Source organism: Cryptomeria japonica, chromosome 10 (assembly GCF_030272615.1).
Source record: "Cryptomeria japonica chromosome 10, Sugi_1.0, whole genome shotgun sequence".
Taxonomy (NCBI): Eukaryota; Viridiplantae; Streptophyta; class Pinopsida; order Cupressales; family Cupressaceae; genus Cryptomeria; species Cryptomeria japonica.
This window is the reverse complement of record NC_081414.1, coordinates 245311491-245455669: the sequence shown is the minus strand read 5'-3', so window position 1 is coordinate 245455669 and position 144179 is coordinate 245311491. Positions and strand designations below refer to the sequence as shown.

Below are 144179 nucleotides of genomic sequence, written 5' to 3'. Positions count from 1 at the left end.
CTTTTGCACTATTTTTGGATTTTCTGCTTTTTCATACATAAAACTTCTCAGATGCATGTTATTGATGGGTTCCTCGAGTTGATCCTCGTCCTGTGTTGATAGCTGATATGCTCTTGACCCAGATACTATTGTGACCACAAACAGACCTAGCCAGTGTGGTTCAAACTTCCCTTTCTTTTCTCAATCTGATTGGTTTCATGGATTTTCCTTTAGTACTAGTTCCCCAGCTTGAAAGACTCGTGGTTTGACCTTGTGATTATAAATTTGGCACATTCTTTGCTGATATACCTTTAAATGATCAAAGGCATTTTGTCTTCATTCATGGATCAATTATAACTCTTGTAATCTAGATACTCGTTGTTCTTCATCTCGGATAAGACATTTTAATGATACTCATAGAGAAGGTATCTCTACTTCTATTGGTAGTATTGCTTATGATCCATAGACAAGAGAGAAAAGTGTGGCACCTATTGGTGTGTGGATACTGGTATGGTAGGCCCATAGAGCAAGGTTCAATTGAATATGCCAATCTTTGCCAGCATCATTCACTGTCTCTTTGAGTATTTTCAAAATAGTTTTGTTTGATTCTTCTTCTTGCCCATTCCCTTGTGGATAGTAGGGTGTGGAAAATTTGTGTTGGATTTTGAATTTCTCACATAGCTCTTGGACATCCTGATTCTTGAATGATCGCCCATTATTAATGATAATGGTCATGGATATTCCATAGCGATAGATGATGTAGTTCAAGATAAATGTGGCAATTTGTTTTCCTGTTATATTGATGAGAGGTGCTGCCTCAATCCATTTTGTGAAATATTTTGTAACTACAAGGATGAATTTGTGACCATTGGAAGAAGAAGGATTTATCTTTTCTACTAGATCAAGACCCCATTGGCAGAAAGGTCAAGATGTTGTCAAAGCATAAAGTTCTTGTACTGGTGCATGAATTAAACTTCCATGGATCTGACATTGTTTGCATGTTTTAGCTATTTGAAAAGAATCTCATTCCATAGTTGGCCAATAATAGCCCAAGCGTATGAGCTTTTCCGAAAGGGTAAGACCACTTGAATAAGTGCCACAAATGTCATTATGGACTTCATTTAAGGCCTTCTTAGATTCTTCTTGCTCGAGACATCTTAAAAGAGTACCGTCCAGACCTCGTTTAAAAAGGGTATCCACAACAAGAGTATAATGGGAGGATTGGCGAATAAAGTTTCTCTTTTGGTTTTTTGACAAATCAGGAGGTAGGGTGTTATCTTACAATTATGTATAAGTTTGACCATAACGGGAAGAATCATGCCCAAAAAGGTGATAGATAGTTTAGGAATCAAGACAATTATGAGTAGGGTAAAACAACTCTTCCACCAAGAATTCGTAACGCTCTTGATTTTCTTGTGTCTGAAGTAGAGAAGCAAGTGTTGCCATGGCATCTGTTGCTTTGTTGTCATTCCTTGGAATTTTCTCAAAAAAAAAATTTACAAAATACTTCTTGAAATCATCTACCATCTTTTTCTAAGGCATGAGTTTGTCATCCTTTCTTTGGTAATCATCATTAATTTAATTGATGACGAGCTGAGAGTCTCCAAAGTCTTGAAGTTGTGTTTTGTTTCATTCTATAGTCATTTTGATACCTGTAACCAAAGCTTCATATTTTGTTGTATTGTTGGTGCATGGAAAACTTAATTTGTATGCTTTTGGAATTGTATGACCCTGTGGCATGATGAATAGAATACTTGATCCTGATCTATGTTGTGTATATGAACCATTAAAGTATAATTGCCATGTTTTTTGTGGTGACCGTTAAGATATCAGCATCGGGAAATTACCCCACGGACATGTGAAAGTTGTCTTTTCTTGATCTTCAGGTGCTATTTTAATCTGATTGTATCCAAAGAAACCATCCATTAAAGAAAACATGGACTGTCCAGCATTAGATCTACAATGATGTCAATGTTAGGCAAAGGAAATTCATCCTTTGGACATGCATTATTAAGATCTCTGAAGTTTGTGCATACTCTGATACTTTTGTCTGGTTTAGAAACAGGAACGATGTTTGATACCCATTGAGGATATGCTACAGGTCTGGTGAATCCTACATCTAGTAATTTCTTTAGTTCTTCTTTGACTAGGAGAGTGATATGTGGATGAATCTTCCTTGATTTCTATTTAACTAGTTTGGATCCTAGACTAACATTTAAGTGATGCATAATAAGCTCTGGATCCAACCCCAGCATGTCTGCATATGACTAGGTGAAATTGATTTGTTTGATAACTCAATGATGAACGAATAGTACCAAACTGGTATTGAGAGGGGGGGGTGAATCAGTATAGACAAAAGCATAGTCCTAAACCGGTTTGACAACAGACACTTCAAATAACTGGTAAACAGTGATACCGGTTTGAAACAGAGTGCAACCGGTAAAGCTAAGAATGACTGAGACAAGCATTAATCGGTTACTTACTTAGCTTTCACTCAACTCAAAACTACACTACCATTTCACCCTTATGCATGAACATGTAATCTATCATCAAAACATAATAACAGCTAGTTCAACATGTTTTATTGATAGGCATGAAACACAAAACCATCACATGCTTGATAGACAATAACAAAGCATCACAAGATAAAATCATCACACATGACACACATATTTTTCAAGTAGAAACCCAACTGGGAAAAACCACAGTGGGGATGAATACCCACAAGCTATTTTTGAACTCTTTAGAAGTCTGCTTTGTTAGGAGTCTTGTCCGGTTAGAGACATTACAATAGGTTCTGCTAGGAACCGATCCTATTAGGGATCACCCGGTTAGGGGATGGCTAGAATACCCGGTTAAGGGTCAAACCCGGTTAAAGGTTACCTTGTTAAAGGATTTCAAGAACCCAGTAGCTAAAGGATTTCATTAACTCGATAGCTTAGAGCTACCTTGTTAAAGGATTTACAGCAAGTCGGTTAAGGCTACCCTATTAAGGGATTTCACAATTGTTGAAGTGGTTAAAGATCAACAAGAATTACAATAATCTCGTAACAGCACTCAATGCTAATGCAGATCCGCTTTGGCTCCTCATCACCTTCTGCACTTACACTCTGCAGATATCACTTCTCTCCTCTGGTCTGGCAAGAATCACATGTCACTTCACTTGGATACACACACACAACTTTTGCCAACAACCTCTGAAGGAAAAACAACATCGACCTTATAGGAAATAGATAGGTCAGTAGCATAAACCCTAAACCCTAAACCTGTTAGGTTAAGCAATTCAAATGGTTCAATCCTAACCGTTGAGTACATTACATTAAATGCAACAGTCTTGATCCTATCTCAATACATTCTCCATCGTTCATTTTCCACTAATTTCATGGCGGCTGATAACCCATCACGCATTATCATCGTTTACAAACTTCGCACATTCCCGAGGTAGATAGGGATAGTCTCCTTCATGCAAGATCCTTCACACGCACAAGGCTGACGTGGCAACATAATCTGTTCTTCGTTATAATGCTAACTCATCATACAAAGATCACCGATTAAGTCACACAGGCTTGAGGTACTCCAACCGGAAACCCTGAGACTACCAACTGGTAGTCACACAAGGGTTCCATGTACCGGTTCCCATAACAATATGTCGGTTCACCTTGACATGTCGGTTCACCTTGAACAAATATACCGCTTCACTTTGGCATATATACCGGTTCTCACAAATGTCGGTTCTCTCTTCTCACATATGTCGATTCACTTCATATCACATATTGACATCAATGACAACATACAATATCATTATGTCCTCATACCGGTTCACATAATGCCAACATTATCATTGTTTGAAGAATTTCATATATTGTTGCATTTCTTGTTCTGACAGAGAAGTTGTTGGATGTAGGATCTTTCGTTGCTCTATTGTCCTAATGTTAATTGCCTCTGTTGGTTCGATCAAAATTGATGACCTTTCTTGATAGTACTCGGGTAAAGTGTCAAATCTCCCATCTTCTGGCACCTCGAGGAGGTTTTCATCGGTAGATGTGTCCTTTCTTTTTACTTTTTCCGGATCTAATATTGCCAAGAAATGGTTTATAGCATTAGAACTCATATTGTTTTCTTTATTTTCCTTTTTGCGACTGGGAGATTTGGCACCCACTTGACTGGAAGATGTGTTGTTGAAATTCCTAGTGAAAGTTGTTGTGGGTTCAATTGCATTAAGATATACGGATATAGCATGGTCATTAAGAAAGGTGTCAATGGCAATATGTCTTTCATTTTCCCAATCAATAAGTTCGGGGTGGATTAGAGGTAAGGGGTCATCAGTTTGAGATGTTTCGAGGGCATCAAGGGTCATGATAGAGATGTCAAAGTTTTTGATATGTATGTCAATGTCTAGAATGGTACTCTCATCAGAATAACCTCATACAAGGAGCTCCTGATCGTCCTCAATTAAGTCTAAGTCTGTCGAATGTGATTCTAATTCAAGTGGGCTAGTTCCTAGCATTTTCCCTGCATACATGTGAACTACATCGACTCCTACATCTTCTTCAAAGCATTTTTCTTCAGCCGATTCTTCATAATGATAGGAATCCCATTTCCATTCATTAGAATATGTCTCACTTGCAGCTTGCAATCTACAGATTTGTTCATATAGCATTTGATTTGTTTCTTATGTTTTTCTTGATACATCTTTTCTTCTTTCATATTCAACTTCTTCTAGACTAAGATTGAGTTATGTCAACCTTGCTATGAGCTCTCCTTGATTAGTACTAGGTTCAGGCTTGTTTTGATTGAGAGTTAATGTTGCTTGGGAGGTACCATTAGTTTGTTTTTCATGTTGATTTGAGGCTTTCTTCTTTTGCCATTTCATGTTGGCTTGTGCTTTTGCTTGGTAGATTCTTCTTCCCTTTCAATTGCAAGTTGTTCGTGTATGTTTTCATATTCCTCTTGTTGTTGGCTAGACAATGTGTCTTCTGGTAGAGTAACTTGTCCATACCCTAAGCCTTCTTTGTTTGTAGCCTGCTGAGTATGAGGCTAGATAGATTTTGAGATACCTTCTTTTCTTTTTCCTATAGGATATGTTCCATTGTATCCCATTTTTTGAAGGATGTTAAATCCTTTTCCATACTTTTCTGTAGGTATTCTAACATTGTTGGTCTTTTGTTGGACTTCTTCATCCTTGTATAGCCACTATAGCACATCTTTGTATTTTGTTTCCTCTGATAAGGTCCCAGCACTAAAAAATTCTCCATCAAATATTGGAAGATGTTTCACAATTGGTTGTTGTTTAGAGTTTGATGGTTTTCCATAGGATTTAGGAGAAAGTGGTAATTCAGATAGCGAATATTCTCCGTTCCCTTGATCTATTAGCTACATTTGTTTTTCCATACTTGAAAAATTTGAGGCAAATAATTTTTCTTTGCTTTGTGTGTTTGAAGATGATACCTCCCTATTATGAGGAACAATGATTTCTTGAGTTGGTTTGAGATTACTATAGTATTGAAATGGATTTGAATATACTAAGATTGTGATTTCCTGCCCATTGTAGGGAAATTTTAGGCGCTGATGATATGTTGATGGAATAGCTTGTATGTCATGTATACAGGGTCTTCCCAAGAGTATGTTGTATGATAAGTCCAAGTCTAGAACTTGGCATGCTATGTCTTTCTGCAAAGGTCCCACTCTAATGGGTAATATCACAATTCCTTTAGAGGAACGCTCTTCTTCATCATATGCTTTGATGGTGATCTTTTTTCGGGGATCAACTGTATCTTCTGAATAACCTAGAGCACAGATAAGACTCAATGAGAAAATTTTTAAGCCAACTCCACCATCTATTAGGACATGTTTAACACGCATCTTGTGAATGAGGACTTCAATACGCAAGGGAGCATTATGGGGATGTTGCGATGACATGTCGTCTTCTTTGGTAAATGATAAGTAGTGAGGGGTTGTGAGGTGTCCCACCATGGTTTGGAATTAATCTATATCAAGATCTTTGGACACCGCTGTATCTACTAATGTTCTTTCTAAAATTTATTTGTGTGCAAGTGAAAGCTTTAAAAGTTCTAAGATGGATATTTGCGCAGGGGTTTTCTCTAGTTGATCCACTAGATTGTATTGTTTTGTAGTGGATGACGTGTTAGTTGTAGTTTGTAGTACATAAACTAGAAAATGTTAAGCCTAGAGAATGTTAATCAACTCTCAGTGTTTAACACTTTTAAGATCCTAGAAGTGTATTCTTAGTGTGATCACACACCTTAAGCAACATATTAAGCCTATTAACACTTTTAAGCCTCAAAGTGTAAGCTTTGTGTGTGTGATTTAAGTTGTTCCACTACCTAATAAATGACAATTATCAAATCAGTCAAAAAAATCTCTCAAGCTTATCATGACCAAACAAGGAGCCAAACTTCAAAGGAAAGGTGTGCATGTTTAATTGGCAACTCAAACTTTTCCATGATGTTCCTCTTATCATTTTCATGTCACATCTTTTCAAGAAGGCTAAATGGTACACAACATTGTACTACCTAATAAATGACAATTATCAAATCAATCAAAAAAAATCTCTCAAGTTTATCCTGACCAAATAAGGAGCCAAATTTCGAAGGAAAGTTGTACGCGTTTAATTGGCAACTCGAACTTTTCCACGATGTTCCTCTTATCATTTCCATGTCACATCTTTTCAAGAAGGCTAAATGGTACACAACACTGTACTACCTAATAAATGACAATTATCAAATTAGTCAAAAAAAACCTCTTAAGTTTATCGTGACCAAACAAAGAGCCAAACTTCGAAGGAAATTTGTGTGCGTTTAATTGGCAACTCAAAATTTTCCATGGTGATCCTCTTATCATTTTCATGTCACATATTTTCAAGAAGGCTAAATGGTACACAACACTATACTACCTAATAAATGACAATTATCAAATCAATCAAAAAATCTCTCAAGTTTATCGTGACCAAACAACTGAACAAGGAGCCAAACTTTAAAAGAAAGTTGTGTGTGTTTAATTGACAACTCAAACTTTTCCACAACGTTCCTCTTATCATTTCCATATCACATCTTTTCGAGAAGGCTAAATGGTAGGCAACATTGTTCTACCTAATAAATGACAATTATCAAATCAGTCAAAAATAATCTCTCAAGTTTATTGTGACCAAACAAGAAGCCAAACTTCGAAAGAAAGTTGTACACATTTAATTGACAGCTCAAACTTTTCCATGACATTCCTCTTATCATTTTCATGCCACATATTTCCAAAAAGACTAAATGGTACACAACACTATAGTTCTTCTAGCACGTGGATGGTTGCAGTCGATTCATAGAAAATGTGGGTGTTGTATTGAAGTCGACTCCTTTTAATATTTGAAGAACATACATGTGATATAGGTACTAACTCTCCACTGTGAGATAAAATGCACGCTACAAGTAACTCCAGTGCACCCAGATGCAAGCTTGTCTGCCTAAACTATTTTCTTTCCACTGTACTTCATTTTGTCCTATCCTAAAGGATGCACAAATGAATTAGAAATACCTAGTACAGATGACGTGTGGATTGTCTGGGTGGGTACCTTGTCAATCGGTAGATCACATGCCCCATCTTTTTATGACTAGTGATATATGATGAATGCCCCACGTACCATAGATTGTAGACACACCATTAAGGTTTTCAGTAGCAATTGAACACCATCCAGGTGGTATCTTTTCTCTTTCAAAGTATCTTTGTAAAATAGTGAATTTATTTATCATTTTGAAAGTGAAAAGCATTAACACCATTCAGTGGTGTCTTTTCACTTTCAAAATATCATTTCAAAACAAGAGACGCAAAGCATCAAGTTCCTGCCAATAGTGTAGTTAGTTTAGAGAAGATAGAAGATAAAAGTAGAAATTGGAATTGATATATGGAGATCGATAGAGAGATATAGAGATAATAAGATAGAGATAAGGGAAGCGATTAAGTAAGAAATGTGGATGAATGAAAATAGAGGGGTGAAGAGATATAGATATGAGAGAGAGAGAGAGAGAGAGAGAGTGGGGGGGGGGAGTCATGCCTAGAGATAAAAGGGGAGAGAGGAAGAGAGATTAGAGGTAGAGAAAAAGATAAATATTAGGAGATATAGAGGACAAGGGAGAGGGAGAGATAGAGATAGAAATATGGAGAGATCAAGATATAAGAAGATATAGAGGGGAGGGAGAGATAACTCAATAGATAGAGAGGGAGAGAGGGAGTGATATAGATTGTAGAGATATAGAGAGATAGAGGGTTGATATATAGAGAGCGAGGGGAGTTGGAGACATAGATAAAGATATAGAAAGTGACATATAGAGAGATAGTGAAAGGGATATATAGATAGAGGGGGGTCTCATTAAATATTAGAGGATAGAGATAGAGGGGGCAAGAGTGAAAGATAAATGAGGTGATATTATACTAAGAGATATTTAAATCTAACATATTTTGTATTATATTCAAACTATAATCATTTATAATAAAAAAACACAATCATTTAAGCAAGCATAATCTACTCAAATATTAAATTTTGTAATGGTAAAAATTATATTTTACTTGGGGTTACAAGTAATGAAACATATTAGTTTTATAGAGATATAATGAAAGATAATTAAAATAATTTTTTAAATTAAATGTACATATTAAAAACTAAAATAGAATAAACTAAATGCAATATATCAAAATCCAAACAGTTACTTATTAACACATATTAAACTTATTATGTTGGCTTGTGCTAATTGTCCTAAAGAGAGATTAGAACAAGGCATAGACATCCATCAAAGCATAAAATGAAGAAGAATTTTCTCCAATGTTGTGATTGCTAATGTCCTTTCGAAATTCTCATGAAAAACATGGGAGGATAGATAAAGCATGTGAACTATTTGACACAAAGTCTCAAAATTTGTGAGCTATTGTGTTGTTCCCAATTTAAAACTCAATTGTGATACATTAATTTTATTGTCAAACTATCAAGTAACATCCAAAATAATCAAATTTCTAATTAAATCATAGATTTTGTTGTAAATTGTTTGTAATTTAATAAAAATATATATTTTTAATTAATAATAAATTATATAGTATTGATTATTATTCAATATTTTTAATTCAAATTATTATTTAAAATTAAATTTTAATCAGTACTTTATTAATTTATTCTTATTGTGATAATTAAATTTTTTATTTTTTATAATTATTATGCTTATTACATTATTTTTATTATTAATATGTAAAAAACTTTTTAAAAAATTAATTTTCACTAATATCAATTATGAATAGAATTTTATTTTAACTAATTATTTATTATCGATGACTTATTACTCATAAAGTTATTTTAAAAATTAAAATTGAAAAACATTAATTATTTTTAATAATATTAATTTCTAAAACTTTAAAAAATAATTTATTTAATTTAGTCTTTAAATTTTTACAACTATTATATTAAAATATTTTTTAAATATCAAGAATAGAAAACAAATTACTTTCTACTAAATATCAATTATAAATATTTTGTTTTTTAAATATAAAATTGAAAAAAAATTAATTATTTTGAATAGTATTAATTTTTTATAATTATTAAACTCATAAAAAATTAAAACATTAAATCTAAACAATTTTATAATTTCTTCTAATCCTAAAATTGTCAAACCTTTAATAAAATAAATATTAAAACATTAGGGGGTGGCATGTTTTGCTAGATGAAACGGGTGCGTTAATTTAAGCACATGGGAGTACTAAAGGGTGAACCGTACTTAGCACCTAAACAAGCGTAAATATACGTATATTCCTGCCACATAATGGGGCTACCGAAGGAATCACATGTTGGTGATAAGAACAAAACTAGTCATTTTTTATAATAATAATAATAGGTGTACTTGTTTTGTTGAATTTTGTATTTATATTTTGAAAGTGTCATTAATTGACATGTACTTTAATTTAATTAATAAGATGACAAAAAATATTTGTTTAAAAAAAATTATTTTATCTACCCACACAAATTGATATTGACCAATCATATAACAAATAAATCTTATTTTGCATAACTTTTGTTAAAAAATTTGCATGTTAACTTTTGAAAAGAGAGAAATTTATTTTAGTTTTAAAAAAATTTAAAATTGATTGGTCGAAAAGACAATGACTAATAACTATTTAAGCTATTTGAAAGCATAATGAATGCATAAGTATCCTGCCATGACAGGAACTAATAAAGAAGACACGAAGACCATCCAGGTAGTGTCTTTTACCTTTTAAAATCTCGTTTCGAAATGATGAATTGACTCACCTGAGTGGTGTTAAATTGACACTAGAAAACTTAATATAGAAACAAACCTATTTTGAAGTTATATATTATTTCTTTTGTGTGTAGATTGGCAGCAAGTATGGGATATGTTGCAGAATTGAATACGGGAAACAAGATGCCTGTAATTGGGCTTGGAACTGGAGCTCCAGCTTACCAGTATGAGGAGATCAAGGCAGCTGTCGGTGTGGCTCTTCAGGTAGCAGAATATAAGAGCTTATAGTTTGAATTGCTTCATTGAATATAATTAGTACTTGGCTTCATTGAATGTATAATTGTCTTAACTCTGAATTAGTTAATTATATAGCATTTAAGCAAATGGAAGTTGGAAGTTTTCTCTTAGGAGGTAGTTTTGTTGTGTGTAGATGATCACTGTTATCTAATCTCACATGGAAAAAAGTTTGTAGTTATTGCAATCCTTAGTCTCTAACGTACGAGTATCAGTTTTCTTATGGTTTTAAAATACAGAGTACTTGAGTTGCACTTTCGATCACATTCAATTTCCTTAGACTAAAGTGGATTGCGTCATTAATCACATTCAATCTCCTCCAAGTAGTAGTTTGTTTTACGCTGACAGAGAGCATAATTGGGTTCGACTTTTGACTCTTTCAGACGTACTTCTTTTAAAGAATAGTTTGTTTCATATGCTTTAATCATTTTATTTCACTCAGATTACCATTTGCTTGGGTGGCCAGCAATACTATGTAGCCTGTTAATATATATATTTTAAGGGTTTTTCTTTAAATGTTGTGAGTGAGTGAAATCTGCAACCTTAATTTTTTATTTTTTATTTTTGATAAAAGTGGATGAACCACTGAAATTATATTAAATCTTTATATTTTTTTTACATGGTGTCTGGTTCAACGAGCACTGAAGGGAAAGAACCAGTAAGAAAACCCTTCAGTATTACTCAAAAAACAAATGCCTATTTACCCATTACAAAAGTCCATAGGCAACCCAGATACAACCCCTGATTACAATATCAATCACATTAGATATAAAGGAAGCTTGGAAAAAGCTTATAGGAATCAGTGAAGAAGATGGCACCCCAAAATGAGACCACCATGTCCACAAAGTGTCATCACCCAAAAGGGACCAAACTGTCTATGCACCGCATGACTCCAAGGCCCTGCAAAGAACAAACCCACAACCAGAAGGGAACCAAGTAAAAGCAGTCCTGACAACACAAGAGTAGTTAGCAAACATATGCCCATTCATATAATAAGCAGAGAAGGATGGAAAAAACCCTCAGGAATCAGGGAGATGCCTATCCATAAAAGAATCCAAAGCAAAAGCCATAACAACAACAACAAGATAAGGAGCCATTTGCACCACCAAATAACCTGTCCCTCATCCGGAATATAATAGAGAAAAGGACAACCACACCAAGAATAGGGAATGAAGGAAGTTTCTGAATGAAAGGTCTATTAAGAGGTAAGTTTCATGCGCTATTCAATCCTTTTTTGTTTTTTTTTACTGTTGGCAAATATATTGTTTGTGTTATAATGCACGGGAGGGTAGGCTTTAAGATCCTACAGTTTGTTTATTAGTTCCTACCTCGCATGGAACTATAGCAGAGGGACCTGTTTGAACAGTGATTAGTCTTAGTTTTTTCAACCAATCAAATTGTTCCTTCAAAACTCTTCCTAATCTTTAACACAATCTATAAAGTAGCAAAGCGATCAATATTTAACAATACAATTAATAAGTTTATTTTGTAAGTTTCTAACTGGTCAAGATAGTGACGTGGAGAGGCATGCTCAATTCTCAACATAAGAGAATGCACAAAAAGTAATGCACTCTACCAGGTCCTCGGCAGTGATTGACAGAGGACAGGATCAGCAAAATAGGGGTGTTCAGACATTTGTTACTGGGAATCAGCATTTTGTGCAAGAGGCTACAAACAGGTGGCAGATTCAAAGCAGTTCATGTGCCCTGTCTCTGCTATTACATTTTGCATATAGATGAGGAAACTTTGTAGTTATTTTGTAGATATACTTTTGATCCATTGTTTGTTTGAAGGAACGGACGATGCAGGGAAAATATAGGTGTTCAAAATTACATTCACAGTTTCAGACCCTCAAACTAAACCACCATTGGAAACACTAGTTTTTCAGGATTCGGCAAGGGTTTTTGGGAAGATGCCTCAATGTTGCAAGAAATTTCTCTTTTCTCATCACAATTATCCATCTTCCCTAAAGATATTGCTCCTCTGTCTCTTAAATTATAGAGATTCTCAACATTTTTTTGAATATTTTCTGAAGACTTCGCTTCTTTGTCTCCTAAATTGCTACAATCGGATAGAATAATATCCAAGCTCTGCAACTCTCAATGACGTCTCTCTACACTTCAATCCAATTATAGGTAATGGACCTCCGGTATGCCTCTTGCTCTTCACTGACATTCTACTTCATTACTATTTTTCTCAGGGTATGCATATTGTTAAATCATTTTTGCAATAATAGTAGCAGTGAGTACTCTTACCATTTCCTTCTACTTTGATTCTTGTTTTCTAGGTTTTCAAGCTATGTGGGTTGCTTAGAGTATGGTTTCATGGTATCATTTTTAGCCAAGGGATAGGGCAAATAAAGCTTGGCATGGAATTTCAACTGAGATACTAAATAAATTCAACCAATGGAAGTGTGGTGATAACATAAAAATGGTATGCAAACCAAAATCATTTTTCCCCAACTTTTTATCTCTGGAGGTTTGGAGGTTTAGAGGAGTTATGATATTGTCAAAGGGAAAAAATCTCTCAGAATGTCGAAGACAGGGCCCAAATTTTCACGCCTGGACTCTTCTTCTACCAGTGGGTAATATTAGAATCTTATCACATTCTTTAAGGAAGAATACCTAATTTTTCTTTCTGTTTTTTTCTTTTAAAAACATAAAGGAAATATATATACATTTAATGGAAGGGTATATGTAAAAAGTGGCTACAAACATCAATGCAGAACCAAATGTTCATATTCACACCGGGAGCTATTGCACATTTGGTCTGGACTATGAAATCTCAATTCATACTAGGCATGGTTTTCATGCAGAAATGCCTCTTCATCCTGATGAAATTGTGTTTGTTTAGCTCTACAGGTAGAGATTTTGTTTAGTGTGTCTTAAGGGACTCCCTAACAACGATAATTGAACGAGCCATTGGAAAGATGAGTTACCATAAAAATTGCTAAATTTCTTCTGATGTTACCAAAGGTATAGAAAACTAGTTTTTTCTGCAAAATTTGTGCATTCTGTATGTATTTTTCAATACCCTTTATAACTATCTGTGTATTCTGCTTGTCGTTTTTAAAACCCTCTACAACTATGTTTTCAGATCAGCTTGCTCGAGAAAATGCTAAGTTACTTGTGATGTTACCAAAGGTACGTAAGAACTAGTTTTTATGCAACATCTGTGTATTGTGTATGCCTCTTTCAATACCCATTATAAATACATTTTAAGTTCTGTGGATTCTATATGCCGTTTACACTACCCTTTACAGCTATATTTTCAGTTTTGCATACCCAACTTTGGTGGAGGAAATTGATTATTTTATTTTTTATTGAGTTTGATTAAAGATTCAGCTAGTGAGAAAATGTGTCTGGCTTGAGTAGCAGTTATTTAGTTATTGGTGATTGTATTAATTAATTATTAATTACCATAAAGATTATTCTTACAAGGTATGAATGATGTTACCAAATGTGTTGAGATCCAGATTGTCAATTCTCAAAGGTAGTTAAGAAATGGTGAGAGAAGGAGCTGAAGAAATGACATTCTGTGTCTAATGTAAACGCTACTATTTTCCAATAATGCTAGCAGTGGATCTCAATGTTCCAACTTCCAGACTAGGTGCTTATTTGTCAGTGGTTTCTAGGGATGCAATCACTACATCAATGAGAATATTTGTATTTCTGTACATGCGAATCCATTAGTATGACATAAGCAGGTGGTGAAGTATTCTCAGCCAATGGGCAATGCTATTTGCCTGTCACGATATTATCATTGTTATCATTGAGAGAATGATACTCTCAAATGCTGAATTTAAAAACATTATCATTCAGATTCTCTCAAATACTGAATTGAATTAACAAATCCTAGAAACACACCGCCAATCCCTCTCACACAAGCATTGCACAGAAAGAATCAGAGAGATTTTTATGAGGCTTCAACTTCAGAGGACACGCAGCCGAATCTGCATCAGGGTTAGCTTCAAAAGCTTTCAAAGAAAGAAAAGGGTCACTCTCTAATTTTTTCTGAAGATTCTCATCTTCAGGACCATTGTAAATGACATCTTGGACAATAGATGTGTGCAACACCTAAAAAAGTAACAGATTTTTTTTCCAAAACTGCCCTGCCACCATTTGGCAGGAACTACGCTGCATTGCAGCCCTTGTTTAAGAAGTCTTCTTGATGTAGAAACTCACGATCAAAACATCACTTATTTTGGATCACAGTAAATAGAAGAAGCATTTCTCCTCTTTCATCTATAACGGATTATCAAGGTTTCTTGATGGAAATACTCACAATTAAAACATCACTTACTTTGGGTAACAGTAAATAGAACAAGCGTTTCTCTTCTCCTGTCATCTATGATGGATTGTGAAGTTTCCTTGGAAAAACTTGCAATCAAAACATCACTTATTTTGAGTAACAGCAAAATGAATTTGTCATTGACTTCATGTTTTTGATATTTTTTAAAATTTATTAACCTGTATTAGTTGCAATACAGGTTGGATACAGACATTTTGACACAGCCAGCTATTATGGGTCAGAAGGTGCCTTAGGAGCATCTCTCACAGAAGCTTTCCAAAGAGGTGATGTCAAGCGGGAGGAAGTGTTTGTCACCACTAAACTGTGGGATGATGAACATGACGATCCTCCTGCTGCTATCACCAAAAGTCTCAAGTATTTTCTTAATAACTTATATTTTATCTTAGAATTATTTTCTTCATGTAGATATGTAACAAATGTTTTTATTTCAGGCATTTGCAGCTGGAATACGTAGACTTGTATCTAATCCATTGGCCTTTAAGGTTAAGGAAAGGATATACCCTTCCACCAAAGGAGGAAGATTTTTTACCTCTGGCTATCAAATCTACATGGCAAGGCATGGAAAAATGTTTTGAATTGGGTCTCACCAAAGCCATTGGTTTGAGCAATTTTTCCTGTAAAAAAATTGAGGACTTGTTGAACTATTGCAAAATTCCTCCTGCTGCCAATCAAGTAATGCTACACTATATAATTTTGCTCTAAGTTTAGTTATCTACATTTTCTCTATAAAGTTGAATAATTAATCAAAAGTGGCGGAATACATGGTAGGTAGAGTTACACCCAATGTGGCAGCAGAAAAAGCTAAGAGACTACTGCAGGAAGATGAAAATTCAAGTATGTGCATGGTCTCCTCTCGGAGCTCCAAAAACTCCATGGGGATCCAACGTGGTGATGGACAACCCAGTGATTAAGGAAATCGCTCAAAAGCATGGAAAGTCTACAGCACAGGTATATTGTTCTCATGTCGTCTTTAATTTTTTAAAATGTCACCTCATATATCCTCTTCTTCTTGTTATAGTTTGCATGTGAATTACCGTTCTTTTTGCCAATTTGATAATCACTAACATCACGTAGTATATTGTTTGTTCCTTGCAGGTTGTGTTGAGGTGGGGAATAGATAAAGGAGTGTGTGCGCTCCCCAAGAGCTTTAATAAAGGGAGGATAACAGAAAATTTTCAGGTTTTCGACTGGTGTTTAACTGCAGAAGACCATGAGAAAATGAGCAAGCTTGAGCAGAGGAAGATACTGAGGGGAGAAGATCTTGTAAACTCAACAACTAGCCCTTACAGAACCATTGAAGAACTATGGGATGGAGAGATCTAATATCAAACAACATGGCATGGTTATGTAGGTTAAATTAGGAATGTGTTTATTGCAAAATTAAAATATTGTATCCAGGCCTACCTTAATATGTTATCTCTGTTTTCATCTTCTGTTTAGTTAAGTAAATAAACTGAGCCTGCGGTTTAATATTCTGCATTAGTTGCCTGATCATCAGTCCCATCACCAAAACAGATATAACAGTAGAAAGACCAACTGAAGTGGTTCCTTAAGCATATTTGTATCTTTTAAGTGTTAGTTCCACTTGATTAGATCAAGTGGAGAGTTTTTTAAGATACGTAAACCTCTTTTCAAAATTAAAGGGAAATGTGCAAATTCCATTTTTCATTGTATGGCATGATAGGGTAATAATTAGTGTTTCAGAATCTTGTTTACCAAAGAGAATTTAAACATGAGAGTGTCATAAAGTTAAAAATGTGCAGAATGAAAGGGCTGCTAAAGCATTTGATGAAAATAAAATCAGAAAAAGCACGCTTATTTAGCAGCTAATAGGAAGATAATGTGTTAGTTTAAAATCGAGCAGAGAAAACACATAATAGTGAACAGAAAAAACAGCAGAAAGAATAATAGACACAACAAAGAACTCAAGACACAAGATTAACGTGGTTCACCACTAAGTGGCTACGTCCACCAGAAAGTAGGGAGAATTGAATTCTTATTGACCAATATCAATACTACAGTACATACGGGACTGCACACAGTCATTTATATAGACATCTCAGATATGAAATGAAGAGTCTTCTGGGGAAGACAAACAGCCATGTGACTGTTGGGCTTCATATTCCCAACAATCTCCCCCATGAAGTCCAACCGGCACAGCCATGCACAACGACATCCCTGCTTCCAATTTGAGTCTCATATCGCAACCAGGTCTTGAGAATATTTTAATATCGCCAAACTCTATTCATGAACAGTGCGAATTAATCTTCTCCAAGTCAGATCAAAGTTAAAAACATGTTCTCTAAATACTTCATCCGGTAATCAATAATCAGGAACACTACTATCTGCAGATGCATAATACACTCCTCCATCAAAGTCTCTTGCTCTTGTGCTCCCCTATAATAGAATATTGAGAAGATCACCATTACCAAATACTAATACCCAAATATAAAACTCTCGTATTAGTCTATGGCTTTGAATCTCCCTATTATCCTCAACAAAATAGATTTTATCCATAGTAAACCCTGCATCAATCACACCATTGTATGTGGGTTTTCTATACATTGGTTTGTCATCGTAAATGACACTGTAGGTGTATTCCCCCATCCATGAGCCATCAACCCAGTCGTCTGACTCTGTGTTCGACGGCCTGTGTGAACACTCTCCTGTCATGCCTCTTACAACATAACTTCCTTTGCATATGCCCGCCTTCTCGCATTCTCTCCTCATTTGACCAGTACTAGATGGAAAATTGTTATGTAATTTGGCTGCCACGGGATCTGATTTTGAGCTTCCAGCAACAGACCTTGCACCAATGGGCTCCATGTCAAATGAATTTGTTGTATTTTTTGCAAAAACTTGTGCAGTACCTTCAATCAATGCATTCCACTCCACCTCTATTTCTGCAATTTGGAGCAATAACTCATCACCCTTTTTGTTCTTTTTGAAATTCATTTTCCTCAAAGACCTTATCCTCAGCCTTTTTGAAGTCTTCTGGATCTTGCGCATCCTTGAGCCAAAGGCTCTCTCCCGCCTCTGTGAGCTCTATAATCCCTTCTCTCCTAGGATATTCAATCTCCAAGCACCCTGAATCCTCTTGTGGATTCTTTCCACCAAAGAAAGGCTTTCCTATCAACAAGGCATACATTTTTGTGAGGAAAGAGTCCTCTATTAGGAGCTTCCCATCACTTTCCTCTTGCTGAAATGTGGTCTCTTCAGAAAAATTCCCTTCTTTCTCAAAGTTATATTTTTTAATATTCATTATGCGACACAAAACCATCAACTTCTGGTCCATATAAATCAGTTTGTCGATGAGTAGGAGATTCTCTTCCTTCAATCTCATAAATTTTTCTTTTTCATAATCCTCCCGAGTCTTGGTCTCAACGTCCTCAACTTCATCCTCACTCACTTCAGCGTCCTACTCTTCAGCATCCTCTTCTTCATTAAAATCAAGAAAATCTTCAAACAAGAAATACTTCAAACCCTCTTTTTATTCAACTGAAGTCTTCTCCTTTTTCTAGCCATCCCACCAATGAACATGATGTTTTGTTTTAACTTTTGCTTGCACAATTTTACCATCCACCGAGTCTAAATTTGCAAGAAAATCTTCGATGATTGAATCAGTATCTTCATCTTTTGTCTACCTTTTAGCCTTCTCGAGAAACCAACAATTTCTTTTTACGTGGCCTCGCTTGCCACAATACCAGCAACTAATTTCTCTAACTTCGAACTTCTCCATCTTCTCAAGAAATTTCAATCCTTTATTTATCTACCTTTCCATCTCTTCTCAATCACTTCACCTAAGCTCTGATACCAATTGTTAGTTTAAAAATGAGGAGAGAAAATACATAATAGTGAACAAAAAAAATAGCAGAAAGAATAATAGATGCAACAAAGAACTCAAGACACAAGATTAACATGGTTCACCACTAAGTGTCTATGTCCACCAGAAAGCAAGGAGAATTCATATTAACCAATATCAATTCTACAGTACATGTATGACTGAACACAGTCATTTATATAGACATCTCAGATATGAAATGAAGAGTCTTCTAGGGAAGACAAACAGCCATGTGACTGTTGGGCTTCATAATCCCAACATAATGATCGTAGACTACTCATTCTATTTGGACCAAAGGGCAAATTGAAAAACATGAGAGATTGGAAAGTTGGAAGTATAGTTTCATGGGCTTCATTTTGTAGTAAAATTAATAACAATCAAAACCATTAGAACATAAACTTATATGGGAATTCAAATGAATTGCAAGCAACTAATAAAAACATTTAGCGGAGTGTCATGTTATGGTTGGTTGGTGTTCTGTTTAAAGTGTAGAATTTAGTAGAAAAATTTGTTAATTACAAATTTTATAGAAATCATTATTAAAATTGAAGGAATAATAGTGGCAGAAAAAATTAATGTTTTTAATTATTTAAATGTTTTAATTTGTCAATATGCTATGTAGTGTGGGCATTGAATCGGTATGGTTGTTTATTGTTGTAAATAGTATTTCTAAGTTTGGTTGTAGTGATCAAAAGTTCATCTACATCACATTAATGTCTAAATATTGTAGGTGCCTAGAAATTTTGGCCATATTAAACGTTTCTATTTCTTTCAATTTCTAAGTTGGCTAACTTAATTTATAGGTTTGGTCTATTAAGAAAATTATGTCTGCCATTTAGACAACAAAGGTTCTAATTCTAAGGTCGTCCAATCATTCTTAGGTTTCCATTTTTATTGTGCTACAAGTGAAGTGGTTTAGTTAGGAGCTTTATAGTAATTCTATTAACTTATAAAAAATGTGTACATAAAAAGTACAATAGAAAAGTTAACATGAAGAACACAGCCAATCGACTCAATAGATAAAAGATCTATACATATAGAGACATGAATTGGAAAGATTTTTAAACCATAGAAAATATACTGTCGTAGTTTACAATGTAGTAGCCACTTGTAGATCATAATATGTGCAAGGGTTCTCACCAAATAACTGTTGTTTTTCTCCCCTTATGCAAATTTACTTAACACATGTATCAAATATCTTTGGTTGACCATTGTATGAGATTTGTATAAAACAATGAGTTTAGCAAAGCTTTCTAAGTTTGGCATGTACTATGATTCCTATCAGGTTATAATATTATGTTTTCCTCTTCACATTCTTCCTACAAATGTAATTTTTGAGCATGTACTTTGATTCCTATCAAGTTATAATATTATGTTTTCCTCTTCACATTCTTCTTATAGATATATTTTTTTAGGATGTTTCACACTATTCCTAGAAATGAATCGTCACTTGTTCCTTCAAAGGATACTTCAGATCCCGGTTTCTGTTATTTGTAAAATTTTAACTAAATCTGCAAAACACAATATAGATCTAGCTAAAAAGAAAAGAACAGAACTTGTCGATGAAAGAAGAAAAGTTTAGAGCAAGAATCGAAAAGAATAAGCTCTATCATATCAATTGATCCACATGACTTTACAAAGATATATAAAACCTCTATTCAAGCAAAAAGGAGGAAAAACTAAAATAAAACTTTAAAAAATAGAGAGATTTCTTGATTAGCATAAATAACAAAGCAACCGCAGTATTTATCCATATATCATGAATAAAACAGACTGCAACAACAACTATCTACAAAAGAAGAGATAAAACAAAAGTTTGCACTAACATTGTTAATGGTTCTTCTTTCCAACAACCGTGCACTCTAATACCATGTAAAATTTTCTTCTATTAACTTGCAAGTTCTCTTCTTTTTTTTCTAGCTACATCATACTATATTGTGCAGGTATAGTTAAAATTTTACATATTTACTTGCATATAAAAAAATCAAGGTTTTCAAAGGCAAATATCTGGATACGAGAGATATGTAACCTATTGAACCAAAACTCTTGGCTCTAATATTGAGAGGTGTGAATATTTTCCACCTTGGAATAGAAATGATTGATATTAGATAAGAAGAAAGGTGACATTGAAGGTGCAAGAAAATCATGGATCGCGAGAAACTCATAAAAAAGAGCTCTAATACCATGAGAACAGTGGTTATAGAGGATAAACTCAGTTAAGTGCTCTGAGGAATTCAAGCTCAATCATTCAATTTATAATACATTCCACATTAAATTCTTTGTGTATTGTAGGAGGAAGTTAGCTATAATATTTATGATGAGTAGTTGCAATGTGAATGGCATGGCTGAATTTGGTTCTTAGTCGGCTGGTGGTGGACCTAGAATTAGTGACTAACAGATAATTAATTTATTACTACTAATATCCCCCCATAAATTAATTATCTAATTGGTTTTAGGTATCCCCCCATAATCTATAAAAAGATATGAACCGGCCTAAAGCCTTCTTAGGTATCCATTTACAATCACTTATCAAGTTCTGGTTAAATAGGCTTTAGTGTGCCACGGACTTCCCCTCATGAAAATCATGAGAGTTTTATGGCTTACCCCTAGCTGATACAATTTTGAAGTGGTTTCAATCTCACCACAAACTTTGCATTCAAGTGGTTTCAGCTAGCCACAAACCTCACATACAAGTGGTTTTGGCTAACCACAAAACTAACAATCTTCTCAAGTATTTTCTAGCTGACCACAAACTCCACTCAAATGGTTTCTAGCTTACCATAAATTCTGCACTCAAGTGGTTTTGACTAACTACAAGCCTCACACACAAGTGGTTAAGGCTAACCACAAACCTAGCATATAAGTGGTCTCAGATGATCACAAACCCTCATGATGAGGAAATTGATTTTATAATACACACTTTTTGCTCATCGCTCTAGGATTTTCTCATAAGCTTTTATGGTTCCTCTTCGGTACCTACATCAAAATTGATTATTCAATCCATAAAAAGAAATCCATTTATTGAGACACATGGGTAACCAGCCACTGTCCTTGCTAGTTCTATAGGAATCCTTTTCACATGCATGGTTCATCAATATGTTAAACCAAAACACTCTAGGTGTCAAGTACAACCAATAATGCACCCCCTACAACAATAAATTAGGTATGATATATACTTCTAATTTATCTTTTAACAAAGGTGATTAGCACTCAATTATTTTCCCAAAAATACCTATACTTATTTATAATGAAAAACTACTTAGCTACTTCACAAATAGCACTGAACTATTCCTTTGCAAATTTCTACAATCTTCAAAAACCACAACACTCGAGGAATATCTTTAAACACCTAACGATCATCTTTTGCATTACCACTTTTCCTACCTACATGCATCCTTTACATGGGTTATCTTTTGGAAGAAATGTGTATCTTCAGTTTCACAACGATGACACTCCACTTTAGCTTTTTTGTAGTTCTTTTCTTTATTTTTTGTATTCACAATAAATATTGTAGTTAACTGTAGAAATATTAGGCATTAGTCTTAGGCAACAATTTTTATTTTTAGTTATCTATTTTTAGCTTTCCATTTGATGCACAATAATCTACATACATGCAGAATGTAATTGGTAGTTTTTTTATAGTGGTTTGTGATCAATTGCTCTCTATTATTGATGTCAAGGAGATTGTTCACACTATGGAAAATTTTAATGCTCCTGATTGTGATGGTTCCTTTGTGATTTTTACAAGGCCATCTAGCACTATGTGGTTGAGGACCTGCACAAAATTTAACTAGAAGCTTTCCACTCCAAGTCATTAGGTAAAATAATTAACACAAAAAATATTTTTTTCATACCTAAGTTTGGAGATTCGCAAGACATCTCCAACTAGAGTACTATCACCTTTCTCAATGTATACAACATCCTTTTCAAATCTTTGACTCTGAAGTTTCATCATCTCCTTGTATGAATTGTGTGGGCAAAGAAAATTAGTTTCATAAATTATAGGTATGTCCTTGATAATTTCATTGCGGTTTGGAAAGACTTGTATAGAATATGCTAGACACTAATAACAAAAGGCTCTATTATTTATAATTATTTTTCCCAAGACTTATAATCATATTGAATGGCCCTTTATTGCAGTCATGCTTTAAGCTTTAGGATTTGCGCCCCGCTTCATTCAATATATTATCATGCTCTTTATGTATACCTCTTCTTGCATCACTATCAATAGCCACTAGTCTAGTGCCCTTAGTCTCCTTTCATCCATTCAACAAGGTTGTCCCTAGGCCCTTACCATCTATGTGTTTGCAATTAAAGGGTTAGGTTTTCTCTTGGCCCACCCTATGCCTCCATGGTTGGTTAAAGCTATTTCCTTACCGAATTCAACAACTCAACTTTTTACTATCCACTTTGCAAATGAATTGTTCCTTACTCTTATTAAGGAGGAGAAAAATATCAAAGAAGCCCTCAAATGCCTAGATATTTTTTGTAAGGTCGCAATTTTGGCCATTCAGTAGTATAAGACTCAATGTTACAGACAATCATATCTCTCCATGCTATCTTGACTTAATTCCTTCAACTAGAATGGATTGGTCATGGAGAGGTTTTTAAATTCCTAGGAATTATTTTTACTTTATAGCCTTCACAATCATCCTTATGGAATGGAATGGTTTCTAGAATTGAAAAAACTTTGCATATTTGATCACCAAACCTTGGTCTTTCATAGGGAGATTTTAAGTGTTCCAAAATTCTTGTGACCACCCACATCTTTATTCTTTGTGTTGGGCCCCTAATAAGGCCTCTTAAATTAAGCTAGAAATTTTTCTCTATGATTTTGTTATGGCTTCCTCAAATAACAACAAGGCTTTCACCATGTTTCATTTTAATTTCATTGTCGCCCTCATGAATTTTGAGGTTTTCTCAGTTGTTATCCATGTAATGCCAAGGTTTCGTGCATTGTGCCAAATGGATTATTCATGCCCTTAATGGAGATGAAGTTTGGAAAGTTTTGGTCTGATATTTACTATCTTTGGGCATCATTCTAGATGACTAACATAGAAGAGGATTGGGCTACAAACCCTTCTCAGCATGAAGAGTATAGTTTACATTGAATAAACTTTTGTTATTAAAAGAATTTGGAGATCCTTGGAGGTCATGTTCAAGCTTAGGTTTTTTAGAGTGGTTCAAGCTTCCATGATGGTCTTTCCATTATCCAACAAAATATCTATTGGTACCCCATTCTACTGTTAAATAGATCTGATACATGGAGTAAACTGAGACGGGGATGAATCAATTAACCATCAGAAATTAGTACTTAATGCATATCAAAACCATTAAACTAGAGCACAAAAGAACCAACACAATGAAGAATAGAACATGAAAGCACAGTACACACAACACCAATATTTTGACGTGGAAAACTCGATAAAGGGAAAAACTACGGTGGGAAACCCTACCCACAATCAGATGAAACCTTTGTAGTAGTATTGTGAACAATTACAATGGGGTATGAACTTGTAGAAAAGCCAACATCCTAGAGTGCACTACTCACCACAAAAATAAGTCTCACTGACTTACAAAAACATTGGACTACAATCTGAAAAGAATTAACTGTGAAAGTAGCATCTCCTAATGCTTGATACAGTTTCAGTTAAGCACAGATGTCTGCCCTACAATACAAATACCTTCACCAAATGATATCACTTGTTCACACATAAACCTTCCTCTGATAATGCAGACATAACCATTCATCCCATCGATATCCAAATTACATGAATAAGTCACCTATAATACAGATCATCAACCTTGTTGACAAGGTCGGCTAAACCCTAAACCCATAAACCTATAATAACAAAAATTACATTACGCAGTATCACCAAACCAATATTATTATTTACATTACATAGAATGGACCTAAATCAAGTAACCAAACAATTCCATCCACCGAAAATTCCACTAAGACCAAAATCCAAAACGCTTCACCAACTGGTAGAAACCCTTAGTGAAGTAACACAGAAAGTCTAATTGGGTCCAACTAGGACCACCATAAAAGCACGCCAGCCAATGCAAAGTCACCAAACACTCATAATATGATCAAGAAGCACCTTCAGCATGATAAAAATCGATTCCATAAGCCAGACCAAGATCGTTTGACCAAAACACCAAATATCACTTACCGACAAAGCTAATCGGGAAAGCTAGAAGCTAGCTGATACTGGTAAATGCCAAAAGCCATAACAGCCAAAGCACCAAATTGTGAAACAACAAAATATAAAAAAGAATATAACCATCCTGAGTAAGGATCCAAAACCGATTCCAGAGATCTGATCATACCGGATCAGAATCATAACCAAAACCAAGATGATCACCAAGAGTAACATGGATAGGTCCAACCGGGATAGTCTCGAAGCGGGATACAATGTTGAAGTCAATGACAACACTTAACCAAATCCAATATATTGCCGACATCTACAAGATCAAGGTTTTCCCTTGGTCAAGTTTCCTTGGGTGCGTGTCTTAAAATTTAACAAGAAATAAACTTCATGTTTGTTGGATTTATTCTCTTGAACTTCTATGGGTCTCATATAACAAAATGAAACTAATTCCAACTTTAAGCTTTCTAAATAAAATTGCAAAACCTTTGATATGATCATAGGCGTAATTACAACTGATATGGTTCGGAAAATTGGTATGAACTCCTTGAGGCCTTGGTGGAAAGATTGCAAGTGGGATCCAAACACCACCTTCCATAATTATAAGCCTTATTATGGATATTGTTGGCTCTCTCCCTAAATTTTCATGGATTTATTATTAAATTAAAGATGACATTTGCAATTTTTAGTTATAGTTTGTCAACATATTTTTTCACCATCTACTCAAATTGCTCTTGAACCAAAATTGGTCCACTTTGCCAAGTGTATTATTTCCCAAGGCCTTCCTATAGGCACTAAGTTATCCCATTTGAGCATATGAGTTCCCTACTACCCTTTCTATGGGCAATCAAAATCTTGTAAGCATCTCATTTGGTTATGTCCTAGAGATGAGAAAATTTGGACTTAGACTGATAATTTTTCAAACCCTTTTATCTAGAGCCCTTCTTTTAGCATATGCTTCTTCTCATGGTTTGGTCTTGTATCCATCATAAATTCAACTAGAATTGGCATGCTTTCAAGGTGGAGATTTTCTTCAACATGTGAAAAGATAAGAATTTTACAATCTTTGCTAATTACTTATTTGATCGACATATTTCATTTTTTAAAGCAATTATTTGTTCTATTATTTTGTTATACATTCAAGTGTGAGCATTTCGTTCTTAAATGCAATATATTCAACCAAAACTTAATCTTGCATCACCCTACCTTTTTTTGTGGATAGTGTACTTCTAATTAATTTTTAATGAAAATACTTATTCATAAAAAAAAATCTCTAGTAGTTGAATTAAAAAATATCATTTGTAATTAGTATAATATCATATTTTTATGTAAAATATAACTTATATGCAACTTAACAAGATACATATTAGTAATCATAAATGTTTTTTTTCTCTAACTTTTATATCCACCACCAAAGGACCAATAGTTGAACACAAAATATTATTTGTTGTTAAAAAAGAAACATATTATTATATAAAATACAACTTATATCAAGAATACAAAGGGACCAATTGTTGAACACTAAAACCTTTGGACAATCTCTCACATTTCATGAAAAAAACAAGGTATTTATTGTGTTCACCCTTTTATATTTGTGATAAGACATGTTATTAATATGAAACACTCCAATGCATATACATTACTGCCTCAATAGTTGCACACATAAGAATAATATTTTTTCACTATGATAACAGTACTTGTTTAAATGAGCATCTTATTTTATACATGACACACTTATAGTGGATAGTTAGGATATTTTATTTTAAACAAAAGAAATATTTATTTCACTTGGTAATGAATGTATTTATGTTTTTTTTATATAACATTTATAGATTCTCTTATACTCAAGTATTGGTCTATTTTGACCAACATTTGGCCAAAAAAAAAAAATTACATACAGATTATTTATTTACAATATATAATATAAATATGTTGCAAGAATAGATATTATAAGCACAAGTGATTGTACAACTATTGGACCCTGTAAAACTGTGAGCCCCTCTCCCCTAAATAAATAGTTTGTTAATTGTTTAGTGGGGACCTTTTCCATCAACGGATCATGCTACTTGAACATTAGATAGGGGAGAGGACCTAGTAGTTGAATGCATTCTAATTGTTGTGATAGAAGTTGTTGATTTAATACCCGTGCTTGTTAATTTAATGTCCAATTTTTTTGACAATAGTGCACCAATAGTTGTGACTTTTGTTATTATTGATGTCAAGGAGATTGTTCACACTATGTAAAATTATAAGGCTCCTGATTGTGATGGATTCCTTTGTGATTTTTACAAGACCATCTAGCACTATGTGGGTGAGGACCTACACAAAATTTATCTAGACGCTTTCCACTCCAAGTCATTAGGTAAAATAATTAACACAAAAAATATTTTTTTCATACCTAATATTGGATATTTGCAAGACATCTCCAACTAGAGGACTATCACCTTTCTCAATGTGTCATACAAGATCCTTTTCAAATATTTGACTCTGAAGTTCCATCATCTCCTTGTAGGAATTATGTGGGCAAAGAAAATTAGTTTCATAAATTATAGGTATGTCCTTGATACTTTCATTGTGGTTTGGAAAGACTTGTATATAATATGCTAGACACTAATAACAAAAGGGTCTATTATTTAAAATTCTTTTTGCCAAAGCTTATAATCATGTATACCTTTTCTTGCATCACTATCAATAGCCACTAGTCTAGTGCCCTTGGCCTCCTTTGATCCATTCAATAAGGTTGTCCCTAGGCCCTAACCCTCTATGTGTTTGCAATTAAAGGGTTAGGTTTTCTCATGGCCCACTCTATGCCTCCATGGTTGGTTAAAGGTATTTCCTTACCGAATTCAACAACTCAACTTTTTACTATCCACTTTGCAATTGAATTGTTCCTCACTCTTATTAAGGAGGAGAAAAATATCAAAGAAGCCCTCAAATGCCTAGATGTTTTTTTTAAGGTCGCAATTTTAACCATGCAGTAGTATAAGACTCAATGTTATAGACAGTCATATCTCTCCATGCTATCTTGACTTAATTCCTTCAACTAGAATGGATTGGTCATGGAGATGTTTTTAAATTCCTAGGAATTATTTTTACTTTATAGCCTTCACAAGCATCCTTATGGAATGGGATGGTTTCTAGAATTGAAAAAACTTTGCATATTTTATCACCAAACCTTGGTCTTTCATAGGGAGATTTTAAGTGTTCCAAAATTCTTGTGACCACCCACATCTATATTCTTCATGTTGGGCCCCTAATAAGGCCTCTTACATGAAAATAGAAATTTTTCACTATGATTTTGTTATGGCTTCCTCAAATAACAAGAAGGGTTTCACCATGTTTCTTGGGAATTTTATTGTCGCCCTCATGAATTTTGAGGTTTTCTCAGTTATTATCAATGTAATGCCAAGGTTTTGTGCATTGTACCAAATGGATTATTCATGCCCTTAATGGAGATGAAGCTTGGAAAGTTTTGGTTTGACATTTACTATCTTTGGGCATCATTCTAGATGACTAACTTAGAAGAGGATTGGGCTACAAACCCTTCTCACCATGAAGAGTATAGTTTACATTGAATAAACTTTTTTTATTAAAAAAATTTGGAGATTCTTGGAGGTCATGTTCAAGCTTCCATGATGGTCTTTCCATCAGCCAGCAAAATATCTATTGGTACCCCATTCTACTATTAGACAGATTTGATACTGGGAGTAAATTGAGAGGGGGGTGAATCAATTAACCATCAGAAATCAGAACTTAATACATATCAAAACCATTAAACCAGAGCACAAAAGAACCAACACAATGAAGAATAGAACATCAAAGCACAGTATACACAAAACCAATATTTTGCCGTGGAAAACCCGATAAAGGGAAAAACCACGTTGGGAAACCCTACCCACAATCAGATGAATCCTTTGTAGTAATATTGCGAACAATTACAATGGGGTTTGCACTTGCAGAAAGGCCAGTAGCCTAGAGCGCACTACTCATCACAAAAAGAAGTCTCATTGACTTACAAAAACTTTGGACTACAATCCGGAAAGAATGAACTATAAAAGTAGCATCTCCTAATCCTTGATACAGTTTTGGTTAAGCACAGATGTCTGGCCTACAATACAATAACCTTCACCAAATGATACTTGTTCGCACATAAACCTTCCTCTGATAATGCAAACATAACCATCCATCCCATCGATATCCAAATTACATGAATAAATGCCTATAAATAGAGATCATCAACCTTGTTGACAAGATCGGCTAAATCTTAAACCCATAATAAAAAAAATTACATTACACAATATCATCGGACTAATATTATGATTTACATTACATAGCATGGACCTAAATCAAGTAACCAAACAATTCCATCCATTGGAAATTCCACTAAGACTAAAATCCAAAACGCTTCACCAACCGGTGGAAACCCTTATTAAAGTAGCACATAAAGTCTAATTGGATCCAACTAGGAACACCATAACAGCACACCAGCCAATGCAAAGTCACCAAACACGCAGAATATGATCAAGGAGCACCTTCAACATGATAGAAACTAATTCCATAAGCCAGACCAAGATCGTTTGACCAAAACACCAAATATCACTTACCGGTAAAGCTAATCGGGAAAGCTAGAAGCTAGCCGATACCGGTAAATACCAAAAGCCATAAAAGCCAAGGCACCAAATCGTGAACCAACCAAATATAAAAAGCATATAATCATCCAGAGTAAGGATCCAAAACTGATTCTAGAGATCTGATCATACCGGATCAAAATCTAACCAAAACCAAGATGATCACCAAGACTAATTGAGATAGGTCCAACCCGGATTCAGTGTTGACATCAATGACAATACTTAACCAGATCCAGCATATTGCCAAAATCTACAAAATCAAGGTTTCCCCTTGGTCAAGTTTGCTTGGGTGCATGTCTTAAAATTTAACAATCTGAAATAAATTTTATGTCTATTGGATTTATTCTCTTGAACTTCTATGGGTCTCATATAACAAAATGAAAATAATTTCAACTTTAACCTTTCTAAATAGAATTGCAAAACCTTTGATATGGTCATAGGCGTAAGTACAACTGATATGGTTCATAAAATTGGTATGAACTCCTTGAGGCCTTGGTGGAAAGATTGGAAGTGGGATCCAAGCACCACCTTCCATAATTATAAGCCTTATTATGAATATTGTTGGCTCTCTCCCCAACTTTTCATGAATTTATTATTAAATTAAAGATGGCATTTGCAATTGTCAGCTATAATTTGTCAACACATTTTTTTCACCATCTACTCAATTGTTCTCGAACCAAAATTGGCCCACTTTACCAAGTGTAGTATTTGCCAAGGCCTTCCTATGGGAACTAAGTTATCCCATTTGAGTATATGAAATCCCGACTACCCTTTTTATGGGCAATCAAAGTCTTGTAAGCATATCATTTGGTTATATCCTAGAGATGAGAAAATTTGGACTTAGATTGATAATTTTTCAAACCCTTTTATCTAGAGTCCTTCTCTTAGCATATGCTTCTTCTCGTGGATTGGTCTTGTATTCATCACAAATTTAACTAGAATTGGCATGCTTTCAAGGTGGATGTTTTCTTCAACATGTGGAAAGATAAGAATTTTACAATCTTTGCTAATTGCTTATTTGATAGACATATTTCATTTTTTAAAGCAATTATTTGTTCTATTATTTTGTTATACATTCAAGTGTAAGCATTTGGTTCTTAAATGCAATATATTCAACCAAAACTTAATCTCGCATCACCCTACCTTTTTTTGTGGATAGTGTACTTTTAATTAATTTTTAATGGAAATACTTATTCATCAAAAAAAAAATCCCTAGTAGAACTTTGAATTAAAAAATATCATTTGTAATTAGTATAATATCATATTTTTATATGTAAAATATAACTTATATGCAACTTAAATGGACAAGATACATATTAGTAATCATAAATGTGTTTTATCTCTAACTTTTATATCCACCACCAAAGGACCAATAGTTGAACACAAAATATTATTTGTTGTTAAAAAAGAAACATATTATTATATAAAATACAACTTATATTGAATACAAAGGGACCAATTGTTGAACACTAAAGCCTTTGGACAATCTCTCACATTTCATTAAAAAAACTGAGGTATTTATTGTGTTCACCCTTTTATATTTGTGATAAGACATGTTATTAATATGAAACACTCCAATGCATATACATTACTACCTCAATAGTTGTACACATAAGAATAATATCTTTTCACTATGATAACAGTACTTGTATAAGTGAGCATCTTATTATATAAATGACACACTTATAGTGGATAGCTAGGATATTTTATTTTAAACAAAAAAAATATTTATTTCACTCGCTAATGAATGTATTTATGTTTTTTTATATAACATTTATAGATTCTCTTATACTCAAGTATTGGTCTGTTTTGACCAACATTTGGAACCAAAAAAAAAATTACATGTAGATTATTTATTTACAATATATAATATAAATATGTGGCAAGACAGGATATTATAAGAACATGTGGTTGTACAACTATTGGACCCTGCAAAACTGCTAGCCCCTCTCCCCTAAATAAACATTTTGTTAATTGTGTAGTGGGGACCTTTTCCATCAGTAGATCATGCTACTTGAACAGTAGATAGGGGAGAGTACCTAGTAGTTGAATGCATTCTAATTGTTGTGATAGAAGTTGTTGATTTAATACCCAGGCTTGTTAGTTTAATGTCCAATTTTTTTGACAACAGTGCACCAATAGTTTTGACTTTAAAGTTGATATTACTGATGATGACTACCCATAATTGAATGAAAAGCACCCTTAGTTGTCAAAAGCAACCAAAAATGTGATGCCACATCAATTTCACACGTATGGAGCCCCTTTTGCACAACTAATGGTCTTACCTTTTTTTTGGACTATTTTGGACACCTTGGCAAAAAGCATGTTGATGTGGCATCATATAATGATGTGGCCTTGAAACCTTAGTTACAAGCAGGGGACTTGCCAAGTAAGTTGTTGTAAAAAATTGTGAGTGATTTGAAATTTCCACATAAGATTTTGAGAGGCACGAAGTGAGGGTGCACAACTATTGGATCCTCTCCCCTAATTCAAGACACACCATTAACACCAATAGCGATTAAAACCACATGGGTGATTGTAATCAACTCACATACAATAATTTAAGAAGAAATCTTAAAATTGTATTGTTTGTAATCAACAAATTAATTTAAATTGAGTTAAAGAAATACAAACTTGATAGATTTGTTTGAATCAATTTTTAGAAATTTAAATGTTTAAAGCTTAATGTTGATCAATCCAAATTTACAAGTTTAAATTTCACAATGTGTAGCTCAAACTCAATATATATATTCTATTTATTAAACGATTTCTATTTATTAAACAATATCAGATAATGGACCAATAAATGAAAGTGATAAAATCAGTCAAAATTCTCAAGGTTATTGTGACCGGGCAAGGAATCAAACTTCGATTGCAACTTAAATTTTTCCATCAAGTTCTTATCATTTGCATGTACACATCAAATATCTCTTTTTACTTCGACCATGTGGTTTGCTACAATTAATTCAAGGAAAATAATTGAAGGAGAAATACATGTAGTTGATGTATTTGTTAGGTTTTTTCTATTGTGTAGTGTGGTTGGTTATCTTGTGCTCTTTATCGGTTGTTTGGTTCTATGCCCTGATTCATAGGTTGTTTGGTCTCGTGGTGGTTTCTAGACACAACAAATATCTCTTTGTGCTTCTTCTACCATTGCAATCAATCTATAGAAAATAATTGAAGGAGAACATATATATATGTAGATGTTGAATTGAAGTTGGATTGTTTTCAATTCTGTAGTGTGGGTGGTTATCTAATGGTCTATAGGTTGTTCTCTCTCGCTGTGATTCATAGATTGTTTGGTCTCGTGCTCATCTATAGATTGTTTCGTCTTATATTTTGTTTAGTCTCATCATAGACTGTTTGGTCTCGTGCTCATCTATTCATAAATTCTGTATATTGAAAATTAGCAATTAGTCTATTTTTAATTTGTATAGCATGATTGTTTATCATGTGATCCATAAACTGTTTGACCTCATAAATGTCATATTTTAGCTATCCACTGAAAGACAAAAGTAACTAATTAAGACTGTACCCTGAATGTCATATGTTAGCTATCCACCGAAAGACAAAAGTAACTTATTAAAGCTATACCCTTAATGATTTTCTGTCTACAGTAAAAATTTTTGGTCAGGTGGATAAAAGAAGCACAAAGAGCTTGTACAAGTGACATATTAACTAATAAATATAAACAAGACTGTATTATGACAGGTGGATAGACAATAGATTAGTTGTTTAGTGCACATAATTCTAAACACGCCATCAACATTTTCAGTAGTATTTAACACCTTGGTGGTGCCTCTTCGCTTTCAAAGTATCGTTTCAAAACGGTGAATTAACTCATTGCAAACAGTATTATGAGGAGATGAAGGCAGCTGTCGGTATGGCTCTTAAGGTAAACTACACTTGTTTTGGTAATAGTAAAAAGGATTGTTCAAGCATTTGATGAAAATAAAATCAGAGGGAACGTGTTTATTAGAAATTAATAGAAAGCAAATGATTGCAGATTATATTTAGACCAAAGCGAAAATAAAAATCATGAGACATTTAGAAGTCAAATTATAGTTTCATACACTTCATTCTGTAGTAACATTAGTAATCAATGGGAATTTTAATTAATTGTAAGTATCTAATAAAAACATTTAGTAGAGTTTCATGTTTGATCATTGTAATATGGGATATATTTTCATGAACGATTTGTTGTGTACTATTTTATTTAAATTAATGTATAGTTAAATAAGATATATTTATAAAAATAAATTTAAATGAATGTTAAAGTTAAAAAAATGTTTAGATTAGATAAGTTTGACAAGGTTCCAGTCTCATTTACATAGTAGCCATCAAGGCAAAAAAAAGAAAATCTCACAAGCATTGAGATTGGGAAAACAAATATCTTAAACAAAAAGAGAAAAAACCAAAGAACCAAGAAAATAGCACAATAGGGGAGACAACCTACGAACCAGTAGAGAACTAGGGAGCATTGAGAGATCTTAGGTTCTTAATGGCCTACCATTCATTTTGAAGAAACTCTAATTTACCTTTGTAGGATACCTCCTCAGAAGACACTGGATAACTATAAGCCACCACTAAAATATGTGGAGAGGTGTGAGGAGTTTTTGAACCATGCATGATCCTTTTGTGGGTAGATTGTTAAGGGCTACTTTGAGCTTGAAGGCCAACATCATGTAGCCTGCATTTTTTCCTCCTTCTTGTGCAGCTCACGCTGCAAGACTTGAATCTTGGTGGTCATGTTCTTAACTGATTCTTTGTAGTAGTCAATAATATCCTAGATATTCATTAAAAAAATACCCTAGTTTTCTTTCAGTTTACCCACCTCCTCCTCAAGAAGCCACCTTTGATCCCCCAAACTAGCCTCCTTCTTGATGTCATGCACCTCCTTATCAAGCTTCTCCCAATTGTCAAAAGTGGTAGACACTTTCTTCATAGCATCCCAAATGCATTTGTGGAGAGACTCCTCTTGCCACTCTTCTGCTTTCCTAAACACTAGGGATTCAAGAGTTTGTTTCTTCTATTAAGCAAAGTTGGGCCAATTGCCATTTAGAAATTTCCATGTTGATATTAAAGGCTTCATAGACTTCTTCAATTTTGGCTTGGATCCAAATGCAAAGAAGACATTGAGTCTAGTTAGGTTGGACGATAGAGACCATATCCAAGTCCTGGGAAAGATCTTTGGGAGGGAAAATGGAGGCTCATCCAACAAAGGGGAGGGGAAGAAAAAATAAACCGACTAGGAGAACTGAGAAAGTTGGAGCTTAGAAGCTAAGGGAATCAAAGTAAATGGTTGATCCCACAATACTAGGTTACACTTTTTGGCCAAACGTGACACTAAAATCAGTATTTTGCACCAGATCTTCACTTTCTAACACTTATAGCAGCTAAACCATTAAGAATTTGAAGATGAAGTAAAGTATTGATTTGTGGGATTTTTTGTATAGATTCTAAATATATATATTTTTAAATTGTAAATAAATTGTGCATAATTGTATGTAACTTTTAATAATTTAATTTTTATAGTAATCAACATTTTTTCAAAAGTGACATTTATTGTGTAATGTATAACATTTTTTATAGCAATAATAAAATTATAGTTTTCAAAATATAGATTTGTCAAACTAATATCTAGTGTATGGATTTTTTTCATAGTTTTTTGTTGCCTTTTTTTTTAGTTAATTTTTGAAGTCAACATAATTGTAATTTGGACAAAGGTGTATTTTGTAATGCATAACTTATTTTGTATCATTTGAATTAACTTTTTTTTTGTGTTGAAATGAGGATATCAATACCTAGGGAAAATATATTTTTTACAATTTTTTCTCTATTTTTTAATTTATCCACATGTGAAACACAATCCTTAGTGTTTGATGAAATAACCTACATTCATAAGAAATAAAAAATAAAAAGTTAATGCAATTAAATATATTCACAATTATACTTTTTTGAAAGCTTATAATAAGGACTACATGCTTACAAAACAAAATTTGAAAATGAATTTATTTGACCCCCCAAAAGCTAATGTAAAAGTGGTTTTTTGTTAGCATTTTAATAAGTGTGAAGGAGACTTCATTATAGGTATGATTTAAGAGTAGAGAGATTCTATCTAAGGGAGTTTGATATAAGAGGATTTGATCTAACCCTCTTTAATCAAATTCTTCAAATGGTACCTCTCAAGGCTTAAATCATTATATTTTCTAAAAGATATGTGATCTCAGCAAAAATCAAGACGTGCCAAAAAGTGTAGCCTAGTATTGTGGGCTCACCCAAATGCTAGAGAAAAATGCATGGAAGTCCTTAGGTGAGTTTGGGTACCATACTTTCTTACCTCTATAATTAAGAGGGGTGAGGTAAATTTTGATATATTTTCCTTTGGATAAGCTTCCTCGATTAAAGAAGCGGGGTTAGAGACTAAAGAGGAGATATACCAACCCAGATTCAAATTGTGGACCACAAAGGAGTAGGTGTTATAACGTTTCCTTTTATGAATTGAACCCTCATCTATGTGAGTATGGAAGGGTAGAAAATTCTAGGGTGAATGTTAAAATAAGGGGTGAGAGCTAGGTTAAACTAGAAAATATGATGGATCAAACCTTGATGGAGAGCAAGGGTTTCACCATAATACATTGTTTTCTTAATAGAATCTTCCAAAGAGGAGGAAATCCAAAAGGAAAAGTTTAACTTGATATTATAAACTAAATGATTGAGAATAGAAAAGATGAATACATGAAACTACTTATAGTGGACTTTGAGGGTATCATACCTTATTAATAATTCTAAAATTTTGGGTCAAAGCCCAAGAAGATCCTCCATATGAAAACCATTTTGAATATGATTGACATTCTCCCCTTCTACAAGGAACCTCTTCATGGCATCTCTAAAATCACCTTTGGTTTTCTTTGGAAATCAGACATCGTAATTGTCTATCCTAGTAGTAGCAGGAATGATTTTTGTGACACTAAAAATGTGGTAAATAGAAAGGCATACACATATAATGAGACAATAAAACATAATGGAAAGCTTAATTGAATACTAAATTAAAGATGCAAACCATAAGCCTTCCTTGAAATGTCCCATTTTCCTCTATTCTTGAGGACCTCGAAGGTGTTGGATTGATTGGCTCTTAGCGGAGCAATGACCTCCAAAGTGGCAACTCAAGAGTTGAGTAGCTACTTTATCATGATTGATTGTGCAAATGATATGAAATGCATGATCTAAGAAACTATATTAACATTCTATGATTAATCCAAAATGCTAATTACTAGATGATTGAAATGAAAATGCCTATAGTAATGATGCTAAAATTATGAATGAAAGGGATCCTAATTGCTCCAAAATGGGGGATATTTATAAGAATTCCAAGGCCAAAGCTGAGGTGGCAAGAATCGATGGTCCAGATCTGATCTGAAGATATCAAGGGCCAAGATTGAGGAAGTTGGAGAAGAGGTTGGAGGAAGGGACACTTGTCATCTCTATGATAAGGGATTAATCAAATAACTATGTATTTAATTAACTATCTTCAGACCATTTAGGTGTATACATTTTGCCCCTCTTTGAAGCGATGTGTGACGACGCGTTGGTTCAAAGAAAACTCGATTGATGATGTTGCTGATATTGATTTTGATAGGATGTCGATTTGATCTTGATTTTGATGCGGATTCGATTTCGATATGATACTGATTCGATTTTGAGATGATAAATCTCGATATGTTTCCTCAGACATTGACTGATAGATATCGATGCAAGGATGCCCCTCGAGAGATGAATCGGGTAATTTTTTAAATGTTTTTGAATTTTTCGCGATTTTTTGAATTTTTTTTTAAATTGTTTTTTGAAATTTTTATGATTTTTGGGTTTTTAATGATTTTTCTAAATTTTAGATATTTTCAAAGTTGATCTTATTCATTTCCCGATAAGAAATTTCAAAACGCTGCCCTACCAAGTTGATTAGTTGATTAGATGATTAAAAATTATGGGAATTAAAATCCCACTTAAATGCCCCGTTGTGAGTTTAAAAAGGTGAATTCCTTTTACCACTCTTCATTTGTGCACTTCAGTTGTTTGAAAATTTGCTTTGGAGGAAGGAATGGTGATCCCGTACCACCAGCATAAGTTCGAGCAAGTTCAGCGACACGAGCATCCTCTGGCCTATGTTCCACCGGTATGTACTTCGAGAAAACCCAGCTTTGTCAATTTTTTGTTGATTTTTGCAAAAATTTATTTATTTTTTTCGATTGCAGAATAAAGAGTTGGCTTTTTCGATTGTTTTGACGAATTGATTTGATTTTTGATGTCAACTTTTGATGTACTTCGAGAAAACCCAACTTTGTCAATTTTTAGTTGATTTTTGCAAAAATTAATTATGTGTAGAAAAAATCATTTGTCAGCATTTTCGCCATGTGGGTTTGAAAAAAAAATGTATTTTTGACATGGGTTTTTTGAACTATAAAATGGGTTTTCGGGGTTTTTTGAAAAGTTTTTAACGTGCATCCCAAAAAAATTTATTTATTTATTACATGTTTTGGTTTTTTGAAAATTTTAATTTTTCGGTTGATTTTTTATTTGCTCGATTTTTAGACAAGATTTTTCACGATTCGACCATGTTGGCTTGATTTTTTATATTTTTTGAGAAAATGATTTGATTTTTCAATTTTTGTCATTTATTGAATTTTTCGATTATTGATGTGATTATTCGGATTTTTTGAGAACTCAATTTTCTGATTATTGATTTGATTTTCGATTTCGTGCTAACTGATTTATTAAATAATTTATTTTTTTCGATTGCAGAATAAAGAGTTAGCTTTTTCGATTGTTTTGATGAACTGATTTGATTTTTGATGTCAACTTTTGATGACTTGATCATTTAAGTTTTTTTATTGCGATTGAATTTTTTATGAATTTGGATGATCGGATCTACTTTCTGGATGAGTGATGTTTTGATGATTTCGATATAAATTTTGGTGTTTAGCTGACCCCCAAATGTCACGATGTTCGATAAAGAGATTGGATTGATGTCTATTTGATTTGATTTTGATAGGGTAAGATTTGATTAGCCATCTAATTGATAAAATTAGACACTCCTGATTGATGAAATTTGATGATCAGTTCTAATTATCTTGATGTATGCTCGAGATGAGATAGGATTAATAACGATCTCATGATAGATGAGCGTCATTGATAGGGGCTCAATGAGATTTGATAAAAATCTCAATTGAGCAAGATAGATTGATAGATAGATTGAATTGATAGATAGATAGATAAATCGAGAGACTGATATGATGAGATGATTTGATTGCGAGAGCACTTTAGTGTCCTCCAGTCTCAGGAGCGCTTCCTAAAGACATGGATGATTATACCCCACCTTATTCAAGCGAAGCGAGACCACATTGACAGATGTGGTCTATCTTCCCTTCTTGACATGCCCCGACCTTTGATTAACCAGGGATTATTGACAGCCTTAGCAGATCATTGGCATAGTGAGCGCAACACATTTTACATACCGACGGGAGAGATGACGATGACACTCGAGGATGTATACCAGATATTGTGCATCCCTATGATGGGTGAGCTAGTGTATTACAATCTCAGCGAGCAGGGTGGGACAAATGCACTCTGTCAAGTGCTCGAGGATGATGAGATAGGTGGATATGACATTGCGTGGCAAGAGATGCTAGAGCTAGGTTATGCTGCATTACCCACTATTCTTGTCAGATTCATTGGAGGTTTCCTTTATCCTGATCACAGGTCAAAGGGATTATCTGTTGGATGGGGTCATCTCCTTGAGAAGATGGTGACATAGGGGACCCGATTTTCCTAAGAGTCATGCATGCTGGTGCACTTGTATCATGATCTACATTGAGTTGTGTAATAGAGATCGGTTGCATTATCAGCAGGGGTGACTATTCTCTAGATATGGGCCTGGGAGCACCCGCCTATCACACGACCATTGGCTGACAGAGAAAGACCTGTAGGCAGGCCTTATGCTGACGGGTATCCAGGCATCATTGTCTAGTGAAAGCTGGGCAAATTGGAGTATTGGCGATGGACACTAGATGATCTGGATACTGTGATATGGAGACCGTACAGAGATTGTGAGATCTGGCCCGAGGATGTAGTGGAGATGTAAGAGGTATTCTTGACGCGATACTTAATCAAATCGACACCCTATGTTATCGAGCGATTCCTTTGTATGAGGGTGTTGAGACAGTATGGTAGGATACAAGGGATACCACAAGGTACAACTCATTATGCTCGCAGGACACTGGATGTGGCACTTGGGGGCCCACTATTTCGTATGACTAGGCATGTGTCGAGTATCGATCATTGGGGCCACTAGATTGGGATTATCTATCAGGTATGATAGATAGCGGGATGATAGATGAGTACGCTACATATTTTACTCAACACAGGTTTCTGAGGTTGACATGTCCGGATGAGCTAGAGCCAGTTTTAGATGAGGATGATGAGAGGCTACAATGAGGGATGGTGGGGGGAGAGGAGGTGGGGGCGGAGACGATGGTGGAGACGGAATGGATGACAGAGATTGATATGGAGGAGATGCAGGATATCTTGGTGTTGGAGCTGACAATGGAGGAGATGATGATGGGGGAGATGCTTGAGAAATGGCAATGGTAGTGGCAAGCACACCAGGAGGCAACAGTTCTAGATCTTCTAGAGATGTACATATAGATTGGATAAACTGGGTGGTCAGACGGAGGATATTGGGTCCAGTGGATCAGGGACATCTGGTCCCAAAGAAGGAGGTTCCCCAGGTTGAGAAGGTACCTACAAGAGTATCACAGGTTGAGCAGCCACAAGCAGAGGCACCTTTATGGATCCTCATTAGGATGTTGTCTCATCAGTAGTAGGCTCATATTACTGATTTGTTGGGTCAAGTTCAGTAGCTAAAGAGTTGACTAGCAGAGAGAGAGTCTCAGATAGCCCAGCTAGAGGTTTGGATGGCTTCTCTCATGGTTAAGAGAGATGTAGCTAGGGATAGGTGTCGGCAGGTCAAGGCACGAGTACAGATGTTAGGAGAGTCTACTTCAAGGAAGGCTACCCTGAAGATGATGCGCTAGGCAGTCCGAGAGGCTGAGTATTACAAGACCTTATACTATACAGTTGTTCCTATTGATCAGAGGGCTCTATGATTTTAACAGTTGAGCAAGAGATCGGGAAAGATCCAGTCTGAGTGTCAAGGAGTGACAGGCCACTTCAGAGAGATCCCCTAGGTGGGGACCCAGGTACAGGGGTATCAGCTGGTGTTACTAGACTTGTCACATCAGGACAGAGTTTCGCTCCGCGTCCTAGTGGTCACACTAATATTTGACATTCATTCATTCATGTACACACCTTTTGTGATGAGATATCGATTATTCCTACGATGTATATTTATGATGTCTCTCATATATTTTTGTGATATCATCGTACCTTGGACATTGATCCTTTTTGATAATATGATATGTAGTCAATCCTATTCACTCTATATGACCTATGAGATGATGGATGCATTCTATTTGACATATGATAATGTTGTGCAGTCACTTTCATGATGCATGCTTTATTTTCTATATGCTTATGGATTCTAGATGATGGATATATGATTCTTATATGATGATATTGTATTTACATGATGTTATGAAAATGTGTATATGTATGGTGATGCTTATAAGTGCTATGTGATGTATGTGCAATGCAATGCTTTATATGTTTATGATATGTTTATGATTTTCTCATGCATATTAATATGAGATGGATGCAATGCAATGTAATGTAATGATCTTATTTAATATGATTGAGATGAGATGGATGTTTTATATGAATGATGTCTTAGTATGCAATGGTTATATGAGATGAACTAACTTATCATGCTAGATGAATGAATTGATTATTTTTGTTATTATCCCATGTACTCAATCACGGAATAAGAGAGATAACACCATGTTGAAGTCTTTGGCCTTGGAAAAGATGAGTGTTGTGATCCCATGCAAAATGAAATGCAAATCTAGTTTAAAAATGCAAATGCAAAATGAAATGCAATGCGGCGATCGGACCGGTCATGTGGTCATTGCTTTGTTTTATCATTGAGCCTTTAAAATGTTGGAAGTGAATGCAATCATCAATGGTATAATTGAACCATGTTGACCTGAGCACTACTTTCCTGGGTTTTGATATTGCAAGTTAGCACAAGCATCGAGGTATAATTGAACCAAGATGACCTAAGTGTTGCTTGCATAAAACAGGCAGTATTAACCATTTCTATATGCAAGTCTGAAATGTCTTCTATTTTACTCTGATGATCATGTCCTAAGACAAATTTGCACATATGAATGATTAATTTACATACAACAGACAAGAAAAATACCATGTTCCTTCCTTGTTCCCCTAGTCAAAGACATCTTGGAGTCACTCAGAAATCATGATAGTAAAAAATCAAGATAAAATAGTTGAACCATTATTGTCCAAGTGTTAAAATCATTAGTCAAAAGATATCATCCATTGATATGTGTTTATCATGTTTAGACTGATATGTGATAATTGATGGTTGACAATTTGATTGTATGTTCAATGTTGGATGTGTCTTAGTTTTTCGCTTGCCAAGTGTTGCCTAATGATTATTCTACCTGTTTGATTAAGCTCAAAACGATGAAAAATTTGCCCCCAACTAGGTTCAGGATTTTGCCCCCAGTTTAGAAACAAACTTTATTATGACATATACAATGATCCAAACCATGATGAGAAATCACCTACAATGCCTACATATGTATAAAGTCTTTATTACAGAGATAAATAGCACTGATGGAAAAATGAATGCAAGCGGAAGGATGCATGAACCAATAGACGGAAGAGCTAGCTGACAGATAGAGCCTATTTGCCAAGTTTTCACCATCTATTGTTACTGCACTTTTTCTCATATTTGATTTTTTTTCCACTGTTTTTCATTGTTTTTGTATTTTTTGCTTTTTTTATTGTTTTGGATTTTCTACTTTTTCACTGTTTTGGGATTTTTTGCTTTTGCACTATTTTTGGATTTTCTTCTTTTTCAGACATAAAACTTCTTTAGATGCACGCTATTGATGGGTTCCTTGAGCTGATCCTCATCCTGTATTGATAGTTGATATGTTCTTGACCCAAATACTATTGTGACCACAAATGGACCTAAACAGTTTGGTTCAAACTTCCCTTTCTTTTCTTGATTTGACTGGTTTCATGGATTTTGTTTTAGTACTAGTTCCCCAACTTGAAAGACTCGTGGTTTGACCTTGTGATTATAACTTTGGCACATTATTTGTTGATATACCTTTAAATGATCAAAGTCATTTTGTCTTTGTTCATGGATCAATTCTAACTCTTGCAATCTAGATACTCGTTGTTCTTCATCTGGGATAAGACCTTTTAATGATACTCGTAGAGAAGGTATCTCTACTTCTATTAGCAGTATTGCTTCTGATCCATAGACAAGAGAGAAAGGTGTGGCACATGTTGGTGTGCAGATACTGGTACGGTAGGCCCATAGAGCAGGGTTCAATTGAATATGCCAATCTCTGCCAGCATCATTCACTATCTCTTTGAGGATTTTCAAAATAATTTTGTTTGATGCTTCTGCTTGTAGGCTGTGGAAAATTTGTGTTGGATTTTGAATTTCTCACATAGCTCTTGGACATCCTGATTATTGAACGGTCGCCCATTATCAGTGATAATGGTCACAGGTATTCCATAGTGGCAAATGATGTAGTTCAAGATAAATGCAGCAATTTGTTTTCCTGTGATATTGATGAGAGGTACTGCCTCAATCCATTTTGTGAAATATTTTGTTACAGCTACAAGGATGAATTTATGACCATTGGATGAAGAAGGATTTATCTTTCCTACTAGATCAAGACCCCATTGGCAGAAAGGCTAAGATGTTGTCTAAGCATGAAGCTCTTGTGCTGGTGCATGAATTAAATTTCCATGGATCTGACATTGTTTGCATGTTTTAGCTATCTGAAAAATAATCTCATTCCATAGTTGGCTAATGCACGTGTATGAGTGTTTTCAAAAGGGTAAGACCAATTGAATGAGTGACACAAATGTCATTATGGACTTCATTTAAAGCCTTCTTAGATTATTCTTGCTTGAGAGATCTTAAAAGAGTGTCATCCAGACCTTGTTTAAAAAGGGTATCCGCAACAAGAGTATAATGGGAGGATTGGCGAATAAAGTTTTTCTTTTGGTTTTTTGACAAATCAGGAGGTAGGGTGTTATCTTCCAGGTATATATAAGTTTGGCCATAATGGGAAGAATCATGCCCAACAAGGTGACAAATAGTTTAGGAATCAAGACAATTATGAGCAGGGTAAAACAACTCTTCCACCAGGAATTCGTTACGCTCTTGATTTTCCTGTGTCTGAAGTAGAGAAGCAAGTTATTCCATGGCATCTGCTACTTTATTGTCATTCCTTGGAATTTGCTCAAAAGTTATTTTTACAAAATACTTCTTGAAATCATCTACCATCTTTTAATAAGGCATGAGTTTGTCATCCTTTGTTTGGTAATCATCATTAATTTAATTGATGACGAGCTGAGAGTCTCCAAAGACTTGAAGTTGTGTTATGTTCCATTCTATAGTCATTTTGATACCTGTAACCAAAGCTTCATATTTTGTTGTATTTTTAGTGCATGGAAAACTTAATTTGTACGCTTTTGGAACTGTATTACCTTGTGGCATGATGAATAGAATTCCTGCTCCTAATCAATGTTGTGTATATTAACCATCAAAGTATAATTGCCATGTTTTTTGGGTGACCGTTAGGATATCAACATCGGGAAATTCAATGTGTAAAGGATGATCATCTTGAAGCGGTGCCTCTACTAGTTGGTCTGCAATGACTTGCCCCTTGATAGATTTTTTGTCCACATACTCAATATCAAACTCACTCAGGATCATGATCCATTTTTCTAATATTCCTGTTAATGTTGCCTTGCTGAGCAAATACTTCAATGGATTGATTTTAGCTATCAACTTGATGGAATGAGATAGTAGATAGTGTCTTAATTTTTGAGAAGCAAAAACTACCGCCAAGCATGCTTTTTCTGTTGGGGAATAGTTGAGCTCGTATCCCACTAGTGTTCTACTGATGTAGTCGATGGCTCGTTCGTTTCCTTCATTATCCTGTTGTGCAAGCGGAACTTATAATGATACTTCGGTGGTTGATACATAGAGTAACAACGACTTTCCTGGAATTGGGGACATTAGGATAGGTGGTTGCATGAGATAGGCCTTGATCTTGTTGAATGCATCCTCACATTGATGGTCCCACTTGAAATTAATATTTATGTGCAAGAGATGAGTAAATGGTTGACATTTATTGGCTAGTTCAGCAACAAATCTTCTGATTGACTGTAGTCTTCCTTGGAGTGATTTGAGATGATTGATATTCTTGAAGATGTCATTTCCATGATTTCTTTGACCTTATTGGATCTACTTTGATACCTCTAGCTAAAACAATGTATCCCAATAGCTTGTCAAAAGTGACACCAAAGGCACATTTCTTAGGATTTAGTCATAGCTTGTATTGTTCTAACCGGTCAAAGATCTTTTCTAGTATCCCTATATGTTATTCTTTGTTGTATGATTTGGCCAATATGTCATCCACATAGTCTTCCATGAATGTATGCATCATGTCATGGAATATCAATGGCATAGCTCTCTGATATGTGGCACCTGTGTTCTTTAGTCCAAAAGTCATGACATTCCAGCAAAAAATACCCCACGGACATGTGAAAGTTGTCTTTTCTTGATCTTCAAGTGCTATTTTAATCTGATTGTATCCAAAGAAACCATCCATTAGAGAAAATATGGAGTGTCCAATAGTTAGATCTACAATGATGTCAATGTTAGGCAAAGGAAAGTCATCCTTTGGACATGCATTATTAAGATCTCTGAAGTTTGTGCATACTCTGATACTTTTGTCTGGTTTGGACATAGGAACGATGTTTGATACCCATTGAGGATATGCTACAGGTCTAATGAATCCTACATCGAGTAATTTCTTTAGTTCTGCTTTGACCAGGAGAGCGATATGTGGATGCATCCTCCTTGATTTCTGTTTAACTAGTTTGGCTCCTAGACTGACATTTAAGTGATGCATAATAAGCTCTGGATCCAACCCTGGCATGTCTACATATGACCAGGTGAAATTGATTTGTCGTCGTTTGAATAATTCCATATGTTGTTGCATTTCTTGTTTTGACAGAGAAGTTGTTGGATGTAGGATCTTTGGCTACTCTGTTGTCCCAATGTTAACTACTTCTGTTAGTTCGAAAAAATTGATGACCTTTCTTGATAGTACTCAGGTAAAGTGTCAAATATCCCATCTTTTGGCGCCTTGAGGAGGTTTTCATTGGTAGATGCGTCCTTTATTTTTACTTTTTCTTGATCTAATGTTCCCAAGAAATGGTTTTTAGCATTAGACCTGATATTGTATTCTTTATTTTCCTTTTTGCGACCAGGAGATTTGGCACCCACTTGACTAGAAGATGCATTTTTGAAATTCTCGGTGAAAGTTGTTGTGGTTTTGATTGCATTAAGATATATGGATATGGCATGGTCATTAGGAAAGGTATCAATGGCAGTATGTCTTTCATTTTCCCAATCAATAAGTTCAGGGTGGATTAGAGGTAAGGGGTCATCAGGTTGAGATGTTTCAAGGGCATCAAGGGTCATGATAGAGATGTCAAAGTTTTTTATATGTATTTCAATGTCTAGAATGGTACTCTCATCAGAATGACCTCACACAAGGAGCTCCTAATCATCCTCAAATAAGTCTGAGTCTCTTGAATGTGATTCTAATTCAAGTGGGCTAGTTCCTAACGGTTTCTCTGCATACGTGTGAACTACATCGACTCCTACGTCTTCTTCAAAGCAATTTTCTTCAGCCAATTCTTCAGAATGATAGGAATCTCATTCTCACTTGCAGCTTGCAATCTACAAATTTGATCATATAGCATTCGATTTGTTTCTTCTATTTTTCTTGCTATATATTTTCTTCTTTCATATTCAGCTTCTTCTAGACTGAGATTGAGTTTTGTCAACCTTACTATGAGCTCTCCTTGATTAGTACTAGGTTCGTGCTTGTTTTTATTGAGAGTTAATGTTGTTTGGGAGGTACCATTAGTTTGTTTTTCTAACATTGTTGATCTTTTGTTGGACTTCTTCATCCTTGTATAGCCACTATAGCACATCTTTGTCTTTTGTTACCTCTGATAAGGTCCCAGCACTAACAAATGCTCCATCAAATATTGGAAGAAGTTTCACAATTGGTTGTTGTTTAGAGTTTGATGGTTTTCCATAGGATTTAGGAGAAAGTGGTAATTGGGATAGCGAATATTCTTTGTTCCCTCGATCTCTTAGCTGCAGTTGTTTTTCCATACTTGAAAAAATTGAGGCAAATGATTTTTCTTTGGTTTGTGTGTTTGAAGATGATGCCTCCCTATTATGAGGAACAATGACTTCTTGAGCTAGTTTGAGATTACTACAGTACTAAAATGGATTTGAATCTACTGAGATCGTGATTTACTGCCCATTGTAGGGAAATTTTAGGCAATGATTATATGTTGATGGAATAGCTTGTATGTCATGTATCCAAGATCTTCCCAAGAGTATGTTGTATGATAAGTCCAAGTCTAGAACTTGGCATGCTATGTCTTTTTGCAAAGGTCCCACTCTAATGGGTAATATCACAATTCCTTTAGAGGAACGCTCTTCTTCATCATATGCTTTGATGGTGATCTTTTTTGGGGGATTAATTGCATCTTCTGAATAACCTAGAGCACAAACAAGACTCAATGAGCAATTGTTTAAGCCAGCTCCACCATCTAATAGGACACGTCTTTTGAATGAGGACTTCAATATGCAATGGAGCATTATGGGGATGTTGCAAGGACATGTCATCTTCTTTGGTAAATGATAAGCAGTGAGAGGTTGTGAGGTGTCCCACCATGGTTTGGAATTGATCTATATCAAGATCTTTGGATACCGTTGTATCTACTAATTCTCTTTCTAGAATTTCTTTGTGTGCAGGTGAAAGCTATAAAAGTTCTAAGATGGATATTTGTGCGGGGGTCTTCTGTAGTTGATCCACTAGATTGTATTGTTTTTTAGTGGATGGCGTGTTAGTTGTAGGTCCCGAAAAAACAACTTTGGCTTTGCTTCTTGTGATAGCATGAGCAGGTTCTTGATGTTGTTTCACTTTAACTACGATCACATTTACCAAATTGTCATTTGGTGAGTTGTTGCTGAGTGATTGGATGAATTAAAAACTGGTTACTTTGGTTTTACATTGTTGTTATCCACTATCCCATAGTTGACAACATTTCAATTTCTATTCTAAAATTTTGGCTTATCATTGTTGTTGTTGTTATTGTTATTAGGAGGATGAACTCCTTCTTTGTATAGCTTCAACTCACCCTTCTTTACCATAGCTTCCTCCATTCTGATTCTATTATCAATCATTTTTTCAAAATTTTGATGGTATTGCATTTTCAGATTATCATTCATTTGATCATTTAGGTTGTCGATGAATATATCTATTTTCTTGCATTCTAGCACTATATGAGGATATCGTGAAGCTAACCATCTCCATCTCTATAGAAAGGTCATGAAAGGTTCTCCACTCTTTTGTTTAGTATTGCATAGGCCAAGCATTGTGACCTCATGTTGAATGGTGTAAGAGTATTGTGAAACAAACTTATCCACCAATTTTGTGAATGATCTAATTCCAGGTGGAAGTTTGGAGAACCATTCCATCGCTAGTCCATGTAAGCTCTTTGGAAATAATCTCATCAGGTATGTATCCTCATCTGAAAACTCCATACTCATCGTGCAAAATTCTTGTATATGATCTTGGGGATCAGTGCTTCCATTATATTTATCATATCTCAGAGTTTCACAACTTGTAGGAAATGGTGTCATGTTTAGATTTTTGTTGAATGGTTAAGGACAAATTTCTTGAAGCGAATATCGTCTAACAGTTCCTCTCTGCATATCTTGAATCTGTGTTTGCAATGTTTGTATTTATTGTGTAAGAGCTATGAGAGGATTATTCACATGATTTGTTTTTCTATAACCATGAGTGTGTGTTCTAGTATCATCTAGATCTCTTCTTGTATCATCTCGACACTTTCTTGCATCCTCATTAGATTTAGCTTTGTTGAAAATTTCTACGTCATCCTTTTTGGGAATGGAAGTTTCCTCATTAGTTCTTGTGTTATCAGGAATTGATGTGTTATCATTTTTGTGACCAAAAATATCCTCATGTCGTTCGTAGATCTAGTGCAGAAACATGAGCAACTTGACATTCAACCCAAAAGAGTTAGTTGATTAGACCAAGGGAGCTGACATTTAGACCAAGAGAGCTACTGTTTACAATAATAACTCTGTTGTTTATACCAAGAACTCTATTGTTTACACCAAAACTCTGAAGTTTAAATAGTGGTGCTAGAACTTAGACAATGGTTATTTTGACCCCAAGAGTTAATGTGTAGACTGAGAAAATTGATGTTTATACCTAGCAAGCTCAACATTGGAGAGTTAATGTTGAAATATAAGAAAGTTAACATTCATACCAAGAGAGCTGACGTTTGGACCGAAAGTGTGACTGTTTAGACTGAAAGAGCTATTGTTTGGACTAAAAGAGCTATTGTTTGGACTAAAAGTGCGACTGTTTGGACCGTAAGTGCTACTGTTTAGAATGAAAGTGCAACTGTTTGGACTGAAAGAGCTACTATTTGGATTGAAAGAGCTAATTTGTTGTGAAACTTGTAAATTTGACAATTTGAAGTTTGAGTTTGGAATTTTTTTTGTATTTCAATGCATGATATCTTGACTTCACTTACAAACACATAATTCAGATTGTATTTTTATCCCAAAGGACACATAAAGTGTATGTTCAAGAAGCTTTAAAGAAAGCCCAGGTTTTCACGAGTTTTGAACAATTCAAAACACATCATTAAGTCTATCCTAAGGAGATTGGCTTCATTATTAGTTCTTAGCCCACACTTGGTACCCTGTCAGCTCACACAGCCTTGTACCCCCTAAAGGGCGCCTGTGTTTTCTCCTTTGTGAGAGCTAGTGGAGTCCCATTATGAGCCTAGCAATAAGGTCTCAAAAGGGGAGTTCGCACATATGCTCAAGAGGGACATATGGTGAGTATCTTAAGGAGAGATTCTTCCCCCTTCATGCACTAAGAATTTAATAATGTTCGAAGGTAAACCAGGTAGCTTCTAATTTTAATTGGAACTACTAAGGGTTATGTTCGGCGTGTCAGGATATAAACTCAATTAAAAGGTCTCTCATCCTTGAAAACCAAGGTTTGATATACCCGAAGGTATGGAGGAGAGCTATTCCTAAGCACTTTCATTGACTTGATTTTCATCAAATCATGTTTATTTTATAATGGGTTGGAGTACTTGGCATTATTCATTCCCACTTGGGTCGTTCTCCTCTCACTGGCCTTAATGGCTTTGGCTTTATAAGCTCCTCGAGAGGGTAGGCCCGCTCAAGATATGCACTATTGAAACAAAAAGATGAGTCTAGCTTTCTGATCACCTAAGAAAGGTGAGAGAATACTCACCTATCATCAAAACACATAAGACATGTTTATTCATTTCATTGTAATTAGTCTATGTGCCTAATTTAACAAATATAAGTGCAAAATCATGCGGCTGCAAACAAAGTTAGTAGTTTATATTGCATTCTTTGACAGTGAAATGGTTTATGCCTCTGGTCTTTCATAGCAAAATGAGTAACTGCAAAACCAACAATCTGCAAATTAGGTTCAGGAAAATGATAGTCCAGAAGCTGAAATAAGAGATGCAAAATACAACATTTGAAAAATCAATAAAAATTTGAAAACACCATCCACATATAATGAGACAATAAAACATAATGGAAAGCTTAATTGAATAATAAATTAAAGATGCAAACCATAAGCCTTCCTTGAAATGTCCCACTTTCCTCTATTCTTGAGGACCTTGAAGGTGTTGGATTGATTAGCTCTCAGCAAAGCAATGACCTCCAAAGTGGCAACTCAAGAGTTGAGTAGCTACTTGATCATGATTGATTATGCAAATGATATGAAATGCATGATATAAGAAACTAGATTAACATGCTATGATTAATCCAAAATCCTAATTACTAGATGATTGAAATAAAAATACTTATAGTAATGATGTTAAAACTATGAATGCAAGGGATCCTTATTGCTCCAAAATGGGGGATATTAATAGGAATTCCAAGCCCAAAGATGAGGTGGCAGGAATTGACAGTCCAGATCTGATCTATAGATATCAACGGCCAAGATTGAGGAAGTTGAAGAAGAGTTTGGAGGAAGGGACACTTGTCATCTCTGTGGTGACAAGTGTCAAGGATCCTTTCTCATGAGAGGGAAAGTGTCCAAGGCAGGAGACATGTGGCAAAAGTGCCATGTCTCCCAAGGGGGGAATATCTACACCATATGAGGTTAGGATAAGGAGGTTAGCATGTGCAAGATAGGATAGGGTTAGTTAGACCCTAGGATTAGATAGAATGAGTTAGGTTAGGGGATGGTTAGGTTAGGTGGTTAAAAGATCGGAGCATGTGCTCATTTGAATTTAGAAATTCAAATAATTGGAAAATGGTAATTAATTTCAACAAACTTGAGTTTGTTAATTTAATTAGGGATTATAAGAATTTATTTAGATGGGGGGGGATTAATTAATCAAAAGGGAAATGAAATGAACTATATAAATAAATCATGTAGATTTATTTACTAGTAGATGAATAGAGAAATTAATCAAATTTCTTGTGAATTCAATTAATTGGGAAGGGGGATTAATCAAATAACTACGTATTTAATTAACTATCTTCAGACCATTTTTAGGTGTATACAATTTTAATAAAAACCTAGATGGAGATGTTTGACACAATCAACATACTATCCTTCAAAGAATTAGAAAACACCATGAAGAGAACCTTATCAAAAAATTTCATAGGTTCAATATAGGGAGAAAAACTGCCTACATCTTGAATCACCCAAGCTTCTCCATCACTCTTGAGCCATTCACAATCCTTATGCTCAACCTAAACAAGGTCACAACCCATATTGGAAACATGGGTACTACCAACTAGATAGATAAGGATTAATGAAAAAACCCAATTTAAGAAAAAATAAAGAATAATAAAGAGTGCTAAGAGAAAATGATAGCTTAAAATTGCAATAACAAGCTAGGAATGATAAAAGGCTTCCTTGAAGAACTTAACGAAAAAAATTGGTATGAGAGAAGAAAAGCATTATCAATAAAATGTAGGCGAGGGATTCAAATCATATGGGCCAAATAATTTGGCTTCATATTTTAATATTTGATTCAGATGAGCTAAATCAATATCTCATCATCTCAAATGGTGAGAGTATTCACATGTGTTGCCAACTTCACCAATAAATTTTCTACATGATTACCTTCTCTAAACACATGAGAAACCTATTGATTCTACAAAGAAATTAATTTATTGTGAGACATAGTAATAATATCTTAGAATGACCAGCTAGGCAAGGCCTTGTCAATCAACATGTTTTCAATATTTAAGGAGTACCATTGAAAAATGGTATTATCAAGGCCTTTATCCTTTGTTATAAGAATCCAATGGTATTTCATCACCACCTCAACATAATTCAATGTGTACACCCCTATGTTGTGCCTATGTTATGGGAAAGGAAAATATTAAATTTCCTTTATGATCCCTAATAAGACCACTCCCTCCGGCATGCCCTAGTTACCATAGGAAGATCCATCAAAATTGAGCTTGAGCCAACTAGTGGCAGGAGTTGACCAAGAAGAGAAATTTACTAATTACATGTTTTATAGAAAATTGAAAGAAAAATAATAAGAAAAGAAATATATTTTTTAATGAATAAATGTTTGAATAGAATAATAGGTAAGGTTATGGTATGATGGAGGGAATGAATGAGATTTATAAACAAGTATTACTAAGAAAATTAAAAACTATTAGAATATCATGTATATTTATATATATTGTAGTGTCGTAAATTTTATACCTTAACAACTTTGAACTAGGTTTCGACCTAGTTTGGTGGATTTATGTTAAGTTTCGAGGCAATTTCTATAAACTTGGTGCAATCCCCTAGTCACGAAATTTTTCATGGTATTTTTTGTTAGATCTATAGCACTAGGCACCATTGTCCATGGAAATATAGCTCAATTTTCAAATAATGAAAATTGGCTTTATAAATAGCGAGTATTTACATTTTGTTCTTAGCCCTCCCTAGAAATTAAAATGTAAGCTACATATAAATACAACTACCTCTTCCATTTCACACTCTCTCCTACATCTACCAAATTCAAAACAAGATTCTTATAATTCAATAAAGCAATTCAAGAACAAATCTAAATTCAATGAGTAAAGCATTGAAGCATACAACTAGGTTACAACAATCACGATAAACTACATTGTGTTTCACCATGATGAAAGAATGCACTAACATTTTGCAGGACTTCACTCCATCATATCAAGCCTTGTTTGAGATTCTATGACAAGGTTTTCCTACTTGAGGTAACATTAATCAATTCAAAAATTTCATTATGTTTTAGCCCTTATCCTCCTTAGGACATGCACTTTTTCCATCATAATAGTTATTGTGGAGATGGGAACACCAACATAAGGTTTGACTTAGGAAATCCCCTATACAAAACAACCCAATTTTCTCATTTTTCATGTGTTTAGCTTCAAATTTGACAAACAAAGTGATATAAGAGAACAAATTAGACTTTTATAGGTTGCGATAAATTTTGAACAGATGAAAAATATCTAGACTATATCATTGGGTGCCCCTGTCCTAAATTTCTAAGTTGAATTATTGACACAATATTTTAAAATATCTTGACTACATATCTACTTAGCTTTCAAATATTCAAACACCTTCAAACTAGGGTTCAAAGGAACCATGTCTAACGCTTTTTTCTCTAGTTTGCATATCCAAGTTACTCTTTGTATATTTGTTCTAGATTTGGCTTACTATGTTTATCGTTCTTTCTATAATATATTTTTAATCATGAAATAAATTATTTTGCCTTCCCTAACCCTAGATCTCATATGTGTTGGAATCAATGAACACTAAGAGGGGGGGTGAATCAGTGTCTTGCTATTTACAAACTTTTTAAGTTGATTCTTAAACCACAAGATGCATAAGAATGAAAGTAAAGTGCAGAAACATAAAGCAATCAACCACACAACCATAACACCAAGATTTTTACGTGGAAACCCAAAAAGGGAAAAACCATAGTGGGATTTGAACCCATAATAATATTATACTATGGCTATGAGTATGATAATGTTACATGAATGGAATGCACTTGCATTCAGGCACACTGCCTAGAGCTCACTTCTCAAATACAAAATAGGGCTACAACCCAAAGGAAGGATCACTACCTTACAGGCGATTACAACTAATTACAATAATAAATGAACTGAAGTATAGCATCTAAATATGCCAAAAAGAAGTTCTGATTAGGCTCAAATTAACTTCTGCAATTGTTCTGCTTATCTGCTATGTTTTCCTGCTCTGTCATACAACGGAGCACCTAAACGGTTTTAAGTTGATTCTTAAACCACATGATGCATAAGAATGAAAGTAAAGTGCAGAAACATAAAGAAATCAACCACACAACCATAACACCATGATTTTTATGTGGAAACCCAAAAAGGGAAAAACCACAGTGGGATTTGAACCCATAATAATATTATACTATGGCTATGAGTATGATAATGTTACATGAAGGGAATGCACTTGCATTCAAGCACACTGCCTCGAGCTCACTTCTCAGATACAAAATAGGGCTACAACCCGAAGGAAGGATCACTACCTTACAGGCGATTACAACTGATTACAATAATAAATGAACTGAAGTATAGCATCTAAATATGCCAAAAAGAAGTTCCGATTAGGCTCAAATTAACTTCTGCAACTGTTCTGCTTATCTGCTATGTTTTCTTGCTCTATCATACAACGGAGCACCTAAACCTTCAATCACAATAATAAATTAACTAAAGTATAGCATCTAAATATGCCAAAAAGAAGTTTCGATTAGGCTCAAATTAACTTCTGCAACTGTTCTGCTTATCTACTATGTTTTCGTGCTCTGTCATACAACGGAGCACCTAAACCTTCAATCACATTCACCAAAATTTGCACATTTGCTCATACAGACTTCTCATACCTACGTCATCACTCAAAATGCTCAAATGGGTCAATTTTATATATCTGCATCAACAAAATGAATCATTTCTCATGTTGGCTTCTAAAAACTGCATAACACGCAACATGAAATGTGTAACCTTAAGTCAACTTAATCTATCTACAAATCCATATGTGGATCTTAAAATAATGATAAAACTCTTCACACAAGTTGGCCCAATCACCTCAAATATGAAACCAATCATCAAAATCAACATAAATATTTGGCATCACATGTTACACCAAAATAGCTCTGTTTTAATTGAATTACTGAATATTGAACCTTCAATCTCGCTCATGAATCAACACCGGATATAGGGATTATGGAATAATCTACCTTGAACCTCAAATCAACTGCCTCTATCATTGCAACCAAATTCAAGATATGCAAACTGTACACGTGCTCTACCGGTTATAGTGTTTCATCTTCTAGACTTATACCTTATGAACAATATGACTTGCAGTAAATAAAATCTATGTACACTGGATATAATTTCTAAACTGGTTTCCATCAATGACAAATCCCAAGCATCAATCATGCATCAATCTTCACTGAAACAATTTCTCTTGCCAATAATCTCCCCCTTTGGTATTGATGGCAACATTGTGAAAAATGAATTGTACACTCAAAACTGCAAAACTTCAATATTTTAAACTCTCCCAAAATTCTCCAAGACTCTACAAGCTCCCTTTGAGGATTTTCATCCTTTTTCACTCCGCTCTCTCAAATAGCACTGAACTATTCCTTTGAAAATTTCTACTAAAATCTTCACAACCTACAACACTCAGGGAATATCTTTAAACACCTAACGATCATCTTTTGCATTACCACTTTTTCTACCTACATGCCTCCTTTACATGGGTTGTCTTTTGGAAGAAATGTGTATCTTCAGCTTCACAACGATGACACTTCGCTTTAGCTTTTTTGTAGTTCTTTTCTGTATTTTTTTATTCACAATAAATATTGTAGTTAACTGTAGCAATCTTAGGCATTAGTCTTAGGCGGCAATTTTTATTTTGTTATCTATTTTTAGCTTTCCATTTGATGCACAATAATCTACATACATGCAGAATGAAATTGGTAGTTTTTTATAGTGGTTTGTGATCAATTGCTCTCCATTATTGATGTCAAGCAAATTGTTCACACTATGGAAAATTATAAGGCTCTTGATTGTGATGGATTTCTTTGTGATTTTTACAAGGCCATCTAGCACTATGTGGATTAGGACCTGCACAAAATTTATCTAGAAGCTTTCCACTCCAAGTCATTATGTAAAATAATTAACACAAAAAATATTTTTTTCGTACCTAATATTGGAGATGTGCAAGACATATCCAACTAGAGGACTATCACCTTTCTCAATGTGTCATACAAGATCCTTTTCAAATCTTTCACTCTGAAGTTCCATCATCTCCTTGTACGAATTGTGTGGGCAAAGAAAATTAGTTTCATAAATTATAGGTATGTCCTTGATAATTTCATTGCGGTTTGGAAAGACTTGTATAGAATATGCTAGACAATAATAACAAAAGGGTCTATTATTTAAAATTATTTTTGCCAAGGCTTATAATCATATTGAATGACCCTTTATTGCAATCATTCTTTAAGCTTTAGGATTTGAGCCCCGCTTCATTCAATATATTATCATTCTCTTTATGTATACCTCTTCTTGCATCACTATCAACGGCCACTAGTCTAGTGCCCTTGGTCTCCTTTGATCCATTCAACAAGGTTGTCCCTAGGCCCTCACCCTCTATGTGTTTTCAATTAAAGGTTTAGGTTTTCTCTTGGCCCACTCTATGCCTCCACGTTTGGTTAAAGGTATTTCCTTACCAAATTCAACAACTCAACTTTTTACTATCCACTTTGCAAATGAATTGTTCCTCACTGTTATTAAGGAGGAGAAAAAAATTAAAGAAGCCCTCAAATGCCTAGATATTTTTTGTAAGGTCGCAATGTTACAGACAATCATATCTCTACAGGCAATTAGTTCTTGTGTTATCAAGAATTGATGTGTTGTCATTTTTGTGACCAAAAATATCCTCATGGAGTCCGTTATCAGTCACTTCTCTTTTGTCCTAATTTGCTCACATCAAAATCTTGGGGGAGTGTAGCACCATATTTAGCTAACATTAGGAAGTATTTTTCTTTTTCTCCCTCCAATATTTTTGCCATAAATTTATCAAATTTAGGGTCTTGTTTGATTTCTCCGAGATGTTGTTCAGTTATTTCCCCTTCTTCTTGTATTTCGTTTTTGTGTTCCATGTTCCTATAGTCTTCAGTTATTTCAAATGTTTATGTTTATGTTTATGTTTTTGTTTCTGTAATCTTTCATCTCTGAGCCCTGGTTAAAACTGGCATACACATGTTCTGAATGTTTTGTGAGGTTTAAATCTTCTATAATGTGTCTCAATAAGTGATCAATTGTTGAGCTAAATAGTATATATGGATAGACACAAAATGATCTTTTCAAGTATTTGCTTGTTCGCAAGTTTTTCAATCTTAGTTTTGGAGTGCAAATTTTGTGATTTTTGATATGACCAAGTTCAATAGGAATGATATATCCTATGATAGAGAATGAGGTTAATCTGATCAAGCATTGTAGTTTCGTGATAAAGGATGATAGATCCTGATAAGAAACTATGTTTGAATGATCAATTTATCAAAGAAAAATGTGATGTTGCACGTTAAGAGGTTAGATCTTGAACTTGTTGGAGATGAATACTTGAGAACCTTTTGCATGTCTAGTCTTGAATCTATTTTGACATAAGATAACCTAACTGAGTGACCCAATAAGATGACCTAGTCTCTATGTTTGACTGTCGGAGAAATGGGTTGTTTTTGTTTTTTGATTTCGGTGTAGTTTACCAGAAACACTGACAAAATGACTAGAAACGCTACTACATGGACCAAAAACGCCAACAAACTGACCAAAAATGCTGACAAACTAACCAAAAATACTGAGGAATAGACCAAAAACATTGACAAACTAACCAAAAACGTTGTTATACTGACCAAAAACACTGAGGAATATATCAGAAACGTTGAGGAATAGACCAGAAATGCTATTCTGCAATGCAGTGACTCTAAAGTTCAAAACATCGATGTTTAGAATCAGCAAATTGAGTGTTTAAACTTAGGAGATTGTTCTTCTCACCCAGCTTTGTGATTTTTAGACTTGATAACTAATATTTAGACCTAGCAAGTGCAAACTAGGAGATCTAGTGTAGAAACATGAGCAATTTGACATTCAACCCAAAAGAGTTAGTTGATTAGACCAAGGGAGCTGACATTTAGACCAAGAGAGCTACTGTTTAGACTAATAACTTTGTTGTTTATACCAAGAACTCTATTGTTTACACCAAAAACTCTGAAATTTAACTAGTGGTGCTAGAACTTAGACAATGGTTATTTTGACCCCAAGAGTTAATATGTAGACTAAGAAAATTGATGTTTATACCTAGCAAGCTCAACATTGAAGAGTTAATGTTGAAATATGAGAAAGTTAACATTCATACCAAGAGAGCTGGCGTTTGGACCGAAAGAACTACTGTTTGGACTGAAAGAGCTACTGTTTGGACTGAAAGTGCGACTGTTTGGAGCGTAAGTGCTACTATTTAGACTGAAAGTGCGACTGTTTGGACTGAAAGAGCTACTGTTTGGACTAAAAGAGCTAATCTGTTGTGAAACTTGTAAATTTGACAATTTGAAATTTGAGTTTGCAATTTTTGTTGTATTTCAATGGATGATATCTTTACTTGACTTACAAACACAGAATTCAAATTGTATTTTTATCCCAAAGGACACATAAAGTGTATGTTCAAGAAGCTTTAAAGAAAGCCCAAGTTTTCACGGGTTTTGAACAATTGAAAACACATCATTAAGTCTATCCTAAGGAGATTGGCTTCATTATTAGTTCTTAGCCCACACTTGGTACCCTATCAACTCACACAGCCTTGTCACCCCCTAAAGGGCACCTATGTTTTCTCCTTTGTGAGAGCTAGTGGAGTCCCATTATAAGCCTAGAAATAAGGTCTCAAAACGAGAGTTTGCACATACGCTCAAGAGGTACATATAGTGAGTATCTTAAGGAGAGATTCTTCCCCCTCCATGCACTAAGAATTTGATAATGTTCAGAGATAAACCGGGGAGCTTCTAATTTTAATTGGAACTAGTAAGGGATATGTTCGGCGCATGGGGATATAAACTCAATTAAGAGGTCTCCTAGCCTTGAAAACAAAGGGTTGATAGACCCGAAGGTACAGAGGAGAGCTATTCCCGAGCACTTTCGTTGACTTGATTTTCATCAAATCATGTTTATTTTATAGTGGGTTGGAGTACTTCGCATTATTCATTCCCATTTGAGTCATTCCTCTCTCCTCGGCCTTAATGGATTTGGCTTTATAGGCTCCTCGGGAGGGTAGGCTTGCTAAAGATATGCACTATTGAAACAAAAAGATGAGTCTAACTATTTGATCACCTAAGAAAGGTGAGAGCATACTCACCTATCATCAAAACACATAAGACATGTTTATTCATTTCCATTGTAATTAGTCTATGTGCCTAATCTAACAAATATAAGTGCAAAATACTGCAGCTGCAAACAAAGTTAGTAGTTTATATTGCATTCTTTGACGGTGAAATGGTTTTTGCCTCTGGTCTTTCACAGTGAAATGAGTACCTGCAAAACCAACAATCTACAAATTAGGTTCAGGAAAATTACAGTCCAGAAGCAGAAATAAGAAATGCAAAATACAACATTTGAAAAATCAATAAAAATTTGAAAACTCCATCCACATATAATGAGACAATAAAACATAATGGAAAGCTTAATTGAATAATAAATTAAAGATGCAAACCATAAGCCTTCCTTGAAATGTCCCACTTTCCTCTATTCTTGAGGACCTTGAAGGTGTTGTATTGATTGGCTCTCAGCAAAGCAATGACCTCCAAAGAGGAAACTCAAGAGTTGAGTAGCTACTTGATCATGATTGATTATGTAAATGATATGAAATGCATGATCTAAGAAACTAGATTAACATGCTATGATTAATCCAAAATGCTAATTACTAGATGATTGAAATAAAACTACCTATAGTAATGATGTTAAAACTATGAATGAAAGGGATCTTTATTGCTCCAAAATGGGGGATATTTATAGGAATTCCAAGCCCAAAGATGAGGTGGCAGGAATCGATGGTCTAGATCTGATCTAAAGATATCAAGGGCCAAGATTGAGGAAGTTGAAGAAGAGGTTGGAGGAAGGGACACTTGTCATCTCTGTGGTGACAAGTGTCAAGGATCCTTGCTCATGAGAGGGCAAGTTTTCAAGGGAGGAGACATGTGGAAAAAGTGTCATGTGTCCCAAGGGGAGAATATCTACACCATATGAGGTTAGGATAAGGAGGTTAGGATGTGCAAGATAGGATAGGGTTAGTTAGACCCTAGGATTAGATAGAATGAGTTAGGTTAGGGGATGGTTAGGTTAGGTGGTTAAAAGTTTGGAGCCATGTGCTCATTTGAATTTAGAAATTCAAATAATTGGAAAATGGTAATTAATCTCAACAAACTTGAGTTTGTTGATTTTAATTAGGGATTATAAGAATTTATTTAGATGGGGGAGGATTAATTAATCAAAAGGGAAATGAAATGAACTATATAAATAAATCATGTAGATTTATTTACTAGTAGATGAATAGAGAAATTAATCAAATTTCTTGTGAATTCAATTAATTGGGAAGGGGGATTAATCAAATAACTACGTATTTAATTAACTATCTTCAGACCATTTTTAGGTGTATACAATTTTAATAAAAACCTAGAGGGAGATGTTTGACACAATAACCATACTATCCTTCAAAGAATTAGAAAACACCATGAAGACAACCTTATCAAAAAATTTCATAGGTTCAATATAGGGAGAAAAACTGCCTACCTCTTGAATCACCCAAGCTTCTTCATCACGCTTGAGCCATTCACAATCCTTATGCTCAACCTAAACAATGTCACAACCCATATTGGAAACACCAATACTACCAACTAGAGAGATAAGGGATTAATGAAAAAACCCAATATAAGAAAAAATAAAGAATAATAAAGAGTGCTAAGAGAAAATGATAGATTAAAATTGCAATAATATGCCAGGAATGATAAAAGGCTTCCTTGAAGAACTTAACAAAAAAAAATAGTATGAGAGAAGAAAAGCATTATCAATAAAATGTAGGCGAGGGATTCAAATCATATGGGCCAAATAAATTGGCTTCATATTTTAATATTTGATTCAGATGAGCTAAATCAATATCTCATCATCTCAAATGGTGAGAGTATTCACATGTGTTGCCAACTTCACCAATAAATTTTCTACATGATTACCTTCTCTAAACACATGAGAAACCTCTTGATTCTACAAAGAAATTAATTTATTGTGAGACATAGTAATAATATCTTAGAATGACCAGCTAGGCAAGGCCTTGTCAATCAACATGTTTTCAATATTTAAGGAGTACCATTCAAAAATAGTATTATCAAGGCCTTTATCCTTTGTTATAAGAATCCAATGGTATTTCATCGCCACCTCAACATAATTCAATCACGAAATTTTTAATGGCATTTTTTGTTAGATCTATAGCACTAGGCACCATTGTCTAGGGAACTATAGCTCAATTTTCAAATAATGAAAATTGGCTTTATAAATAGCAAGTATTTACATTTTGTTTGTTGGCCCTCCCTAGAAATTAAAATCTAAGTTGCATATAAATACAACTACCTCTTCCATTTCACACTCTCTCCTACATCTGCCAAATTCAAAACAAGATTCTTATAATTCAATAAAGCAATTCAAGAACAAATCTAAATTCAATGAGTAAAGCATTGAAGCATACAACTAGGTTACAACAATCATGATAAACTACATTGTGTTTCACCATGATGAAAGAATGCACTAACATTTTGCAAGACTTCACTCCATCATATCAAGCCTTGTTTGAGATTCTATGACAAGGTTTTCCTACTTGAGGTAACATTAATCAATTCAAAAATTTCATTATGTTTTAGCCTGTATCCTCCCTAGGACATGCACTCTTTCCATCGTAATAGCTATTGTGGAGACGGGAACACCAACATAGGGTTTGACTTAGGAAATCCCCTATTCAAAACAACCCAATTTTCTCATTTTTCAAGTGTGTAGCTTCAAATTTGACAAACAAAGTTATATAAGAGAACAAATTAGACTTTTATAGGTTGCGATAGATTTTGAACAGATGAAAAATATCTAGACTATATCATTGGGTGCACCTGTCCTAAATTTCTAAGTTGAATTATTGACACAATATTTTAAAATATCTTGACTACATATCTACTTACCTTTCAATATTCAAACACCTTCAAACTAGGATTCAAAGGAACCATGTCTAACGCTTTTTTCTCTAGTTTGCATATCCAAGTTACTCTTTGTATATTTGTTCTAGATTTGGCTTACTATGTTTATCATTCTTTCTATAATATATTTTTAATCATGAAATAAATTATTTTAATATCCCTAACCCTAGATCTCATATGTGTTGGAATCAACGAACACTAAGAGGGGGGGTGAATCAGTGTTTTGCAATTTACAAACTTTTTAAGTTGATTCTTAAACCACAGGATGCATAAGAATGAAAGTAAAGTGCAGAAACATAAAGCAATTAACCACACAACCATAACACCAAGATTTTTACATGGAAACCCAAAAATAGAAAAACCACAATGGGATTTGAACTCATAATATTATTATACTATGGCCAGGAGTATGATAATATTACATGAAGGGAATGCACTTCCATTCGGGCACACTGCCTAGAGCTCACTGCTCAAAAACAAAATAGGGCTACAAACTGGAATAAGGATCACTACCTTACAGGTGATTACAACTGATTACAATAATAAATGAACTGAAGTATAGCATCTAAATATGCCAAAAAGAAGTTCCGATTAGGCTCAAATTAACTTCTGCAACTGTTGTGCTTATCTGCTCTGTTTTCTTGCTCTATCATACACCGGAGCACCTAAACCTTCAATCACATTCACCAAAATTCATACATTCGCTCATACAGACTTCTCATACCTACGTCATCACTCAAAATGCTCAAATGGATCAGTTTTATATATCTACATCAGCAAAATGAATCATTTCTCATGTCGGCTTCTAAAAACTGCATAACACGCAACATGAAATTTGTAACCTTAATTCAACTTAATCTATCTACAAATCCATATGCGGACCTAAAAATAGTGATAAAAATCTTCACACAAGTCGGCCCAATCACCTCAAACATGAAACCAATCATCGAAATCAACTTAAATATTTTGCATCACATGTTAAACCAAAATAGCTCTATTCTAATTGAATTACTAAATATTGAACCTTCAATCTCACTCATGAATCAACACCGGATATAGGGATTATGGAATAATTTGCCTCGAACCTCAAATCAATTGCCTCTATCATTGCAACCAAAGTCAAGATATGCAAACTGAACACATGCTCTACCAGTTATAGTGTTCCATCTTCAAGACTTATGCCTTATAAACAATATGACTTGCAGTAAATAAAATCTATGTACACCGGATATAATTTATAAACTAGGTTGCCATCAATGACAACTCCCAAGCATCAATCATGCGTCAATCTTCACCGAAACAATTTCTCTTGCCAACAATCTCCCCCTTTGGTATTGATGGCAACACTGTGAAAAATGAATTGTACACTCAAAACTGCAAAACTTCAAAATTTTAAACTCTCCCAAAATTCTCCAAGACTATACAAGCTCCCCTTGAGGATTTTCACCCTTTTTCACTCCACTCTCTCCCCCTCTGACAGCAATACCAAATATAGGATTCCACCAAAACTTATATACAGGGATATGTATAGTGCTTACAAAAAAGATAGGAACCGGCCTAAAGCCTTATTAGGTATCCATTTACAATCACTTATCAAGTTCTGGTTAAATAGGCTTTAGTGTGCCACGGACATCCCCTCCTGAAAATCATGAGTGTTTTTTGGCTTACCCCTAGTTGATACAATTTTGCAATGGTTTCAATCTCACCACAAACTTTGCACTCAAGTGGTTTCAGCTAACCACAAACCTCACATACAAATGGTTTTGGCTAACCACAAAACTAACAATCTTCTCAAGTATTTTCTAGCTGACCACAAACTCCACTCAAATGCTTTCTATCTTACCATAAGTTTTGAACTCAAGTGGTTTTGGCTAACCGCAAGCCTCACACACAAGTGGTTTGGGCTAACCACAAACCTACCATATAAGAGGTCTCAGATGATCAAAAACCATCATGACGAGGAAACTGATTTATAATACACACTTTTTGATCATTGCTCTAAGCTTTGTTCATAATCTTTTATGGTTCTTCTTTAGTACCTACATCAAAATTAATTATTCAATCCATAAAAATAAATCCATTTACCGAGACACATTGGTAACCAGCCACTATGCTCACTAGTTCTATAGGAATCCTTTTCACATACATGGTTCATCAATATGTTAAACCAAAACACTTTGGGGTGTCAAATACAACCAATAATGCACCCCCTACAACAATAAATTAGGTATGATATATACTTCTAATTTATCTTTTAACAAAGGTGACTAGCACTCAATCATTTTTCCAAAAATACCTATGCTTATTTATAACAAAAAACTACTTAGCTACTTCACAAATAGCACTGAACTATTGCTTTGAAAATTTCTAAAATCTTCACAACCTACAATACTCAGGGAATATCTTTAAACACCTAACGATCATCTTTTGCATTACCACTTTTTCTACCACATGCTTCCTTTACATGGGTTGTCTTTTGGAAGAAGTGTGTATCTTCAGCTTCACAACAATGACACTTCACTTTAGCTTTTTTGTAGTTCTTTTCTTTATTTTTTTATTCACAATAAATATTGTAGTTAACTGTAGCAATCTTAGGCATTAGTCTTAGGCGGCAATTTTTATTTTGTTATCTATTTTTAGCTTTCCATTTGATGCACAATAATCTACATACATGCAGAATGAAATTGGTAGTTTATTATAGTGGTTTGTGATCAATTGCTCTCCATTATTGATGTCAAGGAGATTGTTCACACTATGGTAAATTATAAGGCTCCTGATAGTGATGGATTTCTTTGTGATTTTTACAAGGCCATCTAGCACTATGGGGATTAGGACCTGCACAAAATTTATCTAGAAGCTTTCCACTCCAAGTCATTATGTAAAATAATTAACACAAAAAATATTTTTTTCGTACCTAATATTGGAGATTTGCAAGACATATCCAACTAGAGGACTATCACCTTTCTCAATGTGTCATACAAGATCCTTTTCAAATCTTTCACTCTGAAGTTCCATCATCTCCTTGTACGAATTGTGTGGGCAAAGAAAATTAGTTTCATAAATTATAGGTATGTCCTTGATAATTTCATTGCGGTTTGGAAAGACTTGTATAGAATATGCTAGACAATAATAACAAAAGGGTCTATTATTTAAAATTATTTTTGCCAAGGCTTATAATCATATTGAATGACCCTTTATTTTAGTCATGCTTTAAGCTTTAGGATTTGAGCCCCGCTTCATTCAATATATTATCACGCTCTTTATGTATACCTCGTCTTGCCTCACTATCAACAGCCACTAGTCTAGTGCCCTTGGTCTCCTTTGATACATTCAACAAGGTTGTCCCTAGGCCCTCACCCTCTATGTGTTTTGAATTAAAGGGTTAGGTTTTCTCTTGGCCCACTCTATGCCTCCATGGTTGGTTAAAGGTATTTCCTTACCAAATTCAACAAATCAACTTTTTACTATCCACTTTGCGAATGAATTGTTCCTCACTCTTATTAAGGAGGAGAAAAATATCAAAGAAGCCCTCAAATGCCTAGATATTTTTTGTAAGGTCACAATTTTAGCAATTCAGTATTATAAGACTCAATGTTATAGACAATCATATCTCTCCATGCTATCTTGACTTAATTCCTTCAAATAGAATGGATTTGTCATGGAGAGGTTTTTAAATTCCTAGGAATTATTTTTACTTTATAGCCTTCACAAGCATCCTTATGGAATGGGATGGTTTCTAGAATTGAAAAAACTTTCCATATTTGATCACAAAACCTTGGTCTTTCGTAGGGAGATTTTAAGTGTTCCAAAATGACCACCCACATCTTTATTCTTCGAGTTGGGCTCCTAATAAGGCCTCTTACATGAAGCTAGAAATTTTTCACTATGATTTTATTATGGCTTCCTCAAATAACAACAAAGGTTTCACCATGTTTCTTGTGAATTTTATTGTCACCCTCATGAATTTTGAGTTTTTCTAAATTGGTATCCATGTAATTCCAAGGTTTCGTGCATTGTGCCAAATGAATTATTCATGCCCTTAATGGAGATGAAGCTTGAAAATTTTTGGTTTGACATTTACTATCTTTGGGCATCATTCTAGATGACTAACTTAGAAGAGGATTGGGCTACAAACCCTTCTCACCATGAAGAGTATAGTTTACATTGAATAAACTTTTGTTATTAAAAGAATTTGGAGAGCCTTGGAGGTCATGTTCAAGCTTCCATGTTGGTCTTTCCATCAGCCAATAAAATATCTATTGGTACCCCATTCTACTGTTAGACAAATCTGATACTCGAAGTAAACTGATAGGGGGGTGAATCAATTAACCATCAGAAAACAGAACTTAATGCATATTAAAACCATTAAACTGGAGCACAAAAGAACCAACACAATGAAGAATAGAACATGAAAGCACAGTACACACAATGCCAATATTTTGACGTGGAAAACCCGGTTAAGGGAAAAACCACGTTGGGAAACCCTACCCACAATCAGATGAATCCTTTGCAGTAGTATTGTGAACAATTGCAATGGGGTTTGCACTTGCACAAAGGCCAATAGCCTAGAGCGCACTACTCATCACAAAAAGAAGTCTCATTGACTTACAAAAACATCAGACTACAATCCAGAAAGAATGAACTGTGAAAGTAGCATCTCCTAATGCGGTTAAGCATAGATGTCTATCCTACAATATAAGAACCTTCACCAAATGATATATCACTTGTTCACACATAAACCTTCCTCTGATAATGCATACATAACCATCCATCCCATCGATATCCAAATTACATGAATAAGTCACCTATAAATACAGATCATCAACCTTGTTGACAAGGTTGGCTAAACCCTAAACCCATAAACCCATAATAACAAAATTACATTACACAGTATCACCGGATTAATATTATTATTTACATTACATAGCATGGACCTAAATCAAGTAACCAAACAATTCCATCCACTAGAAATTCCACTAAGACCAAAATCCAAAACGCTTCACCAACCGATAGAAACCCTTAGTGAAGTAACACAGAAAGTCTAATTAGATCCAACTCCCATAATAGCATGCCAACCAATGCAAAGTCACAAAACACTCAAAATATAATCAAGGAGCACCTTCAGCATGATAGAAACCGATTCCATAAGCCAGACCAAGATCATTTGACCAAACCACCAAATATCACTTGCCGGTAAAGCTAATCAGGAAAGCTAGAAGCTAGCCGATACTGGTAAATATCAAAAGCCATAACAGCCAAAGCACCAAATCATAAACCAACAAAATATAAAAAGAATATAACCATCCAGAGTAAGGATCCAAAATTGATTCTAGAGATCTGATCATACCGGATTAGAATCATAATCAAAACCAAGATGATCACCAAGACTAACCGAGATAGGTCCAACCAGGATAGAATCCAATCGGGATACAGTGTTGACATCAATGACAACACTTAACCAAATCCAGCATATTTCCAACATCTACAAGATCAAGGTTTCCCCTTCGTCAAGTTTGCTTGAGTGCATGTCTTAAAATTTAACAAGAAATAAATTTCATGTTTGTTGGATTTATTCTCTTGAACTTCTATGGGTCTCATATAACAAAATGAAACTAATTACAACTTTAACCTTTCTAAATAGAATTGCAAAACCTTTGATATGGTCATAGGCGTAATTACAACTGATATGGTTCAGAAAATTGGTATGAACTCCTTGAGGCCTTGGTATTAAATTAAAGATGGCATTTGTAATTGTCAGCTATAGTTTGTCAAAACATTTTTTTCACCATCCACTCAATTTTTCTCGAACCAAAATTGGCCCACTTTACCAAGTGTAGTATTTCCCAAGGCCTTCCTATGGGAACTAAGTTATCCCATTTGAGAATATGAAATCCCGACTACCCTTTCTATGGGCAATCAAAGTCTTGTAAGCATCTCATTTGGTTATATCCTAGAGATGAGAAAATTTGGTCTTAGATTGATAATCTTTCAAACCCTTTTATCTAGAGCCCTTCTCTTAGCATATGCTTCTTCTCGTGGATTGGTCTTGTATCCATCACAAATTCAACTAGAATTGGCATGCTTTCAAGGTGGATATTTTCTTCAACATGTCGAAAGATAAGAATTTTACAATCTTTGCTAATTGCTTATTTGATCGACATATTTCATTTTTTAAAGCAATTATTTGTTCTATTATTTTGTTATACATTTGTAGCGTCCTAAAATTGTGACACTTGCAATTTCGACTGCATTTCGGTCTTCACGATGGCGACGCAACACGCAACCTGAATGGAGACCCTGAAACTTGCTCATGACACTGAAAACTGCATTTTTCAAGCACCCTGGCCAGAACCTCCTTGCACCCTGCTGTCCCAGGAGGTGGGACCAGAGCGCCCAGCGCCCTGGTCCTTCAGGACCAGGGCACCCAGCGCCCTAGTCCCCAGGACCATGGCGCCCAGCGCCCTGGTCCCTGGGTCCTATTTTGGGCCCGGTCTCCTAAGGGGTCTTGGGTCTTTTTGTTTGCAAATTGGAAATTAACTTTCCTGGTCGGCCTAAGGTCGGGAAAATCAGTCTATCAGCCCTAAATGACAAGTATATAAACTACATTTTTCTCTCTCATTTGGACAGAACACATACATGATGAAAAAGGCGTGGAAACTATACTCAAGCATTCAAGTATTCAAGAATTCCTTCTAAGTCTCCATTCAAGGCTAAGTGTTGCATTCAAGACAAGGATTCAACCATTGAAGAGGAGATCACATACTACATGCTACATACAACATACAACATACAACATCTAAACCTTCGCACATAAGGATACAAACATCCTTAGAACAAGGTATTAGTACTTGTTTTACAGTCATTTACATTTACAGCTCTTGCTCATTTCTTGGTTAATTCCAAAACCGGGGTTTGACCTAAAGGCAAACCCCTAATCCCTAACCCCCCAATCGTCTTCGCTTTTCTGTGTGTAGGTTGCAGGTACGCGGCTGAAATTGAAGATCTGGAATCCTTGTGCAGAGACAAACAGATCCCCCTTCGTTTCGCGGATTTTTCGGAGGACCGTGGCACCGGGCGCCATCGTCCTGACAACTTTTGCTCAAATTTGCAGGACAGTGCCGTGTCGACATTTTACTGCTAATTCCAGGTCCGCAGCTTCATCCTATAACCCGAACTCAGTTTATAAGCGAATCTTTATGACTTTCTATGCGTTCCTAGCTTAATTTCCTTAACAACATTCTTTACAAAAGAGGGTAGCCTTGCTTTCCTAACCCTTGAAATTCATTTAGCATCCAATCTTACATTGTGTGGGATTGGATCTTATGAGTTTCAACCCCTCTTTTGAATGTAAAGTCTCTCCCCTAAGTGAAAAACCATCGAATCCTAGCGAACCTCCCTTCTCTCTCCTCGGAGTCGGAAGAGGGGAGAGCAACTAGGGTTCGATCGCGATTTTCCGCTTTACATTTTGGTGAACCCGACGTGAACATCCTTTCTGATTTTTCATGCTTAGATCTGAAAAAATTGATTACATTTTCATGTTTGATCTTTTGCGAAATTTTAGAGGTGATTGCATAAAAACCCTAAATTTTCTTTTTAGTAATTAAACTTGTGAAATGTTTAATTGTTGATGCTTGTTTCAAATCTGCCCTTCTATTACAAATTATCAATTCATATCTATGCTTTAATTTTGAAAATTAAGTGGTTAAGTGTCAAAACCCTAATTTTTGAAACCCTCTTGATTCAACCTTTGTCCGACAATTTCACTGATCAAAACATCTCCAAATCAGCTGTAACTTTGGATTCCGCAATAAAATCACAATATCTTTCATCCCTGAAAATTTGGAAAAAAGTTACGAGGACCGTGGCGCCGAGCGCCATCGTCCCCGACATTTTTTCCGAAATTTCGGGAGCGAGATCTTACTGTATTTTTCTGCTAAAATCCAGAATTTTGGCTGATTTTATCAATTTTAACACCTTCAAAATAACAGTCAAAGTTGGTCTTGTGATTGCTTGGATTAAGGCTTCTAAACATTTAAAAATCATTGAAATTGAAATTTTGTGTCAAAATTGTGTTCTTACTGTCCTAAATCTGAAAAGTGTGTTATCATTCATTAAAAATTTCAGTGCTTTATTCAAATTCTTGCATTTTGTGACTTTTGAAATTAAGTGCTTAATTACAACAACTTTGATTTCCGCTTTCAAAATTGAATTTTGCGTGAAATTGAGTCAATTTTCAAAATTCAAAATTTGCATTGCTCTTGACATTCCCTCTAAAATCATAAAATTCAAAATTTCAAGTTTCCCTCTCTTTTTCAAAATTCAAATTTTGCATTTTTCGACAATCTTGGTAGGGTTCAATTTTGAGATTACAACTTTAATTTGGCCTATCTACAGATCGTAAAATTACTCAATTTTTTCAGATTAGCTCTAAAATCATCATACCTTTCATCCCTGCAAATTTTGAAAAAAGTTGCACGGACCGTGTTGCACTCCGGGCGCCACGGTCCCGGGCATTTTTTCCGAAATTTCGGGAGACTGTTGTGATTGCATTTAACAGCTTAAATCCAGAAGATTGGCTGATTTTACTGAAAATTGCTACCTCTAAATTCAAAATCTTCTCTCTCTTTCTAGTGCATGAGTTTTACAACAATAAGCCCTACTTACACTATTCCCGTTAGACGAAGCCGTAGAATTAAGTCTTTCTGAGGTTTAACTACTGAGGAGATGGAACCTAATTTGAATAGCCTTTTTAACGAGGACATGGGTAATTCCTCTAATCCTCCTAATGATGAAGAAGCTCTCCATGAGGTTTCTGAAGAACAATTTTCAAAATTGGATAAACAATTTGACGATTTTCGACAATGGATGTCTCAAGAATACCCTGATAGTCAAGCTCTTCCTTTAATTGAGGATCTAAAATGTATGCTTCAAAGTGATAAGAATGGAATTGATATTTTGCGTGGTATTGCACACATTGTGGATTCGAATGTGATGCCTATGAAAAGTTGTGCTGAAAATTTGGGTTATACACAACCTCCTACACAAGTCAATCATTCTATTCCTTTGACAACTCCTATTGCTAGTATACCTACCTTTACATCAAACATAATGGCTACTTCTATACAAGATATTCCCCCTGTGATCACCAGTCATGGGGGCAATCCCTCTTCTTCAATTAACCCTATTCCTTCATTCAATCCGATTTCTTCATTTGTCCCTTCAATGAGTGTTCCTATTACATCTCCACAAATGAACATGACGCAAGGGGGCAATTCATTTAACCATTTCATTCCTCCTTGTAGTATTCCTCCTGTCCAATCATCTCCTATGACTAATTATCATAGAGTCCCACCACTTTACTCTCTACCTTCTTTCAATAACATAACACCTCCATCTCAATCTAACACATCTAATATGAACTCTTCGACTGAAGCAACCATTAACAATCTTGCACAAACTGTCTCTTCTTTACAGCAACAAATTGCCTCTATGAATCAATCTAAGTTTAGTGTACCCACATTTGATGTTGCGAGCCCACTTTCTCTTGACATTGTTCGAGCTATTCCCCCTAAACATGTTGAAATCCCGCATTTGGAACTTTATAATGGTAAAGGAGATCCTCTAACACATGTTAAGACTTTTCAAACAATATGTACCGATTTTGCTTATGACCAAAGGTTGCTTGCAAAACTATTCACTAGAACATTAAGAGACAAAGCCCTACAATGGTATTGCTCGTTGCCTTCTTATTCTATTACTTCTTTCGAACAACTTGCAAATGCTTTCATTCAACAATTTCAAAACAATATAAGTCCTAAAGTTACTTTGATTGATTTAATGCATTGTAAACAAGGTGTTAAAGAAAAAGTGACTGATTTCATTGGTAGATATAAGCATTTGTATGCTCAAATTTCTTTTCCAGTACCTGACAATGATATTCAAAGAATCTTTATTTCTAATTTACAAAAAGATATTTGAGACAAACTTCTGTTTTCTGAGTTTACTTCTTTCCAACAGTTGTGCGCCACTCTTCACAATTATCAACTGACTGTGAGTCAAATGGAACAATCACATCCTATGGCTCCGAGTGATAAGGGTGATAGCAGTCAACAACCATTTGGGAAGTTTAAACCGAACAGAGATTCCATCAAATTCAATGAAAACATCATCAACAACAATGTGAATGCAGCATCGGGTGTGCCTCCTATTTCTAAATTTTTCAAGAAAGAAAGAAAGTATACTCCTTTGAATGAATCATTGCATAGTATTATGAATAAGTTATTGGAACAAAATGTGCTTACTCTTCCTCCTATAAGACAAATTGATCTTGCAAAGATTACTTCACCTTATTTTGATAACAAATCTTTTTGTCAATTTCACCATCAGCCTGGGCATGATACTGAAAAATGTTTTTCTTTAAAGAGTAAAATTCAAGATTTGATTGATAACAATACTATCTCTGTTTCTGGAGTGAATAATAAAGGCAACACATCTGTAGCTCCTCCTAACCAAAATCTTCAGATTTTCACTGATCCATTGCCTTCTCATATCTCTAATGCAATTGAGGCTAATGATTCCTCTCTCTCATCTGATGGTCTTGTGTCTATGACTCCGAATGTGATTAACTTTGTAGAGCAGCAAGAAATCCCTAAAGAACCTTCCATCACATTTGATTCTAGTGAAACCATTAGGGCACCTGATGGTCCTTTATACATAGTTGCAAAAGTTAAGAATACACCTTGTCGTGGAGTGCTTATTGATCCTTCGTGCATGATTAATGTTATTACTGAAGAATTTCTTTTTACTTTGCAATTGAATCAAGTGATATATGACAAAACAGATGTGATTGTGAAATTATTTGATGCATTTTCTTCTCCTGCAATTGGTTCTATTACATTGCCTATTGAGGTCCATAACAAATCTCTTGATGTGAACTTTGCTATTATTCCATCTTCCGAACAAGTTCGTGTGAAGCTTGGCTATCCTTGGCTATCTTCCATGAAAGCTATTGCTTCTCCTATTCATAAGTGTTTGAAATTTCCCCATAATGGTGAAGTTGTTACTGTCAATCATAGTCTCTTTAAACCAGTTGAAAGAACCTCTAGTGTTCCTATTGATTACTTTTGCCCTAAACAATTCCAATCTCTTCCTCCGCGAAGTGATCATCTTTTCAAATCTTATCAAAAGTGGAAAACAGATATGATCCTATCTCTAAGTGAACCAAGAGCACCTAAACTTGATATTCCTATCATTCTTGAGAAGGAAGTTCTTCCTTTGAAAGATAAAACTAATGTCTTTCCTCAAGAAGATTCTCAACCCATCCCTATGGATGTGACTATGTCTATACCTAATAAACTTCCTAAGAGTAGACCTATACCTACTCATCATGATGGACTTGGTCTTCTCCCTAAACCAAAAATTCCTCCTTTGTATGGAGCAGTTCCTCCTCCTTCTTTTTATAGAGAGAAGAGACCTTCTTCTTCTCCTATTATCCAGCCTAAGAGACCACAACCTAAACACCCAAGTGCTAAGGATGAGAACATTCCTCCTCCTCAGTCTTCTCCACTTCCTACTAAGACTAGACGAAATCGTTCTGCACGTGAACGCCAACGAAAGCGTCGTCTTAGAGCTCAAACAGCTGCTTCTCAAACTTTACAATCTCCAAAAACACCTTCAACAAGCATTATTCCATTTTCTCCTCAGCCAGAAATTGAGCCGAAATCTCCTAAACATAAGATGCATGATGGTCTTGATCCGGTGCGAGTTAAAGATCCTATTTTTATAAATCTTGATGATGATATGGATGAAAATGTTATTCATGATGAAAATGTTACTCCTCTTGCTTCTGATAGTGAATATGAACTTGTTGATGTCGATAACCATTTATCTAATGAATTTTCTAAAGCACTTATCCTAGCTCCTAGACAAAAACAATGTGGCTCGGAACATGAACATAGCCCTTGTTTGGATCTTGTGATAGCTCCATCTGCTGTGTTGGATGTTCCTCCTCTGGCGTGTTCCCTGCCTTCCCGAAACATTGATCAGCAAGATTGGGGGGTAGATGACATGCTAGACTAGTTACATTAGCATAGCAGATTCTCTCCTCCTCTCTTTTGTTACTTCTTCTATATGTTATTTTCATTCTTCTATTTGTTGTCCTTGGTGTTGTCTACTTGAGGACGATGCAAAGCATTGAGATCTCTCGATCTCTCTCATGTTGACTCAAAAGACACATGTGTTCCCTTCTTCTAGGTGACCTTCCTTGATTGGGGAATGAAGAACAATTATGCATACATACATATGATATATATACATGACTTATCATACAGCATACTGACCCCAAGGAAAGCGAAGTCACCTCGTGCTTTGTGTTTTGTGTCTATTATCCTTGGGTTTATCTCACACTTGGGGGCTAAATCCTTGCGATAACGTGCTCCTTTCCTTTCTCATTTCTTATGTGTATCACTACGTTAAAACAATCACCCCCGGTGAGGCGTGTGCGATCGCTTTAACGTAGGGGGGCATACATCCCCTTCATATCTTTTCAAGATACTTGAAAATTTCTTGGCAAATTTAGCCTTGCCTTGAAAATTTTTGATATCTTTCTTGCATGACTCATAGTGAGGGAGCCTTACTACTGACAGTCATGGTTCTTCCTCGCGATCTTCCCTTTTACTTTGTCAATCGAAGTCGTAAGATCCTTAGTCCACTGGGGGCTTGGTGTATCTTGCCTCCTTGACGTGGTGAAAGTCTTTCAATGTTGTTTCCTTGTACTTTACCGGAAGTATGAGCATACATACTCCAGCTAAAGTGGGGGCTAAATGTAGCGTCCTAAAATTGTGACACTTGCAATTTCGACTGCATTTCGGTCTTTACGATGGCGACGCAACACGCAACCTGAATGGAGACCCTGAAACTTGCTCACGACACTGAAAACTACATTTTTCAAGCACCCTGGCCTGAACCTCCTTGCACCCTATTGTCCCGGGAGGTGGGACCAGAGCGCCCAGCGCCCTGGTCCTTCAGGACCAGGGCGCTGGGGTCCTATTTTGGGCCCGGTCTCCTAAGGGGTCTCGGGTCTTTTTGTTTGCAAATTGGAAATTAACTTTCCTGGTCGGCCTAAGGTTGGGAAAATCAGTCTATCAGCCCTAAATGACAAGTATATAAACTACATTTTTCTCTCTCATTTGGACAGAACACATACATGATGAAAAAGGCATGGAAACTATACTCAAGCATTCAAGTATTCAAGCATTCCTTCTAAGTCTCCATTCAAGGCTAAGTGTTGCATTCAAGACAAGGATTCAACCATTGAAGAGGAGATCACATACTACATGCTACATACAACATGCTACTACAACATACAACATACAACATCTAAACCTTCGCACATAAGGATACAAACATCCTTAGAACAAGGTATTAGTACTTGTTTTACAGTCATTTACATTTACAGCTCTTGCTCATTTCTTGGTTAATTCCAAAACCGGGGTTTGACCTAAAGGCAAACCCCTAATCCCTAACCCCCCAATCGTCTTCGCTTTTCTGTGTGTAGGTTGCAGGTACGCGGCTGAAATTGAAGATCTGGAATCCTTGTGCAGAGACGAACAGATCCCCCTTCGTTTCGCGGATTTTTCGGAGGACCGTGGTGCCGGGCGCCATCGTCCTGACAACTTTTGCTCAAATTTGCAGGACAGTGTCGTGTCGACATTTTACTGCTAATTCCAGGTCCGCAGCTTCATCCTATAACCCGAACTCAGTTTATAAGAGAATCTTTATGACTTTCTATGCGTTCCTAGCTTAATTTCCTTAACAACATTCTTTACAAAAGAGGGTAGCCTTGCTTTCCTAACCCTTGAAATTCATTTAGCATCCAATCTTACATTGTGTGGGATTGGATCTTATGAGTTTCAACCCCTCTTTTGAATGTAAAGTCTCTCCCCTAAGTGAAAAACCATCGAATCCTAGCGAACCTCCCTTCTCTCTCCTCGGAGTCGAAAGAGGGGAGAGCAACTAGGGTTCGATCGCGATTTTCCGCTTTACAACATTCAAGTGTAAGAATTTGGTTTTTAAATGCAATATATTCAACCAAAACTTAATCTGGCATCACCCTACCTTTTCTTGTGGATAGTGTACTTTTAATTAATTTTTAATGGAAATACTTATTCATCAAAAAAAAATCCCTAGTAGAACTTTGAAATAAAAAAATATTATTTTTAATTAATATAATATCATATTTTTATGTAAAATATATAACTTATATGCAACTTAAATGGACAAGATGCATATTAGTAATCATAAATATGTTTTATCTCTAACTTTTATATCCACCACCAAAGGACCAGTAGTTGAACACAAAATATTATCTGTTGTTAAAAACAAAACATATTACTATATAAAATACAACTTATATTGAATACAAAGGGACCAATTGTTGAACACTAAAACCTTTGGACAATCTCTCACATCTCATGAAAAAAATAAGGTATTTATTGTGTTCACCCTTTTATATTTGTGATAAGACATGTTATTAATATGAAACACTCCAATGCATATACATTACTACCTCAATAGTTGTAATATTTTTTCACTATGATAACAGTACTTGTATAAGTGAGCATCTTATTATATAAATGACACACTTATAGTGGATAGCTAGGATATTTTATTTTAAACAAAAAAATTATTTATTTCACTTGTTAATGAATGTATTTATGCTTTTTTAATATAACATTTATAGATTCTCTTATACTCAAGCATTGGTCTATTTTGACCAACATTTGGCAAAAAAAAAAAATTACATGTAGATTATTTATTTACAATATATAGTATAATATGTGGCAAGACTAGATATTATAAGCACAAGTGGTTGTACAGCTATTGGACCCTGTAAAACTGCTAGTCCCTCTCCCCTAAATAAACATTTTGTTAATTGTTTAGTGGGGACCTTTTCCATGTAGATCATGCTACTTGAACAGTAGATAGGGGAGAGGACCCAGTAGTTGAATGCATTCTAATTGTTGTGATAGAAGTTGTTGATTTAATACCCATGCTTGTTAATTTAATGTCCAATTTTTTTGACAACAGTGCACCAATAGTTTTGACTTTAAAGTTGCTATTACTGATGATGACTCCCCATAATTGAATGAAATGCACCTTTAGTTGTAAAAAGAAACCAATCATGTGATTCCGCATCAATTGCACATGTATGGGGCCCCTTTTGCACAACTAATGATCTCACCTTTTTTTGGACAATTTTGGACACCTTGGGAAAAAGCATGTTGATGTGGCATCATATTTAATGATGTGGCCTTGAAACCTTAGTTATAAGAAGGGGACTTGCCAAGTAAGTTGTTGTAAAAAATTGTGAGTGATTTGAAGTTTCCACATAAGATTTTGAGAGGCATGAAGTTAGGGTGGATGACTATTGGGTCCTCTCCCCTAATTCAAGACACACCATTAACACCAATAGCGATTAAAACCACATGGGTGATTGTAATCAACTCACGGAAAATAATTTAAGAAGAAATATAAAATTGTATTGTTTGTAATCAACAAATTAATATAAATTGAGTTAAAGAAATACAAACTTGATAGATTTGTTTGAATTAATTTTTAGAAATTTAAATGTTTAAAGATTACTGTTGATCAATCCAAATTTACAAGTTTAAATTTCACAATGTGTAGCTCAAACTCAATATATATATATTCTATTTATTAAACGATTTCTATTTATTAAACAATATCAAATAATGGACCAATAAATGAAAGTGATAAAATCAGTCAAAACTCTCAAAGTTATTGTGACCAGGCAAGGAATCAAACTTCGATTGCAACTTAAATTTTTCCATCAAGTTCTTATCATTTGCATGTAGACAACAAATATCTCTTTTTACTTCGACCACATGGTTTGCTACAATTAATTCAAGGAAAATAATTGAAGGAGAAATACATGTAGTTGATGTATTTGTTAGATTTTTCTATTGTGTAGTGTGGTTGGTTATCTTGTGCTCTTTATCGGTTGTTTGGTTCTATGACCTGATTCATAGGTTGTTTGGTCTTGTGGTGGTTTCTAGACACAACAAATATATCTTTGTACTTCTTCTACCATTGCAATCAATCTACAGAAAAAAAAAATTGAAGGAGAACATATATGTAGATGTTGATTTGAAGCTGGATTGTTTTCAATTCTGTAGTGTGGTTGGTTATCTGATGGTCCATAGGATGTTCTCTCTCGCTATGATTCATAGACTATTTGGTCTCATGATCATCTATAGATTGTTTCATTTTATAAAATTATTAAAAGCCTTCATCATTCATAAATTTTGTAGATTGAAAGTTAACAATCAGTCAATTTTTAATTTGCGTAGTATGATTGTTTATCATGTGATCCATAAACTCTTTGACCTCATAAATGTCATATGTTAGCTATCCACTGAAAGACAAAAGTAACTAATTAAGACTATACCCTGAATGTCATTATGTTAGCTATCCACTGAAAGACAAAAGTAATTGATTAAGGTTGTACCCTGAATGTCATATGTTAGCTATCCACCGAAAGACAAATGTAACTAATTAAAGTTGTACCCTGAATGATTTTCTGTCTATAGTAAAAAATTTTGGTCAGGTGGATAAAAGAAGCACAAAGAGCTGGTACAAATGACATATTAATTAATAAATATAAACAAAATTGTATTATGACGGGTGGATAAACATTAGATTAGTTGTGACTTTAAAGTTGTTATTACTGATGATGACTACCCATAATTGAATGAAATGCACCCTTAGCTGTAAAAAGAAACCAATCATGTGATGCCACATCAATTGCACACGTATGGGGCCCCTTTTGCACAACTAATGGTCTCACCTTTTTTTGGACTATTTTGGACACCTTGGCAAAAAGTATGTTGATGTAGCATCATATTTAATTATGTGGCCTTGAAACCTTAGTTATAAGCAGGGGACTTGCCAAGTAAGTTGTTGTAAAAAATTGTGAGTGATTTGAAATTTCCACATAAGATTTTGAGAGGCGTGAAGTTAGGGTGGACAACTATTGGGTCCTCTCCCCTAATTCAAGACACACCATTAACACCAATAGCGATTAAAACCACGTGGGTGATTGTAATCAACTCACGGAAAATAATTTAAGAAGAAATCTAAAATTGTATTGTTTGTAATCAACAAATTAATTTAAATTGAGTTAAAGAAATACAAACTTGATAGATTTGTTTGAATTAATTTTTAGAAATTTAAATGGTTAAAGATTACTATTGATCAATCCAAATTTACAAGTTTAAATTCACAATGTGTAGCTCAAACTCAATATATATATATTCTATTTATTAAACGAAATCTATTTATTAAACAATATCAGATAATGGACCAATAAATGAAAGTGATAAAATCAGTCAAAACTCTCAAGGTTATTGTGACAAGGAAAGGAATCAAACATCAATTGCAACTTAAAATTTTCCATCAAGTTCTTATCATTTGCATGTAAACAACAAATATCTCTTTTTACTTCGACCACGTGGTTTGCTACAATTAATTCAAGGGAAATAATTAAAGGAGAAATACATGCAGTTGATGTATTTGTTAGATTTTTTCTATTGTGTAGTGTGGTTGGTTATCTTGTGCTCTTTATCAGTTGTTTGGTTCTATGACTTGATTCATAGGTTGTTTGGTCTCGTGGTGGTTTCTAGACACAAATAAAAATCTCTTTGTACTTCTTCTACAATCAATTTGGTTATCTGATGGTCCATAGGTTGTTCTCTCTCGCTGTGATTCATAGACTGTTAGGTCTCATGCTCATCTATAGATTGTTTCGCCTTATAAAATTATTAAAAGCATTTATCATTCATAAATTTTGTATATTGAAAGTTAGCAATCAGCCACTTTTTAATTTGTCTAGTATGCTTGTTTATAATGTGATCCATAAACTGTTTGACCTCATAAATGTCATATGTTAGCTATATCCATTGAAAGACAAAAGTAACTAATTAAGATTGTACCATGAATGTCACGTGATTAAGGCTGTACCCTAAATGTCATATGTTAGCAATCCACCAAAAGACAAAAGTAACTGATTAAAGTTGTACCCTGAATGATTTTCTATCTACGGTTGAAAAAAGAAGTGCAAAGAGCTTGTACAAATGACATATTAAGTAATAAATATAAACGAAACTATATTATGACGGGTGGATAGACAGTAGATTAGTTGTTTAGTCGGAACCTTTTCATTTGAATAGCACATAATTCTAAACACGCCATCAGGTGGATAAAAGAAGCACAAAGAGCTTCTACAAATGACATATTAATTAATAAATATAAACAAAACTGTATTATGACAGGTGGATAGACAGTAGATTAGTTGTTTAGTGGGAACCTTTTCATTTCAACAACACATAATTCTAAACATGCCATCAGGTGGATAAAAGAAGCACAAAGAGCTTCTACAAATGACATATTAATTAATAAATATAAACAAAACTATATTATGACAGGTGGATAGACAGTAGATTAGTTGTTTAGTGGGAACCTTTTCATTTCAACAACACATAATTATAAACATGTCATCAGGTGGATAAAAGAAGCACAAAGAGCTTGTACCAATGACATATTAATTAATAAATATAAACAAATCTGTATTATAACAGGTGGATAGACAGTAGATTAGTTGTTTAGTGGGAACCTTTTCACTTCAACAGCACATAATTCTAAACATGCCATCAGGTGGATAAAAGAAGCACAAAGAGCTTGTACAAATGACATATTAACTAATAAATATAAACAAAATTGTATTATGACAGGTGGATAGACAGTAGATTAGTTGTTTAGTGGGAATCTTTTCATTTCAACAGCACATAATTCTAAACACGCCATTAGGTCGATAAAAGAAGCACAAAGAGCTTGTACAAATGACATATTAATTAATAAATATAAACAAAACTATATTATGACAGGTGGATAGACAGTACATTAGTTGTTTGGTGGGAACCTTTTCATTTCAACAACACATAATTCTAAACATGCCATCAGGTGGATAAAAGAAGCACAAAGAGCTTGTACAAATGACATATTAACTAATAAATATAAAAAAAACTATATTATGACAGGTGGATAGACAGTAAATTAGTTGTTTAGTGGGAACATAATTCTAAACACGCCATCAACATTTTCAGTAGTATTTAACACCCTGGTGATGCCTCTTCGCTTTCAAAGTATCATTTCAAAACGGTGAATTAACTCAGTGCAAACAGTGCTTTTTGGTGAGATCCAGAAGCGTCTTGTGAATTTAACATTATTTCTTTTCTGTCTGTAGAATGGCAGCAAATATGGAAGAACTGAATACAGAAAACAAAATGCCTGTAATTTGTGTAGTATGATTGTTTATCATGTGATCCATAAACTGTTTGACCTCATAAATGAAATATGTTAGCTATATCCACTGAAAGACAAAAGTAACTGATTAAGATTGTACCATGAATGTCACGTGATTAAGGCTGTACCCTAAATGTCATATGTTAGCAATCCACCAAAAGACAAAAGTAACTAATTAAAGTTGTACCCTGAATGATTTTCTGTCTAAGGTGGATAAAAGAAGCGCAAAGAGCTTGTACAAATGACATATTAATTAATAAATATAAATGAAACTATATTATGACGGGTGGATAGACAGTAGATTAGTTGTTTACTGGGAACCTTTTCATTTGAACAGCACATAATTCTAAACACGCCATCAGGTGGATAAAAGAAGCACAAAGAGTTTGTACAAATGACATATTAATTAATAAATATAAACAAAACTGTATTATGATAGGTGGATCGACAGTAGATTAGTTGTTTAGTGGGAACCTTTTCATTTCAACAGCACATAATTCTAAACATGCCATCAGGTGGATAAAAGAAGCACAAAGAGCTTGTACAAATGACATATTAGTTAATAAATATAAACAAAACTGTATTATGATAGGTGGATAGACAGTAGATTAGTTGTTTAGTGGGAACCTTTTCATTTCAACAGCACATAATTCTAAACATGTCATCAGGTGGATAAAAGAAGCACAAAGAGCTTGTACAAATGACATATTAACTAATAAATATAAACAAAACTGTATTATGATAGGTGGATAGACAGTAGATTAGTTGTTTAGTGGAAACTTTTTCATTTGAACAGCACATAATTCTAAACACGCCATCAGGTGGATAAAAGAAGCACAAAGAGCTTTTACAAATGACATATTAATTAATAAATATAAACAAAACTGTATTATGACAGGTGGATAGACAGTAGATTAGTTGTTTAGTGGGAATCTTTTCATTTGAATAGAACATAATTCTAAACACGCCATCACGTGGATAAAAGAAGCACAAAGAGCTTGTACAAATGACATATTAAATAATAAATATAAACAAAATTGTATTATGACAGATGGATAGATAATAGATTAGTTGTTTAGTGGGAACATAATTCTAAAACGCCATCAACATTTTCAGTAGAATTTAACACCCTCGTGGTGCCTCTTCACTTTCAAAGTATCGTTTCAAAATGGTGAATTAACTCATTGCAAACAGTGGTTTTTGGTGAGATCTAGAAGCATATTGTGAAGTTAACATTATTTCTTTTTTGTCTGTAGAATGGCAGCAAATATGGAAGAACTGAATACGGGAAACAAAATGCCTGTAATTTGTGTAGTATGATTGTTTATCATGTGATCCATAAACTGTTTGACCTCATAAATGTCATATGTTAGCTATATCCACTGAAAGACAAAAGTAACTGATTAAGATTGTACCATGAATGTCACATGATTAAGGTTGTACCTTGAATGTCATATGTTAGCAATCCACCAAAAGACAAAAGAAAATGATTAAAGTTGTACCCTGAATGATTTTCTGTCTAAGCTGGATAAAAGAAGCGCCAAGAGCTTGTACAAATGACTTATTAATTAATAAATATAAACGAAACTATATTACGACGGGTGGATAGACAGTAGATTAGTTGTTTAGTGGGAACCTTTTCATTTGAACAACACATAATTCTAAACATGCCATCACGTGGATAAAAGAAGCACAAAGAGCTTGTACAAATGACATATTAATTATTAAATATAAACAAAATTGTATTATGACAGGTGGATAGACAGTAGATTAGTTGTTTAGTGGGAACCTTTTCATTTCAATAGCACATAATTCTAAACATGTCATCAGGTGGATAAAAGAAGCACAAAGAGCTTGTACAAATGACATATTAATTAATAAATATAAACAAAATTGTATTATGACAGGTGGATAGACAGTAGATTAGTTGTTTAGTGGGAACCTTTTCATTTCAACAGCACATAATTCTAAGCATGTCATCAAGTGGATAAAACAAGCACAAAGAGCTTGTACAAATGTCATATTAACTAATAAATATAAACAAAATTGTATTATGACAAGTGGATAGACAGTAGATTAGTTGTTAAGTGGGAACTTTTTCGTTTGAACAGCACATAATTCTAAACACGCCATCAAATTGGATAAAAGAAGCACAAAGAGCTTTTACAAATGACATATTAATTAATAAATATAAACAAAACTGTATTATGACAGGTGGATAGATAGTAGATTAGTTATTTGTTGGGAACCTTTTCATTTGAATAGCACATAATTCTAAACACGTCATCAAGTGGATAAAAGAAGCACAAAGAGCCTGTACAAATGACATATTAACTAATAAATTTAAACAAAACTGTATTATGACAAATGGATAGACAATAGATTAGTTGTTTAGTGGGAACATAATTCTAAACACGCCATCAACATTTTCAGTAGTATTTAAAACCCTGGTGGTGCCTCTTCGCTTTCAAAGTATCGTTTCAAAACATTGAATTAACTCATTACAAATAGTGCTTTTTAGTGAGATCTAGAAGCATATTGTGAAGTTAACATTATTTCTTTTCTGTCTGTAGAATGGAAGCAAATATGGAAGAACAGAATATGGAAAACAAAATGCCTGTAATTTGTGTAGTATGATTGTTTATCATGTGATCCATAAACTGTTTGACCTCATAAATGCAATATGTTAGCTATATCCACTGAAAGACAAAAGTAACTGATTAAGATGGTACCATGAATGTAACGTGATTAAGGCTGTACCCTGAATATCATATGTTAGCAATCCACCAAAAGACAAAAGTAACTGATTAAAGTTGTACCTTGAATGATTTTCTGTCTAAGGTGGATAAAAGAAGCGCAAAGAGCTTGTACAAATGACATATTAATTAATAAATATAAACGAAACTATATTATGACGGGTGGATAGAAAGTAGATTAGTTGTTTAGTGGGAACCTTTTCATTTGAACAGCACATAATTCTAAACACGTCATCAGGTGGATAAAAGAAGCACAAAGAGCTTGTAAAAATGACATTAATTAATAAATATAAACAAAACTGTATTATGACAGGTGGATAGACAGTAGATTAGTTGCTTAGAGGGAACCTTTTCATTTCAACAGCACATAATTCTAAACATGCCATCAGGTGGATAAAAAAGCACAAAGAGCTTCTACAAATGACATATTAATTAATAAATATAAACAAAACTGTATTATGACAGGTGGATAGACAGTAGATTAGTTGCTTAGTGGGAACCTTTTCATTTCAACAGCACATAATTCTAAACATGCCATTAGGTGGATAAAAGTAGCACAAAGAGCTTGTACAAATGACATATTAACTAATAAATATAAACAAAACTGTATTATGACAGGTGGATAGACAGTAGATTAGTTGTTTAGTGGGAACCTTTTCATTTCAACAGCACATAATTCTAAACACGCCATCAGGTGGATAAAAGAAGCACAAAGAGCTTGTACAAATGACATATTAATTAATAAATATAAACAAAACTGTATTATGACAGGTGGATAAATAGTAGATTAGTTGTTTAGTGGGAACCTTTTCATTTGAATAGCACATAATTCTAAACACGTCATCACGTGGATAAAAGAAGCACAAAGAGCTTGTACAAATGACATATTAACTAATAAATATAAACAAAATTATATTATGACAGATGGATAGACAATAGATTAGTTGTTTAGTGGGAACATAATTCTAAACACGTCGTCAACGTTTTCAATAGTATTTAACACCCTGGTGGTGCCTCCTCTCTTTAAAAGTATCATTTCAAAACAGTGAATTAACTCGTTGCGAACAGTGCTTTTTGGCTAGATCTAGAAGCATATTGTGAAGTTAACATTATTTATTTTCTGTCTGTAGAATGGCAGCAAATATGGAAGAACCGAATACGGGAAACAAAATGCATGTAATTTATGTAGTATGATTGTTTATCATGTGATCCATAAACTGTTTGACCTCACAAATGTCAAATGTTAACTGTATCCATTGAAAGACAAAAGTAAATGATTAAGATTATACCATGAATGTCACGTGATTAAGGCTGTACCCTGAATATCATATGTTAGCAATCCACCAAAAGACAAAAGTAACTGATTAAAGTTGTACCCTGAATGATTTTCTGTCTAAGGTGGATAAAAGAAGCACAAAGAGCTTGTACAAATGACATATTAATTAATAAATATAAACAAAACTATATTATGATGGGTAGATAGATAGTAGATTAGTTGTTTAGTGAGAACCTTTTTATTTGAACAGCACATAATTCTAAACATGCCATCAGGTGGATAAAAGAAGCACAAAGAGCTTGTACAAATGACATATTAATTAATAAATATAAACAAAATTGTATTATGACAGGTGGATAGACAGTAGATTAGTTGTTTAGTGGGAACCTTTTCATTTCAACAGCACATAATTCTAAACATGTCATCAGGTGGATAAAAGAAGCACAAAGAGCTTGTACAAATGACATATTAACTAATAAATATAAATAAAACTGTATTATGACAGCTGGATAGACAGTAGATTAGTTGTTTAGTGGGAACCTTTTCATTTGAACAGCACATAATTCTAAACATGCCATTAGGTGGATAAAAGAAGCACAAATAGCTTTTACAAATGACATATTAATTAATAAATATAAACAAAACTGTATTATGACAGGTGGATAGAAAGTAGATTAGTTATTTAGTGGGAACCTTTTCATTGTAACAGCACATAATTCTAAACACGCCATCAGGTGGATAAAAGAAGCACAAAGAGCTTGTACAAATGACATATTAACTAATAAATATAAACAAAATTGTATTATGATAGGTGGATAGATAGTAGATTAGTTGTTTTGTGGGAACCTTTTCATTTGGACAACACATAATTCTAAACACGCCATCATGTGGATAAAAGAAGCACAAAGAGCTTGTACAAATGACATATTAATTAATAAATATAAACAAAACTGTATTATGATAGGTGGATAGACAGTAGATTAGTTGTTCAGTGGAAACCTTTTCATTTGAACAGCACATAATTCTAAACACACCATCATGTGGATAAAAGAAGCACAAAGAGCTTGTACAAATGACATATTAATTAATAAATATAAACAAAACTATATTATTACAGATGGATAGACAATAGATTAGTTGTTTAGTGGAAACATAATTCTAAACACGCCATCAACATTTTTAGTAGTATTTAACACCCTAGTGGTGCCTCTTCGCTTTCAAAGTATCGTTTCAAAATGGTGAATTAACTCATTGCAAACAGTGCTTCTTGGTGAGATCTAGAAGCGTATTGTGAAGTTAACATTATTTCTTTTCTGTCTGTAGAATGCCAGCAAATATGGAAGAACTGAATACGGGAAACAAAATGCCTATAATTTGTGTAGTATGATTGTTTATCATGTGATCCATAAACTGTTTGGCCTCATAAATGTCATATGTTAGCTATATGCACTAAAAGACAAAAGTAACTGATTAAGATTGTACCATGAATGTCACGTGATTAAGCCTTTACACTGAATGTCATATGTTAGCAATCCACCAAAACAAAAAAGTAACTGATTAAAGTTGTACACTAAATGATTTTCTGTCTAAGGTGGATAAAAGAAGTGCAAAAAGCTTTTACAAATGACATATTAATTAATAAATATAAACAAAACTATATTATGACGGGTGGACAGACAATAGATTAGTTGTTTAGTGGGAACCTTTTCATTTGAACAGCACATAATTCTAAACACGCCATCAAGTCGATAAAAGAAGAACCAAAAGCTTGTACAAATGACATATTAATTAATAAATATTTAAAAAATTGTATTATGACAGGTGGATAGACAGTAGATTAGTTGTTTAGTGTGAACCGTTTCATTTCAACAGCACATAATTCTAAACATGCCATCAGGTGGATAAAAGAAGCACAAAGAGCTTGTACAAATGACATATTAATTAATAAATATAAACAAAAATGTATTATGACAGGTGGATAGACAATAGATTAGTTGTTTAGTAGGAACCTTTTCATTTCAACAGCACATAATTCTAAACATGCCATCAGGTGAATAAAAGAACCACAAAGAGCTTGTACAAATGACATATTAACTAATAAATATAAACAAAACTATATTATGACAGGTGGATAGAGTGTACATTAGTTGTTTAGTGGGAACCTTTTCTTTTCAACAGCACATAATTCTAAACACGCCATCAGGTGGATAAAAGAAGCACAAAGAGATTGTACAAATGACATATTAATTAATAAATATAAACAAAACTGTATTATAACAAGTGGATAGACAGTAGATTAGTTGTTTAGTGGGAACCTTTTCATTTCAACAGCACATAATTCTAAACATGCCATCACGTGGATAAAAGAAGCACAAAGAGATTTTACAAATGACATATTAACTAATAAATATAAACAAAATTGTATTATGACAGATGGATAGACAATAGATTAGTTGTTTAGTGGGAACATAATTCTAAACATGCCATCAACATTTTCAGTTGTATTTAACACCCTGGTGGTGCCTCTTTGCTTTCAAAGTATCGTTTCAAAATGGTGAATTAACTCATAGCAAACAATGCTTTTTGGTGAGATCTAGAAGCGTATTGTGAAGTTAACATTATTTCTTTTCTGTCTGTAGAATGCCAGCAAATATGGAAGAACTGAATACAGAAAACAAAATGCCTGTAATTTGTGTAGTATGATTGTTTATCATGTGATCCATAAACTGTTTGACCTCATAAATGTCATATGTTAGCTATATCCACTAAAAGACAAAAGTAACTGATTAAGATTGTACCATGAATGTCACGTGATTAAGGTTGTACCTTGAATGTCATATGTTAGCAATCCACCAAAAGACAAAAGTAACTGATTAAAGTTGTACCCAAAATGATTTTCTTACTAAGGTGGATAAAAGAAGCGCAAAGAGCTTGTACAAATGACATATTAATTAATAAATATAAACGAAACTATATTATGACAGGTGGATAGACAATAGATTAGTTGTTTAGTGGGAACCTTTTCATTTGAACAGCACATAATTCTAAACACGTCATCAGGTTGATAAAAGAAGCACAAAGAGCTTGTACAAATGACATATTAATTAATAAATATAAATAAAATTGTATTATGACAGGTGGATAGACAGTAGATTAGTTGTTTAGTGGGAACCTTTTCATTTCAACAGCACATAATTCCAAACATGTCATCAGGTGGATAAAAGAAGCACAAAGAGCTTGTACAAATGACATATTAACTAATAAATATAAACAAAATTGTATTATGACAGGTGCATAGACAGTAGATTAGTTGTTTAGTGGGAACCTTTTCATTTGAACAGCACATAATTCTAAACACGCCATCAGGTGGATAAAAGAAGCACAAAGAGCTTGTACAAATGACATAGTAATTAATAAATATAAACAAAATTGTATTATGACAAGTGGATAGGTAGTAGATTAGTTATTTAGTGGGAACCTTTTCATTTGAACAGCACATAATTTTAAACACGTCATCACGTGGATAAAAGAAGCACAAAGAGCTTGTAAAATTGACATATTAACTAATAAATATAAACAAAATTGTATTATAACAGATGGATAGACAATAGATTAGTTGTTTAGTGGGAACATAATTCTAAACACGCCATCAACATTTTCAGTAGTATTTAACACGCTGGTGGTGCCTCATCGCTTTCAAAGTATCGTTTCAAAACGGTGAATTAACTCGTTGCAAACAGTGCTTTTTGGTGACATCTAGAAGCGTATTGTGAAGTTAACATTATTTCTTTTCTGTCTGTAGAATGGCAACAAATATGGAAGAACTTAATACGGGAAACAAAATGCCTATAATTTGTGTAGTATGAATGTTTATCATGTGATCCATAAACTGTTTCACCTCATAAATGTCATATGTTAACTATATCCACTGAAAGACAAAAGTAACTGATTAAGATTGTACCATGAATGTCACGTGATTAAGGCTGTACCCTAAATGTCATATGTTAGCAATCCACCAAAAGACAAAAGCAACTGATTAAAGTTGTACCCTGAATGATTTTCTGTCTAAGGTGGATAAAAGAAGCACAAAGAGCTTGTAGAAATAACATATTAATTAATAAATATAAATGAAACTATATTATGACGGGTGGATAGACAGTAGATTAGTTGTTTAGTGGGAACCTTTTCATTTCAACGGCACATAATTCTAAACACGCCATCAGGTGGATAAAAGAAGCACCAAGAGCTTGTACAAATGACATATTAATAAATATATATAAACAAAACTCTATTATGATAGGTGGATAGACAGTAGATTAGTTGTTTAGTGGGAACCTTTTCATTTCAACAGCACATAATTCTAAACATGCCATTAGATGGATAAAAGAAGAACAAAGAGCTTGTACAAATGACATACTAATTAATAAATATAAACAAAATTGTATTATGACATGTTGATAGACAGTAGATTAGTTGTTTAATAGGAACCTTTTCATTTCAACAGCACATAATTCTAAAAATGCCATCAGGTGGATAAAAGAAGCACAAAGAGCTTGTACAAATGACATATTAACTAATAAATATAAACAAAACTGTATTATGATAGATGGATAGACAATAGATTAGTTGTTTAGTGGGAACATAATTCTAAACACGCCATCAACATTTTCAGTAGTATTTAACACCCTGGTGGTGCCTCTTCACTTTCAAAGTATCGTTTCAAAACGGTGAATTAACTCATTTCAAACAGTTCTTTTTGGTGATATCTAAAAGTGTATTGTTAAGTTAACATTATTTCTTTTCTGTCTGTAGAATGGCAGCAAATATGGAAGAACTGAATACGGAAATCAAAATGCCTGTAATTTGTGTAGTATGATTGTTTATCACGTGATCCATAAACTGTTTGACCTCATAAATGTCATATGTTAGCTATATCCATTGAAAGACAAATGTAACTGATTAAGATTGTACCATGAATGTCACGTGATTAAGGTTGTACCTTGAATGTCATATGTTAGCAATCCACCAAAAGACAAAAGTAACTGATTAAAGTTGTACCCTGAATGATTTTCGTTTTAAGGTGGATAAAAGAAGCCCAAAGAGCTTGTACAAATGACATATTAATTAATAAATATAAATGAACCTATATTATGATGGGTGGATAGAAAGTAGATTAGTTGTTTAGTGGGAACCTTTTCATTTGAACAGCACATAATTCTAAACACGCCATCAGGAGGACAAAAGAAACACAAATAGCTTGTACAAATGACATATTAATTAATAAATATAAACAAAATTCAATTATGACAGGTGGATAGACAGTAAATTAGTTGTTTAGTGGGAACATTTTCATTTCAACAGCACATAATTCTAAACATGCCATCAGGTGGATAAAAGAAGCACAAAGAGCTTGTACAAATGACATATTAATTAATAAATATAAACAAAACTGTATTATGACAGATTGATAGATAGTAGATTAGTTGTTTAGTGGGAACCTTTTCATTTCAACAGCACATAATTCTAAACATGCCATCAGGTGGATTAAAGAAGCACAAAGAGTTTGTGCAAATGTCATACTAACTAATAAATATAAACAAAATTGTATTATGACAGGCGGATAGACAGTAGATTAGTTGTTTAGTGGGAACCTTTTCATTTCAACAGCACATAATTCTAAACACGCCATCAAGTGGATAAAATAAGCACAAAGAGCTTGTACAAATGACATATTAATTGATAAATATAAAAAAAATTGTATTATGATAGGTCGATAGGTAGTAGATTAGATGTTTAGTGTGAACCTTTTCATTTGAATAGCACATAATTCTAAACACACCATCACGTGGATAAAAGAAGCACAAAGAGCTTGTACAAATGACATATTAACTAATAAATATAAACAAAACTGTGTTATGACAGATGGATAGACAATAGATTAGTTGTTTAGTGGGAACATAATTCTAAACACGCCATCAACATTTTTAGTAGTATTTAACACCCTGGTGGTGCCTCTTCGCAAGCTTCAAAGTATCCTTTCAAAATGGTGAATTAACTCATTGCAAACAGCGCTTTTTGGTGAGATCTAGAAGCGTATTGTGAAATTAACATTATTTCTTTTCTGTCTGTAGAATGGCAGCAAATATGGAAGAACTGAATACGGGAAACAAAATGTCTGTAATTTGTGTAGTATTATTGTTTATCATGTGATCCATAACATGTTTGACCTCATAAATGTCATATGTTAGCTATATCCACTGAAAGACAAAAGTAATTGATTAAGATTGTACCATGAATGTCAAGTGATTAAGGTTGTACCCTGAATGTCATATGTTAGCAATCCACCAAAAGACAAAAGTAACTGATTAAAGTTGTACCCTGAATGATTTTCTGTCTAAGGTGTATAAAAAAGTGCAAAGAGCTTGTACAAATGACATATTAATTAATAAATATAAACGAAACTATATTATGATGGGTCGAAAGATAGTAGATTAGTTGTTTAGTGGGAATCTTATTCATTTGAACAGCACATAATTCTAAACACACCATCAGGAGGATAAAAGAAGCACAAAAAGCTTGTACAACTGACATATTAATTAATAAATATAAACAAAATTGTATTATGACAGGTGGATAGACAGTAAATTAGTTGTTTAGTGGGAACCTTTTCATTTCAACAACACATAATTCTAAACATGCCATCAGGTGGATAAAAGAAGCACAAAGAGCTTGTACAAATGACATATTAACTTATAAATATAAACAAAACTGTATTATGACAGGTGGATAGACAATAGATTAGATGTTTAATGGTAACCTTTTCATTTGAACAGAACATAATTCTAAACACGCCATCAGGTGGATAAAAGAAGCACAAAGAGCTTGTACAAATGACATATTAATTAATAAATATAAATAAAACTGTATTATGACAGGTGGATAGATAGTAGATTAGTTGTTTAGTGAGAACCTTTTCATTTGAACAGCACATAATTCTAAACACGCCATCACGTGGATAAAAGAAGCACAAAGAGCTTGTACAAATGACATATTAACTAATAAATATAAACAAAATTGTATTATGACAGATGGATAGACAATAGATTAGTTGTTTACTGGGAACATAATTCTAAACATGCCATCAACATTTTCAGTAGTATTTAACACCCTGCTGGTGCCTCTTTGCTTTCAAAGTATCGTTTCAAAATGGTGAATTAACTCATTGCAAACAGTGCTTTTTGGTGAGATCTAGAATCGTATTTTGAAGTTAACATTATATCTTTTTTGTCTGTAGAATAGCAGCAAATATGGAAGAACTGAATACGGGAAACAAATTGCGTGTAATTTGTGTAGTATGATTGTTTATCATGTGATTCATAAACTGTTTGACCTCATAAATGTCATATGTTAGCTATATCCACTGAAAGACAAAAGTAACTGATTAAGATTGTACAATGAATGTCACGTGATTAAGGCTGTACCTTGAATGTCATATGTTAGCAATCCACCAAAAGACAAAAGTAACTGATTAAAGTTGTACCCTGAATGATTTTCTATCTAAGGTGGATAAAAGAAGCGCAAAGAGCTTGTACAAATGACATATTAATTAATAAATATAAACGAAACTATATTATGACGAGTGGATAGATAGTAGATTAGTTGTTTAGTGGGAACCTTTTCATTTGAACAGTACATAATTCTAAACACGCCATCAGGTGGATAAAAGAAGCACAAAGAGATTGTACAAATGACATATTAATTAATAAATATAAACAAAACTTTATTATGACAGGTGGATAGACAGTAGATTAGTTGTTTAGTGGGAACCTTTTCATTTGAACAGCACATAATTCTAAACATAACATCAGGTGGATAAAAGAAGCACAAAGAGCTTGTAAAAATGACATATTAATTAATAAATATAAACAAAATTGTATTATGACAGGTGGATAGACAGTAGATTAGTTGTTTAGTGGGAACCTTTTCATTTGAACAGCACATAATCCTAAACATGCCATCAGGGGGATAAAAGAAGCACAAAGAGCTTGTACAAATGACATATTAACTAATAATTATAAACAAAACTGTACTATGACAGGGGGATAGATAGTAGATTAGTTGTTTAGTGGGAACCTTTTCATTTGAACAACACATAATTTTAAACACACCATCACGTGGATAAAAGAAGCACAAAGAGCTTGTACAAATGACATATTAACTAATAAATATAAACAAAATTATATTATGACAGATGGATAGACAATAGATTAGTTGTTTAGTGGGAACATAATTCTAAACACGCCATCAACATTTTCAGTAGTATTTAACACCCTAGTGGTGCCTCTTCGCTTTCAAAGTATCGTTTCACAACCGTGAATTAACTCGTTGCAAACAGTGCTTTTTGGTGAGATCTAGAAGCGTATTGTGAAGTTAACATTATTTCTTTTCTGTCTGTAGAATGGCAGCAAATATGGAAGAACTGAATACGGGAAACAAAATACCTGTAATTTGTGTAGTATGATTGTTTATCATGTGATCCATAAACTGTTTGACCTCATAAATGTCATATGTCAGTTATATCCACTGAAAGACAAAAGTAACTGATTAAGATTGTACCATGAATGTCACATGATTAAGGTTGTACCTTGAATGTCATATGTTAGCAAATCCACCAAAAGACAAAAGCAACTGATTAAAGTTGTACCCTGAATGATTTTCTGTCTAAGGTGGATAAAAGAAGCGCAAAGAGCTTGTACAAATGACATATTAATTAATAAATATAAATGAAACTATATTATGACGGGTGGATAGACAGTAGATTAGTTGTTTAGTGGGAACTTTTTCATTTGAACAGCACATAATTCTAAACATGCCATTAGGTGGATAAAATAACCACAAAGAGCTTGTACAAAAGACATTAATTAATAAATATAAATGTAGCATCGTAAAATGTACGCACTTGCTAGGGTGGTACAATTTCACACCTAGTTTAGCACCCGCCTTGACGCATTTTGCATTTTGCATTGCATTTCCCCTTTAGCACTTAATTAATTAAATTAATTAGGTCTAAGGTTCTATTTTATCATCTTCCATATCATAAAGTTGGGCCCTTTTCATTAAAGTGTGCCCCTTTCATTTTATTCTTCCAATACATCATTTAATCAAAAACCTTAGGTCCTATTTTGAACTTGGGGGCTTGATTTCGGGGGTCAAAACATCTCGAAATCAGCTGTAACTTCGGGATTCGCTCTAAAATCATCATATCCGACGGCCTTGAAAATTTGGTGAAAAGTTGTCGGGACCATGACGCCCGACGTGCACATGGTCCCGGACATTTTTCCCAAAATTTTAGGAGCATGATCCAATCATAAAATAAAGCTTAACTCCAAGAAATTGGCGGGAGATTCAATCTCTAGGTCGGCCAAAAGTTGAAATTAAGACCTAGGGTTTCATATATAAGAGCTCTCTTTCTTCATTTGAAAGAATCCGGATTTTTGGTTTTAAGGACCTTCTATGCAGCGAAAGAGCAGATCTTTGAAGACTTCAACAACCTTCAACATCCATCCATCAAGCATCCATCAATTTCATTCATCCATTTAGGGCTTTGAAGGCATGGAAGAACAATAAGGGATCACCGACTAAAGATTGGCTTGTACCCCTCCCTTGGGGTTGGGTATGATTTCATGTTGTTTTCATGTCTTTGCATAAGCTTCATCATATCATTTGTATTCATGCTTTAGATCATTTTGCATCTTGATTTAGAGCATTTACATTATCATTTGCGAGCAATTAGGGTTTACTTTCTAGGTTGTTCTAGTTTGCTTACTTGCATTTTAGGATCTTGCACACACACAAGGTCTGCACACACACTACTTTTACAATACAACTTGGCTATTCGTGGAGGTGGAAATCACCAAAGCGGGGGTTTGACTAAGGCAAAACCCTATATAGCCGCCCACCATACCTTTTCAGATATAAGTGCAGGTTTCGGGATTCGGACGACGTCGCAAGTTGCAGATCTGACGGAAGCGGACCAAGACAGAGCTTCACACCAAATTTTAGTCCAAAAAGACCAGGACAGGGGCATGGGGCACCCTGGTCCTGCCAGGACAGGGGCGCTGGGTGCCCTGGTCCCTGGGACAGGGGCGCTGGGCGCCCTGGTCCTTCTGTCAGACAGCAAGTTTTAGCATTTTTCTGACAGCTTTTCAGGTTGCAAAACAACAATTTCAGGAGCAGAATCAGGACAGTGGCGCCTGCGCCCCCGTCCCAAACATTTTCACTCAAATTTTAACTCCAGGTACGCATCTGCATTCTTATCTTGTCCTTGTGTTTACAGCTTTCCATTGTTTAACCTTAATTCTGCAATCTTGTTATTAGTTCATACTTGCACTTTGGGATTAGGAATTGAACTTGTATCATTTTATCTTTCAATTACAACAAAGGAATAGAAATCCTAATATGTAGCTCGTGGCTCTCTCTTCCACAAAAAGAAGTAGCCAATTGTGTGATACCTCTATGCTCTTTCGTGTTCCACAATGTGTGTCAAAAGGTAGGATTAGGACATGTTAGCCTAGTCTCGCTTTTTCCCCTACACATTTTGGTGAACCCGATGTGAATCTTATTATTGCTTTCTCTTGCATTACATTTGTTAGATCTAAATTTGGATTTAGCGTGTTTCATTTAAGTTTCATTTTCATTAAAAAAAAAAAGGAAAGGAAAAGAAAGAGTGTGTTTTGGTTTCTTTGCATTGTGTGTTTAAGTTTTATGCAATCTTTATTTCAAAATGTCAGATTTTTATTTGCAAGATGTTCATATTTGTGATGATTATGAGTTATATGAAGCTTTAGATGAGTTTTTGAAACCTAAAGATACCAAACCTTCATTTTACCAAAAACTCATAAACATTGTGACTATGCCATTTCGTTGTGATGAGAAAGATAAGTCGAATGATTCCTCTCAAGGGTACATTCCTATCAACTCTTCCACTAAATCTAGTAACATGGTTGTTTTCAATGATCCCCTCTATGAAGAGATATCTCCTTTTGAATAAAAAGATAAACCTTTTAATAGATATGATCATGCTTTGTTGGATGATGCCCTTGATAACTTTGTGGCTCCTAAAAAACGCTCCCTTCATGAGGATCCTTTTGTGCAAGAAGATGACATTATCCCTACATTTCCTAGTGATGGCATTTCCTTTTCCAACAAAATTCCCACTAGAGATGATGAATTAATGATAAATGCTTACCCTTCTCCTAAAGTTTGTCTTACCCATGAGCATCCCTTAGAGAAAGAAGATGAAATAAAAAGCAATTTCCTTAATTCTCTCTCCCCTAAAGATCATATTGAACATATTTTGAGGAAAGAGGATGAGTTTTACACATCTATTGATTCTCTCCCTCCTAAGGATGAGGAATTAATAAACAATGTTATCTCCTCTCCCAAAATTGACAATACTTCAAACACTCCTTTCAACAACCTCACTATTTGGGATGAACCATTAGAAGAAGGTGTAGATTATTCTCTTCCCCATGAGAGAACTCTAGCCAAAGGAGATGAAATCAAGATTGAAAACTCCCTTGATAGTTTCTCACCTTCCTTGAATCTCAATCATTCTCCCTCTAAAAATAAAGCATCTCCCTCTCCTCAACTTGGTTCTACTCATAAGGAAACCCTAGTTCAAAACAAGATGGTTAACATCTCTTTCAAAGATCTCCATCTCAAAAGTGAGACTTTAGAGAGTAATGTTGATCCTTCTCCTAGAGAGTTTATTCCCCATGTATATCCTTTGATGATAGAGGATGATATGACCTTTCCTAGTATTACTCTTCCTAAAATTGATTTAATCTGTGATAAGATTTTAGTGCAAGAGAAGACTATCAATAATTCTTCCAACACTTTTGTTCATTCCTCTAAACCATCCTCAATCAATTTGATACGTGTGAATGAAACACCTAACAAACCTCTCTTCACTATCCAAGGTTCTTGTCCTTCTCAAAATTCTCAACCTTTAAATAAGCCTATCTTAGTGGTTCAAGGTGGTTATGCTAATGATTCTTTTTGCACTCCTAACAAACCTATTATTACTGTGCAAGGAGGTTATTCTACTAAGAGCCCTTATGAGTATGCTAAGCAACTGACTAGAGAGAGTTATAATGCGGTTGCTCATACCTATAACACAAGAAATAATAGGCAACCTAATCCTCCTCCAGTTATCCCAACTTCACTTCCTCCTTCCCAACCTATTCTTCCTCAAGCTCCTCGTATTTCACAAATGCTTAGTAAGGACTATGATCTCATAGAACAACTTAAAACTACTCCTGCTAAGATATCCCTTTGGGATTTGATCCAAACTTCTTCCGCTCATCATGGAATGTTACAAGATGCCTTGAAAGATTTGAATGTTCCTCCACCTAATACATCTAGTAATATAGTATCTTTGGTTAACTCTGTGATGAATCCTAAAGCTCAAATTGTGTTTACTCAAGATGAGTTGCCTACTAGCGAAATTCAACATCAATATGATCCCTTGATGAGTGTGGTTATTGTAAATGACACTGCTATAAGATGAACACTGGTAGATAATGGTTCTGGCCTTAATGTGTGTAGCATTAATCTATTGCATAAGATGAATGTGGATACATCCCTTATTGAGCCTAATCCTCGTCCCATTCGAGGCTTTGATAATGTGGCTAAGTCTTCATTAGGTATTATCACCTTACCCATCAGAGTGGGACCTATTACTTTGCCTACTCCTATCCATGTTATGTTGGGAAATCTAACATACAACTTGTTATTAGGGAGACCTTGGATTCACAGTATGCAAGCTATCCCCTCTACATTGCATAGACAAGTTAAATTTATTTATAATAATAAGACATATACCTTGATAGGTGATACTAATTTTCAAGCTTGTTTGCAAACATCTACTTCCAAAGGGAGTTCTTCTAAGCCTTCCTCTTCTAGTGATGACTCGTTAAACAAGATACCTATGGATGAATCATCACCCTCTGATAATCAAAATTCTTTGGATGAGTCTGAAGTTCTTGAAGAAGATTCTTCTCAACTTGATTCTACACATGAAAAGGCTTTTGATCCTGAGAAGGTTCTCGCAGAAGATGATTGGGGATCTCTTGATTTCAATCCCACCTTTGTAGGTGAGTATAGGGTTCCTCCTAGAGAGCTTAAAGTTAAAAAGAAGGAAGAAACTAGAGATCAATCAGTCTTACCTGAACCTATGAGCAATAATTTTGTGGCTACTTCTCAAACTTCTTCTCCTCACACCTCTAATTCTGAAGAATTTGATTCTTTGTCTTATGAAAAACCACCTTTTCTTTCTGAAATGGCTAATCGTTATGGTCGTGGTTTCCATATTTTGGCTAAGAGTGGCTATAGTGGAAATGGTTGTGGCGCAAATGAACAAGTAATTAAAGTTCCTTTAGAACATAACATGCATGAATATTCATTTGGACTTGGATATAATCTTTCTAAGCCCACCAAAGCATCTAAAATACCATCTCTCAGTGTGAATGCTATATTTAGTAGTGATGATGATCTCACTTCAACTAAATCATCTTCTACTTCTATCAACTCTCATTCCCCTCATAAGGAAATATTGGCGATGAACAAATCTCTTTATGACTCCCCTCAAATTTCTAAATCCACTTATGAATCTTTATCTCCTATTCATCATAAAGTCCTTTCCTCTAGGGATAAGGCTCTAATAAATTACACTCATCTCTCTTCTAAGATTTCTCGTAACTTTTCTTCTTCAATTTTTATCATTTTATACATGTTTTTGATCTCACTTATAGTTGAGCATTTAGCATGTCATATTCAGATACCTCATTCAATCTATCATGTCTTTAAATAACATTAATGGCTATTATGTTGCTCATCATTATGTGACATTGGTAGCTCATTTACTGGGGGCTCATTGTCATTCATGATGGTACAATTTCAAGTGCAATCATATTTTTGAAGCAACATAATAGCCTAATTTTTCTATGTTATCTCTTGTTCCTATGGGGTAATAATGTGGAAATATTGATCATCTTTTCTTTAGAATCCTCTTTTCCTAGATATGGGAGAAGATGTGTATTCTCTTTCTTATCCTACCCACTTCTTGTGAGGAGCATTTTACATACACTAATGTCTTGCTTGCATGAACTCATGTGAGTATGTAGTACATTTTGCTTATGTCTAAATCTCTCCCTAGAAGATTGTGTAAGTCTTTCTCATTATCCTTATCCTTGGGAGGCAATGATCTTTCCTTATTTTTTTCTAAGGATCCACTTTTTCCTATTTTCATGGATGGTGTGAACTTTATTACTTGATGTTATTCCTTGTATGCATTTGTTGTTGTTTGTTCAAGGATTCTCTCTTACAAGAGGTGTAAGTCCTTGACTACAACCTCTTTTGCACTTGCTAAAATACATCCATAATGAATTCACTCTCCCAATTGGGTTAAAAAGAGCGTCATCCTTCATTAAGAATCACTTTCACCTTGCAAAAGAAGGAAGTATTGCATTCTTATTCTCTGCTTTGTCTTATTCTAGAAGATGTTATATTTGTCTAAGACAATTCCTCTCGAGGATAGGTGTCTTTTGTACAAAGATCTCTTCTCCTCTAAGGATCTCCTTTACACATACTACAAGATATCCCTTTTCAATTATCTTATCCTTGCTTAAAGAGTGCAAAACTCTCTTGCTTGGATCTACGACATTGTTGCATTTTTGGGGTATCTTCTTTTGTGATGAAGGTAGATATCCTTGTTCTACTTTGCTTATGACATAAACATTACACTTTTTGAGCAATGGGTCATTCTCGGAACCAGAGCACAGACTCTTAGAGCGAGATGTCTCCATTTTTCATTTATGCAAGGTGATTATTCTCGGAACCAGAGCATAGACTCTTAGAGCGAGATGTCACGCTTTTTGTACTATACATATATAGGTTATAGCATACTCGGGCATAGACTCCTATGAGGTGCTTCTAACCTCCCGTACACACACATGCACGAGGTTGAGTGGAACTAGCGGCATAAGGCTAGACTTTCTCACTCTCCTCCCTTACATGGATCACCTAGACAGACTCTAGGGGCTAGTTTTCCATGTCCTTTTCCCATGGATCACCTAGACAAGATCTAGGGGCGAGAAGTCCATGTTTTCTATTTCACTATTCTTCTCATGGATCACCAATGTGTGTATTCATGCTTTTTTCCTTTCATTTCTTCTCTTTGCATTTTGTTTCCATTTACATTCTTCATCTTGTGTTAGAGAACTCTCAAATCCTCACACTCTTTGTTGTGTTGGAATTGAGATTTAGTCCTCTTTCTTACCAAATGATTCTCCATTAGTTTTTGATCTCATATCGAATCTTCTTGTGAGCATTTGTCATCAATATTCTTTAACAATTCGAAGTGGTAAACATGATACCCTGTTTCAACTCACTAAAATTAGCAAGCCGAAACAGGGGGGGCATATAGCTACCCTCGAATTTTCATCACCTTCCTTAGTAAGAATTAGGTGATTTTGTGATCTAACATGTGTTTTAGGGTGCGGTTCCTAACTGTGTAATGCAGATGCCGCTGGGGGCTTCGTCCGACAACTTATGGATATATCCTTTTTCAAATAATGTTTACTTTTCTATACTTTAGCTTGCATATGCACGTAGTGTTCATATGACCGCTAAAGTGGGGGCTAAATGTAGCATCGTAAATTGTATGCACTTGCTAGGGTGGTACAATTTTACACCTAGTTTAGCACCCGCCTTGGCGCATTTTGCATTTTGCATTGCATTTCCCCTTTAGCACTTAATTAATTAAATTAATTAGGTCTAAGGTTCTATTTTATCATCTTCCATATCATAAAGTTGGGCCCTTTTCATTAAAGTGTGCCCCTTTCATTTTATTCTTCCAATACATCATTTAATCAAAAACCCTAATTAGGTCCTATTTTGAACTTGGGGGCTTGATTTCGGGGGTCAAAACATCTCGAAATCAGCTGTAACTTCGGAATTCGCTCTAAAATCATCATATCTGATGGCCCTGAAAATTTGGTGAAAAGTTGTCGGGACCATGGCGCCCGGCGTGCACATGGTCCCAGACATTTTTCCCAAAATTTTAGGAGCATGATCCAATCATAAAATAAAGCTTAACCCCAAGAAATTGGCGGGAGATTCAATCTCCAGGTCGGCCAAAAGTTGAAATTAAGACCTAGGGTTTCATATATAAGAGCTCTCTTTCTTCATTTGAAAGAATTCGGATTTTTGGTTTTAAGGACCTTCTATGTAGCGAAAGAGAAGATCTTTGAAGACTTCAACAACATTCAACATCCATCCATCAAGAATCCATCAATTTCATTCATCCATTTAGGGCTTTGAAGGCATGGAAGAATAATAAGGGATCACCGACTGAAGATTGGCTTGTACCCCTCCCTTGGGGTTGGGTATGATTTCATGTTGTTTTCATGTCTTTGCATAAGCTTCATCATATCATCTGTATTCATGCTTTAGATCATTTTGCATCTTGATTTAGAGCATTTACATTATCATTTGCAAGCAATTAGGGTTTAATTTCTAGGTTGCTCTAGTTTGCTTACTTGCATTTTAGGATCTTGCACACACACTACTTTTACAATACAACTTGGCTATTCGTGGAGGTGGAAATCACCAAAGCGGGGGTTTGACTAAGGCAAAACCCTATATAGCCGCCCACCATACCTTTTCAGATATAAGTGCGGGTTTCGGGATTCGGACGACGCCGCAAGTTGCAGATCCGACGGTAGCGAACCGAGACAGAGCTTTACACCAAATTTTAGTGCAAAAAGACCAGGACAGGGGCATGGGGGGCCCTGGTCCTGCCAGGACAGGGGCGCTAGGTGCCCTGGTCCTTCTGTCAGACAGCAAGTTTCAGCATTTTTCTGACAGCTTTTCAGGTTGCAAAACAGCAGTTTCAGGAGCAGAATCAGGACAGTGGTACCTGCACCCCCATCCCGAACATTTTCACTCAAATTTTAACTCTAGGTATGCATCTGCATTCTTATCTTGTTCTTGTGTTTACAGCTTTCCATTGTTTAACCTTAATTCTGCAATCTTGTTATTAGTTCATACTTGCACTTTGGGATTAGGAATTGAACTTGTATCATTTTATCTTTCAATTACAACAAAGGAATAGAAATCTTAATAGGTAGCCCATGGCTCTCTCTTCCACAAAAAGAAGTAGCCAATTCTGTGATACCTCTAGGCTCTTTCGTATTCCACAATGTGTGTCAAAAGGTAGGATTAGGACATGTTAGCCTAGTCTCGCTTTTTCCCCTACACAATAAACAAAACTGTATTATCATAGGTGGATAGACAGTAGATTAGTTGTTTAGTGGGAACCTTTTCATTTCAACAGCACGTATATTCTAAACATGCCATCAGGTGGATAAAAGAAGCACATAGAGCTTCTACAAATAACATATTAATTAATAAATATAAAAAAAACTGTATTATGACAGGTAGATAGACAGTAGATTAGTTGATTAGTGGGAACCTTTTCATTTCAAGAGCACATAATTCTAAACATGCCATCAGTAGGATAAAAGAAGCACAAAGAGCTTGTACAAATGACATATTAACTAATAAATATAACCAAAATTGTATTATGACAGGTGGATAGACAGTAGATTAGTTGTTTAGTGGGAACCTTTTCATTTGAACAACACATAATTCCAAACATGCCATCAGGTGGATAACAGAAGCACAAAGAGCTTGTACAAATGACATATTAATTAATAAATATAAACAAAACTGTATTATGACAGGTTAATAGACAGTAGATTAGTTGTTTACTGGGAACCTTTTCATTTGAACAGGACATAATTCTAAACACGCCATCACGTGGATAAAAGAAGCACAAAGAGCTTGTACAAATGACATATTAACTAATAAATATAAACAAAATTGTATTATGACAGATGGATAGACAATAGATTAGTTGTTTAGTGGGAACATAATTCTAAACACGCCATCAGCATTTTCAGTAGTATTTAACACCCTGGTGGTGCCTCTTCGCTTTCAAAGTATCGTTTCAAAATGGTGAATTAACTCATTGCAAACAGTGCTTTTTGGTGAGATCTAGAAGCGTATTGTGAAGTTAACATTATTTCTTTTCTGTCTGTAGAATGGCAGCATATATGGAAAAACTGAATACGGGAAACAAAATGCCTGTAATTTGTGTAGTATGATTGTTTATCATGCGATCCATAAACTGTTTGACCTCATAAATGTCATATGTTAGCTATATCCACTAAAAGACAAAAGTAACTGATTAAGATTGTACCATGAATGTCACGTAATTAAAGTTGTACCCTGAATGTCATATATTAGTAATCCACCAAAAGACAAAAGTAACTGATTAAAGTTGTACCCTGAATGATTTTATGTCTAAGGTGGATAAAAGAAGCGCAAAGAGCTTGTACAAATGACATATTAATTAATAAATATAAATGAAACTATATTATGACGAGTGGATAGACAGTAGATTAGTTGTTTAGTGGAAACCTTTTCATTTGAACAGCACATAATTCTCAACTCGCCATCAGGTGGATAAAAGAAGCACAAAGAGCTTGTACAAATGACATGTTAATTAATAAATATAAACAAAATTGTATTATGACAGGTGGATAGACAGTAGATTAGTTGTTTAGTGGGAACCTTTTCATTTGAACAGCACATAATTCTAAACACACCATCAGGTGGATAAAAGAAGCACAAAGAGCTTGTACAAATGACATATTAATTAATAAATATAAATAAAACTGTATTATGATAGGTGGATAGACAGTAGATTAGTTGTTTAGTGGGAACCTTTTCATTTCAACAGCACATAATTTTAAACATGCCATCAAGTGGATAAAAGAAGCACAAAGAGCTTGTACAAATGACATATTAACTAATAAATATAAACAAAACTGTATTATGACAGGTGGATAGACAATAGATTAGTTGTTTAGTGGGAACCTTTTCATTTGAACAGCACATAATTCTAAACACACCATCAGGTGGATAAAAGAAGCACAAAAAGCTTGTACAAATGACATATTAATTAATAAATATAAACAAAGTTGTATTATGATAGGTGGATAGGCAGTAGATTAGTTGTTTAGTGGGAACCTTTTCATTTGAACAACACATAATTCTAAACACGCCATCACGTGGAAAAAAGAAGCACAAAGAGCTTGTACAAATGACATATTAACTAATAAATATAAACAAAACTGTATTATGATAGATGGATACACAATAGATTAGTTGTTTAGTGGGAACATAATTCTAAACATGCCATCAACATTCTCAGTAGTATTTAACACCCTGGTTGTGCCTCTTCGCTTTCAAAGTATCGTTTCAAAATGGTGAATTAACTCATTGCAAACAGCGATGTTTGGTGAGATCTAGAAGTATATTGTTAAGTTAACATTATTTCTTTTCTGTCTGTAGAATGGCAGCAAATATGGAAGAACAGAATATGGAAAACAAAATGCCTGTAATTTGTGTAGTATGATTGTTTATCATGTGATCCATAAACTGTTTGACCTCATAAATGTCATATGTTAGCTATATCCACTGAAAGACAAAAGCAACTGATTAAGATTGTACCATGAATGTCACGTGATTAAGGCTGTACCTTGAATGTCATATGTTAGCAATCCACCACAAGACAAAAGTAACTGATTAAAGTTGTACCCTGAATGATTTTCTGTCTAAGGTGGATAAAAGAAGCGCAAAGAGCTTGTACAAATGACAAATTAATTAATAAATATAAACGAAACTATATTATGACAAGTGGATAGATAGTAGATTAGTTGTTTAGTGGGAACCTTTTTCATTTGAACAGCACATAATTCTAAACATGCCATCAGGTCGATAAAAGAAGCACAAAGAGCTTGTACAAATGACATATTAATCAATAAGTATAAACAAAATTGTATTATGACAAGTGGATAGACAGTAAATTAGTTGTTTAGTGGGAACCTTTTCATTTCAACAACACATAATTCTAAACATGCCATCAAGTGGATAAAAGAAGCACAAAGAGCTTGTACAAATGACATATTAACTTGTAAATATAAACAAAACTGTATTATAACAGGTGGATAGGCAATAGATTAGTTGTTTAGTCGGAACCTTTTCATTTGAACAGCACATAATTCTAAACACGCCATCAGGTGGATAAAAGAAGCACAAAGAGCTTGTACAAATGAATAATTAATTAGTAAATATAAACAAAACTGTCTTATGACAGGTGGATAGACAGTAGATTAGTTGTTTAGTGGGAACCTTTTCATTTGAACAGTACATAATTCTAAACACGCCATCACGTCGATAAAAGAAGCACAAAGAGCTTGTACAAATGACATATTAACTAATAAATATAAACAAAACTATATTATGACAGATGGATAGACAATAGATTAGTTGTTTAGATTAGTTGTTAAGTGGGAACATAATTCTAAACAAGCCATCAACATTTTGAGTAGTATTTAACACCCTGGTGGTGCCTCTTCGCTCTTTGGTGAGATCTAGAGGCGTATTGTGAAGTTAACATTATATCTTTTCTGTGTGTAGAATAGCAGCAAATATGGAAGAACTGAATATGGGAAACAAAATGCCTGTAATTTGTGTAGTATGATTGTTTATCATGTGATCCATAAACTGTTTGACCTCACAAATGTCATATGTTAGAGATATGCACTGAAAGACAAAAGTAACTAATTAAGATTGTACAATGAATGTCACGTGATTAAGGCTATACCCTGAATGTCATATGTTAGCAATCCACCAAAAGACAAAAGTAACTGATTAAATTTGTACCCTAAATGATTTTCTTTCTAAGGTGGATAAAAGAAGCGCAAAGAGCTTGTACAAATGACATTAATCAATAAATATAAACGAAACTATATTATGACGGGTGGATAGACAGTAGATTAGTTGTTTAGTGGGAACCTTTTCATTTGAACAGAACATAATTCTAAACACTCCATCAGATGGATAAAAGAAGCACCAAGAGCTTGTACAAATGACATATTAATTAATAGATATAAACAAAACTGTATTATGACAGGTGGATAGACAGTAGACCAGTTGTTTAGTGGGAATCTTTTCATTTCAACAGCACATAATTCTAAACATGCCATCAGGTGGATAAAAGAAGCACAAAGAGCTTGTACAAATGACATATTAATAAATAAATATAAACAAAACTGTATTATGACAGGTGGATAGACAGTAGATTAGTTGTTTAGTGGGAACCTTTTCATTTCAACAGCACATAATTCTAAACATGTCATAAGGTGGATAAAAGAAGCACAAAGAGCTCATACAAATGACATATTAATTAATAAATATAAACAAAACTGTATTATGACAGGTGCATAGACAATAGATTACTTGTTTAGTGGGAACCTTTTCATTTCAAGAGCACATAATTCTAAACGTGCCACCAGGAGGATAAAAGAAGCACAAAGAGCTTGTACAAATGACATATTAACTAATAAATATAAACAAAACTGTATTATGACAGGTGGATAGATAGTAGATTTGTTGTTTAGTGGGAACCTTTTCATTTGAACAGCACATAATTCTAAACATGCCATCAGGTGGATAGAAGAAGCAAAAAGAGGTTGTACAAATGACATTAATTAATAAATATAAACAAAACTGTATTATGACAGGTGGATAGACAGTAGATTAGTAGTTTAGTAGGAACCTTTTCGTTTGAACAGCACATAATTCTAAACACGCCATCACGTGGATAAAAGAAGCACAAAGAGCTTGTACAAATGACATATTAACTAATAAATATTAACAAAATTGTATTATGACAGATGGATAGACAATAGATTAGTTGTTTAGTGGGAACATAATTCTAAACACGCCATCAACATTTTCAGTAGTATTTAACACCCTGGTGGTGCCTCTTCGCTTTCAAAGTATCGTTTCAAAATGGTGAATTAACTCATTGCAAACAATGCTTTTTGGTGAGATCTAGAAGCGTATTGTGATGTTAACATTATTTCTTTTCTGTATATAGAATGGCAGCAAATATGGAAGAACTGAATACGGGAAACCAAATGCCTGTAATTTGTGTAGTATGATTGTTTATCGTGTGATCCATAAACTATTTGACCTCATAAATGTCATATGTTAGCTATATCCACTGAAAGACAAAAGTAACTGATTAAGATTGTACCATGAATGTCGCGTGATTAAGGTTGTACCCTGAACGTCATATGTTAGTAATCCACCAAAAGACAAAAGTAACTAATTAAAGTTGTACCCTGAATGATTTTCTGTCTAAGGTGGATAAAAGAAGCACAAAGAGCTTGTACAAATGACATATTAATTAATAAATATAATCGAAACTATATTATGATGGGTGGATAGAAAGTAGATTAGTTGTTTAGTGGGAACCTTTTCATTTGAACAGCACATAACTCTAAACACGCAATCAGGTGGATAAAAGAAGCACAAAGAGCTTGTACAAATGACATATTAATTAATAAATATAAACAAAACTGTATTATGACAGGTGGATAGACAGTAGATTAGTTGTTTCATGGGCACCTTTTCATTTCAATAGCACATAATTCTAAACATGCCATCAGGTGGATAAAAGAAGCACAAAGAGCTTGTACAAATGACATATTAATTAATAAATATAAACAAAACTATATTATGATAGGTGGATAGACAGTAGATTAGTTGTTTAGTGGGAACCTTTTTCATTTCAACAGCACATAATTTTAAACATGTCATCAGGTGGATAAAAGAAGCACAAAGAGCTTGTACAAATAACATATTAACTAATAAATATAAACAAAACTGTATTATGACAGGTGGATAGACAGTAGATTAGTTGTTTAGTGGGAACCTTTTCATTTGAACATAACATAATTCTAAACAGGCCATCAGGTGGATAAAAGAAGCACAAAGAGCTTGTACAAATGACATATTAATTAATAAATATAAACAAAATTGTATTATGACAGGTGGATAGATAGTAGATTAGTTGTTTAGTGTGAACCTTTTTCATTTGAACAGCACATAATTCTAAACACGCCATCACGTGGATAAAAGAAGCACAAAGAGCTTGTACAATTGACATATTAACTAATAAATATTAACAAAACTGTATTATGACAGATGGATAGACAATAGATTCGTTGTTTAGTGGGAACATAATTCTATACACGCCATCAACATTTTCAGTAGTATTTAAAACCCTGGTGGTGCCTCTTCGCTTTCAAAGTATCGTTTCAAAATGGTGAATTAACTCATTGCAAACAGTTCTTTTTGGTGAGATCTAGAAGCGTATTGTGAAGTTAACATTATTTATTTTCTGTCCGTAGAATGGCAGCAAATATGGAAGAACTGAATACGGAAAACAAAATGCCTATAATTTGTGTAGTATGATTGTTTATCATATGATCCATAAACTCTTTGACCTCATAAATGTGATATGTCAGCTATATCCACTAAAAGACAAAAGTAACTGATTAAGATTGTACCATGAATGTCACGTGATTAAGGCTGTACCCTGAATGTCATATGTTAGCAAACCACCAAAAGACAAAAGTAACTAATTAAAGTTGTACCCTGAATGATTTTCTGTCTAAGGTGGATAAAAGAAGCGCAAAGAGCTTGTACAAATGACATATTAATTAATAAATATAAATGAAACTATATTATGACGGGTGGATAGACAGTAGATTAGTTGTTTAGTGGGAACCTTTTTATTTGAATAGGACATAATTCTAAACACGCCATCAGGGGATAAAAGAGGCACAAAGAGCTTGTACAAATCACATATTAATTAATAAATATAAACAAAACTTTATTATGACAGGTGGATAGACAGTAGATTAGTTGTTTAGTGGGAACATTTTCATTTCAACAGCACATAATTCTAAACATGCCATCAGGTGGATAAAAGAAGCACAAAGAGCTTGTACAAATGACATATTAATTAATAAATATAAACAAAACTGTATTATGACAGGTGGATAGACAGTAGATTAGTTGTTTAGTGGGAACCTTTTCATTTCAACAGCACATAATTCTAAACATGCCATCAGGTGGATAAAAGAAGCACAAAGAGCTTGTACAAATGACATATTAACTAATAAATATAAACAAAACTGTATTATGACAGGTGGATAGACAGTAAATTTGTTGTTTAGTGGGAACCTTTTCATTTCAACAGCACATAATTCTAAAGACGCCATCAGGTGGATAAAAGAAGCACAAAGAGCTTGTACAAATGACATATTAATTAATAAATATAAACAAAACTGTATTATGATAGGTGGATAGACAGTAGATTAGTTGTTTAGTGGGAACCTTTTCATTTGAACAGCACATAATTCTAAACACGTCATCACGTGGATAAAAGAAGCACAAAGAGCTTGTACAAATGACATTAACTAATAAATATAAACAAAACTGTATTATGATAGATGGATAGACAATAGATTAGTTGTTTAGAGGGAACACAATTCAAAACACGTCATCAACATTTTCAATAGTATTTAACACCCTGGTGGTGCCTCTTCGCTTTCAAAGTATCGTTTCAAATCGGTGAATTAACTCATTGCAAACAGTGCTTTTTGGTGAGATCTAGAAGCGTATTGTGAAGTTAACATTATTTCTTTTCTGTCTGTAGAATGGCTACAAATATGGAAGAACTGAATACGGGAAAGAAAATGCCTGTAATTTGTGTAGTATGATTGTTTATCATGTGATCCATAAACTTTTTGACCTCATAAATGTCATATGTTAGCTGTATCCCCTGAAAGACAAAAGTAACTAATTAAGATTGTACCATGAATGTCACGTGATTAAGGTTGTACCCTGAATGTCATATGTTAGCAATCCACCAAAAGACAAAAGTAACTGATTAAAGTTGTACCCTGAATGATTTTCTGTCTAAGGTGGATAAAAGAAGCGCAAAGAGCTTGTACAAATGACATATTAATTAATAAATATAAACGAAACTATATTATGATGGGTGGATAGACAGTAGATTAGTTGTTTAGTGGGAACCTTTTCATTTGAACAGCACATAATTCTAAACACGCCATCAGGTGGATAAAAGAAGCACGAAGAGCTTGTACAAATGACATATTAATTATTAAATATAAACAAAACTGTATTATGACAAGTGGATAGACAGTAGATTAGTTGTTTAGTGGGAACCTTTTCATTTGAACAGCACATAATTCTAAACATGCCATCGGGTGGATAAAAGAAGCACAAAGAGCTTGTACAAATGACATATTAATTAATAAATATAAACAAAACTGTATTATGACAGGTGGATAGACAGTAGATTAGTTGTTTAGTGGGAACCTTTTCATATCAACAGCACATAATTCTAAACATGCCATCAGGTGGATAAAATAAGCACAAAGAGCTTGTACAAATGACATATTAACTAATAAATATAAACAAAATTGTACTATGACAGGTGGATAGACAATAAATTAGTTGTTTAGTGGGAACCTTTTCATTTGAACAGCACATAATTTTAAACACGCCATCAGGTGGATAAAAGAAGCACAAAGAGCTTGTACAAATGACATATTAATTAATAAATATAAACAAAACTGTATTATGACAGGTGGATAGACAGTAGATTAGTTGTTTAGTGGGAACCTTTTCATTTGAACAGCACATAGTTCTAAACATGCCATCACGTGTATAAAAGAAGCACAAAGAGCTTGTACAAATGACATATTAACTAATAAATATAAACAAAACTATATTATGACAGATGGATAGATAATAGATTAGTTGTTTACTAGGAACATAATTCTAAACACGTCATCAACATTTTCAGTAGTATTTAACACCCCGGTGGTGTCTCTTCGCTTTTAAAGTATCGTTTCAAAACGGTGAATTAACTCGTTGCAAATAGTGCTTTTTGGTGAGATCTAGAAGCGTATTGTGAAGTTAACATTATTTCTTTTATGTCTGTAGAATGGCAGCAAATATGGAAGAACTGAATACGGGAAACAAAATGCTGTCCCACCTCACCAGTATGAGGAGATGAAGACAGATGTCGGTATAGTAAAAAGAATGTGTGTAACTTGTTTTTAATGTCTTAATATTTTTCTAAAATTGATTAACCTGTATTAGTGTTAATAGAGGTTGGATACAGACATTTTGACACCGCCAGCTATTATGGCTCAGAAGGCACGTTAGGAGGAGCTCTCAAAGAAGCTTTTCAAAGTGGTCATATCAAGCGGGAAGAAGTGTTTGTCACCACTAAACTGTGGGATGACAAACATGACGATCCTCTTGCTACTATCACCAAAAGTCTTAAGTATTTAAATCTACACATATTTCTTAATAATCTATGTTTTATCTTAGAATGAACCTTTTCATGTAGATATGTAATTAATGTTTTTGTTGTAGGAATTTGCAACTGGAATACGTAGACTTGTATCTATTGCACTGGCATGTAAGGTTGAGAAAAGGACATACCCTTCCACCAAAGGAGGAAGACTTTTTGCCTCTGGATATCAAATCTACATGGCAAGGCATGGAAAAATGTTTTGAACTGGGTCTCACGAAAGCCATTGGTGTGAGCAATTTTTCCTGTAAAAAAATTGAAGATTTGTTGAAACATGCCAAAATTCCAACTGCTGCCAATCAAGTAAATACTGTATAATTTTTTTCTCTAAGTTTAGTGATCTACGTTTTCTCTAAAAAATTAAGAAGTTGTTCAAAAGTGGCGGAATATGATAGGTAGAGATGCACCCAATGTGGCAGCAGAAAAAGCTAAGAGAGTACTGCAGTAAGATGAAAATTCAAGTATGTGCATTTTCTCCTCTCGGAGCTCCAAACACTCCATGGGGATCCAACATGGTGATGGACAGCCCTGTGATTAAGGAAATTGCTCAAAAGCATGGAAAATCTATAGCACGGGTATATAATTCTCATGTCTTCTTTTTATTTTTTGTGTGTGCCACCTCATATATCTTCTTTAATTTTTGAATGTGCCACATTGATAATGAATAAGACCACGTGGTATCTTGTATGTTCCTTGCAAGTTGTGTTGAGGTGGGAAATAGAACAAGGAGTCTGTGTGATCCCCAAGAGCTATAATAAAGGGAGGATAATAGAAAATTTTCAGGTTTTTGACTAGTGTTTAAAAGCAGAAGACCATGAAAAAATGAGCAAGCTTGAGCAGAGGAAGATATCAAGGGGAGAGATATAATAAATGACCATGGCATGGTTATCTAGCTTAAGCTAGGAATGTGTTTATTACAACTTTACAATATTGCATCCCAGCCTACCTTAATGTGCTTTCTCTATTTCATCTTCTGTTTAGTTAAGTAAATAAATTGAGCCTACGGTTCAATAATCTGCATTAGTTGCCTAATCATCAGTCCCATCACCCAAAAAAAACAAAGTATTATATTAAAAAAATAGACCAATTGTAGTGGTTACCTAAGCATATTTGTATCTCTAATGTGTTACTTTATTTAATTAGATCAAGTGAAGAGAATTTTTAGATATGGAAACCCATTTTCAAGATTAAAAGGAAATGTGCAAAATCCATTTTTCTTTGTATGGCATGTTAAAGAAATAATTAGTGTTTGAAAAATCTTGTCTATCGAGAAAATTTAAACATGTGAGTGTATCAAAAAGTTGAAAATGTTCAGGATTCAGAATGAAAGGATTGTTCAAGCATTTGATGAAAATAAAATCAGAGGGAACGTGTTTATTAGAAATTAATAGAAAGCAAATGATTGTAGATTATATTTAGACTAGAGGGAAAATAAAAAACATGAGACATTTAGAAGTCAAATTATAGTTTCATGCACTTCATTTTGTAGTAACATTAGTAATCAATGGGAATTTAAATTAATTGTAAGTATCTAATAAAAACATTTAGTAGAGTTTCATGCTTGATCATTGTAATATGGGATATATTTTCACGAATGACTTGTTGTGTACTATTTTATTTAAATTAATGTATAGTTAAATAAGATATATTTATAAAAAATGAACTATGTTAAAGTAAAAAAAATGTTTATATTACATAAGTTTGACAAGGGTTTAGTCCCATTTACATAGTAGTCATCAAGACAAAAAAATAAAATCTCACAAGCATTGAGATTGGGAAAATAAATATCTTAAATAAAAAGAAAAAAAACCAAATAACCAAGAAAATAGCACAATAGGGTAGACCAAGTATGAACCAGTAGAGAACTAGGGATCATTGAGAGATCTTAGGTTCTTAATGGCCTGCCATTCATTTTGAAGAAACTCTAATTTGTCTTTGTAGGATACCTCCTCAGAAGACACAAGATAACTAGCCACCACTAAAATATGTGGAGAGGTGTGAGGAGTTTTTGAACCATGCATGATCCTTTTGTGGGTAGATTGTTGAGGGCTACTTTGAGCTTGAAGGCCAACATCTTGTAGCCTATATTTTTCCTCCTTGTGCAGCTCGTGCTACAAGACTTGAATCTTGGTGGTCATGTTCTTAACTGAGTCTTTGCAGTAGTCAATAATATCCTAGATATTCATTAAAAAAATCCCCTAGTTTCTTTTAGTTTACCCACCTCCTCCTCAAGAAGCCACCTTTGATCCCCCAAACTAGCCTCCTTCTTGAAGTCATGCACCTCCCTATCAAGCTTCTCCCAATTGTAAAAAGTGGTAGACACTTTCTTCATAGCATCCCAAATGCATTTGTGGAGAGACTCCTCTGGCCGCTCTTGTGCTTTCCTAAACACTAGGGATTCAAGAGTTTGTTTCTTCTATTAAGCAAACTTGGGTCAATTGCCATTTAGAAATTTCCATGTTGATATTAAAGGCTTTGTAGACTTCTTCAATTTTGGCTTGGAGCCAAATGCAAAGAAGACATTGAGTCTAGTTAGGTTGGACGATAGAGACCACATCTAAGTCTTGGGAAAGATCTTTGGGAGGGGAAATGGAGGCTCATCCAACAAAGGGGAGGGGAAGCAAAAATAAACCGACTAGGAGAACTGAGAAAGTTGGAGCTTAGAAGGTGAGGGAATCAAAGTAAATGGTTGATCCCACAATACTGGGTTACACTTTTTCGCCAAACGTGACACTAAAATCGATAGTTTGCACCAAATATTCACTTTCTAACACTTATAGCAGCTAAACCATTAAGAATTTGAAAATGAAGTAAAGTATTGATTTGTGGGATTTTTTGTATAGATTCTAAATATATATTGATGTCATGGAAATGGGGACAAGGCAACAACAAAGTTCAATGTTAATAAGTTAGTTTCAACCATAAAAACAAAACAAAGAACTAAAAACCATTCCAAACATATCAAAAGAGATTTCAAAAAGCATGAAAGAAGTTTAACAAAATAAAAGAAACGAGAAGAGCCTCCCTAAGATGCTTCCATGATGTCTTTCGATGCTTCTCCCTTGTTTCTCCCCTCTCCAAGTCCCAAATGAGTGTAGCTCTCAACTTTTAGCACTAGCCATGGATGCCATATGGAGATTCAAGATGGTTGAATATGATAAGCAAATGCTACGCAAGTGTAGATAGTGATGCTATGAAAAAGCTCTATGCTAATACCAGTATAACAACAATACTGTAATGCTTCCGCTTTGCTTGAGGAGAAGGGTTCTATTTATAGAATAAATGGGAAAATGAAGGGTTAAGATTGAGTAATCTTAACAAGGGTTAGGATTGAAAGATATTCAATCCATGTGAGACTTTCAACCCAATCCCATGTTGACAAGTGTCACCATGAGGAGGCTTGAGATGAGAGATAAGGAGCATTAAATGCTTGAGGGGACATGATGGTTACCCTAGTCAAAGAAATAAATGCTTTGAAGAGACACATGGGTTACATGAGGGTTAAGTTAGGGGTCAAAGTCCTTAACCATGGGTGCAAGTGGAATTAACCATTAATGGTCATGTAAGAGCCATAAGTGGTTTGGAAGATTTTAGAGGTTAATTTGTTGAACACACAAAGCATTAATTGTTTTTCAAAGACTTTGGAGTCTTTGAGAAGTGACTCCAATTTGCTTAGGAATGTGACAATATCTAGGGAATGGATTAGGTTAATTAGGAAGGGTTTAGAAGAATCTAGAAGGGGTTTAAGCATGCAAGTGGATTTTGTAGGAAAATGCAAGTGGGAGGAATTTTGGTATTTTCAATTAAAATAAAATCATTTATTTCAATTAAATGGTGTAATTTGCATTTGGATAAATATTCAAATAAATATTAATTTATTTAAATGAGAATAAGGAAGATAAAGCATTAAAATGCTTGAAGACTTTGAGGGAAACCATTAAAGGCTTGAAGACTTTAAGGGAAGCAATTAAAGTCTTAAGAAGACTATAGAAGGAAGCAATCAAGTTTGAAGACTTTAAGGGAAACCATTAAAGGTTTGAGAAGACTCTAGAAGGAAGCCATTAAGTTTGAAGACTTTAAGGGAAACCATTAAAGGTTTCAAGTGGGTGAGAATAAATAGGATTTTAAATAAATAATTTATTTAAAATAGTTGTGCAACTTGCATTTGTAGGAAAATGCAAGTGGGTGGAGGATAAAGATGATTTAAATAAATGATTTATTTAAAATAGTTGTGCAACTTGCATTTGTAGGAAAATACAAATGGGTGGAGGATAAAGGTAATTTAAAATATGTTAATTTATTTAAATATGAGAGGTGGGATTTTGGGGGAATTTAAATAAATATTAATTTATTTAAATGTGAGAGAAAATTTAATAAAATAAATATGATTTATTTATTTAATTAATGGTCTGAATTTGGTTAAGTGAATTAAATCAAATAAATTGAATAATTTATTTAATTAATAGGAGAAGAGGGTTAAGATGAATTAATTAAATATTAATTTAATTAATTATTAATTGATGGTTAAATAATCAAGTAAATATTAAATATTCATTTAATTAAGTGGACAGATTTATGTGATTACATTTGCCCCTCTTTGAGACGGTGCGGTTTTATCGCGTCGTTTCAAAGAAAGAAAAATAGGTGTCAAGAAATATGCCCCATAAATGTAAATTTAATAGGTGGTATGCCCCCTCGAGAGATGAGCCGAATTTTTTTGAAAAATTGGGCGATCTCTCGAAAAAGAATGAAAAGTCGAGGGGAGGTAGAATAGAAGAAATTAGAACTAATGATGAAAGAATGGGAGAAAATGGAGTGAATATGAAGAAATAACAAGCCAGCGAGTACCCTGAGGTCATGCAAGAGATACATAGCAGATGTAGTGTGGGGTTTGGATTGATGCTATACAGTTGATCAAAATTGGTTGGACAATCTGGTGCAATCGGTTTAATTGCCCCAGTCAAGTCAAAGCGTGACAATTGATGTCAATTGGTCACTTGGACATGATAAAGTCTAAGTAAGTGAATCAAAGTGACCTGATGTGACTTAGACAATTGATGTAATTGCCCGATGAAGTCAAGGTATATGAAGCAAAATACTCGTTGAGACGTAGACAATTGATGTAATTGTCTATTGGATTGTGTTTGATTGGTTGATCAATTGATAGTGTGTGCGTGTGATGGATGGTTATAGGGAATCATGGCAACACTGCTGAGACTAGGTCATTATGATAAATGTCTGATGTAGTCTAGGTTTACCATGATCGATTACCTATTGAGACCCGAAGATACTTGATCAGAGTATCTGTTGATAGTCTAGGTGTGTGGGAGTCGATGTATCTATGTAAACAGAGTAACTGGCTTAATTTTGTGGATGAGTGAAGATGGGAAGCGATGAAGGGATTAGGATGATGTTGATGATCAAGATAGGGAGGGTGAGGGGGGATTTGATGTTAGATAGAAGATATGGAGGACTAGGACCGAGTCCTATGGAAGAAGATGAGTAAAATAGAGTATGCATTATTATGACTATGTATGCATGATATGCAACTATTATGAATGTATGGATGGGTGGAATGCAACGAAATGCAATATATATAGATGAGATGAGATGGTGATCCATAGTGCTCTATTTTCATCATTGAGCTTTAAAATGTTGTAAGAAAATACAAGCAACTTGACATAAAGATTCAAGATGACCAGAGTATTTCTTACATGGATTTGATATAGCAAGTTAATACAAGCAACTTGATATAATGGATCAAGTTGACCTGAGTATTGCTTGTAGAACAGATAAGGATTATCTCCTTTCATGCATGACTTGGATCGTCCTCCTTGATCTTAGGCTGATCATATCCTGAGACAAGTGCATACCGTAATAAGAGATAAAACCTTTATCCAGTTTGGATGAGGTAGGAGGAACCAAAGAAAAAGCATTGTACCTGCAAACAAATAGTATATACATAAAGAATAAAGAATATGGATCCTTGGTAATGGTTCATGCTCATATGGTTGAGGTATACGCTGTAGTCAGCAAGCCGTAGTGACCTATGACTGTATTTTTGCCTATGATCATGTAGCTTAGTGAACTTCCCACGTAGACACCATTAGTACATGCCTCAGTACTTCATCGGAATAATGCGTCGAAGATACACAAACAATGTCATAGGAACCTGATATAAATTACTAGACCATAAATCAACCAAGTATTTGATAGCGTAAACAGAATTTTCTTGTCAAAGAAAATGTCATCTTATCTTTGTTTTGGTAAGGAAGGATGCATCCTTGTTGAAGACAGTTTTGAGTGTTGATGTTGATTGTGTGGTCGATTGATAAGTGGTCACTTTGTGGAGTATATCACAATGTTTGTTTGGTATCTACGCGGATGAGTATGTACAATGTGTTGCCATGTTTTTGTTTGATTTTCGATGGTTTTTCGTTGTTTTTTGGATTTTGTATTGTTTTTGAATTTTTTGGTTTTTGAAGTGTTTTGAATGTTTTTGGTTTTTTGAAGTGTTTTGGATGTTTTTGGATTTTGAATTTGTTTTGAATGGTTTTGGATTTGGTGAGATAGTTTTAAATGAAGAACTTTAATGAATCACAAGACAATGTAGAATCCACTTCCATCAATAGGTTAAAGGCATTGCCCCCAGTTTAGACATGACTATAAAAAAGCAGGATGCAGGATGCATGTAGTACTTTCTTGGATTTGTAGATTTATAACAAGCCATGGTTGATGGATGGATGGATGTATGTATGAAGTAGATGTGATCGCAACAAGTTTGAAAGACAATGGAGCCATAGCCTTTTAGGAGTGGCGCCTATTTGCCAGGTTTTCACCATCGCACTTACCCAAGGTGCCACTGGAGTGGTTGTTCACCGTTTGGATGCATTTTTTATTTTATTTTTTTTTTGTATTTCTTCAGGACATTTTTCTGAATGTTTTTGGTATTTTCTGGTATGCAGGGGAGCCTGATGCTTTGTATAGCTTAGGTATAAAACCGTTTGAGGTGCATGTCGTTGATTGGATCTGCAAACGGTTCTCCTTCTGAAGTAGCCAACTGATATGCCCTAGACCCAAATACAGCAGTGACAACATATGGGCCCAGCCAGTTTGGTTCAAACTTGCCCTGATGTTCTCTGTTTGGTTGGTTGCGAGGATTCTCTCGAAGAACAAGATCACCTACCTCAAATGTACGAGGTCTAACTCGATGATTGTAGCTTCTGCTCATGCGCTGCTGATAGGCTTTGAGATGATTGTATGCAGCTTGTCGCTTCTCATCAAGTAACTCTAAGTCTTGGAGGCATGAGACTCTATAGGCTTCGTCATCTATTAGATTATGCAAGGAAACCCGTAGTGATGGTATCTCCACCTCAATAGGTAAGATAGCTTCTGCACCATAGACCAATGAATAAGGAGTTGCACCTGTAGGGGTTCGAATGCTAGTTCGATATGCCCATAGCACTGGATTTAGTTGAACATTCCAATCACGGTCGGCATCATTGACTGTCTTCTTGAAGATTCTTAATATGTTTTTATTTGATGCTTCGGCCTGACCATTGCTTTGTGGGTAATAGGGGGTGGAAAAGTGGTGTTGGATGTGAAATTTCTCACAAAGTTCATAGACATCCTGATTTTTGAAAGGAAGATCATTATCTGTGATGATGGACATGGGTACACCATACCGGCAGATGATGTAGTTGAGGATGAATGAGGCGATCTGCTTGCCGGTGACTTAGGTAAGTGGAACAGCTTTGATCCACTTTGTGAAATATTCGATGGAGGTAATAATGAATTTATGGCCGTTGGATGAAGATGGATGAATCTTACCCACAAGGTCAAGGCCCCATTCACAAAAAGGCCATGGTGTTGTGATTAGTTGCAATTCTTGTGCTGGTGCATGTATCAGGTTGCCATGAACTTGGCATTTCTTGCACTTCCTAACAAAGTAGTAGGAGTCTTTTTCCATAGGTGGCCAATAGTATCCAGCTCGCATGATCTTCTTGGCTAGTGACAGGCCACTTGAGTGAGTCCCACAAATTCCTTCATGTACCTCTTTCAAGGCCTTTGTTATCTCATCCTGCTCTAAACATCGAAGGAGAGTACCATCAATACTACGTCGGTATAGGGTTTCGGCAATAATGGTATATCGAGCAGTTTGGCGAATGAAGATTTTACATTGGTTATTTGATTGGTTGGGAGGAAGGGTGTGATCGCGGAGATAGGTGTAGAATTCACCGTACCATGGGGATTTGGAACCGACAAGTTTACATATCATCTCAGATTCGGGATATCATAAGCGGGGATCCAAAGCTGTTCTACCAAGAACTCGTAGCGTGTTGAATTATGTGGAAGATCTAGGAGAGATGCGATGGTAGCCATGGTGTCAGCAGCTCGATTCTGATCTCTTGGTATCTGCTCAAAGGTAATTGTAGTAAATGATGCTTTTAGATTGTCCACCATTTGCTTATATGGCATGAGTTTATCATCCTTGGTCTGATATTCATTAGTTGTTTGTCGAATGACCAGTTGTGAGTCCCCATATACTTGTAGTTCTTGTAATTTCCATTGTACGGCTAGCTTGAGTCCTGTGATCAAGGCCTCATACTCTGCTATGTTGTTGGTGCATGGAAATGTGAGCCTATAAGACTTCGGGATGTTGTCACCTTGAGGTGTGATAAATAGAATGCCTGCCCCCGAGCCATGTCTAGTGTACGAACCATCAAAGTATAGTTTCCATGGTTGTGTTGTTGTAATCATGAATATCTCTTCATCTGTAAAATTGGAAATGAGAGGATGATCGTCTATGAGTGGTGCATCGGCCAACTGATCTGCAATAACCTGCCCTTTGATAGCTTTACGATCTACATACTCGATATCAAATTCACTTAGAATCATCACCCATTTGGCCAAGCGGCCTATCAATGTTGCTTTGCTGAGTAAATACTTGAGTGGATCAATCTTTGCAATGAGTTGTACTTTGTGTGTTAACAGATAGTGCCTCAGTTTAGTCGCTGCTAAGATTACTGATAGGTAAGCTCGCTCAATAGGTGTGTAATTGAGTTCATAGCCCACCAATGTGCGAGAGATGTAGTAAACAGCACATTCTTTTCCTTTTGCATTATGTTGTGCCAGTAGTACACCCAATGCTGTACTTGTTGCTGAGATATAGAGTAACAACGGTCTACTTGGATCTGGTGGGATCAGCAATGGTGGTTTCATGAGATAGTCTTTAAGTGTCTAAAATGCTTGTTGGCATCAGGCATCCCACTGAAAATGGATGTTCTTGTGTAGTAGGTGTGTGAATGGGTGACACTTATCAGCCAGTTGTGCAATGAATCTTTGGATGGATTGAAGTCACCCTTGTAATGTCCTTAGCTGACTGATATTCTTTGGAGGTGGCATGTCCCTGATTGCCTTAACCTTTGTTGGATCGACCTCAATGCCTTTGCTTGAGATAATGTATCCTAGAAGTTTCCCGGAGGTTACTCCAAAGACACATTTCTTTGGATTGAGTCGAACATGGTATTGTTCCAGTCTATCAAAGATTTTATCTAAGATGTGGAGATGCCCTTCTCTGGTGAGTTATTTTTCTAGTAAGTCATCCACATAATCTTCCATCATAGTATGCATCATGTCATGGAAGTGTTGAAATGTGGCGACTGATCAAATTTTGCCGTTTTTTGTTGATGAAAACTGACATTGTAATAAAACCCTAAAAAAAAAGGCCGACTTTGTTTTTTGCCCTAAAAACGCATGTTATAAGTGGTTGGGATGCTTAAGGCATGGTAAGGTTGATGTACTGTTTTTGCTGGATAATAAGAAAGATTGGATGGTTGTGTATGGTGGACGTAACCCATTCTGGGTGAACCACATTAAATCTCTGTGTTATCTGTGTCCTATTTTTATTTCTTTATCTTTTGTATTTAAATCTGCATATAATTGTTAGTTCATATTTGCTTCAGATCTACTTGAAACCCTAACAATTGGTATCAGAGCGAGGTTTTCTGTAAATTGGTAGGACTTTCAAATTTGAGTGGGAGCAATGGAGGATTCCAAATTTAAGGTCGAAAAGTTTAACGGCCAGAATTATCAGTTATGGAAAATGCAGATGGAGGATTACCTGTATCAAAAGGATTTGTGGCAGCCATTGGAAGGAAAGGCAAAAAAACCGACCACAATATCAGATGAAGAGTGAGACATTTTAGATAGAAAGGCACTAGGATCCATTCGATTGTGTCTTGCGTCATTTGTAGCATTCAATATAACAGAAGCAAAAACGACTGTAGATTTGATGGCAACATTGGCTAAGCTGTATGAGAAACCCGCGACTTCGAATAAGGTATTTCTTATGAAGCGTTTGTTTAATTTGAAAATGAGTGAGGGAGGATCTGTAGCGGAGCACTTAAATGAATTTAATACAATTACTAGTCAATTGTCTTCGGTAAAAATTACCTTTGCAGAAGAGGTTAGGGCTCTCTTGATTTTATGTTCTTTGCCAGAAAGCTAGAATAGCTTGGTTATGGCTGTAAGTAACTCTGTCTCTGGTAAAAATACTTTGGTATTTGATGATATTGTTGGTGTTATCCTAAGCGAGGAAATGCAAAGGAAAAGTACAGGTGAGACTCCAACATCATCGGGTAGTGTTTTGAATGTGGAGAACAGAGGAAGATCAAAAGAAAGAGGAAAAGGCCGTGGGAATGAGAAGTCACGAGGGGAGTCAAAGAAAGGACACTCTCAATCTAGAGGAAAGAAAGATTGCTGGTACTGCGAAAAGCCTGGTCATCTAAAAAAAGACTGTTGGTCTCAGAAAAACAAAGAAGGAGACAAAAATGAAAATGACAGTAAGGAAGCTAATATTGCAAGTAATACTTTACAAGATGCTTTAATCTTATGTTTGGATAATGTTAATGATTCCTGGGTAATAGATTCTGGGGCTTCATTTCATGCTACACCCCATAGAAAATATTTTCTAGATTATGTTCAAAGTGATTTTGGACAGGTATATTTGGGTGATGATGAGCCTTGTCAAATTGTTGGAAAAGGAAAGATAAAGATCAAGTTGCAGAATGGTAATGACTGGTTTCTGCAGGAGGTAAGACATGTTCCTAATTTAAGAAGAAATTTAATTTCTGCAAGGCAAGTAGGTAGTGAAGGTTGCATAGTTACCTTCTCAGACAGTATGTGGAAGGTCACTAGTAGCTAAAGGTGCGAAGGTAGGCACATTATATCTGTGTACTAGTAACACTTACTCTACCTTAGCTGCTACAGATAAAGTTATTGCAGGGACAACAACAATAAATGTTGCAAGAACAGATTCGATAATGTGGCACCATAGGCTTGGGCACATGAGTGAGAAAGGGATGAAAATCCTTCACTCCAAAAATCTATTGCCAGGACTAAAGAAGATTGATTTAGAGTTCTGTGAAAACTGTGTTTATGGTAAACAGAAAAGAGTCAGATTTCTCAAGGTTGGGAAAGAGAAGAAGAGTGAGAAGTTAGAGCTTGTACATTCAGATGTATGGGGACCGGCTCAGGTATCATCTCTTGGTGGCTCTTGTTATTATGTTATTTTTATTGATGACTCAACCAGAAAAACATGGGTATATTTCCTAAAACAAAAATCAGATGTTTTTGAAACTTTTAAGAAATGGAAAGCTTTGGTTGAGAATGAGACAGGAAAAAAGTTGAAGTGTCTCAGATCGGATAATGGAGGTGAGTATTGCAGCAAAGCATTTGATGATTATTGTTCCTTAAATGGGATTCGAAAGCAGAAGATAGTTCCAGGAACTCCACAGGAAAATGGTGTGTCAGAGAGAATGAATAGGACCATCATGGAACGTGCGAGGAGCATGAGATTGCATACTAGATTGCCCTTACATTTTTGGGCAAATGTTGTACATACTGCTGTCTATTTGATAAATAGAGGACCTTCAACCCCTTTGGATGGTGGTATTCCAGAGGAGGCATGCACTGGTAAAAAAGTAAATTATTCTTTCCTAAAAACTTTTGGTTGCGAAGCTTTTGTCCATGTTGATAAAGAAAACAGAACCAAGCTTGATGCTAAATCTCAGAAATGTACCTTCATTGGATATGGGATAGATGAATATGGCTATCGGTTATGGGATTTTGAAAATAAAAAAATAATTAGAAGTAGAGATGTTATATTCAATTAGAAGATTATGTATAAAGAACAGATGCAGGAAAAGAAGCATGAACAGGACAAACAAGAATATGTGGTGTTGGATGAGATTCCTGAAAATGAAATGCCACAGGTACTTGATGCTCAGCAACAACAGATTGTCCCACAAACTCCTGCAAGTGTTAGACGTTCTACAAGGACAAGTAGACCCCCTAAAATATTTTCTCCTTCTTTGTATTCTATTTTATTAATGGATTCTGGTGAACCAGAAGAATATGAAGAAGCAATGCAGGTGGATGCCAAACAACAGTGGCAGCTAGGCATGAAAGAGGAGATGGACTCCCTAATGAAAAATAAGACTTGGGACTTAGTTCCTCTACTTGCAAAAAAAAGAGTCTTGCCTAACAAATGGGTTTATCGGCTGAAGGAGGAGGAAGGAGGTCAGAAAAGATATAAGGCCAGACTTGTGGTAAAGGTTTTGCATAGAAAAAGGGTATAGATTATGATGAAATATTTTCTCCAGTTGTAAAAATGACTTCAATTAGAACTGTACTTAGTCTTGTGGCTGCAGATGATTTACATCTTGAACAATTAGATGTCAAAATAGCTTTTCTCCATGGAGATTTGGAGGAGGAAATTTACATGTTGCAACCACAGGGATATGAGGTCAAAGGTAAGGAGAACTTGGTGTGCAGGTTGAAGAAAAGTCTGTATGGCCTAAAGCAAGCACCCCAACAATGGTATTAAAAATTTGATAGTTTCATGGCTGAACACGGTTATCATAGATGTCATTCTGATCATTGTGTATACTTTAAGAGATTTGATAATGGCAGTTATATTATCCTGTTGCTTTATGTTGATGACATGCTTGTTGCTGGGTCTAACATGCAACATATAAATGATCTTAAACAGAAATTAACTAGGTCATTTTCTATGAAGGATTTGGGTGCAACTAAGCAAATTCTCGGTATGAGGATTACACAGGACAGGAAAAATAGAACCTGAAATTTGTCCCAAAGTGAGTATATAAAGAAGGTGTTGAAAAGATTTAACATGCAGGATGCAAAAGCAGTTAGTACACCTTTGGCTAGTCATTTCAAATTGACTAAGGAGATGTGTCCAAAGGCATAGGAAGAGGTTAATAAAATGTCTAACATCCCATATTCATCAGCTATTGGCAGTCTGATGTATGCAATGGTATGCACAAGGCCAGATATTGCACATGCAGTGGGAGTTGTGAGCAGGTTTATGAGTAATCCGGGTATGAAACATTAGAATGTTGTGAAATGGATTCTTCGGTATTTGAAAGGAACTATTACGAAGGCATTATGTTTCAAAGGATCTAATGCTGCTCTAAGTGGATTTGTTGACTCTGATCTGGCGGGTGATATTGATTCACGGAGGAGTACTACAGGGTATGTTTTTACTATAAGGGGAACTGTAGTCAGTTGGATTTCTAGGCTACAAAAGGTTGTTGCACTTTCAACCACTGAAGCTGAGTATGTTGCTGCTACAGAAGCCAGCAAAGAGATGATTTGGTTGCAATGTTTTCTGAAGGAATTGGGTCAGACACAAGAGGATAGCCCATTGTATACTGATAGCCAGAGTGTCATTCATCTTGCGAAGAACTCTACTTTTCATTCAAGGACAAAGCACATTTAGCTCAGGTACCACTTCATCCGAACTATTTTGGAGGAGGGTCAGTTACGGCTTGAGAAGATTCACACAAGTGAGAATCCTGCTGATATGTTCACAAAGGCAGTTCCACAGGAGAAGCTGATTTCTTCATCAGTTTCTGTTGGTCTTCTTGATTAATAATTGTGGAATTTATACCAGTCAAGTCCTAGTGTTTTATCCAGCGGATGTTGCATGTACAGTGGTGTCGTGTAGTATCAGTCTTCAAGTGGGAGATTGTTCGGTGTGGAGCCTGATCAGTCTTCAAGTGGGAGATTGTTGAAATGTGGCGACTGATCAGCAAAGTACTGTACACTCAGCACGTATCCTCGCTGGGGTCTGGGGCCAGGCAGGGGTTTGGGGGTGGCAGCCCCTGAGAAAGCGGGGGTTCGAGGGCGGCAGCCCTCGAGAAAAAAAAAATTTGCCATTTTTTGTTGATAAAAACTGACATTGTAATAAAACCCTAAAAAAAAAGGCTGACTTTGTTTGTTGCCCTAGAAACGCATGTTATAAGCAGCTGGGATGCTTAAGGCATGGTAAGGTTGATGTACTATTTTTGCTGGATAATAAGAAAGATTGGACGGCTGTGTATGGTGGATGTAACCCATTCTGGGTGAACCACGTTAAATCTCTATGTTATCTGTGTCCTATTTTTATTTCTTTATCTTTTGTATTTAAATCTGCATATAATTGTTAGTTCATATTTGCTTCGGATCTGCTTGAAACCCTAACAGAAAGATGGTGGTCATTGCTCTTTGATAGGTCGCTCCTGCATTCTTTAGACCGAAAGGCATTACATTCCAGCAATATGTGCCCCATGGACATGTGAAGGTTGTCTTATGTTGATCTTCTGGTGCGATATTTATTTGATTGTATCCTGAAAAGCCATCCATGAGTGAAAGCATGGCATGTCCGGCTGTCAGATCCACTATGATGTCGATATTTGGTAGGGGGAAGTCATCCTTAGGACATGCCTTGTTTAGATCTCTGAAGTCAGTACAAATGCGGATACCCCCTTTTGGTTTGCCGACAGGTACAATGTTGGAGATCCAATCTGCATAATCAATTGGTCTAATGAAACCAACATCTAGGAGTTTCTTGAGTTTTGTTTTGACTAGCACTGCAATCTAAGGATGCATCTTACGAAGCTTCTGCTTGATAGGTTTGGCTCATTTTGCTATAGTGAGCTGATGCATGACTAAATCAGGATCAAGCCCAGGCATGTCTGCATATGACCATGCAAAGTTGATCTAACGCTTCTGGAAGAACTCTATAAATTTAGGTTGTTCCTCTAGAGTGAGAAGAGATGCCAGATGTATGAGATGAGGATTTTCAGGATTCCCCACATTGTATTCTTTGGTTTCCTCGATGAGAATCGTTGATCATTCCTGTTGTGCATTACTAGAGAGGATGTCAAACCCTTCATCCTTTGGCGCCTCAGAGAGGTTTTCACCGTTGGATACGCTCTTTCTTTTTACTTTTGTTGGATCAAACAGTGTCACAGTGTGGTTTTCACTGTAAAATCCATGTTTTATCATTATATTTTTGCAGCTGAAAGGTTTGGCATCCGCCCCAAAGTATGCTGCGCTATTTAGTTCTATGGCGAATCCACCTTTGTGATCCTCGCTTGGTAGGTTATCCCTTAATTCCAAAAAGTCAATGATGGCCTCATCATTTTGGAAGAAGTCAAGGCATGGGGAATTTGGTTGGTTCCATTCGATGAGTTCAGGGTGGATAATGGGCATTACTTCATCGATTAGGTTAAGTGCATTAGATATATTAGTGAGGGTTAAGACGTTATGGTGAAGGTCGTTAATGGTACTCTCCCTATCAGAATCAGGCGTAGGATGAGACGTAGGGTCTGTGGAAGATGTTTCCAGTTCAGGAACCCAAGTGGTCTTTATCTGTGCTTCTCCGTAAATACGGATGTCTTTGCATGGTGGAGGTGGTGATGTGTCTTCCTCATCTGAAGTGTTAAGTTGTACATAATCAAATTCCCACTCACGTGAGTCAGTCTCTGAGTCACTTTTGAGCATCTGATTACTATACCATACTGGGATGTCTTTTGAGTTAAATACTGTAGGTGTGATTGGTTGATGTACCTTTGTAGTGATTAGTGCTATAGGAAGGTTGATGGGGATCAAGGAATCTGGTACAGGGAGTATCGGTAATATTGACTCAGTGGCTTCTGCTGGAACTACTGGTGCCATAGATGCTGCTGCGGGTTCTGATATAGTTGCTGCTACTAATGGTACTATGGATGTAATGGCTGCTACGGATGGGATTACTGGTTTGATTGGTGGGATGATTGGTATTGTAGACGGTGGTGTTGGGATTTTGAGCTTCGGTGGGGCAGTTGTGATGGTGCTTGATGCTGCTTTGATAATGAAAGGTGTCCTTTTTGCAGTAGGCTGACATAATGGTTTGCTAGGTTTTCCTTTGAATTTGAGTTTAGGAAAGATCTCTTTTTCAAAGCCTAGGCCTGTATTACCTTTGGGTTTTAATTCTGGCTGCAGAGGTTCATGTTGTCCTTGTTTGCAATATCCCAAAGCACTCTGACCATCATACCCCATTCTTTGCATAATGAGGAGACCTTTGCCATACTGATCTATAGGAAGTTTAAATTTCAGTATATCAGTGGTGATGGGATCTTTATAGATCCATTCTACTAAGTCCTCATCTTGGGTTTCTTCTTCTTAACTCTTTCCAGGGATGAAAGGTGTCAAAGCACATGTTGGCATGATCATTGGTTGTTGGAGTAACTATTGTGGTTTACCATGTGTTATAGGAGAAGTGGGCATTTGTCCCACACAAAAGAGTTGACTCAAGTTGTATTCCCCAAGACCTTCCTCTGCTATCTTCATCTTAAGCTTTTCTTGCTTGAGTATAGTGGTGTTTGAACTGGCAAGAGAGGTGGGACTTATATATGATGCGGAGGAAACGGCTTCTCTATTATTAGGAACAGTAATCTCTGGTTGATGGCTGATATAATGACAGTACGCAAAGGGATTTGTATCGCCTAGGATTGTGATCTCTACATCGTTATGTGGGAACTTGATACATTGATGGTAGGTAGATGGAACGGCTTGCATGGCATGTATCCAAGGTCTTCCTAATAATAGATTGTATGGCAGAGGAAGGTCCAGAACTTGACAGATGATGTGTTTTACCACAGGGCCCACTCGGATTGGGAGTACCACAGCTCCTTTGGATGAACTCTCTGCATCGTCATAGGCTTTGATTGTGATCTTTTTGCAAGGATCCACTGATTCTATGGCATATCCCAATGCTGTGACCAACTGTAGTGTACAAATATTCAGGCCTGCTCCATTATCAATCAAGACTCGCTTGATCCTATGCTGGTTGATAAAGCCTTCAATGTGTAGTGAAGCGTTATGAGGTTGCTGGAAAGAAGAGTTGTCACTTTCGGAAAAAGTGAGACAAGTTGATGACTTTAGACTTCCAACCATGGCTTGAAATTGGTCTGTATTCAGGTTTGCAGGGACTGACACCTCTTGGAGTGCTTGATCCAAGATTTTTTTATGGGATGGCGATAGGCGCAATAGTTCTAAAATGGATATAAGCGCAGGCGTTTTGTCTAATTGTTCCACAAGATTGTACTGCTTTGGGATGGAGGTGGTGCTTTGTGGAGCTGCCTTTATGGTGACCTTGCCACAACGTGTAACAACATTGCAATTTGAGTTGGGATTTTTTAAGGTTATAGTTGCAACTTGTTCACTGGCATCATACACATGATTTACAGTGTAATTATACGCAGCCTGTGTATAATCAGTGGTATCAGTGTCTCACTTGGAAGTGGAAGGACCCTTTTGATCTTGTGATGGAAGTGGATTTTTGAACATCAGATGATCATTATTTGTTGTTTTTGGGTCATGTCCTTCTATTTCAATTTCTCCTCGGTCAATAAGATCCTGAATAAGATCTTTCAATTGATGACAATTACTTGTCTTGTGTCCTCTCCCTTGGTGGAAATCACAGTGTTCAGTATCCCTCCACCATGCCGGTTTGACCTGAGGCTCATAGTTTGATGTTTTTGGTAGAGTGACCAGATTTTGAGAAATGATTTGTCGCAATACTATTTCAATGGGTTCCCCTAAGGGAGTGTATGTGTGTTTCTATTTTTGCTGACGAGGTCTTGGTTCATCGTGAGATGTGATGCGACTTTGATTTGAAGGAACATTTGTGTTATTCTGAGGTGGAGGATTCTGTCCTGCAAATCGAACCACAGGTTATGCATTTTGGATAGTCTGGGCATCCACAACCCCATCATTGACAATATTCTTGTTTTTGTTCCAGAAGCTTGGTTTATCACTATTAAAGTGTAGGCGAGGACCATCCTTTGGTTCATTATAGATTTTGATGAGTCCTTTCTTGATGAGTGCCCGTTCACACTTCAAACCCTTGGTGATCATATCATTAAAAGAGTCTGTGTCTTTGACATCCAGGTGAAATTCCATTTCTTCGTTTAAGTTGGAAATGAATATTTCCACTAGTTCTCGTTTAGGTAACTAAAGAGAACATCTGCTAGACATTTGGTGTCATCGTTGCAGGAATAGTGAGAATAGTTCACCTGGTTTTTGTTTGGTGTTGCACAGATCGGCCATGGTGATGTCGCGTTCAATGTTATGAGAGTAATGAGCTAGGAACTTCTGGATGAGTTCCTCAAATGTTCTAATGCCACCTGATAGTCGGGAAAACCATGATGTGGTTGTTCCTCCCAAGCTTTGGGGAAAAAGGTGCAATAGGTATGTGTCTTCATATGCCACTTCGAGACAAGCAGAATGAAATTCTCTAATATGATCGCGGGGATCCCCCTTTCCTCTATATTTTTCAAATTTGGGTGTTTCGAATCCTCGTAGAAAGGGTGGCATATAAAGATTCTGATCAAAAGGATAAGGACAGATGTCATTGAGTGAGAATTGGTTGGTCTTGACACCACTATGAAGTTGTTGGGCAAGATTCTCGACTTGTTGCCGCAACATCTCCGTTTCAATTGGAGGAGGAGCTGGTGGGTTACCTCGAGGAATGTTATATTTGATGGGATCTCTACCACTTTCCTCTTCATGGCGACTTTTTCTTTCTGATGCTTGTCTTAATTGGGCAAGATCAAAGTCAGAGGGGAGTTTTGCTCCTTCTTGAGCAAGCTTTAAAAAGTGAGCATCCACATTGCTCATGAGTATTTCGTCAAAAAGTTTGTTAAAGAGAGGGTTATGCTGGGCCCTTTCTATTGTTGCAGGAGTGGGAGTACTTGGGTTTTCGTCATTTGCATTTCCTCCAAGTGCTTCTTGAAATTCATTGAGATTTTCCTCTTCTTCTTCTTCCATTTCTATTTCTCGTTGCCTTGACTGTGATCGGGTTTGGGCCATTTTGTTTACAAGCTTTTGTTGAAGTTGTGTGAAAATGATGATGAGTTTTTGATGAAATGAGAGATTGATGGTTGGTGAATTGTGTTGCATGTGGATCTCTAGCACTTTTAAGGTAGATGTAACTGAAATTCCTTCTTTGAATTGCTTGTTTGTTTTGATAAGGTTGGATGTGATAAGGTGTAGAGAAATCTGAGATGTGTTATAGATTTAACTACCTAGTAATGAGAGGATTCACTCATGAACTAGTTTTAACCTGCGTAGATGTGTCTCTTAGGATGAGCTTATCCTAGATGTAGAAACAATCTAAAAAGTGATGTGATGTGTTTGATTCAAGCAATATCTAAAAAGGGATCTTGGGACAAGAACCTCTTAATGTTTTGAGAGTTGGAATGGATTGATGATGAAGTGATGATGGATGAAATGGATGAAAAATGTTTTCAACTTAATAAAAACTTTGTGTTACAAATGGGACAAACTCTACCTCTTCCCTTTCGAGTGTTGGTGGTATTTCTCGAGCTGTGTTGTATGTGATACAGATGTTTGGGAAAAAGTTGGGATTAATCTTACCTCCTTGGTTTTTGTGATAACTCAGAGCTCCATATTGCATAAAAGCTCTGCGGTTCAATGATTCTGAATCAAATTCGTTTGTTTTGCCTTGAAGGTAGAGACGCATGTGACGTAGAAAGACTCTATGTGAGACAAAGATTTGTCTATTTATATAGAATAATTTCCTCCTTTTGATCAAAGCCTTTGAGCTTAATAGTCTTCTTTTCAAGTTGATATTTTGATGACGCTTCTTCTTTCGTAAGATGTGAAGAATGGTCATAAAGTTTTGATACTTTGGTTGTTTGCACTTTGTTTTTGATGTGTTTGGTTGGATGAATACTTTGTTTTTGGAAGTGATTTTCTTTGGATGTTTCTTTGACAAGAAAACAAAGCAAGCACACAAACACAAGAATGTAGCCTCAAAGGCACAAATGAGTATGGGTCTAGATCAACCCAATCCTTGGACTTTTATATGATTCTTCCTTTAGATGTATTTTAAGGTGTATTTCCATAGCCCGAAGTCAGCTCAATTTGCACTTGGTCTTTGACTAAAACGAACACACTTCAAACACTTTTTATCCCTAAGGTCAAATGGCCAGTTGTGATAAATTTAGCCCACATCTTGATATTTCTTTGACTTTGGTACTACATACCTTATGAATCTCGCCTTGGCAAGTAAGGATGTGATATACTAAGTCTTGCATAAGCATAACAAATAGATGATCCCTATGATGGGGGAGTCACCACTTTTATCAAGCCACAAGTGACTTTTCAAAAAGCTATGTTTCTACTCAAGGAAATATGTATGGTAAGTATCTTGAGAGCAAAACCATCTATGCTCTTGCACTAAATTATATCACAAATATCCTCAATCAATAGAACGGGTGGGCTACTACTTAAAGGTGTTTAGTCATGTTCGGTGTTTTTGGACATAAGTTCATTCTGCAGTGACTCACTTAAGAGCCTTGTAACCAGTGGTAGGGCCCATTTGTCCTTTCGGCTAGTTACACTGTAGGAATAGCTATACCCAAGGCTACAGCTTTCGCTCACACCTGATTTCTATAGCGGCTCGAAGAATTTACCGCTCGAGGTCATTCCCAAGAGTATCGATCCCTTGGCAGGCCTCTTTTAAAAAGATAAAATTTGAGTGTTACTAACACTTTTCTCTTTCACCTAGGACCACGAGAGCCAAGGGAGAGGATAGTGTGTGTTACAAGTAGGACCACTCGACCAACTCTTTTGCACAAGTGTGCCAAACACAAAATTCACTTGTTCATTTTAACTTGTCATCGCAATGATTTTCTATTTATTTGGAGATGTTGCTCCAACAATCATGGTGTTCTTTTTAATTTTCAAAGGCAATTGTTTGAGTAAACTAGAATATGAAAATCCTGGTCAACTTAATGAAAAACACGTTTGTATGAAGTAAAATTGCTTTAAAAATGAGACAAGTTGATTGTGAATTTTATTTGCACCAAAAAATGGAAGTGTGGATTGTGAGTTTTAGCTTGATACAAGAAATAAAATTTGCCTTGTTGATTTTAAGCACCAGAAGAATTTGTTCCTAACTTTGCAAAAAAATAATTTGCGTGTTTGTTTTTGTGATTCTTTTTAACTTTGAACAAGTATGATTCTTTTTAGAGCTCTAAATAAAAGATGTGGTTCTTTTTAAAACTCCAAATGAATGTGTAGTTGATTTTAAACCAAAAGGAAAATGAATTTATTTTATCCTAACTTAAAAGACGAAGTTAGAAATATGAACAAATTTATTTCCTAAGCTAAAATTGCTAAAAAATCCTATTGTAGGGGTTAGTTAAAACCTGCACCAAAGATAATTAGTTAGAAAAATTCGCATGTTTTGGTGGGCTTCTACAAGCCTAAAATTTTTGGTTTTTGGTTACAAGGAATTTTCTTACAACTCTCTATTACAATAGCTCTATTTTGTGTGAAAACAGAAGTGCTATTTAACACGAAAGAGCAACAATATAGACAATAGCGCTAAAGTATCAATTTGCGAAGGTGCTAAATTGAGAACAAAAACGCAAGAGAATGAACTGTGTGTCAATTAAAACATTCAAAAGTTAGTAGTCTTCAAAATGATTGCTCTTTGATTCACGCCAGGTTCACCAATTGATGTCATGGAAATGGGGACAAGGCAACAACAAAGTTCAATGTTAATAAGTTAGTTTCAACCATAAAAACAAAACAAAGAACTAAAAACCATTCCAAACATATCAAAAGAGATTTCAAAAAGCATGAAAGAAGTTTAACAAAATAAAATAAAAGAGAAGAGCCTCCCTAAGATGCTTCCATGATACCTTTCAATGCTTCTCCCTTGTTTCTCCCCTCTCCAAGTCCCAAATGAGTGTAGCTCTCAGCTTTTAGCACTAGCCATGGATGCCATATGGAGATTCAAGATGGTTGAATATGATAAGCAAATGCTACGCAAGTGTAGATAGTGATGCTATGAAAAAGCTCTATGCTAATACCAATATAACAGCAATACTCTAATGCTTCCTCTTTGCTTGAGGAGAAGGGTTCTATTTATAGAAGAAATGGGGAAATGAAGGGTTAAGATCGAGTAATCTTAACAAGGGTTAGGATTGAAAGATATTCAATCCATGTGAGACTTTCAACCCAATCCCATGTTGACAAGTGTCACCATGAGGAGGCTTGAGATGAGAGATATGGAGCATTAAATGCTTGAGGGGACATGATGGTTACCCTAGTCAAAGAAATAAATGCTTTGAAGAGACACATGGGTTACATGAGGGTTAAGTTAGGGGTCAAAGTCCTTAACCATGGGTGCAAGTGGAATTAACCATTAATGGTCATGTAAGAGCCATAAGTGGTTTGGAAGACTTTAGAGGTTAATTTGTTGAACACACAAAGCATTAATTGCTTTTCAAAGACTTTGGAGTCCTTGAGAAGTGACTCCAATTTGCTTAGGAATGTGACAATATTTAGGGGATGGATTAGGTTAATTAGGAAGGGTTTAGAAGAATCTAGAAGGGGTTTAGGCATGCAAGTGGATTTTGTAGGAAAATGCAATTGGGAGGAATTTTGGTATTTTCAATTAAAATAAAATCATTTATTTCAATTAAATGGTGTAATTTACATTTGGATAAACATTCAAATAAATATTAATTTATTTAAATGAGAATAAGGAAGATAAAGCATTAAAATGCTTGAAGATTTTGAGGGAAACCATTAAAGACTTGAAGACTTTAAGGGAAGCAATTAAAGTCTTAAGAAGACTATAGAAGGAAGCAATCAAGTTTGAAGACTTTAAAGCCATTAAGTTTGAAGACTTTAAGGGAAACCATTAAAGGTTTGAGAAGACTCTAGAAGGAAGCCATTAAGTTTGAAGACTTTAAGGGAAACCATTAAAGGTTTCAAGTGGGTGAGGATAAATAGGATTTTAAATAAATAATTTATTTAAAATAGTTGTGCAACTTGCATTTATAGGAAAATGCAAGTGGGTGGAGGATAAAGGTGATTTAAATAAATGATTTATTTAAAATAGTTGTGCAACTTGCATTTGTAGGAAAATACAAGTGGGTGGAGGATAAAGGTGATTTAAATAAATGTTAATTTATTTAAATGTGAGAGGTGGGATTTTTGGGGAATTTAAATAAATATTAATTTATTTAAATGTGAGAGAAAATTTAATTAAATAAATATGATTTATTTATTTAGTTAATGGTTTGAATTTGGTTAAGTGAATTAAATCAAATAAATTGAATAATTTATTTAATTAATAGGAGAAGAGGGTTAAGATGAATTAATTAAATATTAATTTAATTAATTATTAATTGATGGTTAAATAATCAAATAAATATTAAATATTCATTTAATTAAGTGGACAGATTTATGTGATTACATATATATTTTTAAATTGTAAATAAATTGTGCATAATTCTATGTAACTTTTAATAATTTAATTTTTACAGTAATCAACATTTTTCAAAAGTGACATTTATTGTGTAATGTATATCATTTTTTACATCAATAATAAAATTATAATTTTCAAAATATAGATTTGTCAAACTAATATCTAGTGTCTGGATTTTTTTCATAGTTTTTTGTTGCATATTTTTTAGTTTATTTTTGAAGTCAACGTAATTGTAATTTGGACAAAGGTGTATTCTGTAATGCATAAAAAAAATTGTACCATTTGAATTAACTTCTTCTTTTTGTGTTGAAATGAGGATATCAATACCTAGGGAAAAGATATTTTTTACATTTTTTTCTCTATTTTTTAATTTATCCACATGTGAAACACAATCCTTAATGTTTGATTAAAAAAACCTACATTCATAAGTGTTCGCCATTTCATGGAATTGATTATGTGTTGCATTGATGTTTTTTCATTGATGTCAACACTAGTTGTTTGGATTCTTTACTAGCACCCTTCTGGTCTCGGAAGGTTAAGTAGTTTCTGGTTGGTTTGGATCTAGCATGATCCGGTAGGCTCTGGTATGATTTGGTTATGGCCAACTTATTCATGATACTCATGTTCATATTCAGTCAGTTGGTTTTGGTCTGGTGATCGGATGCTATTATGTTTGCTTAGAAGCTTGGCTTCTGGTTCTGTCGAGGGTTTCACCGACAGAGCTTTTGATGAAGATATTTGATGATATGCATAAGTGGTGTTGGTGTAGTTTTTGGTGGAGTTTCAGGATATTGTTGGTGATCATATTCAATACATGGCAGATAGAGATCATTTATTTAGCGTGTGGACTTATATTGGGTCCTTGTTGATCTAGGTTATGGACCGGCTTAATGTAACATGTGGATTGGACCTCTCGATGTGTTTTTGAGATGTCTTATGTGTTGGATAATATTTGTTTGGTCTACGTCCAACATTTTTTGTAATTATCTAATTGGTTTATTGTCTGGTGGTCGACCTGATTGTTAATGGTCAGGGATTTGTATATATATGATGTAAGATCTCATTGTAGATCATATGGTAGAGATATGGTAATGTGAAAGGGATGTAATGTGTGAATATTGTAATATCACTTGGGCAGAGGATTTGGTCGATCATTAGAGATCAAATTAGGTTTATTTAAGAGGATTTAGTCCTTCAATATTGAGCTTAACCAGAACTGTACTCAGGTATAGGAGATGTTATCTTTGTAGTTCAACACTTCTCTCGATTGTAGTCTGGATTTCTATGTAGTCAATGAGACTCCTTTTATGATGAGCAGTACACTCTAGGTTGTTGTCCTTCTTGCAAGTGCAAGCCCCTCAATTATAATTCACATACTTACTGCAAAAGTATTATCTGACTGTGGGTAGGCTTCCTACCGTGGTTTTTCCCTTTACCAGGTTTTCCATGTATAAATCTTGGTGTCATGTGGATGGTATTTATTTTGTTATTATTGTTCATGCTTAATTGGTTTAACTACTATTTTGGTATTTTGTTTAAGCATTCTGATATTAAAGTTTTAATTGTTAATGGTTCTAGTAATCTATGACAACTGATTAACCCCCCCCCCCCTCTCAGTTGTCTTCTGGTTATTTGAACTGTCTAATAGTAAGAAATAAAAAATAAAAAAGTTAATGCAATTAAATATATTCAAAATTATACTTTTTTGAAAGCTTATAATAAGGACTACATACTTACAAAACAAAATTTTTAAATGAATTCATTTGACCCCCAAAAGCTAATGTAGAAGTGGGTTTTTGTTAGCATTTTGATAAGTGTGAAGGAGACTTCATTATAGATATGATTTAAGAGTAGAGAGGTTCTATCTAAGGGAGTTTTATCTAAGAGGATTTGATCTAACCCTCTTTAATCAAATCCTTCAAATGGTACCTATCAAGGCTTAAATCATTATATTTTCTAAAAGATATGTGATCTCAGCAAAAATCAAGACGTGCCAAAAAGTGTAGCCTAGTATTGTGGGTTCACCCGAATGCTAGAGACAAATACATGGAAGTCCTTAGGTGAGTTTGGGAACCACACTTTCTTACCTCTATAATTAAGAGGGGTGAGGTCAATTTTGATATATTTTCCTTTGGATAAGCTTCCTCGGTTGAAGAAGCGGGGTTAGAGACTAAAGAGGAGATATACCAACCCAGATTCAAATTGTGCACCACAAGGACCACAAAGGAGTAGGTGTTATAACATTTTATTTTATGAATTGAACCCTCATTTGTGTGAGTATGGAAGGGTAAAAAATTCTAGGGTTAATGTTAAAATAAGGGGTGAGAGCTAGGTTACACTAGAAAAGATGATGGATCAAACCTTGATGGAGAGCAAGGGTTTCACCAGAATACATTGTTTTCTTAATAGAGTCTTCTAAAGAGGAGGAAATCCAAAAGGAAAAGTTTAACTTGACATTATAATCTATATTATTGAGAATAGGAAAGATGAATGCATGAAACTACTTATAGTGGACTTTGAGGGTATCATACCTTATTAATACTTCTTAAACTTTGGGTCAAACCCCAAGAAGATCCTCCAAATGAAAACCATTTTGAATATGATTGACATTCTCCCCTTCTACAAGGAACCTCTTCATGGCAACTCTAAAATCACCTTTGGTTTTCTTTGGAAATCATACATCGTAATTGTCTATCCTAGTAGTAGCAAGAATGATTTTAATAAAAACTAGAGGTAGATGTGTGACACAATCACCATACGGTCCTTCAAAGAATTAGAAATTAAGAGAACCTTATCAAAAATATTCATAGGTTCAATATAGGGAGAAAAATTTCCTACCTCTTGAATCACCCAAGCTTCTCCATCACTCTTGAGTCATTCATAATCCTTATGCTCAACCTAAACAAGGTCACAACCCATATTGGAAACACCAGTACTACCAACTAGATAGATAATAGATTAATGAAAAAACCCAATTTGAGAAAAAAAATAAAGAATAAGAAAGAGTGCTAAGAGAAAATGATAGATAAAAATTGCAATAACAAGCTAGGAATGATAAAAGGCTTCCTTTAAGAACTTAATGAAAAAATTGGTATGAGAGAAGAAAAGCATTATCAATAAAATGCAGGCGAGGGATTCAAATCATATGGGCCAAATAATTTGGCTTAATATTTTAATATTTGATTCAGATCTGAGCTAATATAAATGTCGCGTCACCTCAAATGGTGAGAATATTCACATGTGTTGTCAACTTCACCAATAAATTTGCTACATGATTACCTTCTCTAAACACTAGGCAAGGCCTTGTCAATCAACATGTTTTCAATATTTAAGGAGTACCATTCAAAAATAGTATTATCAAGGCCTTTATCCTTTTTTATAATAATCCAATGGTATTGCATCGCCACCTCAACATAATTCAATGTTAACACCCCTATGTTGTGCCATTGTTATGGGAAAGAAAAATAATAAATTTCCTTTATGATCCCTAATAAGACCACTCTCTTCAACATGCCCTAGTTATCATAGGAAGAGCCATCAAAATTGAGCTTGAGCCAATTAGGGGCAGGAGTTGACCAAGAAGAGAAAATTATTAATTACATGTTTTATAGAAAATTTAAAGAACAATAACAAGAAAAGAAATATATTTTTAAATCAATAAATGTTTGAATAGAATAATAGGTAAGGTTATGGTGTGATGGAGGGGATGAATGAGATTTATAAACAAGTATTACTAAGAAAATTTAAAACTATTAGAATAGCATGTATATGTATATATATTGTAGTGTCATAAATTTTATACCTTAACAATTTTGAACTAGGTTTGGACCTAGTTTGGTGGATTTATGTTTAGTTTCAAAACAATTTCCATAAACTTGGTGCAATCCCCTAGTCACAAAATTTTTCATGGCATTTTTTGTTAGATCTATAGCACTAGGCACCATTGTCTAGGGAACTATAGCTCAATCTTCAAATAATGAAAGTTGGCTTTATAAATAGAGAGTATTTACATTTTGTTGTTGGCCCTCTCTAGAAATTAACATGTAAGTTGCATATAAATACAACTACCTCTTCCATGTCGCACTCTCTCCTACATCTACCAAATTCAAAACAAGATTCCTATAATTCAATAAAGAAATTCAAGAATAAATCTAAATTCAAGGAGTAAAGCATTCAAGCATACAACTAGGTTACAACAATCATGATAAACTACATTGTGCTTCACCATGATGAAAGAATGCACTAACATTTTGCAGGACTTCACTCCATCATATCAAGCCTTGTTTGAGATTCTATGACAAGGTTTTCCTACTTGAGGTAACATTAATCAATTCAAAATTTTCATTATGTTTTAGCCCTTAACCTCCCTAGGACATGCACTCTTTCCATCGTCATAGCTATTGTGAAGATGGGAACACCAACATAGGGTTTGACTTAGGAAAGCCCCTAAACAAAACAACCCAATTTTCCCATTTTTCATGTGTGTAGGTTCAAATTTGACAAACAAAGTGATATAAGAGAACAAATTAGACTTTTATAGGTTGCGATAAATTTTGAACAGATGAAAAATATCTAGACTATATCATTGGGTACCCCTGTCCTAAATTTCTAAGTTGAATTATTGACACAATATTTTAAAATATCTTGACTATATTTCTACTTACCTTTAAATTATTCAAACACCTTAAAACTAGGGTTCCAAGGAACCATGTCTAACACTTTTTCTCTAGTTTGCAAATCCAAGTTACTCTTTGTATATTTGTTCTAGATTTGTCTTACTATGTTTATCATTCTTTCTATAATATATTTTTAATCATGAAATAAATTATTTTGCTATCCCTAACCCTAGATCTCATATGTGTTGGAATCAGTGAACACTAAGAGGTGGGGTGAATCCATTTTTTTCAATTTACAAACTTATTAAGTTGATTCTTAAACCACCAGATGCATAAGAATGAAAGTAAAGTGCAGAAACATAAAGCAATCAACCACACAACCATAACACCAAGATTTTTATGTGAAACCTAGAAAGGGAAAAACCATGGTGGTATTTGAACCCACAATATTATTATACTATGGCCAGGAGTATGATAATATTACATGAAGGGAATGCACTTGCATTCAGGCACACTGCGTAGAGCTCACTGCTCAAATACAAAATAGGACTACAACCTAGAGGAAGGATCACTGCCTTACAGGAGATTATAAGTGATTACAATCATAAATGAATGGAATTATAGCATCTAAATTGCCAAAAAGAAGTTCCAGTTAGGCTCAAATTGACTTTTGTAATTGTTCTACTTATTTGCTCTGTTTTCCTACTCTGTCATACACCAGAGCACCTAAACCTTGAATCACATTCACCAAAATTTGCACATTCACTCATACAGACTTCTCATACCTATTTCATCACTCAAAATACTCGAATGGATCGGTCTTATATATCTACATTAGCAAAATGAATCATTTCTCATGTCGGCTTCTAAAACCCGCATAACACGCAACATGAAACGTGTAACCTTAAGTCAGCTTAATCTGTCTACAAATCCATATGTAGACCTAAACAAAATGATAAAATGATTCACACAAGTCAGCGCAATCACCTCAAACATGAAACCAACCACTGAAATCAACCTAAAGATTTTGCATCACATGTTACACCAAAATAGCTCTGTTCTAATTGAATTACCAAATACCGGACCTTCAATCTTGCTCATGAATCAACACCAGATATTAGGATTATGGAATAATCTACCTCGAACCTCAAATCAAATTCCTCTATCATCGTAACCAAAGTTACACAACCAAAGTCAAGATATGCAAACTCTACACATGCTCTACCGGTTATAATGTTCCATCTTCTAGACTTATGCCTTATGAATAATATGACTTCCATTAAATAAAATCTATGTACACTAGATATGATTTCTTAACTAGATTTCCATCAATGAAAACTCCTATAGCATCAATCATGCATCAGTCTTCACCGAAACAATGTCTCTTGCCAACAATCTCCCCCTTTGGCATTGATAGAAACATTGTGAAAAATGAATTGTATACTCAAAACTGCAAAACTTCAAAATTTTAAACTCTCCCAAAATTCTTGAAGACTCTACAAGCTCCCCTTGAGGATTTTCACCATTTTTCACTTCGCTCTCTCCCCCTTTGACAGCAATTCCAAAGATAGGAATCCGCCAAAATGTATATACATGGATATGTACAATGCTTACAAAAACATGAAAATATCTGTAAAAATTGTCCTTAGGGGCAGCAAGTGGTTATCCCATGCCTTCTCCAGACTCTCCAAAATACTGATCATCCCGCTAAAAAAATATGTATGCATCTATGATCCTCTTCTATCTGTCGGAACACTCTTATTCAGAGCATCCTTTGTATCTGGAACCCAATTAGTAATTGTATGAATTATAAATATGATTCCTTAATGAAACTTGCTTTGGAAATACTTGATACAAATATATAAAATCAATAAAACACCAGTGCCTTGATTCCTTACTGGTTTCATATCATTCCAAATGAAAAATCCTACGTTTAACCTTAGAGACAGTTTTAATAACTTGTTAATGAAACAAGACCATCGTCTCAAAGGCTTCCATATGAATTGAAATTAAAATGTGACATCCAGTTAGTCTTACTGAATTTAACTTTAATTTGAAAGACCAATAAGACAATTTGAAGTTTGCCAACCAATCCTTCAAACTAATATTCAATCTAAAAATCAATCTTAATTACAACAACATAAGATTGCACAATGAAACAACCTATGTAAATAGATTTATCTAAGGAACTTCTCAATCCATTGAAAAGATAGATACCATCATGAATGAAAAAAACTTGAATCTCTATATTGAAAATAAAATACTTAAACCAGTTGATTTCAGTGCATATCCTCCATCAACTTGGTACTTCCAGACATGAGTTCATAAGAAAATGCATAGAGATTGTCTTGATTTAAAACCATAAAAACTATATATAAACTTCTGATATATGTCTTTTCTAAAAAATCCTCTATATATAGCTGAGGATTCACTTTGAAAATGAAAGGGCATGCCCTTTCATTAAAACAAAAACTAACTAGAAACTAACTACCTACAAACTGTCGTAACAAACTAAAACTACAAAATACAAAGTCACATCTTTAAACATATTTTGATATGTATGGTTGGTCTCCAAGCATCTGATCGCACATCTAAATGTGCTTCAAATATCCATCTGATTTGTAGGTATCTTCATCGTAGATAATATCTCTTATTACAATTTCCAAAATGATGAAGTTTTTCATCTGCTTGATTTTCTCTATCATGTCAAGTATATCAAACCAGGCAATGTTAAGGGAAGCATTGAGAAGACTTTTTCACTCCACAATCCATTTATCCTTATCCTTAATCTATCCATTCTAATCTTCATTTTTTGGAAAACCATGTGGTACTATTTCCTTACATTCATTAAATTTGTTTTGCAATTTTGTGTCAAAGTCTTCATGCTTTTTCAACAGCTTTTGTATTCCTTTAATAACTTCAGCATCTGTATTGGCCATTGTCTTATCACGCAACAGAGTTCCTAGTCTATTATAAATCCAGTTCTGAGATATTACATTATCCATATTCTTTTGGTAAACAACCTAGAAATCTTCAAGGAAACCCTACAATTTTTCAAATCTCTTAGTCAATAAAATAGAGGTTGTGTCATCCCTCACACTTTGCATTTTCCTTTTCAACTTTTTATTTTCCAATTGCACTTCCTCACATTTCTTTTTCCACTGAGACCCATCATGGATTTGTGGCACAAGTTGTCCTCCACTTTTTAGCAATTATTCATATAATCCCTTGTACTGATATCTTTCTTTGATCACTTTGACCAATTGTGCTTTATTAAATTTTAAAATATCAATACCCATATCAGCAATAACAATGGGATCCACTTCACCAACTTTCAGTTTCATCATGTGACCAAAGGCTTTATCCACATCAATGATTATTGGCCTCTTATTTGGAAGTTAAAGAGCCCATAAGAGAAAAGCCTCTTCATTTTGGTCAAATCTAGAGTCGACATACACATCATTCACCCCCTGAATATCTAATTTAAAATCCTTATTCTCATAATGTAACACGCTATCAAAAATAAATGATGCACTCATATCCCCTCCTAAAAAGATAATGATGTCTACCTCTCTAAGAAGTTGTCTTCCCCTTTGAAGGGTTATAGTGGTCAATTCGAAACTAATTTCTTCCTTTAGTTTCCTCAATAATTATGATTATTTTTCAGGGGTTACATTTGGGATAGAGTCTCTCAATTTTTTCCATTTGAAATTATATAAAAAGGATTTAAATTCTTTTGACTTAATAAAAACATCATCAGACATAAGGGCAGAATACTCATTGTGTCTTGCACCACTATGGATGTTCAGCCTGGCAACAATTTTCTCTTGCAGGTCTGGCTCTTCTGTTGTATCTGGTGCTTGATGCCTAGATACCGCCTCAACTTCTTTTGACTCGCCTTCACTCTCTTCTTCTTTAGTTTCCATTTCTTGCAATCTCCTTTTCTTTTCCTCCAATTTCTTGTTTAATTCATCAGTGGTCATCTGGGCCTCTTCCTCC

The 144179-nt window shown here is 34.8% G+C and overlaps 2 protein-coding genes across 2 annotated transcripts; both read left to right on the top strand.

The window, feature by feature from the left end:
- Positions 1-10206: 10206 nt before the first annotated feature.
- LOC131859545 (NADPH-dependent aldo-keto reductase, chloroplastic-like) lies at positions 10207-16323 on the top strand. The gene is made up of 6 exons (XM_059213446.1): positions 10207-10221; positions 10358-10487; positions 15007-15182; positions 15260-15500; positions 15597-15776; positions 15924-16323. The coding sequence occupies exons 2-6, from the start codon at positions 10371-10373 to the stop codon at positions 16149-16151; spliced, it is 942 nt and encodes a 313-aa protein (XP_059069429.1). The 5' UTR covers positions 10207-10221; positions 10358-10370; the 3' UTR covers positions 16152-16323.
- Positions 16324-40083: 23760 nt separating this feature from the next.
- Positions 40084-112715, top strand: LOC131066569 (deoxymugineic acid synthase 1-D-like). The gene is made up of 6 exons (XM_059212355.1): positions 40084-40242; positions 111545-111629; positions 111713-111890; positions 111983-112223; positions 112316-112491; positions 112616-112715. Exons 1-6 carry the CDS (start codon positions 40084-40086, stop codon positions 112713-112715), a joined length of 939 nt encoding a protein of 312 aa, XP_059068338.1.
- The last annotated feature ends 31464 nt before the right edge of the window (positions 112716-144179 follow it).

Excerpts from the sequence above, each read along its gene's own strand:
- LOC131859545 (XM_059213446.1), top strand. The coding sequence starts at position 10,371 with ATGGGATATGTTGCAGAATTGAATACGGGAAACAAGATGCCTGTAATT. Across the intron at positions 10,488-15,006 it reads CTGTCGGTGTGGCTCTTCAG|GTTGGATACAGACATTTTGA; the intron begins GTAGCAGAATAT and ends GTTGCAATACAG. Across the intron at positions 15,777-15,923 it reads ATGGAAAGTCTACAGCACAG|GTTGTGTTGAGGTGGGGAAT; the intron begins GTATATTGTTCT and ends TGTTCCTTGCAG.
- LOC131066569 (XM_059212355.1), top strand. The coding sequence starts at position 40,084 with ATGGCAATGGTAGTGGCAAGCACACCAGGAGGCAACAGTTCTAGATCT. Across the intron at positions 40,243-111,544 it reads AGGTTCCCCAGGTTGAGAAG|AATGGCAGCAAATATGGAAG; the intron begins GTACCTACAAGA and ends TTATGTCTGTAG. Across the intron at positions 112,492-112,615 it reads AAGCATGGAAAATCTATAGC|GCAAGTTGTGTTGAGGTGGG; the intron begins ACGGGTATATAA and ends TGTATGTTCCTT.